The sequence below is a fragment of the Phytophthora cinnamomi genome (genome assembly GCF_018691715.1).
Source record: "Phytophthora cinnamomi strain GKB4 chromosome Unknown Contig126, whole genome shotgun sequence".
Classification (NCBI taxonomy): Eukaryota; Oomycota; class Peronosporomycetes; order Peronosporales; family Peronosporaceae; genus Phytophthora; species Phytophthora cinnamomi.
Genome location: NW_027151059.1, coordinates 325,625 through 452,817, shown reverse-complemented (window position 1 = coordinate 452,817; position 127,193 = coordinate 325,625). Strand labels below are relative to the sequence as shown.

At 54.7% G+C, this 127,193-nt stretch overlaps 33 protein-coding genes across 38 annotated transcripts; 16 read left to right on the top strand and 17 right to left on the bottom strand.

Moving 5' to 3' along the window:
* Nucleotides 1-33,276: 33,276 nt before the first annotated feature.
* On the bottom strand, nucleotides 33,277-33,629 carry IUM83_10874 (uncharacterized protein; the record flags this gene model as incomplete). The annotated part of the gene is made up of 2 exons (XM_067935400.1): nucleotides 33,277-33,512; nucleotides 33,587-33,629. 2 exons carry the CDS (start codon nucleotides 33,627-33,629, stop codon nucleotides 33,277-33,279), a joined length of 279 nt encoding a protein of 92 aa, XP_067780661.1.
* Nucleotides 33,630-33,829: 200 nt separating this feature from the next.
* On the bottom strand, nucleotides 33,830-34,445 carry IUM83_10873 (uncharacterized protein; the record flags this gene model as incomplete). Its single annotated transcript, XM_067935399.1, has 2 exons — nucleotides 33,830-34,064; nucleotides 34,204-34,445. The coding sequence occupies 2 exons, from the start codon at nucleotides 34,443-34,445 to the stop codon at nucleotides 33,830-33,832; spliced, it is 477 nt and encodes a 158-aa protein (XP_067780664.1).
* Nucleotides 34,446-34,994: 549 nt separating this feature from the next.
* On the top strand, nucleotides 34,995-36,455 carry IUM83_10872 (uncharacterized protein; the record flags this gene model as incomplete). The annotated part of the gene is made up of 3 exons (XM_067935398.1): nucleotides 34,995-35,634; nucleotides 35,703-35,873; nucleotides 35,950-36,455. The coding sequence occupies 3 exons, from the start codon at nucleotides 34,995-34,997 to the stop codon at nucleotides 36,453-36,455; spliced, it is 1,317 nt and encodes a 438-aa protein (XP_067780663.1).
* Nucleotides 36,456-59,695: 23,240 nt separating this feature from the next.
* On the top strand, nucleotides 59,696-61,683 carry IUM83_10871 (Phosphatidate cytidylyltransferase; the record flags this gene model as incomplete). The annotated part of the gene is made up of 9 exons (XM_067935397.1): nucleotides 59,696-59,980; nucleotides 60,087-60,267; nucleotides 60,442-60,462; nucleotides 60,534-60,611; nucleotides 60,697-60,896; nucleotides 60,979-61,014; nucleotides 61,089-61,214; nucleotides 61,292-61,488; nucleotides 61,578-61,683. The coding sequence occupies 9 exons, from the start codon at nucleotides 59,696-59,698 to the stop codon at nucleotides 61,681-61,683; spliced, it is 1,230 nt and encodes a 409-aa protein (XP_067780584.1).
* Nucleotides 61,684-61,906: 223 nt separating this feature from the next.
* Nucleotides 61,907-64,285, top strand: IUM83_10870 (RNA-binding protein 40; the record flags this gene model as incomplete). Its single annotated transcript, XM_067935396.1, has 9 exons — nucleotides 61,907-62,041; nucleotides 62,125-62,450; nucleotides 62,528-62,607; nucleotides 62,677-63,261; nucleotides 63,328-63,472; nucleotides 63,548-63,674; nucleotides 63,746-63,996; nucleotides 64,067-64,202; nucleotides 64,268-64,285. The coding sequence occupies 9 exons, from the start codon at nucleotides 61,907-61,909 to the stop codon at nucleotides 64,283-64,285; spliced, it is 1,803 nt and encodes a 600-aa protein (XP_067780665.1).
* Nucleotides 64,286-64,392: 107 nt separating this feature from the next.
* IUM83_10869 (BREAST CANCER SUSCEPTIBILITY 1 protein) lies at nucleotides 64,393-67,084 on the bottom strand (the record flags this gene model as incomplete). Its single annotated transcript, XM_067935395.1, has 5 exons — nucleotides 64,393-64,743; nucleotides 64,815-64,951; nucleotides 65,026-65,219; nucleotides 65,353-65,377; nucleotides 66,286-67,084. 5 exons carry the CDS (start codon nucleotides 67,082-67,084, stop codon nucleotides 64,393-64,395), a joined length of 1,506 nt encoding a protein of 501 aa, XP_067780555.1.
* A 210-nt stretch (nucleotides 67,085-67,294) lies between these two features.
* IUM83_10868 (Chromodomain protein) lies at nucleotides 67,295-68,413 on the top strand (the record flags this gene model as incomplete). The annotated part of the gene is made up of 1 exon (XM_067935394.1): nucleotides 67,295-68,413. The coding sequence occupies one exon, from the start codon at nucleotides 67,295-67,297 to the stop codon at nucleotides 68,411-68,413; it is 1,119 nt and encodes a 372-aa protein (XP_067780556.1).
* Nucleotides 68,414-69,260: 847 nt separating this feature from the next.
* On the top strand, nucleotides 69,261-74,612 carry IUM83_10867 (Vacuolar protein sorting-associated protein 8; the record flags this gene model as incomplete). The annotated part of the gene is made up of 1 exon (XM_067935393.1): nucleotides 69,261-74,612. One exon carries the CDS (start codon nucleotides 69,261-69,263, stop codon nucleotides 74,610-74,612), a length of 5,352 nt encoding a protein of 1,783 aa, XP_067780563.1.
* Nucleotides 74,613-74,824: 212 nt separating this feature from the next.
* Nucleotides 74,825-76,642, top strand: IUM83_10866 (Radial spoke protein 1; the record flags this gene model as incomplete). Of its 2 annotated transcripts, XM_067935392.1 has the most annotated exons (3): nucleotides 74,825-75,120; nucleotides 75,191-75,710; nucleotides 76,217-76,642. In XM_067935392.1, the coding sequence occupies 3 exons, from the start codon at nucleotides 74,825-74,827 to the stop codon at nucleotides 76,640-76,642; spliced, it is 1,242 nt and encodes a 413-aa protein (XP_067780564.1). The 2 variants fall into 2 exon arrangements, with proteins under 2 accessions (XP_067780564.1, XP_067780565.1); XM_067935391.1 differs by lacking the exon at nucleotides 74,825-75,120 and having other exon boundaries at nucleotides 75,363-75,710.
* Nucleotides 76,643-77,060: 418 nt separating this feature from the next.
* On the bottom strand, nucleotides 77,061-78,109 carry IUM83_10865 (glucosidase 2 subunit beta-like protein; the record flags this gene model as incomplete). Its single annotated transcript, XM_067935390.1, has 2 exons — nucleotides 77,061-77,131; nucleotides 77,200-78,109. The coding sequence occupies 2 exons, from the start codon at nucleotides 78,107-78,109 to the stop codon at nucleotides 77,061-77,063; spliced, it is 981 nt and encodes a 326-aa protein (XP_067780561.1).
* Nucleotides 78,110-78,335: 226 nt separating this feature from the next.
* Nucleotides 78,336-78,782, bottom strand: IUM83_10864 (uncharacterized protein; the record flags this gene model as incomplete). Its single annotated transcript, XM_067935389.1, has 1 exon — nucleotides 78,336-78,782. One exon carries the CDS (start codon nucleotides 78,780-78,782, stop codon nucleotides 78,336-78,338), a length of 447 nt encoding a protein of 148 aa, XP_067780562.1.
* A 660-nt stretch (nucleotides 78,783-79,442) lies between these two features.
* On the top strand, nucleotides 79,443-79,912 carry IUM83_10863 (uncharacterized protein; the record flags this gene model as incomplete). Its single annotated transcript, XM_067935388.1, has 4 exons — nucleotides 79,443-79,473; nucleotides 79,538-79,644; nucleotides 79,728-79,798; nucleotides 79,909-79,912. The coding sequence occupies 4 exons, from the start codon at nucleotides 79,443-79,445 to the stop codon at nucleotides 79,910-79,912; spliced, it is 213 nt and encodes a 70-aa protein (XP_067780560.1).
* Nucleotides 79,913-80,652: 740 nt separating this feature from the next.
* IUM83_10862 (BCCIP family protein) lies at nucleotides 80,653-81,621 on the bottom strand (the record flags this gene model as incomplete). Its single annotated transcript, XM_067935387.1, has 1 exon — nucleotides 80,653-81,621. One exon carries the CDS (start codon nucleotides 81,619-81,621, stop codon nucleotides 80,653-80,655), a length of 969 nt encoding a protein of 322 aa, XP_067780558.1.
* A 190-nt stretch (nucleotides 81,622-81,811) lies between these two features.
* Nucleotides 81,812-82,441, top strand: IUM83_10861 (uncharacterized protein; the record flags this gene model as incomplete). Its single annotated transcript, XM_067935386.1, has 1 exon — nucleotides 81,812-82,441. One exon carries the CDS (start codon nucleotides 81,812-81,814, stop codon nucleotides 82,439-82,441), a length of 630 nt encoding a protein of 209 aa, XP_067780557.1.
* Nucleotides 82,442-82,721: 280 nt separating this feature from the next.
* IUM83_10860 (uncharacterized protein) lies at nucleotides 82,722-83,582 on the top strand (the record flags this gene model as incomplete). The annotated part of the gene is made up of 2 exons (XM_067935385.1): nucleotides 82,722-83,216; nucleotides 83,331-83,582. 2 exons carry the CDS (start codon nucleotides 82,722-82,724, stop codon nucleotides 83,580-83,582), a joined length of 747 nt encoding a protein of 248 aa, XP_067780559.1.
* A 358-nt stretch (nucleotides 83,583-83,940) lies between these two features.
* Nucleotides 83,941-85,162, bottom strand: IUM83_10859 (Phytoene synthase; the record flags this gene model as incomplete). Its single annotated transcript, XM_067935384.1, has 4 exons — nucleotides 83,941-84,243; nucleotides 84,340-84,810; nucleotides 84,903-84,975; nucleotides 85,053-85,162. The coding sequence occupies 4 exons, from the start codon at nucleotides 85,160-85,162 to the stop codon at nucleotides 83,941-83,943; spliced, it is 957 nt and encodes a 318-aa protein (XP_067780535.1).
* A 303-nt stretch (nucleotides 85,163-85,465) lies between these two features.
* IUM83_10858 (Glutamate-rich WD repeat-containing protein) lies at nucleotides 85,466-86,932 on the top strand (the record flags this gene model as incomplete). Its single annotated transcript, XM_067935383.1, has 1 exon — nucleotides 85,466-86,932. The coding sequence occupies one exon, from the start codon at nucleotides 85,466-85,468 to the stop codon at nucleotides 86,930-86,932; it is 1,467 nt and encodes a 488-aa protein (XP_067780657.1).
* A 340-nt stretch (nucleotides 86,933-87,272) lies between these two features.
* IUM83_10857 lies at nucleotides 87,273-88,079 on the top strand (the record flags this gene model as incomplete). Of its 2 annotated transcripts, none has more annotated exons than XM_067935382.1 (1): nucleotides 87,273-88,079. In XM_067935382.1, the coding sequence occupies one exon, from the start codon at nucleotides 87,273-87,275 to the stop codon at nucleotides 88,077-88,079; it is 807 nt and encodes a 268-aa protein (XP_067780531.1). The 2 variants fall into 2 exon arrangements, with proteins under 2 accessions (XP_067780531.1, XP_067780532.1); XM_067935381.1 differs by having other exon boundaries at nucleotides 87,714-88,079.
* A 114-nt stretch (nucleotides 88,080-88,193) lies between these two features.
* Nucleotides 88,194-88,658, bottom strand: IUM83_10856 (S-adenosylmethionine:tRNA ribosyltransferase-isomerase; the record flags this gene model as incomplete). Its single annotated transcript, XM_067935380.1, has 1 exon — nucleotides 88,194-88,658. The coding sequence occupies one exon, from the start codon at nucleotides 88,656-88,658 to the stop codon at nucleotides 88,194-88,196; it is 465 nt and encodes a 154-aa protein (XP_067780653.1).
* Nucleotides 88,659-90,011: 1,353 nt separating this feature from the next.
* On the top strand, nucleotides 90,012-91,250 carry IUM83_10855 (Drug/Metabolite transporter (DMT) Superfamily; the record flags this gene model as incomplete). The annotated part of the gene is made up of 1 exon (XM_067935379.1): nucleotides 90,012-91,250. The coding sequence occupies one exon, from the start codon at nucleotides 90,012-90,014 to the stop codon at nucleotides 91,248-91,250; it is 1,239 nt and encodes a 412-aa protein (XP_067780652.1).
* A 103-nt stretch (nucleotides 91,251-91,353) lies between these two features.
* IUM83_10854 (Polyketide hydroxylase) lies at nucleotides 91,354-93,770 on the bottom strand (the record flags this gene model as incomplete). 2 transcript variants are annotated; one of them, XM_067935378.1, is made up of 6 exons in its annotated part: nucleotides 91,354-91,592; nucleotides 91,704-92,739; nucleotides 92,815-93,007; nucleotides 93,077-93,302; nucleotides 93,366-93,438; nucleotides 93,516-93,770. In XM_067935378.1, 6 exons carry the CDS (start codon nucleotides 93,768-93,770, stop codon nucleotides 91,354-91,356), a joined length of 2,022 nt encoding a protein of 673 aa, XP_067780651.1. The 2 variants fall into 2 exon arrangements, with proteins under 2 accessions (XP_067780651.1, XP_067780650.1); XM_067935377.1 differs by having other exon boundaries at nucleotides 91,354-92,739.
* Nucleotides 93,771-93,979: 209 nt separating this feature from the next.
* Nucleotides 93,980-95,671, top strand: IUM83_10853 (galactokinase; the record flags this gene model as incomplete). The annotated part of the gene is made up of 3 exons (XM_067935376.1): nucleotides 93,980-94,888; nucleotides 94,957-95,148; nucleotides 95,225-95,671. The coding sequence occupies 3 exons, from the start codon at nucleotides 93,980-93,982 to the stop codon at nucleotides 95,669-95,671; spliced, it is 1,548 nt and encodes a 515-aa protein (XP_067780533.1).
* Nucleotides 95,672-95,710: 39 nt separating this feature from the next.
* IUM83_10852 (tkl protein kinase) lies at nucleotides 95,711-98,040 on the bottom strand (the record flags this gene model as incomplete). The annotated part of the gene is made up of 7 exons (XM_067935375.1): nucleotides 95,711-95,785; nucleotides 95,856-95,987; nucleotides 96,066-96,125; nucleotides 96,197-96,301; nucleotides 96,373-97,005; nucleotides 97,075-97,684; nucleotides 97,757-98,040. The coding sequence occupies 7 exons, from the start codon at nucleotides 98,038-98,040 to the stop codon at nucleotides 95,711-95,713; spliced, it is 1,899 nt and encodes a 632-aa protein (XP_067780656.1).
* A 650-nt stretch (nucleotides 98,041-98,690) lies between these two features.
* Nucleotides 98,691-100,394, bottom strand: IUM83_10851 (TKL protein kinase; the record flags this gene model as incomplete). Its single annotated transcript, XM_067935374.1, has 2 exons — nucleotides 98,691-99,163; nucleotides 99,242-100,394. 2 exons carry the CDS (start codon nucleotides 100,392-100,394, stop codon nucleotides 98,691-98,693), a joined length of 1,626 nt encoding a protein of 541 aa, XP_067780655.1.
* A 130-nt stretch (nucleotides 100,395-100,524) lies between these two features.
* Nucleotides 100,525-101,435, bottom strand: IUM83_10850 (TKL protein kinase; the record flags this gene model as incomplete). The annotated part of the gene is made up of 2 exons (XM_067935373.1): nucleotides 100,525-100,539; nucleotides 100,632-101,435. 2 exons carry the CDS (start codon nucleotides 101,433-101,435, stop codon nucleotides 100,525-100,527), a joined length of 819 nt encoding a protein of 272 aa, XP_067780654.1.
* A 455-nt stretch (nucleotides 101,436-101,890) lies between these two features.
* Nucleotides 101,891-103,471, top strand: IUM83_10849 (Diaminopimelate decarboxylase; the record flags this gene model as incomplete). Of its 2 annotated transcripts, none has more annotated exons than XM_067935372.1 (1): nucleotides 101,891-103,471. In XM_067935372.1, one exon carries the CDS (start codon nucleotides 101,891-101,893, stop codon nucleotides 103,469-103,471), a length of 1,581 nt encoding a protein of 526 aa, XP_067780550.1. The 2 variants fall into 2 exon arrangements, with proteins under 2 accessions (XP_067780550.1, XP_067780551.1); XM_067935371.1 differs by having other exon boundaries at nucleotides 103,151-103,471.
* A 207-nt stretch (nucleotides 103,472-103,678) lies between these two features.
* On the bottom strand, nucleotides 103,679-105,102 carry IUM83_10848 (Endosomal protein P24B; the record flags this gene model as incomplete). Its single annotated transcript, XM_067935370.1, has 5 exons — nucleotides 103,679-103,797; nucleotides 103,865-103,972; nucleotides 104,044-104,719; nucleotides 104,808-104,909; nucleotides 104,992-105,102. The coding sequence occupies 5 exons, from the start codon at nucleotides 105,100-105,102 to the stop codon at nucleotides 103,679-103,681; spliced, it is 1,116 nt and encodes a 371-aa protein (XP_067780518.1).
* A 1,701-nt stretch (nucleotides 105,103-106,803) lies between these two features.
* On the top strand, nucleotides 106,804-109,482 carry IUM83_10847 (uncharacterized protein; the record flags this gene model as incomplete). Of its 2 annotated transcripts, XM_067935368.1 has the most annotated exons (2): nucleotides 106,804-108,510; nucleotides 109,006-109,482. In XM_067935368.1, the coding sequence occupies 2 exons, from the start codon at nucleotides 106,804-106,806 to the stop codon at nucleotides 109,480-109,482; spliced, it is 2,184 nt and encodes a 727-aa protein (XP_067780542.1). The 2 variants fall into 2 exon arrangements, with proteins under 2 accessions (XP_067780542.1, XP_067780543.1); XM_067935369.1 differs by lacking the exon at nucleotides 109,006-109,482 and having other exon boundaries at nucleotides 106,804-108,525.
* Nucleotides 109,483-109,554: 72 nt separating this feature from the next.
* Nucleotides 109,555-111,468, bottom strand: IUM83_10846 (CAMKK/CAMKK-META protein kinase; the record flags this gene model as incomplete). Its single annotated transcript, XM_067935367.1, has 12 exons — nucleotides 109,555-109,633; nucleotides 109,732-109,880; nucleotides 109,953-110,000; nucleotides 110,090-110,164; nucleotides 110,235-110,374; nucleotides 110,436-110,493; nucleotides 110,557-110,652; nucleotides 110,715-110,747; nucleotides 110,812-110,863; nucleotides 110,928-110,991; nucleotides 111,062-111,291; nucleotides 111,365-111,468. The coding sequence occupies 12 exons, from the start codon at nucleotides 111,466-111,468 to the stop codon at nucleotides 109,555-109,557; spliced, it is 1,128 nt and encodes a 375-aa protein (XP_067780544.1).
* A 585-nt stretch (nucleotides 111,469-112,053) lies between these two features.
* On the bottom strand, nucleotides 112,054-113,443 carry IUM83_10845 (camkk camkk-meta protein kinase; the record flags this gene model as incomplete). The annotated part of the gene is made up of 7 exons (XM_067935366.1): nucleotides 112,054-112,228; nucleotides 112,305-112,399; nucleotides 112,479-112,541; nucleotides 112,628-112,904; nucleotides 112,980-113,053; nucleotides 113,147-113,302; nucleotides 113,363-113,443. The coding sequence occupies 7 exons, from the start codon at nucleotides 113,441-113,443 to the stop codon at nucleotides 112,054-112,056; spliced, it is 921 nt and encodes a 306-aa protein (XP_067780545.1).
* Nucleotides 113,444-114,283: 840 nt separating this feature from the next.
* On the top strand, nucleotides 114,284-115,112 carry IUM83_10844 (uncharacterized protein; the record flags this gene model as incomplete). The annotated part of the gene is made up of 3 exons (XM_067935365.1): nucleotides 114,284-114,381; nucleotides 114,484-114,572; nucleotides 114,652-115,112. 3 exons carry the CDS (start codon nucleotides 114,284-114,286, stop codon nucleotides 115,110-115,112), a joined length of 648 nt encoding a protein of 215 aa, XP_067780517.1.
* Nucleotides 115,113-116,888: 1,776 nt separating this feature from the next.
* On the bottom strand, nucleotides 116,889-117,812 carry IUM83_10843 (uncharacterized protein; the record flags this gene model as incomplete). Its single annotated transcript, XM_067935364.1, has 1 exon — nucleotides 116,889-117,812. The coding sequence occupies one exon, from the start codon at nucleotides 117,810-117,812 to the stop codon at nucleotides 116,889-116,891; it is 924 nt and encodes a 307-aa protein (XP_067780546.1).
* A 233-nt stretch (nucleotides 117,813-118,045) lies between these two features.
* Nucleotides 118,046-120,820, bottom strand: IUM83_10842 (uncharacterized protein; the record flags this gene model as incomplete). The annotated part of the gene is made up of 1 exon (XM_067935363.1): nucleotides 118,046-120,820. The coding sequence occupies one exon, from the start codon at nucleotides 120,818-120,820 to the stop codon at nucleotides 118,046-118,048; it is 2,775 nt and encodes a 924-aa protein (XP_067780547.1).
* Nucleotides 120,821-127,193: the final 6,373 nt, after the last annotated feature.

The following is a 127,193-nucleotide window of genomic DNA, read 5'->3' as shown; positions in this document are numbered from 1 at the left end:
GAGTCCGCGGGCCGTGTCCAAGTCTTACCAGGATTCTATGGCTATCTTACGAGAGTACGGGAAACCAGACATCTTCGTCTCTATGACGTGCAATCCTACGTGGGAGGAGATCCAGGAGAAGATACCAAAGCCAAACCAAAGCGCTCAAGACCGCCCGGACATCGTTGCCCGCGTACGGCTGCAGAAACTCGCGGCAATGCTGAAAGACTTGGATGAAGGCGTACTGGGGCGTTTTCTGGCGAGAATCTACGTGGTGGAGTTCCAGAAGCGGGGCCTCTCATGTGCACATTCTAATCATTCTCGCAGACGAAGACAAACCGCGTACTAGACAAATCATCGACAAGTTGTGCTCTGTGGAGCTTCCGGACGCTGACATCAACCCCCAGCTGTACGAGGCCATCTTCACATGCACGATGCCTGGTCCATGTGGCGCGTCGAACCCCTTCAGCCCCTGACGAAGGACAGAAAGTGCGCAAAGGGATACCCGAAACCGCTGGTAGAGTTACTCAAGGAAATGTGAACGGTTTTCCAGTCTGCAGACGTCGCCGCCTGTAGTGGATCTAACTTAACTCACTACTTTCGCTTACACGTCGCGCTACGTGTATTAGGAAGCGTAGATACTTAATAACAATTTGAGTTAATTATACTTAGTACACAAATATAATATAAATCAATTAAAGACTCCAAGTAGCTAGTTTAAGGTAAAATGAGAACTGCATTGTTTGTAAATTGATCTTCCTCCTAAATCTGCTAAAACTGTTTATCATCTATAAAAGGGGTTGAGAGCGGCTGGCTGTCAGAGCCCCGCCAATATGCACGTCTCTAATTGGTAGAAAGATGCTGTTTTCTACCAATAGGATATTTGGGTAGGTGTGGACCAATCATTGTGGTGGTCCACTTCAATGTTTCCTTTGGTGTGACTTACACCAAGGTGAGGAAGTATCTAAAACTTTGAACAGATATTTTATCTGTTAAGATCACAAATGGCTTGTAGCCACTTGTGCGTGTAACCCCGTTACACCATCCCCCCTTAAGGTCAGACGCGTGGGGTCTCCGCACGTCAATCTCTGAATTGACCATTCATCAATTCTCCACGTTTGGAGAAGAAACCCGCGCTCATTCAACGATGAGCGCGCCTCAAGAAAAGAAGAATTCGAAGTGGGTGGAGAGTCATCTCTCCATCGATGACTACTTCGAGCGCCAAAAGGCGAAGTATGGCGACGTCGTCGACTTTGACGACGACGATGAAGACATGGAGGACGAGAAGGACTCGTCGTCATGGCGCAGAGACGCAGTGTCGAGCGAGTCGCCCGACCCCCACGCTAAGAACGTTCGCCCTCATGAGGGGGACGAATCGGACGTTTCGAGTTCGAAGTGTTCGCGAACTGAGAGTGATACCCTACTCGCTTCCGGTGGGGCTCTCAGTTCTCCGCGCGCTGCAACTGCAGCGCGTGATTCCAAAGTTAAAGGCTCTCCGCGCGCTGCGGCTGCAGCGCGCAATCCTTGGATGCCGTCCGCGTCCGAGATCTCGGACCGTTATGGGAATTCGGTACCTCCGAATGAGGTGCCGCTGTACGTATGCAGCGCCATCAAAGATGATGCTGTGGCTGCCGAGCTGCACTTTGATGCGGAGACGCATCAAAGGCGCGATTGTTACATCGGACTCTTCCATGAGCTCCGATGGTTTCAAAGCAAAGAAGACATCTTCTCGCAGCAAAGTGCCCGAGTGGCAGGCACTTTGTCAAAGTTGGAATGCTTTTGTTGAGAACTTCAACAAGAGGCCGAATGCTTACCGTGATCGGATTAAGCAAGGGCGTGATCGCTTCGAGACGTACTCGAAGCGTGGAAAGTTGGAGCAACTCCACGTTGCTGCGGAGGAGGCTAACGTGCCGTGCACTGTGCCCGAGGGCTTTCAGTGCGCGAAGTGTTTCCCAGGCGCGATGCGCTTGAGCGACCGCGACCTGAACGGGTACACGTCGTTCCGTGTGCCCGAGAGTCTCAAAGAGCTCCGTGCTAAGTTCTTAGCACGTCAGGGTTCTGGCGGTAGCGATGATCGCAGCGCTCGCACTACTTCCGCTGCGCCAGCGCGTACTGCTCTTCGTACGCCCTCACTATTACCGGAACGTCCTCCAGCAAGACGTTCCGCGGCTCCCATGTATCTTGATGGGGAGGAAATCCTCTCCAACGAATACGAAAACGAGCCCCTTGATGGTTCGTTTTCGGGATACTATGGTCAACAATCCGCTCAACAATCCAGCGCGTTGAGCTGCGGGCGTCACGGATCGGCGGTGGCGGGGGTGAGAACACGCCACGGGTATGATCAGCCCCTGGCTGATCCGTTCGCGCCTCTCCACGACCGGGTGACCGTCGTGGAGCGTCTGCAGGGCACTGAGTTCGCCGCCCTGAAGCAGGAGCCGGCAAACCAGAAGGCCCAAGTCGCGGCGGTCTCGCAGACCGCCTCGAATATCCAGGTCGAGCTGGGGACCCGGATGAAGGGGTTGCTCCAGCGCGTCCGCGCGCTGGAGGAGAGGCTGCTCGTCGCCGAGGCCAAGTCCTCCGCTTCTGCCGAGGCTTCGGGTCAGCCGAGCAAGGTCACTCGTACTGCAGGTATGGCTTCAGCCGCCCGACATAAAGGTCGGGTGGAGGCGCATGCTAGACGGTATGTCTAGCGTGTAAGCGTTGCCGTGCCGTGCCAACACAGTGAACGGCCCGATGAAGCGCGGAGAAAGCTTGCTTGCTCCGAAATCCCAAACTGCATTTTTAGGCAGGTTTTGAATAGATACCAAAACCAATGAACTCATTTTGAATTCATTTGTGTTGTCCCTGCCGACATTATCGGCATTCAGCTTCTGTCTATCCACAGAAGTTGCAATCGCGTCCTGGACAAGCCGAATTACGGCTTGCCTGCGATGGACGAAGTCTATCGCATCCGAGATGAACTCGTTTAGCTCGCTCTCCACAAGAGGCTCGGCCTCTGCGTGGTTCTTCGCGGTGTCTGCGCCCTGCGCAGAACCGTGTCCCTTGTTCCTTGTGGAGCCTGTGCCCTGCACAGACTCGTTCGCCTTGTTTTGGGTGTTGGCGCCCTGCGCCGACCCTTGTTTTTTCCTGCCAATGTCTGCGCGGGGCGCAGACCTGGTTGTCTTGTTCCTTGATGTCGCAGCTGACACTGTGCAGGTGTCAGCGGCTTTCTGTGGCTGCTGCGCTGCAGTCGTAGATCCTCCCCCACTTAAAGTGGGAGCCACTACTCCGAGTAAACTCGACAGTCGTGGATGCCGCATGGCATTCACGTAGAACGGTGTATGCCCGGTCGAGGCATGCACTGAGTTGTTGATGGCAAACTCTGCCATCGATAAGCACTCGCTCCAGTATTGGAACGAGTGAGCGTAGCTCTTCAACATATCGACGAGCACGCGATTCACGCGCTCGGTTTGACCGTCCGTCTGCGGATGATCCGCAGTCGACATTGAAAGTTGGCTCCCAAGAAGTGTAAACACTTCTTGCCACAGGTGCGCTGTGAAGCGCGGGTCTCTGTCCGACACGATGTCGGTCGGCATGCCATGGTGTTTGAACACCATGTTGACGAACAGACGGGCCGTCTGTTTCGCGGTCACTTCTGCCGGCACCGCAGCAAGATGTACCATCTTGCTGAAGCGGTCGACGAAGACCACAACACCGGTATTCCCTCCGCTGTCCGGGGAAGACCAAAGATGAAGTCCAAAGATAGGAACTTCCAACACTCCGACCGAGTCGGTAGTGATTAGCGGAGCCTGCGCGAATGGCGCAGGCTTTACGTGTTGGCATACCTCGCAAGCACGGACGTACTTGCGCACCCACTTATACTGGTGGTGCCCGGAGAAGTCACGCGTGAGAAGAACGTATGTCTTCTCACGTCCGAGATGACCCGCAGTCGGGGCATCATGATATTCATACATGATCCTGAGTCGCAAATCATGGTCATTCGGCACGGCAACGCGGACCGCGTTGTCGTCGACTGCATTGTCAAGTAGTAATACGTCGTGCACTCGAAAGCGGTGTGCACGCGCTCGAAGGTGCTTGGGCAGCTTCTGACGGGACTTGTCAGAAGGCGCTGTGCCATAGGCCAGCAAGAGCTTCGCGTCCGCGTCGTGCGCATACGCGGCCTTCACATCGTCCAACAGAGACGATGTGGGTTTGCTCGATCGCATGGCGTCAATGGCATTGACGTCAGCAGCTTCTGCGTAGTCCGGCCGACGTGATAACGCGTCGGCCACTACATTCAATCTTCCGGGTTTGTATTCGACCCGGAAGTTATACTCCGCAAAGAATGAGAGCCATCTCGCCATTCTTTGGGATATGTGTGGTGACTTCACTGCGGTGCGCAGTGATGCATGGTCGGTGTAGACCACAAATGGTCTACTCCCAAGCAAGTACACTCGGAACTTTGCGAGTGCATACTTCATGGCAAGGAGTTCCTTGTCATGCACCGGATAGTTGCGCTCAGCTGGTTTCAGCCGACGCGATTGGTAGTAGACGACACGATCACGGCCCTCGTGATCATGCTGCATCAACGCGCATCCGATCGCGAAATCGGACGCGTCACATACGACGTGGAATGGACGATCTTGGTCAGCCACCGCCAAGATCGGCGCCTCAGTCAAGCCCCGCTTGACTGCATCGAATGCATTTTGGCAATCGGTTATCCACTTCCACACAGCTTCGTTCTTAAGAAGCTGTGACAGCGGGCGGATCTTGCCCGCGTAATCCTCCACGTACTTGCACAAGTACGTGGCCAAGCCAACAAACTGCCTCAGTTCCTTGACACTTGAAGGCGTTGGCCATTCATTTATCACTCTGACCTTTTCCGGGTCAGGGCGAACACTATTTTTCCCTACGAGACACCCGAGGACGGGTATCTCGCTCGCCCCGAAGATACACTTCTTCAGGTTCGCGTAAAGCTTATGTTTTCGCATAAGCTCAAGTAGCTTCCGGAGATGCACCCTGTGCATCTCTACGTCGGTCTTCCCGTCCACAGCCCGGCTGTGGATGAATACATCATCGAAATAGCTCGGCGCGAAGTCGCGCACCGAGCGCAACAAGTGCGTCACGCACCTGTTGAAAGTCGCAGGGGCGTTCTTAAGCCCCTGTTGCATTACTAGCCATTCCCAGAGCATGCCGCTTGGCGTGCCCACTGCCGTGAGAGGGATATCGCTCTCACGCATTAGGATCTGATAGAATCCGTCTCGCAAGTCGAGAGCACTGTAAACGGTGCTCCCGGCCATCGAATCGATGATAACATCTTTTCGCGGTATCGGCGTCTGCGCCGGTACCGTCGCATCGTTCAGCTTGTTATACGCATGAACGATGCGCCATCCGCCTTGTGGCTTTTCGACACAGAACGTCGGAGCACTGTGCGGGGACTTTGATTCCCGCACTTGTCCAGCTTTGCGACGACTTTCAAAGAAGTCGTCGATTGCCTTAATTTGGTGTCTCGGCAGTGGCCACTGCCGCGTAACACAGTCCTTCGTGCCCGGCACGAGATCAATCTCGTACTGAATACCTTTATCCTGCGGAAGCTCCGCAGGAATCTCTTCCGGGAGTACGTCTTTGTACTCCCTCAGAAATTCGTAATAGGGACTCGACCTTAACGAGTCCCAAACTTGTTCCTCGAAGCGCCCTCGCTTCGTCTTCGCACTGAGAGTGAAGACACTCTCAGTGGTACTTCCCATGAAGAGCTGTCTCGTCTCTTCGCTCTCGCTCTCCGTTCTTTCGCTGTCTGAAAGAACCATCGCCATCGCTCTCTGTTCCGCCGTCGCGACCGAAGCGCACGAGTGCGCGCTTCTTCAAGACTATTACCGGGTCATGCCGTGCAAGCCACGGCATGCACATTACCAAGTCGAACTTATCGTCCAGGTCTAGGACGATGAAGTGTTCGACAAACACTCGTTGTTTGTATGAGAAGCGCACGTTCACGACGCGCTTCTCGGCCTTCACGCTGGCAACTGTTGCCAGTCGCACTTCCAACAGACTGCGAGGTACATGTACCTCCTCGAAGCCAAGTCTCGGGACGCTTCGTAGTCGAACAAAGTTGCTCGGCGCACCTGAATATACCAAAGCTCGAAGAGAGTCGCTCGCTCTCTTCGAGTAAACGTTCAAGATGACCAGGTTCGGCCTGTCATCTTGTTTCTTGCAGCGAGAGCTAATCTCACTGGGGGCTGCAGTCCTCATTGTCGCGTTCCCGATGTCGGCACGCGTGACTGCGTTACCAGTAGGGTGCCCCGCGCCTACTAGACGTTCGCGTTTTTTGTTGGTCCGCGGCGATGCCTAGCATCGCCACGACGGCCACCTCCAGGGAGCATGGGAGCTGTGCACTCCCGTGCAAAGTGACCGATCCTTCCGCAACGGAAGCATCGCACGTTACCTCCCTGCTGCTGGTAACCAGCAGTTGTTGCGTTCGAGAGGTCCATTGGTTCCGGACCTCCCGTCCTCGCTACCGGGCGCGGTAGCGGTCTCGGCGCATTTGCATGGAGTTTAGCCTGCCGCAGGATAAACTCTTCTTGCATGGCAAGGGCGATTGCAGCTTCGAGAGTACTCGGGTACTCTCGGAAGAGATAGATCTTCACGGGCCATCTCTAAGTCCCTTCATGAACGTGACGACTTTAGTCGCCTCGTCTATCGGGTTGGTCACGATGTTCGCGACCTAGTACCGTGCACGCTGCGCGTAAGCATGGACGTCATGCTTAACCTGCTGTAGGTCGAGGAACTCCGCCCTCGACCGGAACTCGTTTTGCGGGGGCTCAAACGCTTGTCTGAGCCCCTCTTTGAACACTTCATACGCGCTGAAGCACGTAGGATCTGAGAGTCGGCGCCCATACGCCCAACTCCTTGCGCGTCCGCCAAGGCAGGACATGGCGAACGCGACCTTCGACAGCGGGTCGACGATGCGTCGAGCCGCTATGGCTGTGTCGAGCTCGACAAGCCACCGGAGGAGAGGCTCGCCCTCTCTTCCCACGTAATTGCTTACGCTCAACTTTAATGGTTGAGCACTCGATGTCGTCCCCGACGACGCCGTCGCTGAGGAAGCAGCATCACGCTGCTCCACGATGAACCCCAGAGCATCACCATGTTGCTCCGTCGGCGATAGCGTACGCAGCATCGTAACTATCGCCGCCTCCCCAATGACTGTTGACAGTCGTTGGAGGGCCTCCCACTGTGGGTCAGACAGGTGGGGGCAGTCAGCGCGTGCAACATGCGTTACAGGCGTGTTGGAGCTCTCCATGGGCACCTCCGTGCTCATGTGGTTCTCGGCTCCGCGTTCGTACACCTCGTACGAACGTCACGTAGTCGGCCGTTGTACGGACTACAAAGTGCTACCAGGTGTATTTGGCCTACTTTGGCTCACTACTTTCGCTTACACGTCGCGCTACGTGTATTAGGAAGCGTAGATACTTAATAATAATTTGAGTTAATTATACTTAGTACACAAATATAATATAAATCAATTAAAGACTCCAAGTAGCTAGTTTAAGGTAAAATGAGAACTGCATTGTTTGTAAATTGATCTTCCTCCTAAATCTGCTAAAACTGTTTATCATCTATGAAAGCGGTTGAGGGCGGCTGGCTGTCAGAGCCCCGCCAATATGCACGTCTCTAATTGGTAGAAAGATGCTGTTTTCTACCAATAGGATATTTGGGTAGGTGTGGACCAATCATTGTGGTGGCCCACTTCAATGTATCCTTTGGTGTAACTTACACCAAGGTGAGGAAGTATCTAAAACTTTGAACAGATATTTTATCTGTTAAGATCACAAATGGCTTGTAACCACTTGTGCGTGTAACCCCGTTACACCGCCGGTCTCGAGGAGTACTTAAGTTCAAGGAAATAGAGTACGACAACGCCACCACAAACCTGTGGGTGGTTCCGTACTACCTCTACTTTTCGCAGAATTACAAGTGTCATATCAACGTAGAGGTCTGTACGGCCCTCACGACAGTCAAATACCTGTACAAGTACGTCTACAAGTGGTCCGACAAGGCTGTAATCAGTGTGGAAACAGTCAGTGGAGAGTCGAATGGCGCAAGGATGGAGCCCAACGAGATTCTTCGGTTTCTGAACTCGAGGTATAGATCTCTGATAGAGGCATGTATGCGGCTTCTCGACTTCTCTGTTCAGGCAAGACGCACTCCAGCGTACAGCTGACGATCCACCTGGAGAACGAACAATTCGTGACCTTCCGTTCGAGCGACAACCCGCATTGAGTTCTCGCGCGCGGTCGCCACGCAATGCTGACGCGCTTCTTCGAACTGTGCGCGAGCGAGGCCCCGGATAACCAAGTGGCAAAGACCATGGTGTACCAAGACATTCCAAAGCTGTTTCGCTGGGATACCGCGGCAAAGATATGAGTTCGACGCAAACAATACCAAACGGCGCTTGAACGGATGGTGCGTGTGACCCCTCGGGACATAGAGCAGTTCTACGTGCGTGTACTGCTGTACCACCGCAAGGGACCACAGGCCTTTGCCAAGCTTCGGACAGTGGATGGCGTTACATATGATTCGTACCGCCAGGCCGCATTCAAACTGGGCTACCTTGAAAATGATGCAGAATGGATTGCGTGTATGGAAGAAGCCGCTGCCTTCAAGATGCCGTACCAACTCCGCCAGCTCTTCGCGACGATCATTGTTTATTCTCAAGTTTCGGAGGTTCGCCAGCTGTGGAATCGATTCGACGAGGTTCTTTCGGAAGCCTTCTCGTAGACATACCGGTGCTTGGAAGGACATGAGAAGGAAGACACGATCAGGTTCCACACACTCAAGGACCTTAACAATCTGCTCCAGATCAATGGCTACGTAGTGGCGGACTTTGACCTCCCTCAGCTGGATGCCTACCCGCGGCTGGTGCTGGATTCGCTGATGCGGAACAACCTCATTCGACGCGAACTGGAGGGGTACCAGCACTCTACCCTTCAAGCCATTGTGGACCAAGAAAGCCAGCTGAACGACGGCCAACGAGCTATTTACGACGAAATCATCCAGGCGGCCGAAGCGCCACTTCGAGGCAACAAGCTGTTCTTCATTGACGGTCCGGGAGGTACAAGAAAGTCAGCTCTATCTTGGCGAAGGTGCAACTGTCCGGGAAGATCGTGATTGCAGTGACATCGATTGGGATTGCTTCGCCGTTGCTCATGGACCGGCGTACAGCGTATTCAATGTTCAAGATATCATTCAAGCTGAACGACAACTCGACGTGTGCGATGTAAACACAATCGCACCTGAAGATGTTGATCGAGAGGGCCAGTTTGGTTATCTGGGACGACGCTCCGATGACTCACAGGAAGCGGTCGATAGGTCTTTGCGTGACATCATCAGAAACGACCACGAGACTTTTGGAGGGAAACGTATTTGTACTTTCGGGTGATTTTCGCCAGATTTGCTGGTGGAAGTGCGCAACACACCTGCGGAGACCATCGACGCGTATCTGAAGTCATTCACGCTATGGCGACACTTCAGGTAGCTGCATCTCACGGAAAACATGCGTGTACAGTCGGCAAGTAACGAAAGCACCGCCGTAGAGCTTGCGGATTTCTCGGAGTTTCTCCTACAAGTCGGAGAGAGTAGGCACGAGGTCAGCAGGTACCTGGGTAGGGACTATGTGAAGATTCCGCGCGATATGGTGATCGACAACACCGACGAAGAAGAAGACGACATTGAAGACGAAGAAATCGCACCTGGAGCTGTTCCACGGGGTTTGAATAACATTACTGAAAAGATGTACGCCGACATCAACGATCCCGAGGTTGCGACGGACGAGTACTTCGCCAACAGAACCATCTTGACGACTATCAACGCCGTGGTGCACCGCATCAACCAAGCAGTCTCCGAACGACTCTCCGGGGAGGCCCACGAGTACCTATCGGTGGATTTGGTGGATAATGACGACGAAGGAAACTTCTTCGAGCCGGAGGTGTTGCATTCGGTGACTATCTACGGTATTCCTCCACACAAGCTTACACTGAAGGAAGGCGCCCCAATTATGATGATGAGAAATCTGAACCCCGACTTGGGCCTCTGCATCGGAACGCGACTACGGGTTGTCCAGCTCAAGCCCGACGTCATTCATGCTACCATCATGACTGGCGAGCGCCTAGGCCAAAACGTTCTAATTCCAAGGATCGTCTTCGTCAGCGATGGGGACGCGCGAGAGTTCCCATTCCGCTTGCGACGTAAGCAGTTTCCAGTTGTACCAGCTTTCGTCATGACCATCAGTACAGCCCAAGGCCAAACCGTCCAGAACCTGGGTTTGTATCTGGCGACTCCCTGCTTCTCCCACGGACAGCTCTATGTGGCGCTGTCGCGGGTCACATCCAGGTCCAAGTTCAAGGCTTTGATCGAGTATATGGAGCTGGAGGAAGACGACGGTACATACACTGACAACATTGTGTACAGGCAGATATTCGAAGATGCGTAGGCGAAGTAGACATTCAGCAGTACACACTTCATAATTGCATAAATTCATGTTTTGTCTTCAAGTACGTTTCAGTTTAGCAATGTATACCTTTGATGAAACCACCGCCCGTCGGGGCGAAGCGGAGGCAGGCATACTCATGCCCCAACGTTAAAGCGGTGTCTAAGAGAACCAACCATCCAGCCGGAGCGAAGCTGAGGCAGGCGGCCCACACTATTGTGACCAAACCCACACCCACCGCCGCGAAGCGGCGGTGCTCTTCTAGTCCTCTACTACTATCCGAGTCTCCAGTCTGTTTGTGTGTGTGTCCGTCCGTTCCCTATCTTTGGGCCTTGGTCTGCCGTAGAGCATCGTCGAGGGTGCGTCCCGCCAACCCATTACTAACCTACCCTATGGGATCTCACCATCCCGCTGACTGTCTTATCTATGACCGATATTACAAAAGTTGCCTTGAGTTGTATTTATAACGCCCTGTGATTGGCTGGCATTTCCTCGCCTCTCCAATTTCCGCTGAAGCGAGCCCCAGAGGACGCGAGCGCCGCACAGAGACGACGGTGCGCTGTGGAACATACAGCAACTTTTACATGCGCGCCATACCGCTCTTAAGATAATAGAGGACGACCTACTGGGCCTGAGCTAAATACATAATATATTATTACAACCCAGTGGTTAGCCAAAATCCTCTATGTTAGAATATATTGTTATTCGGGGTGCCATACACATTTCGCGATGCAGCGCGTGAATTATAAAGCGTGCGCTGGACAGGAGCAAACCCAGACCTTCAAGCACCTCCCACCGGGTCTTCAAGCACGCTGGACTTTCAAGCACCGAGCGCGATCGCGAAGTAGTGGCAAGTTGCCGACTTCGATAAGAGATGCCCAACTTCCGAGACCGTTGGTAGGTTGTGGGTTCGTGGGTTCGATCTCTTTTCGTGAAGCCAGAACATAGTAACCACCTCCTTTCCCTGTGCCTGGTCGGTGCGCAGCTTCTCCGCGAAGTTGAGAAATTGTCCCGCGAACGAATTGGACTCCTCCATCATTTGCTCGATCTCTAGCAGCGCTTCGGGATGGAGGTCAGCGGAGATACCTCGGCGACGCTCCACACGTTGTTGCATGTCTGGATCGACAATGTAGATCTGGGCAAACTTGGGAGGCATGGGCTCGTTTGTGAACGTATCGGTACGCGGAAGCAGAGACCCCAGGTAGTGTCCCATTGCTCCTTGAATGCGATACGTGTATACGCCGTGTTGTCCCGCAACACTTTCGTCTTGGATCACGACCCTGAGTTGGAGCGGCTGTTACAGGAAGCGCCGATAGACGTGAAAGCAATCACTTGTGTGGTGACACACCTTCCAGAACTCGCAAACTCAGATCCCAGGTTAAAAACCCAGGGATTCCGGAACCTGGGCCCTTGATCCCAGAATCACTCGACGCTCGGACCGCATCGGGAGGGAGTGCGTGTCCCCTCGCTTGTAATCCCTTGGGAGGTTCGTGACGGGAGTTACGCTGTGGGCCCAGGCGTGGATCGGCCACACCAGCTGCTGCTTGATCCTACCAATCTCCAAGCCCACCTAAGCGAAGCTTGGCCCTGGCCAGTAGATCCCAGTTTGCACGTGTCCACTCGAACCTGGAACGCCCCCGTGTTTTCCTTGCGTATATAAACGTCATACTCCACAAACACTTCTTGCCCACAGCTTCTCAGACCGTGGACTCGGGTCTTAACAGCCTCCGATTTCCCAGCGACTCCGGCTTCGAGCCGCTCCAGTCACTCCACTTCCTCGGGGCGGTTCAGCCTGAGAACCTCGAACTGGATCTCCACTTGCTCCTTGATCCGAAGGAGCCAGGGAAATCTGACTCGGGATAAGTATGCCGCACCCAGTTCTGCGTCTGTACTCTGGGGGCAACCGCGCATCACGCTGACTTGGGCGAAACAAAACCCGGATCCAAACCACATGGATATCCCAGCAACGCTCGCAAACCACTATCACGAGGCGACGTTCTGCTTGAAACCTCAGAGCCGATCACCTTCGACCCGAATATGAAGCACCACCAGCAACCCAACCGAAGTCAGTCAACCGATGAGTTGAGGCGCACGCCAGCCAAGCCAATAACGAAAAGAAATCCGAAAACAACGTAATTGACAAACTTGAGTTTACTTAGAGTAGGTAATTACACCGGCGCACGCTTGGTCCTTGTGTCGCATGAGCCCTTTGCGAATTTGCAGCACTCTGTCGCGTCCTTGGGGGCAAATCGAACTCTGATTATGTAATTAACACAGGCAAACGGAAACCTACCGGCGTCAGGGCGCCGCTCCGCGTCAAACAACTACAAGTGAAATGACTAACTGCGCGTCTAATCAGCGTAAGTGTCTCATCATCCCAGGATTGGCTGAAAAGCCGGGCGCGTATAATCATTCCGCTCTTCAACCCATCCCAGGAGTTGACGAAAGCCGGGACAGCCTGGGCGTCTAATCACGCCGTCCTACTCATCATCCTCGGATTGGCCATATTCCAGAACCTAAGTTGGACGCGGAGTGCCGTCATCATTTTTCAGCACTCCGATAGGCCAGCCAATGTGAGGGCCATCCGAGCTCACCGGATACACCAAAACGGAGTTGTACCCTCATCGACTCTGGTTTGTACCCACGTCGACCTTTCGACCACAGCTGATTACGTCGATTACTCTCGGTCGAACCCCGACTGAATCTTATCGTCCACCCGAAGTATCCAGTAAGATGAGGTGGCCCACACCAAACAAGCCGGGACTCGGGAGTAACACACTGGGATCATGGACACTGGGATCCGGGACGTCAACCCAGGGTGCACCACACGACAGCACAATGGTCTGAGATCTGGGCCTCTACACTGGAATTGGTCACTTGGCACTGTGATCAACCACTCCAAACTGGGGTCCGCCATGCTATACCCTGACCCGCACCATACTTCGAGATCTGAGCGACCACGATGGGATGTAAGTCACGATATCGTGATCACCACGCGATACTGGGATCAGCCATGATAATCTAGTTTCTACCACACCATACACAGGCCCGAGACGAGAACTGGGATCCCAGATCCTTCACTTAACACTGGGATCAACCATACCGACCTGGAATCCGCAAAGTCATACTCAACTCAAATCGAGCGCTGGGAACCCAGGATTGTCACCGAGACTCGAGAAAGTATACTGAGCTCTCCGTGTCACACTGGGATCCGAGGTTGATCGCAGACATTCAATTCACTGCTTGCACTTCCAACGTATCCCAGTTTCATGGTTCCGCTACCATTAAACCGAGTTCACGTTCTCGGCATCTCAGTTACCAACGCCAAAGTCATCGCCGAACACTGGGATCAGTGCAGCATTTACTGGGTTCTTCACACGATACTGGGAGGCGAGGGTGTTAGCAGACACTAGACACCTGCTGCGCCTCCTCACAATACATTGCTCCATGGTTTCGATGCCAATAACACGAGTGTGTATGTCCTTCGTCACATCCATCAACAGTGGGATCACCAGCGAACTCTGGGATCTGGGATGTTGCACACAGACTCCACACACCACGTACTTTTCCAGAATATCACCATGTCACCGAACCACTCCTGCATCGCCATCGCGCAAACTAAACACGCCAACGATCAAACTGGGATCGGAGAGCGTAACTGGGATCGCTAGCCAGCAAAAGTACATTCACCATCAACGTTGGAGTCAGTGCCGATCCGTACACATGTTTGTCACAGAACACCCGATGTTGGGTAGAAGGGGTGTTACGGGTGGGTTGAGAGAGCGGCTTTTGGCCAACCATATGACAACCGTCCCTTATTTGCACTTGTCCCAACGATACCATTCTTCGAAATGGGGCCAAGTACCACCAACGAATGCCCGTGACGGCTTCGTTCCAACCTCATCAGCTTCTGCCACAACTTTCAAGTATCCTTCCACTTCGTTTCTCAATCAAGATCAACGGGAGGCACTACCATGCGCTGCCAATTCACACGTTTCAATCCAGCCACCCTCGCGCCCGCATGCCCGACGCTGCATCGTGGAATCCATATTCTCCGGCGTCTCAACAAGCGTCTGGAGGGCATCCCGGGGGTGCTGCACGCACCGACCAAGATTTTGCCGCCATAGGCCAAGCGTCTCCGGCCGGCGGCACGCCATCAGCAGCTCCAGACAGCACCAGCGCGTCCGCCACGGCTTCCATCACGTCTACGGCGTCCAGTACGAGCGCGTCCAGTACGAGCACGTCCATGTCCGCGAACGCGCCCCCAAGCTCCACACCACCGACATCAAGCGCTTCAACGGTATTGTGGATAAAGAGGTGCTGGCATTACCCAGGAGTTTAAATGTCTGCTACACACAGCTCATGACAAGATCGATCAAGGTTCTGACACGTCACTCGACGTCAGCGTGGCTGATGAATTCTACAGGGTTGCAAGGACGGCTAGGTGGATGAGCGGTATTGCCTTCTAGGTGGACACTGGAGATCGTGAAGTGTATAAGAGGTGAAGGTGAGATTTTGGATATGATGGCTGCAAGCTTCACACCCCGTGAAGTAGTCGATTAGATCCTGACCTCGATCGCACCCAGGAAACAACCTCGCCAGATTATCTCGATGCTCCCACCTACGGTGGAACCCGACAAGAAACTGTTAGTTGTAAGGTTCGATGGATCGGCACGGGTGAAACATAACACCGGAGCTGTCAGTACGATTGGGTGGCGTCTGTCGGCGTGGCAAGCAATCTCGGACGCCTCGGAGTACAAAACCGATATCACGGTTAATGAGGCAGAATATCACGGCCTGCACCTCTGCTTCGATCTGCTGGCTGATCTACATGTAGACCGGAGTCGACTGATAATATCTGGTAGTGCGAGGAGAGATTGAATGCAAAGCCCGGTTCTAAAGATACTACGTCAAAAGGCCATGGAACGGCTACGATCTTGGCCTAATCACGACTTCCTCCATATGAAGCGAGATTGGACTCAGAGTGCAGATCGACTAGCAAACGCGGCCTTACAACGAGAAGCGGGTGTGATTGTCAATTCAGAATCTGAGCGCAGCGATTTAATGACACTCAATCGGCTCGACAAAAGGCTAGTTCCCCGATCACAGGTGTCAGTAGTCAAGGTCTCAGCTACACCGAGATCAAGACAAAGACGCAGGACAGAGTATTGCAGGAGCTACTGGTGCAGCGAATTCGAATGGATCAAATATGCCGAGCGCAAGCCGATGAAAAATGGATCGTCGATCTAAAGAAGTTTCTTGCTGGAGACGTGCCAGAACTCTCCGCAGCGGACGCCACGTCATTTGCCAATCCCAGAAGACTGTGAAGTGGACAAGGCCAGAAACCTATTCCATTGCCTCCCACCCCCCATCTAAACACTCCTCTGAAGATCGCGATCTCGTGACCAAGTTGGTGATCCCCGAAACTTTTCAGGGCGACTTCCTCCACCACTACCATGTGAGTCTCGAAGGCGGACATCAATGTATTGGGAGGACGTACTAGCGTATCAGGGCGCATTTTTACTGGTGAGAGCTCTACAAAAGTGTGCAACGTTATGTTGGTCAGTGTGTGGATTGCGAAACGGGAAAAGGAAGGCTGACCATGAAGGGAGAGTCACCTGGCAATCTACAAGCCACTAACCCATTCCAGATTATTGTCAAGGATCATATTCCGTCCCTGACTTAGTCCTGCAAGGGCAACACAGGGCTGTTGACCTGGACCGATCTTTTCACCGATTACGCGATTGCCAAGGCTAGCGCATCTCGGACCGCTCTGACCATCGCTGAGAACTACGAAGAGTGTGTGTTTCGTCGATTTGGCGCGTGTGAAGCAATACGTCACGATAGAGAACCTGGGTTCATGGCAGATTTTTTTTTCAGACCATTTAACAAGATCGTCGGTCAGAAGTAACATGCGACGATGGCCTACCTGTCACATGGTACGGCTAACCCTATGGTACAGACATTGACTCGATTCGTGAAGATGTACGTCTCTGATGTCAACCAACGCGACTGGGATGGGTATGGTGAGCGTCTGACTTTCGCACTCAATACGGCTCAAGATCGAGTGCGCGGTGATACACCTTTCTATTTGGTGCATGGATGGGATCCACGGACTCCATTGGAAGCGAAGATTCCCCTCGGATCGACACGCCGACGAGATTGTGAGCTGCGTAGCTGGCGATATCACGTTTAGCGACATTATCAACACACTCGAGAATAAGTAAATGGGCGCCTACGTGAAGCGATCCAGAGTTGCGCGGACCCACACAATGAGTCAGTCCGTCCACACGAAATCGAGGTCGGTATGCAGGCGTGGCTTTATCTCGATAAAGTCAAGGAAGGCTATGCGCGCAAGCTGGCGCATATCTGGCATGGACCGTTTAAAGTGGCCGAGGTGATCATTACCTATGCCGTACGCCTCGAGTTTGCTGGTACCGAGTACCGATTGTTCCCTATTGTGCACGTTGCTAAGCTGAAGCCGGTCCGCGGCTTTCCATACCACCCAAGTGTTTGCCTCACGACTGGAGATCAAGATCGACTCGATTTCGATGAGGGGTTACTCCCGGAAGATAGTTGGGATGTTGATCTTGCCGAGGATGAGTATGTAGTGGAGCGTATAGCTGACATGCGATCTGGGCGACGGACCGTTATGGGCGCACATTGAGAGAGTTCTTGGTGTACTGGAAAGGGTATGGCGAACCTACTTGGGTGGATGAAGTTGATTTAAACTGCAGAGCACTGCTACATGACTACAGGCGAACCAGTATCGGTTTGATGTTATGCAGTCACAGGAAGATGTGAAATCGCGGAAGAGTTGATCATTGCGTTAGTGTGGTTGGGATGAAAGACTTGCTGAATGGCTGTAAGTCATTTGGAACGATGGTATATATACGTGTTTGTATATGGTCGATCAGGGGACAAGGATGTCACCCACGACCGATGTGGTGTCTGATTAAAAATAATGGTCGCCTTGGAAGGAGCTCGATCCGAAGGTTATGTGCGTTGTTATGGATGGGAGCTCAGGTCGATCAAGATAAATAGCGGATTCGCCCAATCATGCTGGTGCAGGGAACATGGCAATCGGTCTTAAAGACTATCCTTCTCCTCCCGAAGGCGAGAACGCGGTGGCTGAGTGTCTCGATCTGGCATCGAAATCGAGCAGCAGGGAGCCTTTTCGCCACAACTTAATTTCGTTATTGAATTAAACATGTGCATTTACTTGATTTTATTATAGAAATTGCTAACTTGGTGTCAAATCGACGGACGCAATTGTTTCCACCCACTTGGCTGTAAATCTCACAATCCAATATTCAGCGACAGTAGAAACCAAGCAGATGTGATTACGTTGCGCAGTCCAGCGATCGAGACGAGACCCCAGTGGGGCATGATCGAGGCAGCATGCCGACAGACGTAGAGAGTAGAGTCGTAGGGCATCAAGGGGAGGTCTCGGAATGAAGCAAACGAAAACGAGGCCGATCGAAGGGAAGGTCTAGGGTGGGGACGACTTTGTGCTGTTGATGAAGGTGACGACGTTGGCATTGATGAAGGCATGGAGATGCTTCAACAATACAAAATGTTCGGTAGATATTGTAGATTCAGCAGGCACTATGGCGGCAGTCGCATCAACAGATAGTGTAGACTCAGTGGGCATTACGGCAGTGGTAATCGCTACAGAAAACATGGTAGATGCAGTTGACACTACAGCGGCGGCAGCAGCAGCAGATAATGTAGATTCCGTAGACTCTACGGCGGCAGCAGTCGTCTGTGATCGCAGCATCTGCCTGTTCAATTCGAGGGCCTGGAATCCTATCGGTCGGGCAAAATGCCCCCCTTGCTGGTTGATTTTCTCGCACCATTTGAAACAACCACCAAAGGGAGCAAAATGCACCCTTTGTTCACGAAAGGGATTATTCTGGGATATCAGTGACCCCGGAGGGAGTGCTGTGGCCAGCCCAATACACATTAATTAGGCGTCGCCGGTAACTGACTCCAGTAGACGGAAGCCGAAAAACTGAAGCCAGTAACCGATATTGAAGTTTTGGGACTTGCCTTCCCATCAGCGATTGGTAGTAAAAATAGTTATCCAACTAATAGTATTAGTATAAATGTCAATTATAGTACTAACATAAACTTAATAGGATAATTTCACGATATAAGTACTCCAAAAACTACTTTAAAAAAACAATTAAATTCCAGGATGAAGTTCAAGGTCAATATCTTCAAAGGACGCGCGCAATGGGTGGTTGCCGAGTTGCTCTGTCGTATTCTCCCTCTCATTTTGCGCTTTCCTCCCTGAAGATCGCAACTGGATCCGATGAGGTGCTGTAAGGCCGGTTACTGCTTGCGTGATGTGCCGGAAGCGGCGCCATGTTGCATCTGTGGTCATTCAGCTTGTCATGTCTACAGCAATGTACTCTGGGTGAGACTGATCTTTCCCGACAGTACGGCTAGCACTACTAGGGTCCATTTGTTGCTAGCATCTAACGCGGTCACCTCTATGCGTAGATTTCGCTGTCCAGGGTGACTTATACCCTTCTGGAATAACGGTCTACCGGACTGTGAGCCCTCCCCACCAATCAGTCAAGAGATATTTATGAGTCAGGCTACGGAGGTGGATGAAGCTAAGCTCGCAGAATCTGACAATCTTACTCAAGCAACAGCAACTCGTAATCTGGTGTTGGGATTCCGGCTGATATTGGCCATTACAAACCTTCCGCACCGTGTGGAGTGTTATTCGCATGCGTTGCTCCTTAACAGCTTTTCCAGTTAGTCTTTTCGACAGGTTCGTTTGTAATGAGCAGTCTCTGCACATGTGCGAGCAATGGGAGAGCCCATCACCAACTAATTCTTCACCACAACGACGATGAGATTGGGCAGATGGGGAAATTCGAACGGAATCTGTGGTAAGAACTTTTTAATAGTTTGACTTTACTAATAGTCATATTACATTTTCCACGCATCAAATTATTAATATTAATAGAGTTAGTAAATCAAAATCGCATCCCGAATTATAAATATTTCTTAATGGGTGAAATCGATATTACTATCAATCCCTGCTTCCCATACGTCATACCCATCTCTCTCACCTCTCTGCGTGCGCAGGTAAAGGGTCTCCAGTAGCTGCGCTGAACGTGCGTGTGCGACAAGGTCATCCAGAGCAAGCTGCAACAGCTCATAAATGCCACGCAGGATGAGACGTTCGGCGGCTTCGTACAGTACCAAAGCCGCTCGAGCGAGGTGTTCGGCAGCATACGAAGACCGAGGTAGACCGCGATGAGCGCAGCCTGCGGTTGATCAACCAGTGGCTGAGGTCAAGATGGAGAAACAGGGCGTTGACACCGGGGGGGGGGGGGGGGCAAGATGCCCAACGGCATCAGAGTGACGGTGAAGGAAAGTGGATGTGATCGGTGGGAAGAAGCTGGCTTTGTTTGGTGATGCAGGGTCGAATATGGTCGGTGCTAAGAAGCAGGAGATGAGAGAGAAGGACAGAGAGGTTGAGGGGAAAGCAATCGGTTTTGCGGCCGTCAGGCGCAATTATGGTTGGAGAAGCAGAAGCAAGGGGTGGAACGGAGTCGACGGCTGGCATGGAGGGACAACGCGTACGCGAAGGTTTCGTTCCGAGGCTGTCGGCTGGTGCCCAGATGGATGTGGATTACATTGCTTACAGTTTGATAGATTCTAGGTGGGAACCCGGATGGATGCAAATGAGATGGCTTGCGGGTTGGTGGTCGAGAACCAGGCGTTTGATGTGGCAGGGATATGGACGTGCTTTCATACTGACACCAGGATGGACGGCCACAGGCGGGCGTGGCTCGAGTTTCAGGGCGAAGTCGGTGGGCCAGCTGGTAATGATCCTCCGCAAGATGTTGGCGAACTTCAAAGTGACGCGCACAAGCATGTGCGCCGCGATCGCCAGTGTGTACTGGTGGCAGCTGCACAACCAGCAGCGGCCGCGGCCGCAGATGTGATTCGAGAGCGGAAGAAGGCACAGCAGCGAGAGAGACAAATTCACCAGCGCGTATCGGCACCGACGATCGACCAGCAAACCCTTATTGCAGTCCGAGAGAACAAGAACATGATGCAGCAAGCGCGGTGAGCCCGGCAGCGTACTAGCGCCACAAGTTCATGTGCCGACTGTAGACCGGGTTGCCGCGGATGTGGCTCAGGACCGAAAGAATACACTGCGACAAGAGTGGCGAGCTCGCCAGCGGAGCAACCTGGGGTACGGCTAGCGGATGTGTAACGGGGTTACATGGAATAGTGACCCTGGCACTATTCAGGAATGGCTACACAAAGGTCACTCCCCTGAGTAGTGACCCAATAGGCTTCACAGCCAACCGATACATTTTATATCGGATAAACTATAGGGAACTTCGGATTTGTATGCAGGTCAAATCTGTAGGTCGGTCTTAAATCTACCGTACTTCTGATCAATCCGTCCCCTTTGGCCAGGGACACGTGAACTGCCGTTCACTGAGAGTTTGTATACTCTCATTAGCACACTTCCTCTGTGGAAGGTGCTCGTGTGGCCCCATCACACTTGGTAGCACTTGTAGTCAATCCTACACCTACGCGGGTAGATTAGACTATCTAAATCCTTTGTGGTCTCAATGAGTGAGCCAAGATGGATAGAAGTGAGTTTCCTCACTTGAACGACTCGCAATTCGAGTCAGTTCGAGTCAGTTCGGAAGATGGCAAGCATCTTTGGAAACGATAATCTGCGTAGGTTAGCGGCAGCGACGCCGATTGAGCTGGCCGAGCGCATTAGCGCGTTCAACACCTACGAGCAAGGGCTCATTGCTCATATTCAGGGGCTGCAGGCTTCCGCAGCCGCGCCGAAGCCGGTGTAACCGAAGCCGTTGAGGCTGAGGGTTCACCCCTTTGAAGGAAAGGAGGGTGAGACCTTCACTTCTGGGTCCGAGAAGTCGAGTTGCGATGGACGCGGCTCTCGTCTCGGATGAGCGACTTCGTGTCGCTTTTGCGCTTTCCAACCTCAGTGCTCGCGCTAAGCGTTGGGCGTATACGCGCGAAACGACAACGCCGGGATGCTTCGCATCATGGTCCCAGCTCTCTGAGCAGCTGCGTGCCGCGTTCCTTCCGGCGAACTATGAGTATCGCCAGCGCTCGAACTTCCTCGCTTGCAAACAAGGAAGGCGCGAGCTGCGCTAGTACATTCAAGAGATGAGAGTACTCACAACCTCGCTGGCGGGTACGCTCTTGTCCGAACACATCAAGGTGACCGTGCTCATGGACGGTCTGCGTGTTGGGCCAGCAGGTGTTCCGGGTGCAAGCAAGCACTATGGAGGAGGCGATACCGGGAGGAGTACAGCCACAAACACGCTCGTACCCCTGTCACGGTATGGCAAAGCAACCCTGGGCCGGGTGGTGCGCCGAATGGGACCTCCGATGGGCCACTTCCCACGGATTTGGGAGTGGCCGAGCAGAATGACTTTCGCTGCTCCGGCTGTGGCATGTTTGGGCACACGAACCGTGCCTGTCCTGCGGGAGGGCAAAGGAAGAGTTACTCATCTAAGCCCTTTGGGTCTAAGGGTCGCTGGCAGAAGCCGCGGCCCAGGGACCAGGGGAACGCAGGGCACCAGTAGGGGCGGGACGCCCTACTCGGGAGTTCCTAAGGCTTCGCGAGGGGCGTGCAGGTGGCGCAAGCCATGGGGAATTAGCCCCTAAGAGTCTATGTACTCTCGAAGCGGAGAAGGGAAGCGGTGGGCTGCTCGTGATGCACGCGAGTGTACCGGGATACGATTATCCCTTGAGAATCTTGATCGATTCTGGGGCGTCAAAGAATTTTGCTCGCCGCCAGACTGTCGCGCACAACCGTGACAGGTATGCCGATGCTCTATGTGGCAGAAAAGGCAACTGGCTGGTCTCAGTAAGGCTAACCGACGGTACTGTTGTAGAGGTACCTCGGGTCCACATGAACCTGGCTGTCCAGTTCGAAGACTTTGACAGCAAGGAGACGTTCTTGGTCCTAGACATAGATAAGTACTGTAACGGGGTTACACACACACACGTGACAATTGTCACTTGTGCATGGCAAAAGTCATAAGTGACAACTGTCACTTGTGCATGACAATTGTTACATATGGTTTTAACAGATAAATGTCTGTTAAAAGTTTTAGATACTTCCTCACATTGGTATAAGTTACACCAATGAATACATTGAAGTGGGCCACCACAATGATTGATCCACACCTATTCAAATATCCTATTGGTAGAAATCAGCATCTTTCTACCAATTAGAGACGTATTGCTGGGGCTCTGACAGCCAGCCGCTGACAACCCCTTACATAGATGATAAACAGTTTTAGCAGTTTTAGAAGGAAGATCAATTTACAAACAAATACAGTTCTCATTTTACCTAATCTAAGTCACTTGGAACCCTAACTTACTTAACTTATATTTGTGTATTCAAATATAATTAACCTAAGTAATTACTAAGTACTTACGCTTCCTCATACACGTAGCGCAATGTGTAAGCGAAAGTAGTGAGTCGAGTTAGACCCACTACACCTGGTAGCACTTTGTAGTCCGTCCAATGACCGACTGCTTGACGTTCGGACGAGGTGTACGAACGCGGAGCCGAGAACCACATGAGCACGGAGGTGCCCATGGAGAGCTCCAACACGCCTGCAACGCATGTTGCACGCGCTGACTGCCGCCACCTGTCTGACCCAGAGTGACAAGCCCTCCAACGACTGTCAACAGTCATTGGAGAAGCGGCGATGGCTACGATGCTGCGTACGCTATCGCCGACGGAGCAACATGGTGTTGCTCTGGGGTTCATCATGAAGGAGCAGCGTGATGCTGCTTCCTCAGTGACGGCGTCGTCAGGGACGACACCGCGTGCTCAATCATTAAAGTTGAGCGTAAGCAATTACGTGGGAAGAGAGGGCGAGCCTCTCCTCCGGTGGCTTGTCGAGCTCGACACAGCCATAGCGGCTCGACGCATCGTCGACCCGCTGCCGAAGGTCGCGTTCGCCATGTCCTGTCTTGGCGGACGCGCAAGGGGTTGGGCGTATGGGCGCCGACTCTCCGATCCTACGTGCTTCAGCACGTACGAATTATTCAAGAGGAGCTCAAACAAGCGTTTGAGCCCCCGCAAAACGAGTTCCGGTCGAGGGCGGAGTTCCTCGACCTTCAGCAGGGTAAGCATGACGTCCATGCTTACGCGCAGCGCGCACGATATTTGGTATCAAATATCGTGACTAACCCGATTGACGAGGCGACCAAGGTCGTCACGTTCATGAAAGGACTTAGAGATGGGCCGGTGAAGACCTATCTCTTCCGAGAGTACCCGAGTACTCTCGAAGCTGCAATCACTCTTGCCATGCAAGAAGAGTTTAGCCTGCGACAGGCTAAACTCCATGTAAACGCACCGAGGCCGCAACCGCGCCCGGTAGCGAGGACGGGAGGTCCGGAACCAATGGACCTCTCGAACGCAACAACTGCTGGTTACCAGCAGCAGGGAGGTAACGTGCGATGCTTCCGTTGCGGAAGGATCGGTCACTTTGCACGGGAGTGCACAGCTCCCATGCTCCCTGGAGGTGGCCGTCGTGGCGATGCTAGGCATCGCCGCGGACCAACAAAAAACTCGAACATCCAGTAGGCGCGGGGCGCCCTACTGGTAACGCAGTCACGCGTGCCGACATTGGGCACGCGACACTGAGGACTGCAGCCCCCAGTAAGATCAGATCTCGCTGCAAGAAGCAAGATGACAGGCCGAACCTGGTCATCTTGAACGTTTACTCGAAGAGAGCGAGCGACTCTCTTCGAGCTTTGGTATATTCAGGTGCGCCGAGCAACTTTGTTCGACTACGAAGCGTCCCGAGACTTGACTTCGAGGAGGTAAATGTACGTCGCAGTCTTCAGGAAGTTCGATTGGCAACAGGTGCCATCGTGAAGACCGAGAAGTGCGTCGTGAACGTGCGCTTCTCGTACAAACAACGGGTGTTTGTCGAACACTTTATCGTCCTGGACCTGGACGATAAGTTCGACGTGGTAATGGGCATGCCGTGGCTTGCACGGCATGATCCGGTAATTGACTGGAAGAAGCGCACGCTCGTGCGCTTCGGTCGCAACAGCGGAACAGAGAGCGATGATCCTGTTACCACAGCACACGCACCAGTAGGTGCGCGCGGATCGCCTGTCGAGACAGCGCTTAATGCTGCTGTCCCGGAGTGCCTAAGTGGTGCGCGAGGCTACGCACAAGTGAGACCAACGTCGGCAATGCTGCCGACGTCAGAAGAAAATATGTGCAGTGGTTCCGAAAGCCAACAATCACATTCAAGCGTGTAAGGGACAGTCCCCGACCCGAAGAGGTCAGGTCGACGACGACGCGTCGGCTCCGGGAGCCGACGTACCCTCGGTCATGAGGGGCTCCGCCAATGAACGGCGTCGAGGTGACGAAGGCGTGTCGACTCCGGGAGTTGACGCTGCAAACAGTGGGGACGGTTGCAAACGTCCCGCACTGACGCAATTTATCCGGCCCGGCTTTATAAAACATGCGATCGCCGGGCTGATATCGCGTTCACATAAAGGTCGCCACGAAGGAACAGTCACCGCAGCCGTTAGCGAAAATGCGTCAGCCGGGCCATCGCGCGCCCGTGACAGGGTCCGCCGACGAACAACCGTCCACGGTCGGGCCTGACCAGAAGAGCAATTGATTCGGCATATTTACGCGATGAACGCCGCGCAGTCCCGGTCCCGAGTATGTCCGACGTCCGACGCTAAGTACTTGACGCGCACCGATACCGGATTTCAGTATCGTGGAGCCGTTAATCTTCGACGGCGTCGGAAGGATCTGCCGGTCACGAGCCGGAAGTGCTTCACACGCGACTTGCACGATGGACGCATCGAGCAGGTCTGTTCAGACAGCGGAAAGACGAGGCGAAGAGAGACAGCCATGGGAAACCACCGAGACCTTCACGCAGTGACGAAAAGCGAGGGCGCTTCGATGAAGTCGGTTCACGACGAGGGAGCACAAAGACGCACCGAGAGATCTCGCTGAGCTTCCGCAGGATAAAGATTCAGCACGATCGATCGATGCCGGGCACGAAGTACTGTGTTACGCGGCAGTGGCCACTGCCGCGAGAACAAAGTAAAAGCGGTCGACGACTTCTTTGAAAGTCGTCGTTAGTGATAGCGCGGAATCGTCCGCGAACAGCGTTCGATTTCTGTGTCGCCACAGGGCGGATGGCGACAAGATGTTATCATGCGTATAACAAGCTGAACGATGCGCGACGGTACCGCGCAGACGCCGATACCGCGAAAAGATGTTATCATCGATTCGATGGCTGGGAGCACCGTTACAGTGCTCGACTCCAGAGAGACGGACTCTATCAGATCCTAATGCGTGAGAGCGATATCCCTCTCACGGCAGTGGGCACGCCAAGCGGCATGCTCTGGGAATGGCTAGTAATGCAACAGGGGCTTAAGAACGCCCCTGCGACTTTCAACAGGTGCGTGACGCACTTGTTGCGCTCGGTGCGCGACTTCGCGCCGAGCTATTTCGATGATGTATTCATCCACAGCCGGGCTGTGGACGGAAGATCGACGTAGAGATGCACAGGGTGCATCTCCGAAGCTAATATTTAATGCGAAAGCATAAGCTTTACGCGAACCTGAAGAAGTGTATCTTCGGGGCGAGCGAGATACCGTCCTCGGCGTCTCGTAGAAGAATGGTGTTCGCCCTGACCCGAAAAGGTCAGAGTGATAAATGAATGGCCAACGTCTTCAAGCGTCAGCGAACTGAGACAGTTTGTTGGCTTGGCCACGTACTTGTGCGAGTACGTGGAGGATTACGCGGGCAAGATCCGCCCGCTGTCACAGCTTCTTAAGAACGAAGCTGTGTGGAAGTGGATAACCGATTGCCAAAATGCATTCGATGCAGTCAAGCGGGGCTTGACTGAGGCGCCGATCTTGGCGGTGGCTGACCAAGATCGTCCATTCCACGTCGTGTGCGACGCATCCGATTTCGCGATCGGATGTGCGTTGATGCAGCACGATTACGAGGGCCGTAATCGTGTCGTCTATTACCAGTCGCGTCAGCTGAAAGCAGCTGAGCGTAATTATCCGGTACATGACAAGGAACTCCTTGCCATGAAGTACGCACTCGCAAAGTTCCGAGTGTATTTACTTGGAAGTAGACCATTCGTGGTCTACACCGACCATGCATCACTGCGCACTGCAGTGAAGTCACCACACATATCATAAAGAATGGCGAGATGGCTCTCATTCTTTTGCGGAGTATAACTTCCGGGTCGAATACAAACCCGGAAGATTGAATGTAGTGGCCGACGCGTTATCACGTCGGCTTGGACTACGCAGAAGCTGCTGACGTCAATGCCACTGACGTCATGCGATCGAGCACACCCACGCCGTCTCTGCTGGACGACGTGAAGACCGCGTACGCACACGACGCGGACGCGAAACTCTTGCTAGCCTATATGGCACAGCGCCTTCTGACAAGTCCCGTCAGAAGCTGCCCAAGCACTTCGAGCGCGTGCACACCGCTTTCGGAGTGCACGACGTATTACTGCTTGACATTAATGCGAAGTCGACGACAACGCGGTCCGCGTTGCCGTGCCGAATGACCATGATTTGCGACTCAGGATCATGTATGAATATCATGATGCCCCGACTGCGGGTCATCTCGGACGTGAGAAGACATACGTTCTTCTCACGCGTGACTTCTCCGGGCACCACCAGTATAGTGGTGCGCAAGTACGTCCGTGCTAGTGAGGTATACCAACACGTAAAGCTCGCGCCATTCGCGCAGGCTCCGCTACAATCACTACCGACTCGGTCGGAGTGTTGGAAGTTCCTATCTTTGGACTTCATCTTTGGTCTTCCCCCCGGACAAAGCGGAGGGAATACCGGTGTTGTGGTCTTCGTCGCTTCAGCAAGATGGTACATCTTGCTGCGGTGCCGGCAGAAGTGACCGCGAAACAGACGGCCCGTCTGTTCGTCAACATGGTGTTCAAACACCATGGCATGCCGACCGACATCGTGTCGGACAGAGACCCGCGCTTCACAGCACCTGTGGCAAGAAGTGTTTACGCACTTCTTGGGAGCCAACTTTCAATGTCGACTGCGGATCATCCGCAGACGGACGGTCAAACCGAGAGCGCGTGAATCGCGTGCTCGTCGATATGTTGAAGAGCTACGCTCACTCGTTCCAATACTGGAGCGAGTGCTTATCGATGGCAGAGTTTGCCATCAACAACTCAGTGCATGCCTCGACCGGGCATACACCGTTCTACGTGAATGCCATGCGGCATCCACGACCGTCGAGTTTACTCGTCGGAGTAGTGGCTCCCACTTTAAGTGGGGAGGATCTACGACTGCAGCGCAGCAGTTACAGCTGAAAGCCGCTGACACCTGCACAGTGTCAGCTGCGACATCAAGGAACAAGACAACCAGGTCTGCGCCCCGCGCAGACATTGGCAGGAAAAAAACAAGGGGTCGGCGCAGGGCGCCAACACCCAAAACAAGGCGAACGAGTCTGTGCAGGGCACAGGCTCCACAAGGAACAACAAGGGACACGGTTCTGCGCAGGGCGCAGACACCGCGAAGAACCACGCAGAGGCCGAGCCTCTTGTGGAGAGCGAGCTAAACGAGTTCATCTCGGATGCGATAGACTTCATCCATCGCAGGCAAGCCGTAATTCGGCTTGTCCAGGACGCGATTGCAACTTCTGTGGATAGACAGAAGCTGAATGCCGATAACGTCGGCAGAAAGGGGCAACACAAATGAATTCAAAATGAGTTCATTGGTTTTGGCATCTATTCAAAACCTACCTAAACATGCAGTTTCGGATTTCGGAGCAAGCAAACTTGGTCCGCGCTTCATCGGGCCATTCACTGTGTGTTGGCACGGTACGGCAACGCTTACACGCTAGACATACCGTCAAGCATGCGCCTCCACCCGGCATTTTGTCGGTTAAAGCCATACCTCCAACACGAGCCAGAGCCGCGGCTCGTCCGACCCGAAGAGACAGACTCGGCAGGGGGAAATCCTCCGCTCCAGCGTAGTTGCTGGGGCAGTTAAGGTACAGTCGGGACTACAGCCCGACCGGCAAGTTCAAGGCGGTCAGTGGGAGACCGTTGACAGCCGACACGATGGTACAGAGCGGCAACCTCCGCGCTCTCGAAGGTACCCACGATCGTCACCTGGTCGTGGAGCGACACGAGATAGCAAGGTCAACATGGCGTTGACCATCGGGACCTACCACCACCTCCGCCACCGCTGCGAGACGCACGCGGGAGAAATTGCTGGATCGTCCAGCGAATTGTCGATCATAGGAAAACAATCCGAGGTCCGGATTGTTTTCGGAGAGGTTTCTCCCGTTATCACGACACATGGGGAAATCACGGAACGTCCTGATGGAAGACGTTCCGGACACGGTGAAGGAATACGGAGCCCAACACGCACTATCAGCGTAAGAAGGTGAGCGCCGTAGTAATCTACAACGCCCGACGGTTCGTGTGCTAGATAATTAGCACGGAGATCATTGCAGCTTTCAGGTATACATATAGTATACCTGTTGTGGTCGCGAAGTTGCTAATACGCACCGCGTTACTCCGGACGAACAGTGCGCGCACGTCGCACGGACACCAGCCTCCATCGCAACAGCGTGGAGTTGTTAATACTGTTCACCTCGAGAAGGACTCGAAGTGCTTTGGCGCTTGCTTATCCGATCACGGTAAGCAACATAGTCATGTTTGTCGATACGACAGACGCGGTCGACATCGAAAAACGTACAGACACCGCTGTTAATGTTATCCCGGGTAGCGGTTCGCGCCGCCACGCATCGTACCAGCAACAGAGCTTTAACTCTGTGCAATGACAACGATAATGCCATTGTGATGAGCACGGGTCTCCCTAACAATTGGTCACAAGTGACAACTGCTGCAATGCACGATAGTCACTAGTGGTCTAACAGACAGATGTCTGTTAGAAGTTAGATACTTCTCACCTTGGTGTAAGTCACAACAATGGCTGAGTTTTCGGCCGCCATCAGAATGAGCGGTCAATCCTATTGATAGAAAACGTCTTTCTACCAGTTCGACGGAGGGCTCTGAGCCAGTAGCCGCTGTCAACCCCTTCATAGATGATAAACAGTTTTAGCAGATTTAGGAGGAAGATCAATTTACAAATAATACAGTTCTCGCCTTTACCTTAAACTAGCTACTTGGTGTTTTATTTGATTTATATTATACTTCAGGACTCGCATAATTAATTCAAATTATTAATAAACTTCCCGCTCTCACACGTAGCGCGACGCAAGCAAGCAGCGAGCCAAAGCGAAGTAGGCTTCACCCGATCCATACGTCTTGATCCTGGTTGCCGTACAGGAACACGAGTTCGATCGATTGGCGCGGCAAGGCCATACAAGGGCAAGCCGTCCTCGCGCTCAGGGTCTAGTTTATTAATACGACGCACACGATGCAGGCCAGCAGAGCACACGAATCAGCTATTTCGGAGACGGAGAAACGTGCTGGTGATCGTCTGCAAGAGGCGTTGAGGGCAGCTCACGACCACATCATGGCAAGTACAGCAGCGCTTAGCTGCTCAACAAACACTGGATCTGCTAACACAACTCGATCGACCCCTGGACATAGTACAACAAAACGTAATTCAATCGGCGGACTCAGCGATGGTCGATCGCGCAACAACAATGGAAAATAATGCTACCGGATCAGATCAGACCTCGAATATGCAACAAGCAAGTTCTAGAGCAGCGCTTAACGCAGCAAGCAATTTAATTAAACGGAGTGCGCATCGCGCGCGGGCAATAGAATAACTCCTGATTGAAGGACCGAAATTGAAGCCGATTATTACACGGAAGATCAGAAGACACGTGGAGACATAAACCGATTTGTGAAATGAGGCACATCTGAAGTTGATGCGAAATACTGTCAACTCTGTTGAATTTGCAAGACAGATCCATCGACAACCTGTGTTGCAACGTAAAAAGCAGTCCAGAAATAAAACCTTCGCAATTTCAGCCGACACGGCCCCGCGCGTTCAAACAACGTGCAAACAACCGAAGTGCCAAATTGTTGACCTCATTAACTTCGTAGATCGAAAGTCGGATGCAACGAATGTTGTTAGATGGTCGCCAGGAGGTCGTAATGATCACCGAACCATAAATCATAAGATCAACGACAATCACAACACGCTGCAACAAACGCCTTGGAAGATCGAGTACATACGCTGGAAATGGTGATAAAACAATATCACACTCCACTACCTGAAGCTGATAACCATCGGCTGGATCGAGTACAACTGTAACTAGCGGTAAGCCCCGCAACCGAAACAAATCTCAGTTGGAAGCGATCAAGGGTTGGTCAGTAGTGACAGCATCTTCGCGTCAAATGCGGATCAGGCTCTACCGAAACCCGTGATGACAAAGCTGTGTTGGTTAAAGCTACTCTCAAGACTTTGTGTTCTTGATGCTGCACGAGCCGCTGCATCGCGCCACCATCCAGCAAGCTTCAGAGCGTGCGGTACCACTGCACAAGCGTGCGCGTGAGCGTGAAGAAGCCCGCTCGAAGAAGAGCAAAGCGACAGCGACTTCAGATACCTCAAAGCAAATGCTTACCCACAAGAACGCGAATGTAGTCATACCTTTGCAACTTGTGTCCTCAGATAACAGTCGACGGCACCTTCAGCTCAATGCTGGAAATAATAAGGCAAGAAGATGATAAGGTTCAGGTAAAATACATATTTCAATATAAATTCCTTTCTGCATAAAGGGCTAGTTGCCCACAATCAATATCTTCCACACCGATGCCTAACACTGAGTGTTGTTGATTCCCATTCGGTATCATCGAGGATCTCTGTTAGAGGCGGTTCGAGAGCAACAAACATACTGGCAGGGACTGTATTGTTATGCTCCTCGTCCGAAAGAGGAGAGCAGCCAGATATCCGTGAAAGCGCGGTTTCTGTTTGAGAACGCACACCTCAATGTGTTGGCCATGAAGAATACCGGTTCATCCCAGCAACACCAAAATCACATGGAAGCAGAAGAAGCTGGTATAGCGAACAGGACTCTTGCTACGCGCGGAAGAATGAAATCGATTTTCTTGCTCCATTTGGTGCCAGCAAGTGCCTGGTGCTGCGTTCGCTTTCTGCAGATGCTCGAAAGCCGCGCTCTTCACTTCCACGAGACCTTAATGCTCTCCAGAAAACAAGACCCCACACCTCTTCTGATCGAAAACCGCCATGCAGTGCTGTTCGTTCTGCCTGCCACGTTGATCTTCAGGTGCTGCTCGCTTTCGTCACCGCGAGGAAGTGCTTGATCTCACATGCTTTTACCTTATCAAGGTTCCGCTGAATAGTGTCGTCCATCGAACGCCTGGGTCAATTACAAGCTGGGGACAACAGAGTCGTACCATCTTGGTAAGAGTGGGCCGAGCGAGAAGAAGTTTACGTGTTTCACGCACGATTCGTTCCGACCAGTAATACGCTGTCTCGGTGGGATCTCGCATGATCTTTGAAATCGGCAGTCTCATCTAAAATGGACACCGGGTAATACGCCGTCAAGAGAACGTCGACTCGATTGGGTCGCGCCGAGCTCGAACACAAGGGTACTAATCGGTTCAAGCAGCTGTATTAGTAAAGCTTCTCCAACAACGAAATCGCGGAGGAGGCCTGCGGGCTCGTATTGCCTTCTTTCGACGTTCTTCAAACCACTCTGAGCCTCGAAGGATGCGCCGAATGACTCGTGTCAACCCCAAAATCTATAGTATTTAAAGGCTAAGAGTTGGGAAATGCCCGGCTCGAACACTCGCACAACTCGGCGAACAGAGAACCCATGGTCGTTCGAGCGGGTAGCATAGATCGTAACCCAAATAGTTGAATTATCTGTGTATTGTGCTGTCACATCCGACTACCAAGGTATATCCGACCAACATGTGGCTGTCTATCATGAACTCCAGACGCACACTAATCCAGTATCAACGACCGCTCTCCGCGCAACTTCGGAAGAATGGGTAACCCAGTCGGAGGTTGAAGTCGTAGTTTGAGTAACAAAAGCTGGTACCGCCTGCATGGCGACAGATTCTCTGCGCTCGGAATACAACAGGATATCGTACCTATAGCTGCATGTTCTCTGGGCGGAATTGCAGTTTGGACAGCAGTGGTAAATTTAATGGAGATGTTGGTCGTAAAATGAGGATAGTCCGACTTGGTAACCAATCCGATGTTGAGGTTGCATGATGCTGAAAGGCTTGAATGGGAGAAGTGCCTCTCAATCCAAGGTCGCTGAGACTAAACCGGCGCTTCGCAGACTCACCGTTGCTGTTGTTTTTTGTATTGTGGTAAATGCCGTGGCACCGATACACCCTAGAAATCACTCCGAAAACGCACAGTAGACCGCAAAAGATAACACCCGGCTTCATACTACAGCGAACTATAATGCAAAAGCTTTATGATGCGTATTTCCGCTGTTCATTATCACTGCTGACAACGAAATTATGCCGTGCTCAACTCAAGCATCTATTTGTTACCAATTTTGGCCGGACCACTTAGTGGCACGATTTAGACTACTCAGGCGTAGGCACCTGCTAAACAGCTCTTTCGTAACAAGCCGCCCGGTAACGTCCACAGTCGAGGGCTTCCTCTTCTTTCCTGTAACAGGGACAGGTGGAGCCAAAGAATCTCAGTACGGACTTCATCGATGACAGCCTCACGGTGCTAACCAGTCTGCGGTGCCAATCTCGCCCTTGACCCCGCCACCCATATGTAAGGCCAGGATGCCTTGAGCTGCACCATAGACAGCGTACATATGCCGCACTCTCTAAAAGCCATTAACGGCGCTTGAAGGCTTGCCCATGAGGGCACGCCGGTAAGCGGTACGCCATCCCAATTGCTGTCGTCTTCCTGATCACAGGATTGCTGATAGCACAAAGCCGCTCTAGCATAAGGTCATGGACACAGTCCTTGTATTTGAACAATGCGACGTCCAGGGGCTGGAAGAGGTGCGTCGCATTTGCTGGCAACGCAACGAGCATGATGCCGTACTCGACACAGATCTCAGCCGCCTCTGTGTCACAATATCCCGTTAAAACCGATATGGTTAGAAGCCGGTGACTTCAGGTATACGCCACCGCCGCTTACCTGGAGCAATATGCGTCACACTGTTGTCCACGATCAACACCATTGGCTTCGGAGGTGGGCGATGCTGTGTCTCCGAAAAGGCCATTGCACAAAGATCTTCGTGGTACTGAAGCCTTTTGGGCCCCCGTAATCGCCGCCCCTTTATATTCAGTGCCGCTATGTCTTCCTTGAAAACCCGGCACGCCTGGCACGACAACGAGAAGGGGTACCGCAGCGCCATTAGCACTTACCGCACACCCACAGTCATGTGGAAGCAGCTTCGTCTCCTTGCGCCAGACGTTGGCTGAGCCGCGCGACGACTTTCCGCCGCGCAGTCTTTGGCATGAACGACGTTTCGTCCATGTTAATGATACGCGCGGCGTCGATCTTCAGCTCGATGAACAGCTCGCCAAGGTGTAGAACAGCGTGGCCGTCCTCGTCCACCGTTGCGCACGCGCGCAATACACTGCGCAATCCGGTTGCTGAGGAAGGGGTGGCGCTGGAGAAAACGGCGGTACCAACCGCCAGTCAGTATCCTTGTAGGTGTAGCGCGGGTGAGCATGACCCGCCCAGTGACAACAGCGAGCATAGCGCTCGCCTTTGCAATGATGTCCCGCCGGCCGACAGGCATGCCGCACCGCTGCATGGCAGCGATCCACTCAGCCAAATCGCGCTCCAGCTCCGCCGGCAAAACGGGCTTTGGGCCTGGCCGCGATGGTACAGTGCTGCCACCGTCAGCAGCCCTCTTGACGAGCTGGAAGAGTGTGCGCAAAGGCACCGGTGATGTCCTCACCACCGCAGCCTTCTTCTCCCCGGCGGCGACACGTGCCAGCGCCAGATCCACATCTTCTTGGTTGAAGCTCTCCTTCTCCTCCCCCATCTTGGCGCTCGTGAAGTGTGTGGCGTGTGGGCACTGGATCCAAATGTACTCTATGTTTTAATTAGACCTCTTAAAAATTATCACAGCCCTCAAAAGCGTGCCAGCAACCGATCCAAAAAGAGGGTAGCCAATAGGCAACGTGATTGACGAAATAGGAATATGTCATTGGCAAAAAGTATAAGTCGTGCCACAAATTGGCACCGGGCCAATTCGTGGCAGGACTTATACCTAGGTAAAACGCCAAACCTGGCCCGGTGCCAATTTGTGGCACGACTTATACTTTTTGCCAATGACATATTCCAATTCGTGGCAGGACTTATACCTAGGTAAAACGCCAAACCTGGCCCGGTGCCAATTTGTGGCACAACTTATACTTTTTGCCAATGACATATTCCTATTTCGTCAATCACGTTGCCTATTGGCTACCCTCTTTTTGGATCAGTTGCTGGCACGCTTTTGAGGGCTGTGATAATTTTTAAGAGGTCTAATTAAAACATAGAGTACATTTGGATCCAGTGCCCACACGCCACACACTTCACGAGCGCCAAGATGGGGGAGGAGAAGGAGAGCTTCAACCAAGAAGATGTGGATCTGGCGCTGGCACGTGTCGCCGCCGGGGAGAAGAAGGCTGCGGTGGTGAGGACATCACCGGTGCCTTTGCGCACACTCTTCCAGCTCGTCAAGAGGGCTGCTGACGGTGGCAGCACTGTACCATCGCGGCCAGGCCCAAAGCCCGTTATGCCGGCGGAGCTGGAGCGCGATTTGGCTGAGTGGATCGCTGCCATGCAGCGGTGCGGCATGCCTGTCGGCCGGCGGGACATCATTGCAAAGGCGAGCGCTATGCTCGCTGTTGTCACTGGGCGGGTTATGCTCACCCGCGCTACACCTACAAGGATACTGACTGGCGGTTGGTACCGCCGTTTTCTCCAGCGCCACCCCTTCCTCAGCAACCGGATTGCGCAGTGTATTGCGCGCGTGCGCAACGCAGTGGACGAGGACGGCGTGGCCACGCTGTTCTACACCTTGGCGGAGCTGTTCATCGAGCTGAAGATCGACGCCGCGCGTATCATTAACATGGACGAAACGTCGTTCATGCCAAAGACTGCGCGGCGGAAAGTCGTCGCTGTGCGCGGCTCAGCCAACGTCTGGCGCAAGGAGACGAAGCCAAGCTTCCACATGACTGTGGTGGGTGCGGTAAGTGCTAATGGCGCTACGGTACCCCTTCTCGTTGTCGTGCCAGGCGTGCGGGTTTTCAAGGAAGACATAGCGGCACTGAATATAAAGGGGCGGCGATTACGGGGGGCCCAAAAGGCTTCAGTACCACGAAGATCTTTGTGCAATGGCTAGCCTTTTTCGGAGACAGCATCGCCCACCTCCCGAAGCCAATGGTGTTGATCGTGGACAACAGTGTGACGCATATTGCTCCAGGTAAGCGGCGGTGGCGTATACCTTTGAAGTCACCGGCTTCTAACCATATCGGTTTTAACGGGATATTGTGACACAGAGGCGGCTGAGATCTGTGTCGAGTACGGCATCATGCTCGTTGCGTTGCCAGCAAATGCGACGCACCTCTTCCAGCCCCTGGACGTCGCATTGTTCAAGCCATACAAGGACTGTGTCCATGACCTTATGCTAGAGCGGCTTTGTGCTATCAGCAATCCTGTGATCAGGAAGACGACAGCAATTGGGATGGCGTGCACCGCTTACCGGCGTGCCCTCATGGGCAAGCCTTCAAGCGCCGTTAATGGCTTTAGAGAGTGCGGCATATGGCCGCTGTCTATGGTGCAGCTCAAGGCATCCTTGGCCTTATATATGGGTGGCGGGGTCAAGGGCGAGATTGGCACCGCAGACTGGTTGAAGCACCGTGAGGCTGTCATCGATGAAGTCCGTACTGAGATTCTTTGGCTTCCACCTGTCCCTGTTACAGGAAAGAAGAGGAAGCCCTCGACTGTGGACGTTACCGGGCGGCTTGTTACGAAAGAGCGGTTGCTAGCAGGTGCCTACGCCTGAGTAGTCTAAATCGTGCCACTAAGTGGTCCGGCCAAAATTGGTAACAAATAGATGCTTGAGTTGAGCACGGCATAATTTCGTTGTCAGCAGTGATAATGAACAGCGGAAATACGCATCATAAAGCTTTTGCATTATAGTTCGCTGTAGTATGAAGCCGGGTGTTATCTTTTGCGGTCTACTGTGCGTTTTCGAGTGATTTCTAGGGTGTATCGAAACCGTGCCACGATTGGCATTTTACCATAATACAAAAACAACAGCAACGGTGAGTCTGCAAAAGAAGCGCCGGTTTAGTCTCAGCGACCTTGGATTGAGAGGCACTTCTCCCATTCAAGCCTTTCAGCATCATGCAACCTCAACATCGGATTGGTTACCAAGTCGGACTATCCTCATTTTACGACCAACATCTCCATTAAATTTACCAACTGCTGTCCAAACTGCAATTCCGCCCAGAGGTGAACATGCAGCTATAGGTGAAACACGATATCCTGTTGTATTCGAGCGCAGAGAATCTGTCGCCATGCAGGCGGTACCAGCTTTTGTTACTCAAACTATTCGCGACTTCCAACCTCCGACTGGGTTACCCATTCTTCCGAAGTTGCGCGGAGAGCGGTCGTTGATACTGGATTGGGGTGTGCGTCTGGAGTTCATGATAGACGAAGCCACATGTTGGTCGGATATACCTTGGTAGTCGGATGTGACAGCGCAATACACAGATAATTCAACTATTTGGGTTACGATCTATGCTACCCGCTCGAACGACGCCATGGGTTCTCTGTTCGCCGAGTTGTGCGAGTGTTTCGAGCCGGGAGGCATTTCCCAACTCTTAGCCTTTAAATACTATAGATTTTGGGGTTGACACGAGTCATTCGGCGCATCCTTCAAAAGAGGGGCTCATTGGAGGAGTGGTTTGAAGAACGTCGAAAGAAGGCAATACGAGCCCGCAGGCCTCCTCCGCGTGGATTTCTGTTGTTGGAAGAGAAGCTTTCGCTAATACAGCTGCTATCACTACTTGAACCGATTAGTACCCTTTGTGTTCGAGCTCAACGCGACCAACCCAATCGAGTCGACGTTCTCTTGACGGCGTATTGCCTCCGAGTGTCCATTTTAGATGAGACTGCCGATTTCAAAGATCGTATGCGAGATCCCACCGAGACAGCGTATTACTATTGGGTATCGGAACCGACACCAATCGTGCGTGAAACACGTAAACTTCCTTCTCGCTCAAGCCCACTCTTACCAAGATGGTACGACTCTGTTGTCCCCAGCTTGTAATTGACCCAGAAAATGTTCACGTTCGGATGGACGAACACACTATTCAGCGGAACCTTGATAAGGTAAAAGCATGTGTGAGATCAACCATCACTTCCCTCATGGTGACATTAACAGAAAGCGAAGCACCTGCCCAAGATCAACGTGGCAGGCAGAACGAACAGCACCGCATGGCGGTTCCGGCCTCATGGAGGTTTTAGCGCCACCACCGATGATCGCTGGATTCTCAGAAGAGGTGTGGGGTCTCTTTGGCCCATCAGTAGTTTCTGGAGAGCATACTAGAGGTCACGAGGCTCTCGTGGAAGATGAATTGGAGCGCTGGCTTTCGGAGAGCATTTGTCCTGCAGCAGAAAGCGGTAGCAGCACCAGAGACCTTACTTGCTTTCTGGCACCAAATGGAGCAAGAAAATCGATTTCATTTTCTTCCGCGCGTAGCAAGAGTCCTGTTCGCTATACCAGCTTCTTCTGCTTCCATAGAACGTGATTTTGGTGTTGCTGGGATGATAGTCACAAACCAGTGGTATTCCATGGCCAAACACAACATTGAGGTGTGCACGTTCTCAAACAGAAACCGCGCTTTCACGGATATCACAAGCTGCTCTCCTCTTTCGGACGAGGAGCATAACAATACAGTTCCTGCTAGTATGTTTGTTGCTCTCGAACCGCCTCTAACAGAGATCCTCGATGATACCGAATGGGAATCAACAACACTCAGTACAATGTTAGGCATCGGTGTGGAAGATATTGATTGTGGGCACAACTAGCCCTTTATGCAGAAAGGAATTTATATTGAAATATGTATTTTACCTGAACCTTATCATCTTCTTGCCTTATTATTTCCAGCATTGAGCTGAAGGTGCCGTCGACTGTTATCTGAGGACACAAGTTGCAAAGTGCTAATGAAGCACTACATTCGCGTTCTTGTGGGTAAGCATTTGCTTTGAGGTATCTGAAGTCGCTGTCACGCTTTGCTCTTCTTCGAGCGGGCTTCTTCACGCTCACGCGCACGCTTGTGCAGTGGTACCGCACGCTCTGAAGCTTGCTGGATGGTGGCGCGCGATGCAGCGGCTCGTGCAGCATCAAGAACACAAGTCTTGAGAGTAGCTTTAACCAACACAGCTTTGTCATCACGGGTTTCGGGAAACAGAGCCTGATCCGCATTTGACGCGAAGATGCTGTCACTACTGACCAACCCTTGATCGATTTCTTGTCAACTACAGATTTGTTTCGGTTGCGGGGCTTACCGCTAGTTACAGTTGTACTCGATCCAGCCGATGGTTATCAGCTTCAGGTAGTGGAGTGTGATATTGTTTTATCACCATTTCCAGCGTATGTACTCGATCTTCCAAGGCGTTTGTTTGGAGTTGCAGCGTGTTGTGATTGTCGTTGATCTTATGATTTAGTTCGGTACAATCATTTACGACCTCCTGGCGACCATCTAACAACATTCGTTGCATCCGACTTTCGATTCCAGATAACCACGAAGTTAATGAGGTCAACAATTTAGCTTCTGACTGATTAACTTCGGTAGACACAGTTGTTTGCACGCGGAGGAGCCCATTGTCAACAAAATTGCGAAGGTTTTATTCTGAAATCTGGACGGCCTTGTTAATTTTTTGTTGCAACAGGTTGTCGATGGATCTGTCTTGCAAATTCAACAGAGTTGACAGTATTTCATCAACTTCACCGCGAATGTGCCTCATTTGCTTGGTCACAAATCGGTTTATGTCTCCACGTGTCTTCTGATCTTCCGTGTAACTAATCAACTTCAATTTGTCCTTCAATCAGGAGTTATTCTGTTGCCCGCGCGCGATAGCGCTCCGTTTAATTCGATCTTGGCCTGCATTAAGTGCTTGCTGCGTTCGCTGCTCTATAGCTAGACTTGCTTGATTTGCATATTCGAAGGCGGCCATCTCAGTCTGATCCAGTCCAGTAGCAATTGTATTTTCCATTGTTGTTGCGCGATCGACCATCGCTGAGTCCGCCGATTGAATTACGTTTTGTTGTACTATGTCCAGGGGTCGATCGAGTTGTGTTAGCAGATCCAGTGTTTGTTGAGCAGCTAGCGCTGCTGTACTTGCCATGATGTGGTCGTGAGCTGCCCTCAACGCCTCTTGCAGACGATCACCAGCACGTTTCTCCGTCTCCGAAATAGCTTGATTCGTGTACTCTACAACCTGCATCGTGTGCTCTAAACTAGACCCTGAGCGCGAGGGACGGCTTGCCCCAATGGCCTTGCCGCGCCAATCGATCCAAGACTCGTGTTCACTAACCACGGCATGCCAAGGATCAAGACGTACTTGTAGTGGCCTACTTTGGCTCGCTGCTTTTGCTTACACGTCGCGCTACGTGTGTGAGGAAGCGTAGGAGTTTATTAATAATTTGAATTAATTATACTTGAGTCCACAAGTATAATATAAATCAAATAAAACACCAAGTAGCTAGTTTAAGGTAAAATGAGAACTGTATTATTTGTAAATTGATCTTCCTCCTAAATCTGCTAAAACTGTTTATCATCTATGAAAGGGGTTGACAGCGGCTGGCTGTCAGAGCCCCACCAATACGTCTCTAATTGGTAGAAAGATGCTGTTTTCTATCAATAGGATTATTGGGCCACTCATTCTGGTGGCCGAAAGTGTAGCCATTGTTGTGACTTACACCAAGGTGAGGAAGTATCTAACTTCTAACAGACATCTGTCTGTTAGAACCACTAGTGACTATCGTCACGCACGAGTGACAGTTGTCACTTGTGACCAATTGTTGGGGAGACCCGTGCTCATCCGCAATGAGCACGACCAAGCTGAAAACCGTCATTGCAACAGAGGGTAAGCTCTCTGTTGCTGAGTACGATGCGTGGCAGCGCGAGGTGCACCGCTACCACGGGAACAGACAACGCAGTGTCTGTGTACGATTTTTCGATGTCGACCGCGTCTGTGCGTCGACATCTCTAAACGTATTCATGTTGCTTACCGTGATCGGATAAGCAAGCGCCAAAGCACTTCGAGTCCTTCTCGAGGTGAGGCAAGTATTAGCAACTCCACGCTGTTGCGATGGAGGCTGGTGTCCGTGCGACGTGCGCACTGTTCGTCCAGGTGGCGGTGCGTATTAGCAACCGCGACCACAACAGGTATACTATATGTATACCTGAAAGCTGCAATGATCTCCGTGCTAATTATCTAGCACACGAACCGTCGGGCGTTGTAGATTACTACAGCGCTCGCACTACCTTCTTGCTGATAGTGCGTGTTGGGCTCCGTATTCCTTCACCGTGTCCGGAACGTCTTCCATCAGGACGTTCCGTGGTTCCCATGTGTCGTGCTGGGGAGGGAAACCTCTCCGAAAACAATCCGGACCTCGGATTGTTTTCCTATGATCGACAATTCGCTGGACGATCCAGCGAATTTCTCCGCGTGCGTCTCGCAGCGGTGGCGGAGGTGGTGGAAACACGTCCCGATGGTCAACGCCATGTTGACCTTTATCTCGTGTCGCTCCACGACCAGGTGACGGTCGTGGAGTACCTTCAGAGCGCGGAGGTTGCCGCTCTGTACCATCGTGTCCCGGCTGTAGCGGTCTCCCAGACCGCCTTGAACTTGCCGGTCGGGCTGTAGTCCCGACTGTCTTAACTGCCCCAGCGCAACTACGCGCTGGAGCGGAGGATTTCCCCTGCCGAGTCTGTCTCTTCGGGTCAGACGAGCCACTTGGCTCGTGTTGGAGGTATGGCTTTAACCGCCCGACATAAAATGCCGGGTGGAGGCGCATGCTTGACGGTATGTCTAGCGTGTAAGCGTTGCCGTACCGTGCCAACACAGTGAATGGCCCGATGAAGCGCGGACCAAGTTTGCTTGCTCCGAAATCCGAAACTGCATGTTTAGGTAGGTTTTGAATAGATACCAAAACCAATGAACTCATTTTGAATTCATTTGTGTTGCCCCTGCCGACATTATCGGCATTCAGCTTCTGTCTATCCACAGAAGTTGCAATCGCGTCCTGGACAAGCCGAATTACGGCTTGCCTGCGATGGATGAAGTCTATCGCATCCGAGATGAACTCGTTTAGCTCGCTCTCCACAAGAGGCTCGGCCTCTGCGTGGTTCTTCGCGGTGTCTGCGCCCTGCGCAGAACCGTGTCCCTTGTTCCTTGTGGAGCCTGTGCCCTGCACAGACTCGTTCGCCTTGTTTTGGGTGTTGGCGCCCTGCGCCGACCCTTGTTTTTTCCTGCCAATGTCTGCGCGGGGCGCAGACCTGGTTGTCTTGTTCCTTGATGTCGCAGCTGACACTGTGCAGGTGTCAGCGGCTTTCTGTGGCTGCTGCGCTGCAGTCGTAGATCCTCCCCCACTTAAAGTGGGAGCCACTACTCCGAGTAAACTCGACAGTCGTGGATGCCGCATGGCATTCACGTAGAACGGTGTATGCCCGGTCGAGGCATGCACTGAGTTGTTGATGGCAAACTCTGCCATCGATAAGCACTCGCTCCAGTATTGGAACGAGTGAGCGTAGCTCTTCAACATATCGACGAGCACGCGATTCACGCGCTCGGTTTGACCGTCCGTCTGCGGATGATCCGCAGTCGACATTGAAAGTTGGCTCCCAAGAAGTGTAAACACTTCTTGCCACAGGTGCGCTGTGAAGCGCGGGTCTCTGTCCGACACGATGTCGGTCGGCATGCCATGGTGTTTGAACACCATGTTGACGAACAGACGGGCCGTCTGTTTCGCGGTCACTTCTGCCGGCACCGCAGCAAGATGTACCATCTTGCTGAAGCGGTCGACGAAGACCACAACACCGGTATTCCCTCCGCTGTCCGGGGGAAGACCAAAGATGAAGTCCAAAGATAGGAACTTCCAACACTCCGACCGAGTCGGTAGTGATTGTAGCGGAGCCTGCGCGAATGGCGCAGGCTTTACGTGTTGGTATACCTCGCAAGCACGGACGTACTTGCGCACCCACTTATACTGGTGGTGCCCGGAGAAGTCACGCGTGAGAAGAACGTATGTCTTCTCACGTCCGAGATGACCCGCAGTCGGGGCATCATGATATTCATACATGATCCTGAGTCGCAAATCATGGTCATTCGGCACGGCAACGCGGACCGCGTTGTCGTCGACTGCATTGTCAAGCAGTAATACGTCGTGCACTCGAAAGCGGTGTGCACGCGCTCGAAGGTGCTTGGGCAGCTTCTGACGGGACTTGTCAGAAGGCGCTGTGCCATAGGCTAGCAAGAGTTTCGCGTCCGCGTCGTGTGCGTACGCGGTCTTCACGTCGTCCAGCAGAGACGGCGTGGGTGTGCTCGATCGCATGACGTCAGTGGCATTGACGTCAGCAGCTTCTGCGTAGTCCGGCCGACGTGATAACGCGTCGGCCACTACATTCAATCTTCCGGGTTTGTATTCGACCCGGAAGTTATACTCCGCAAAGAATGAGAGCCATCTCGCCATTCTTTATGATATGTGTGGTGACTTCACTGCAGTGCGCAGTGATGCATGGTCGGTGTAGACCACGAATGGTCTACTTCCAAGTAAATACACTCGGAACTTTGCGAGTGCGTACTTCATGGCAAGGAGTTCCTTGTCATGTACCGGATAATTACGCTCAGCTGCTTTCAGCTGACGCGACTGGTAATAGACGACACGATTACGGCCCTCGTAATCGTGCTGCATCAACGCACATCCGATCGCGAAATCGGATGCGTCGCACACGACGTGGAATGGACGATCTTGGTCAGCCACCGCCAAGATCGGCGCCTCAGTCAAGCCCCGCTTGACTGCATCGAATGCGTTTTGGCAATCGGTTATCCACTTCCACACAGCTTCGTTCTTAAGAAGCTGTGACAGCGGGCGGATCTTGCCCGCGTAATCCTCCACGTACTCGCACAAGTACGTGGCCAAGCCAACAAACTGTCTCAGTTCCTTGACGCTTGAAGACGTTGGCCATTCATTTATCACTCTGACCTTTTCCGGGTCAGGGCGAACACCATTCTTCCCTACGAGACACCCGAGGACGGGTATCTCGCTCGCCCCGAAGATACACTTCTTCAGGTTCGCGTAAAGCTTATGCTTTCGCATTAGCTCAAGTAGCTTCCGGAGATGCACCCTGTGCATCTCTACGTCGGTCTTCCCGTCCACAGCCCGGCTGTGGATGAATACATCATCGAAATAGCTCGGCGCGAAGTCGCGCACCGAGCGCAACAAGTGCGTCACGCACCTGTTGAAAGTCGCAGGGGCGTTCTTAAGCCCCTGTTGCATTACTAGCCATTCCCAGAGCATGCCGCTTGGCGTGCCCACTGCCGTGAGAGGGATATCGCTCTCACGCATTAGGATCTGATAGAATCCGTCTCGCAAGTCGAGAGCACTGTAAACGGTGCTCCCAGCCATCGAATCGATGATAACATCTTTTCGCGGTATCGGCGTCTGCGCCGGTACCGTCGCATCGTTCAGCTTGTTATACGCATGAACGATGCGCCATCCGCCCTGTGGCTTTTTGACACAGAACGTCGGAGCACTGTGCGGGGACTTTGATTCCCGCACTTGTCCTGCTTACGACGACTTTCAAAGAAGTCGTCGACCGCTTTTACTTGTTCTCGCGGCAGTGGCCACTGCCGCGTAACACAGTACTTCGTGCCCGGCACGAGATCAATCTCGTGCTGAATGCCCTTATCCTGCGGAAGCTCAGCAGGAATCTCTTTCGGGAGTACGTCTTTGTACTCCCTCAGAAATTCGTAATAGGGACTCGACTTCAGCTAGTCCCAAACTTGTTCCTCGAAGCGCCCTCACTTCGTCTTCGCACTGAGAGTGAAGACACTCTCAGTGGTACTTCCCATGAAGAGCTGTCTCGTCTCTTCGCCCTCGCTCTCCGTTCTTTCGCTGTCTGAAAGAACGCAGACCTGCTCGATGCGTCCATCGTGCAAGTCGCGTGTGAAGCGCTTCCAGCTCATGACCGGAAGCGCAGTCAACTCCGACGCCGTCGTCGGAGGATTAGCGAGCTCCATTTCACGATACTGAAATCCAGTATCGGTGCGCGTCAAGACACTTAGCGTCGGACGTCGAGACGCTACTCCGGGACCGAGACTTGCGCAGCGTTCTCCGCTTGCGCCGTCTTCTTGTTGTGCGGAGCCAGGCTCCGCACAGTTGCTCTTCTGGTCCAGGCCCGGCCGTGGACAGTTGTTCGTCGGCGGACCCTGTCCGCGGGCGCGCGGTATCAAGCCCGGCTTGACCGCATTTTCCTTCTTGCAGCCCGGCTGCACGGTGATGTGTTCCTTCGCCGGCAGACCCTGTCTGTGGGCGCGCGATATCAAGCCCGGCTTGACCGCATTTCCTTCTTGCAGCCCGGCTGCACGGTGATGTGTTCCTTCGCCGGCAGACCCTGTCTGTGGGCGCGCGATATCAAGCCCGGCTTGACCGCATGGCGCTTTGTCGTGCGGCCGGGCTGCACGACAGCATGCAAATTGCGTCAGTGCGGGACGTTTGCAACCGTCCCCACTGTTTGCAGCGTCAACTCCCGGAGTCGACACGCCTTCGTCACCTCGACGCCGTTCATTGGCGGAGCCCCTCATGACCGAGGGTACGTCGGCTCCCGGAGCCGACGCGTCGTCGTCGACCTGACCTCTTCGGGTCGGGGACTGTCCCTTACACGCTTGAATGTGATTGTTGGCTTTCGGAACCACTGCACATATTTTCTTCCGACGTCGGCAGCATTGCCGACGTTAGCCTCACTTGTGCGCGCCCTCGCGCACTTCCTGGGCACTCCGGGACAGCAGCATAAAGCGCTGTCTCGACTGGTGAACCGCGCGCACCTGCTGGTGCGTGCGCTGCGGTAACAGGGCCATCGCTCTCTGTTCCGCTGTCGCGACCGAAGCGCACGAGCGTGCGCTTCTTCCAGTCTATTACCGGATCATGCCGTGCAAGCCACGGCATGCCCATTACCACGTCGAACTTATCGTCCAGGTCCAGGACGATAAAGTGTTCGACAAACACCCGTAGTTTGTACGAGAAGCGCACGTTCACGACGCACTTCTCGGTCTTCACGATGGCACCTGTTGCCAATCGAACTTCCAGAAGACTGCGACGTACCTTTACCTCCTCGAAGTCAAGACTCGGTAAGCTCCGCAGCCCAACAAAGTTGTTCGACGCGCTCGAATCTATCAGAGCTCGAAGGGAGTCGCTCGCTCTCTTCGACGTCACCTTAAAGATGACCAGGTTCGGCCTGTCATCTTGCTTCTTGCAGCGAGATCTGATCTCACTGGGGGCTGCAGTCCTCAGTGTCGCGTGCCCAATGTCGGCACGCGTGACTGCGTTACCAGTAGGGCGCCCCGCGCCTACTGGATGTTCGAGTTTTTTGTTGGTCCGCGGCGATGCCTAGCATCGCCACGACGGCCACCTCCAGGGAGCATGGGAGCTGTGCACTCCCGTGCAAAGTGACCGATCCTTCCACAACGGAAACATCGCACGTTACATCCCTGCTGCTGGTAACCAGCAGTTGTTGCGTTCGAGAGGTCCATTGGTTCTGGACCTCCCGTCCTCGCTACCGGGCGCGGTTGCGGTCTCGGAGCATTTGCATGGAGTTTAGCCTGCCGCAGGCTAAACTCTTCTTGCATGACAAGGGTGATTGCAGCTTCGAGAGTACTCGAGTACTCTCGGAAGAGATAGGTCTTCACGGGCCCATCTCTAAGTCCCTTCATGAACGTGACGACCTTAGTCGCCTCGTCAATTGGGTAGGTCACGCTATTTGAGACCAAGTATCGTGCGCGCTGCGCGTAAGCATGGACGTCATGCTTACCCTGCTGAAGGTCGAGGAACTCCGCCCTCGACCGGAACTCGTTTTGCGGGGGCTCAAACGCTTGTCTGAGCTCCTCTTGAATAATTCGTACGTGCTGAAGCACGTAGGATCGGAGAGTCGGCGCCCATACGCCCAACCCCTTGCGCGTCCGCCAAGACAGGACATGGCGAACGCGACCTTCGACAGCGGGTCGACGATGCGTCGAGCCGCTATGGCTGTGTCGAGCTCGACAAGCCACCGGATGAGAGGCTCGCCCTCTCTTCCCACGTAATTGCTTACGCTCAATTTCAATGATTGAGCACGCGGTGTCGTTCCTGACGACGCCGTCACTGAGGAAGCAGCATCACGCTGCTCCTTCATGATGAACCCCAGAGCAACACCATGTTGCTCCGTCGGCGATAGCGTACGCAGCATCGTAGCCATCGCCGCTTCTCCAATGACTGTTGACAGTCGTTGGAGGGCTTGTCACTCTGGGTCAGACAGGTGGCGGCAGTCAGCGCGTGCAACATGCGTTGCAGGCGTGTTGGAGCTCTCCATGGGCACCTCCGGACTCATGTGGTTCTCGGCTCCGCGTTCGTACACCTCGTACGAACGTCAAGCAGTCGGTCATTGGACGGACTACAAAGTGCTACCAGGTGTAGTGGGTCTAACTTGACTCACTACTTTCGCTTACACGTTGCGCTACGTGTATGAGGAAGCGTAAGTACTTAGTAATTACTTAGGTTAATTATATTTGAATACACACATATAATTTAAATCAGATAAGACTCCAAGTGACTTAGATTAGGTAAAATGAGAACTGTATTTGTTTGCAAATTGATCTTCCTTCTAAAACTGCTAAAACTGTTTATCATCTATGTAAGGGGTTGTCAGCGGCTGGCTGTCAGAGCCCCACCAATATGCACGTCTCTAATTGGTAGAAAGATGCTGCTTTCTACCAATAGGATCTTTGGGTATGTGTGGACCACTCATTGTGATGGCCCACTTCAATGTATCCATTGGTGTGACTTACACCAATGTGAGGAAGTATCTACAACTTTTAACAGATATCAAATCTGTTAAAATCACAAGTGGCTTGCAGCCACTTGTGCGTGTAACCCCGTTACAAGCCGAGTATCATGGTCTAATCGAGGGCATTCGCATGGCTTTGGAACGTGGAATCTCAGATTTGGTTGTAGTTGGAGATTCTTGAATTGCTATTCAGCAGGCACAAGGTTTGATTCAATATTTGAATCCTGGACTTCAATTATTGCTGGCTCAGTTCGAGTCTACCCGCCTCAAGTTTAAATCGCTGAGATTAGTACATGTCAAGCGAGAATTCAATGCTGCCGCAGATTATTTGACCTCAAAGACACTCCTTGCTAAGGGCCCAGTAGTGGTTGATGGCCCGGTGGAGCTGAGTCAGCTCAGATAGATGAATCGGATCCCTGAGAAATTGGTGAAATCTGAGGTACCTGAACCTGCTAACTCCTCGGCGGAACACTCCGTTGTCACAAAAACTGCGCCCAGACCCGAGACAGAACCAACCTCTCTCGAAGCTGCGGCTGAACCATTGACTCCCGACGCAAAGATTTTGTGGTCACTCGTAATCAAGCCCGGCGCCAAGAAGCGGGCGCTGATGCAAACAGGGAACCCCCAACTGAGACTTCAGAAATCCAGGCTGAAACAGAGCCTAGGTATGTACCTGAGATGACGACACCCGCCGCATCAATAGCCGAAAGGTGGCGACGAATCCTCGTGCAGCAAGAAGCTGAGCCCTGGACAAATCAGCTCAGAGCTTATCTTAAAGGTGAGCTTGAGGACATGTCCGCTGCCGAAGCTGAAGATGTGGCCAAGGTTGTGGAACGTTACGTGCTAGACTGTCGGTATATCCTGTATTATCTGAGTCGTCCTACCCCAGGTCGACCCAGGGACGCCGCTGGGAATCTGACATTGGTAGTACCTTCCGCTCTCAGGGATGATCTGTTGCAGCTGAGCCATGAAGATTATCAAGGCGGCTATCAGGGAATTGCTCGCACCTTCGAGAGACTTCGCCAGGAATACTATTGGCCTGGGATGTATGCAGATGTGGAGCGCTATGTCAAGGAATGTGTGGATTGTGTCACTGCTAAAGGAGCTCCGCCCAACCCAGGGCCTTCGCCCGGAAATATTCCCGGCCCTTTGAGGTGGTCTCTATGGACTTTGTGACACATCTTCCTAAGTCAGACCGTGGCAATGTATTCCTGCTGCTTTTCCAGTGTGCTTTCTCAGGGTATGTCATTGGGCGGCCTATGTGTTCTACTACAGCTCAGGATGTGGCTGAGGTTTACATGGAATATGTCTTTCAGAGGTTTGAAGCGAGTGAAATGCTGCGTCATGACCGAGATCCTCGGTTTATGAGTGAGATTTTCACCAAGTTCCGGGAAATGCTGGGAAGTCGACAGTGTGCGACCCTAGCCTACCGCCCTCAGGCCAATGGCCAGCAAGATCGCTCTGTGCAAACCGTAGTCCGAGCTATCCGAGCTTACGTCTCCGAGCCTGACCAAAGCGACTGGGACGACCAAGTGGAGAAGTTGATGTGGGCTCTGAACACGTCCTTCGACGCTACTCGTCTCGACACTCCATTTTATTTGGTTCACGGTTGGGATCCGAAAAGCACAGTCTCAGCTATGCTGGGATCTCCCCCAGCTGGGTTGGATCAAAGGACCGCTTATGAGTGGCGACGGAACGTGCAGAGGCAATATGAGTACGCCCAAGCTTGGGCTAAGAATCTCCAAGCTAAAGCCAAAGAGAAACGTTCGGAAGCTCAGACTAAGGTCTGGGCTGAACTCTCTGAGAGGCTGAAGTCAGGGTTTGCTGTCGGTGATGCTGTTTGGTTATACCTGGCCCGAGTGCACCCTGGACTGAGCAAGAAATTCGCTCATCTGTGGAATGGGCCGTTCCGGATCTTGGAAGTCTCAGATGACTATCGGTCTGAGGAAGATGATCTAGATGCAGCCTTGCTGCCCGAGGATATTGACGAGCCCGATGAAACTCAATATTTTAATGAGGTTGAGGTTATCCGAGATGTCCGCTGGGTCAAGACAACCCGGACGTCGAGAAGAGTCCGAGAGTATTTGGTAAAGTGGAAGGGTTATTCGGAGTTGGAGTGGCTGCCAATGTCGCAGCTGAACTGTGGAGCTTTACTTTACGAATTCAACAAGCGTACGCGAGCGCATGCACGGTTTAAAGCTGTGCAGGCTGGCGATGAACCTCCTGAGTCTGAGGCTCAGTAGAGGTATTCAGCCTAAACCATGCATGTGTTAGTGTTGCTTCGTGTTTGAAATTTGTTGAAGTTTTACATGTTTACCCTATTCTGAAGATGCCTGGAGTGAGCCGAAGCGGTTCCTAGCTGAGGAAGTGAAAACAAGCTGAGATGCATAAGAACTCAAGTGACACACGCAATGCAAAATTGTGAGGACGTCATATTAAGTTAAAAACGCTACATCTCTGTGAACTACTCATCCTACTCTCCTCGGTGGCGCCGAAGGCTCTCCAAAACTCTCTCCAACTCAGCTTGGTCGTAAATGATGCTTGGGTCGATCGGATTCTGGGCTAGCTCTTCATCGTCCAGTGGGTCTCTTTGGAGATCGGCGGGGGCCAGGTCCAGAAACGCGTCGTCCGAGCTGCGAGTGGCGAATTGCGTGCGAGCCGGCTCAGCATCATCCAAAATTTCGAGCTGGTCCGGGAGCGAGATCTGGCGACTTGGGTCGCGAAGAATCCAATGACAAGGATCGTGAGGGACGACCCAGAGTCCAGGCTCGTACCAGATATCATCCGTGTAGCCTTCGACGCGTCCCAGATCATCCATGAGTTCCCGGCGCCGAACCTCGAACTCAGCACTACGCTCCTTGCGATCATGGTAGAGGTTCACAAGCTCAGGAATGCCCAGAAGTGCAGCCATGGCTTCATAGTCAAAACGTGTATGCATCGTGACCCAGTGCAAGCGTTCCCAGTAAGCTCGCCGCCAGAGGCTCATGAAGTTAACCACGCGCTTCAGAGCGCGAACCATAACCGGGCCCAGATCGCGACATCGAAAGAATACCAGAGTCTGGATTCGCTGATTCCACATGACATCCCAGGGCTTTGTCTTGAGAAGTTCCAAATATTCGACCGGTTCCCAACGCTGGTGCTGGTGCTGAATATGCCTCTTGCACGGCGCGTATCTGGGGAAGCCAAACGTCTGTCGAGGAAAGTCCTGGACCCTGATGCCATAATGCAGCCAGCTGCCTTGGCCCGGCTGCGGTTCTTCGATAACTCCATTATCTGGGCGTGCTGCGAGCCCTGCCTTAGAGCGTCCACTCGGGCGAGCTGAGATCTGCTGCGGAGCTAACGTACAAGCTGAGTCAATCGCTTAGTCAGACACTGGAAGATGCGATCAACAGGACTGGACCTACCGTGCGAAGTCGTACGGGACGAAGTCTTGCCGCGCTTGGAAGTTGAGCCACCGGCAGACGAAGCTGGGTCGCGTATCCTTTTGCCCCCACTGGAGCCTCTTCCTGAAGCGGCGCCTGACTTGGAGCTCTTGACTTGGTAGGGCCCGCCACTGCCCAGCTCATCATCATCGCCATCGACATCGTCGTTGACATCTGAGAAGTCAGTGTCGATCGAAGAGTCGTCGTCCTCGTCTTCCGGGCTGGGCTTCTCCGGCAAGGGATCCCAGTTGGGCGGCCGCTGACTCAAGTGCACGTCGCGGACCCGCTTGATCGCTGCCTCGTAGTATGCTGACGGTACGTACGCCAGCCAAGGCGTGGAGTCCAATTGCTCCCAGTAGATCGCCGAGACCAGCATGCTCACGAGGGCCTTCTTCCCAAATTGGTCATGCAGGAGTTGCGACTTCCCGGCCTGGTCCACGGCGTCCCAGAAGTCGACGCCGGCGCGCATCAATTCCCTGACGTCGCCTCGGACATGCTCCCACGGCAGATGTCGTGGGAGTTTGAGCGCTGCCAGACGATCTGAGACCCGAGACGGAGATTCCTTGCGGGCGCGAACCTTCTGGGGCGTATGGGACGAAGGGTAGCCGGGTAGATTCATCCGATCGTTGATACGCTTGATCCTGAGGTGCTTGGATGGACTTGTGCTGGAAGCGGCGAGAAGACCTGAAGACTTGCTCGGCTGGGCTGGAGCTTTGGCTGCCTTGCCACCAGCCTTTCGAGCGCTGCTCAGCGAAGGAGTCCGAGTGGAGCTTGGCTTCTTGTTCTTTTTCTTGCTCGGCTTTGCTGTTAACGTAGCCTTGGCTGAGCTGACGTGCCGCTGGGCTGCGCCGAGGCTTGAACTTGGATCGGGGCCAAAGTGGGAACATGAGCCGATGTCGCTGGCCCCGCCGGAGGCACAGCTGAACCCAGGAGAGACGTCAACGTCGAAGCCGCAGCGCTGAGAACGATCGCGGACGCTGGGCTTGGAACTGGGTCGGCGGTGTTGAGCGGAACGTAGGGCCCGCAGTCACCCGAAGTCTGGTCCCGCGCCGAGATTTGGAGCGTCGTCCTGAAGCTGGCTGGGACGTCCGTCTGGCTCTGGAAACGCTGAAGCAGCTCATACAGGCGCGCCCAGCGCCCCGAAGCGCTGCAGTTGGCCGTCAGGAAGTTCATCAGCGCCTCAACTGAGAACGGGACCGCGCTCAGTAGCTGGTGCTTGAGCTGCGTGGTGTAGACGTCGCCGGCGTGCAGGGTGCTCTGGCAGGCGGGGAGGTCGCTGCCGCACTTCTTCTGCTGCCCGCAAAGCGCTTGGTTCTCAGCTTGCGCGTCGTTCAGCCTCTTGGTTAGCGCTTGAACTTCCGCTTGAAGTAGTCGAGCCGGACTGCTGGCCGGAGGTGGGGCTGGTGGCTGCGCCCTGAGCTGAGCCCGAAGCTTCTTGTTCTCGGACAACTGGAAATTGAGCTGAGCCTCGGCGGCCTGGGGCTCACCACGGACCTCCTGTTCTCGCCCGGCTGCGGCAGCGTCGTACTGGTGAGAGCTTTGATTGTCGCGCATCTTCTGAGCGTGGCGCTCGCGCTCGCGCTTCAGCTCCACGGTCAGCCGATTGATCTCTGCCGAGAGCTGCCCGACTTGAATGTGGGTCGCACCGCCGGACTGGGACGCTCGAGCGCTTGAGCGTAGTTCAGCACGCGCTGCAAGCACTGGACCGTACCGACAACGCGGCGCGCGAAGTGTTCCACGCCGAAACATTGCACCAGGGGGACGGTCTCTCGCTCGAAGCGAAGACGCGATCTTGGATCCGAAAAGTTGAGCGGCGCGGAAGCGACTGGCTGGATCACGTCCTGCGAAGCGGTGACATGTGCCATCCTGCTCAACCACGCCAACTCGTTGCTCGAGAAGCGCGTGACGTCTTCAATGCGCGCGACCCCATCCAACCCATCAACGAGGTTTGCGCGGTTCTCGACGTCGTCAAGCGTCGCGGGGACCCGAATGGTGGACGGCACGGGCGACGGGTGGCGTTGCCAGGGACTGAAGAGCGTGAACGACCGCCGTGGACCCGCCGGAGACGTCGCCGAAGGCGTCTGCAACGCTGGCGGTGGCGTCAAGGCTGCCGTGCGCACTGATGCGAGCGTCGTGGACGCGGAGGGGGGGTGTAATCGACGTGCAGGAGCTCGTGGTGCCGCCGGACGGTGGCTGCGAAGCCGGCAGTGCCGGTGCAGAGCGCGGGACCGTCGAGGCGGATGCTGGAGTCACTGGAGACATGCTGGAAGCTGCCGAAGATGTCGTGGAACCCGTGTGCGCCCTCGTGGAGGTCGCCGACGACGCGAACGCGCTTGTGGAGGTCGCCGTCGCCGTGAACACGGAGGCGGAAGCCGTGGGAGTGCTGCCAGAGGCCGTGAACGTGCTGCTTGTGGTCGTGGACACGCTGTCGGAGGTTGTGGGAGCCGCAGGAGCCCCCCGCGACCCCGCGTCTTGTCCGCCGCCACCTTGCGATGGTGCGGGGAGCCGCTGGTCGTCCGCTTGGTCGTCGGCCATCCGGAAAATGTGCTGCGCGTGCCAGCGCTGCAATGTGAAGCTCTGTGACTCCGGATTGTTCGTGAAATGGCTGGGCCCGAGGCCCGGGAGCCGCGGCAAGAGATTTCGCGACCGGGACGGGGCGAGTGTGGGCATCTTCCGGTTATGTGCGTTGGGGCCAACTCGAGAATGATCTCTTTGGACCCAGCGCACATAAGGGACGGTTGTGACGAGGTCCGAGCCAATTCTAGGCCAGGACCCATCAGTCAGAAGCCCAAACCCTATCACGTACCGGCCACATGTCACTTGAAACGTGGATATTTCTTGACCCAAGTCTGGTTTTTGTACATACTTCAAGTTGTGTTGGCTACATCTGGAAACTGAGCTCTGCGAACGTCGAGTTGCAGCGATCCTAGATCCCCAGGTCTGAGATTTGAATTCGGTCTGGGGTCTGAGGTCTAAGAATCGCTCTAGAGGCCACAGATCTGAGGTTCCAGGTCTTGAATCGGACTCTGGGCGGAGAGCTGAGCCCTGGCCTTCTGAGTCTGTGATTTGAAGCCCCATGGTTGCTTAAGTCTCAGACCCCAGGTCTCAGATTGGTGACCTCACAGTTTGGAATGCCCGGAGTTCTGAGACCTGAGAGTGATGGCAAAAGTCTGAGACTTTGTGATTTGGAGTTCGGTCTGAGGTTTGCCTGTGAACCAGACCCTGAGATGTGCAGTCTGGGGTCTGGGAAAAGGGTGTGGCGTGCGGCGTCTGATTTCATCTCGGTTCTGGGGTGCCACAGCTGAGATATTGAGTCAACATCGTAATTTTGCCCCCAGCTCAGATTCCCAGCTCAGGTTTTCAGCCCGGCAGTCCCTCAACTTGTGCCAAAACTGAGACACGGTGATTGTGGGTGCGCAAGTTGGTGTCTGGATGCACGATGTTCGTGAGGTTAAAGTGGAAACTGGTGAAAGACAGCTGACGCTCCGAGCCTAGGACGTGACCAAGAGCCTACGGCGTGCCTGCAGGGCCTGAAGTGCGACTTCGTGGTCTCGTATATGAAGTGGGTACACAAGCGATGGTTACATTGCCGGTCTGGGAGCTACGGTAGTTGCTCTTTGGAGTTGGCGGTTGCCGCTTGGAAGGTCACTCTGAGGGGTCGCCCCGTTGTGGCTTTTCGGCCCCTGGTGTCAGGCACACAAGACTCGGCCTGACCAGTCGCCTATGGAGCTGGGCCAACGGAAGCCACAGGATCTTGGCGTCATCCGGATTACACCTGATTTGTACCCAGAGTAATCAGTGTAATCAGGTGATGACAGACCAAGTCCGCCCAATCCCGGCCACAAGATCCTGGCGTAATCAGGATATCACTGATTTGCACCCAGGTGTAATCAGTGTAATCAGTGTAATCAAGTGATGACTGACCCATACAGGCCAATGGAAGGGCGCCAAGGCAGCGACGCGCATTCACGGGCGCCGCCAAGCCAGTAGCTTAGTGGGTGTCTCACCCTTGTTCAAGGTGTACCCAGGAGATGTTTGCACCCTTAGTTGATAGGCCCTTTGTATGTGCATGTGCATGATAATAATCAGAGTTTGTTTTGCCCCGAAGACCGCAAGCTGCGGAGTTCGTCTTGCGCCGACGGGCGTGTTGCTTCACAGGGACCAAGTCCCTGTCCCCGGCGGCGCGCGCAAGGTCAAGTGGAGTCGCTACGAGTGTTCTACGGTCAAGCTCAGCTAACTCCAAATAAATTCAAGTTCAGCAACCAAGTCTTTTCGTGTGTCGGCCCGGTTTGCCTTCGTTGTTGTATTTCCACACGCGGGACATTGGTTTTGCTGGTTTTTCTTGCTGGTTGGCTGGTTTCCTGGCGGTGCTTCATATTTTCGGGCGGAAGGTGCTCCGCTCTGAGGTTTCGGCAGAGCAACACCTGGGATAGTGGTTTCTGGGGTTGCTAGTGGTATCCGTGTGGCGCGAATAGTCTGGGATAGTGGTCCCAGCTTCACTGTGTCGCCTACATCAAGGCGTGGTGCGCGGAAGTCGAGCGAGAACCCTGGATCAAGGCAGGCTCAGACCGAGCCAACTCTCGGGGCCACTCTGGTCTGAGGGGCGAGTGAAGACCGTTGTGCGGCTCTCAGTCTGAGCCGCTGGAGGAAGTGTCGTGACTGGAAGCGACTCGAAGCCGGAGTCGCTGAGCAAGGAGGAGGCTGTTAAGGCCCCGAGTCCAAGGGCCTGAGAAGAGAAGTGGACTAAGTGTGTGTGGAGTGAACGTGTTTATATTCAAGAAAACGGGGCACAGCGGACTTCGCACGTGCGTACAAGGGCCTTCCAAGCAAGGAGCAAGCTTCGTCTGGGGGCAACTGGGAACGTTCGAACTCGGAGGCAGCTGGTGTGGCCGACACAAATCTGGGCCCACAGCGTAGTCTTAGGAAGAACCGAGACAAGGGATTGCAAGAGTGAGGAACACACGCCTCACCCAGCTTGGGATCTGAGATTTAATCTCAGACTCTGAGTTGAGTGGTCTGAGATCGAGGTCTAGCCGCGAGGCTATTCCCTGATTTTGGAGCCCGCATCGCCACATCTACGTCTTCTATGTCTTCCTCGGGTTCCGGTCGTGGGACAATCGCTGAGAAGATTCCGCTGCCCATTGCGATGTGGCTTGGCAGGCCGAGTAGGGGGCGTAGGCCCTGAACGTTAAACGTAAGTTGTAGCTCGGTCGAGCCGTTGATGCGGACAGGAATGGTTTGGAACACGGCCTCGTCACGGTCCGCGGGAGGGTTGGCAGCTCCCACGGCATCCAGGTGTTGCATCTGCCGAAACGTTGCAGTCTCGGGAACAGCAACGGTAGTCCCTGCTGGCTGACGCGCTTGGGTCATCTCCCAGTGCGTACGAGCGATGACACCAACTTGAACGTCGGGCCGCTCTGCAAGGAACTCGTCGATGTCTTCCGCAGCCTGTTGAATACGATTACGTGTTGCACGTCGCCGCGTTGTGTCGCCTGCCTGATTTTCCTTGACAGCAAATGAGAATAGCTCCAAGCAGAATGGTGTTGTGTCCTTGCGACGCCGCTGGAAGTTGGATCGGACCGTGGCCACAACGGCAGTCCAATTTGACTCAGTTAAAGCCACGCAGCCCTGCTGTGTGGCGCCTTGACTTGGCTTAGCGTAGTGATTAGTATCAGGGCGCAACGTTCAAATATCGAAAGCAGTTAGCGCGGCTACGATGCGCTCTTCCGCTCTCACGTAGAGGTCATCAAAGCTGCCCTCTGGGTCGAAGCGAAACTCCGCGTCCTCGACACAGACGCTGGTTCTGCTCGTCCTGTTGATTCCTCCTATTTTGACTGATATTTTGGTTAGTGTTTGCATAGCCGCTTGCTCGGTGGATTTATTTGTGCGGACTTCCTCGGAATGCCGAGGTTGGAGCTGACATTTCAGCCTATTTAGAGACCAAATCGATTCCGAATCTAAAATAGCTTTGACGCGATGCTGCATAAGACTGATTATAATTAGGGGTACCCAATTCTAAATAAGGGATGGGTCGAAATAAATAAGGGTTCCCGTCTCTAAATAAGGCACTAAATCAGCCGATTTGTTATCCGATTAGACATTGCTCTAAGCCCTCCAGCGGTAGGTCTTATCCTGAGTACCCTTCGCTGGCGTTAAGACCCGAGTTTTAAAATAAGACCGAGCGGCCCTTTGGATTCTCCAGCGGAAGGTCTTAATTCACGGTCTTAATCGCCCCTGTATCCTGCCTCGCGAACCACCAAGACCAATGGCGGCATTTCCATCGTTGGTACCCGGTGTTTTTGACGGAGAAGACGCCTTCCTCCATGGGCCCGCAAATGTCGAAGTGGAGGAACTCGAACGGCTTGTACTTGCGCTTGTTCGGGTTGCTTGGGAAGGGCACTCAACGGTCTGATGCCACTGGTCTCCTTGGCTTCCTACCTGAGCAATACGTACCTTGCGCTCTGCGCATGCTCGCTTACGGTGCCTGGGCAGACCAGTTAGACGAATTGATACGCATTGGTGAATCTACAGTGTTGAAAACGATGAAAAACTTTTGCAACGCCATAATGCGAATTTTCGGTCCCAAGTATCTTCGTAAACCGACGCGATTTGATTTGGAAATGCTACTAGCAGAGAATGCTGCACGCGGGTTTCCGGGAATGATTAGAAGCCTTGATTGCATGCATTGGTCGTGGAAGAACTGCCCAACTGCTTGGGCTGGAGCATTCAAAGGCAAAGAAAAGTCAAAGACAGTCATTCTTGAGGCAGTGGCATCGCAAACACTATGGATATGGCATGCGTTTTACGGAACGCCAGGCTCTAACAACGATCTGAATGTGCTGGAACGATCGCCATTACTGGATGACTTGGTGAATAGTACTGCTCCGATAGTGCATTTTCGAGTCAATGGTGCAGTGTATGATAGAGCGTACTACTTGACAGACGGAATCTATCCCGCATGGGAGATTTTTCAAAAAAGTATCTCTGAGCCAAACAGCCAAAAGGGTAAGAAATTCAAAACAGTTTATGAAGCAATTCGAAAAGATATTGAACGTGCTTTTGGAGTATTGCAGCAACGATTTCGAATACTCGCTGTGCCTTGCAAACTGTGGAGTGTCAATGCAGTGGGTGAAGTTGTAATGACATGCATAATTCTTCACAACATGATTATCGAAGATGGAATCGGTGACAGTACATTGAACAACAACTATCTGTATGAAGATGGTTCGGTGAGCCCAGCGCCACCAGCCCCCCCCCCCCCCCCCCCCCCCACGGGACATGCCCCGTCACAAACATCATACAAGAGTTGCTTGCTGTGGAAGATGAAAACTCACACTTCGCTTTGAAAAACGATTTGATTGAGCACATTTGGCAAATGTTTGGTGATAGCAAATAGCGAAGTTGCCGTGGTCGTGGATGAACTAAATCAAAGCCGCTGCATCCAAGATGAAAGATGCGTTAGGATTGTTCCCTTTGGCGGCTAAGGTTTGCGTGGCGTTGTACAAGTGATTGCACGACAATTGCTCGTTGGTGTCTTCGCCAACGTGATTAGTTGCATCTTGATTCTCCACATGCTCCAACAAGCCAGTATTCACGGCCACCATGGCCTCACTGCCAGCAGCACGAAGCTTCGCAAGAATGGCTTTGCGTCGTAGGGCAAAATACTCCTTCGACTCCGCGCTGTCCGGTGCTTGCATGGACAGGCTGTAGTGAAGTTGCTGCTCCAATATATCTGCCTTTTTCTCTGACGCTTCTACAAAGCGCAAGTGCACGTCCGCCGGCTATCTGGTGTCGCTTTGAGCCTTCTTCTTAGCTGCTTTCTGCCCCCCTGGACGCGCCAAAGAGCCGTCTACAGCTGCTTTGCGTATTTTACCGGCCTGAGGAGATGTAGTCGTTTTACCGGTCCACTTTGGCTTGTTGCGCAGCTCTTTCCAAGCAGCAAGATACTCGAACGGTTGTTTCGTGCGCTCTTGATATATCTTGGCCGTGTTCTCGATGTACGTCAGCTCACTCCAACCCGAACGCTCTTGGTTTTGCAACTTCATGTAGATCCCCTCGAATTTTGTCACTGCATCTTCTTCCAGCGACCTGCTATGGCTTTCTCCGAGCGTGGTTCTGCGTTGGCGCCAACATTTTCGAGCCACTGTTGGTAAACGCGCTCAAAGAATGTTGCCTTCTTCTCACCAGCTCCGTGTATTGGGTCTTCTGAAGTCGCTAGCCACGCGATACACAGCTGAAGAGTCTCATGCTCGCTCCACACCACGCCCTTCCCCATTGCTGCTGCAATCCTCCCCGCGACGATTCGAATCTGCACCCATCCGGCGTTAAAACTCGAGTCTTATTTTAAGACCCGAGTCTCATCCTTTGGGATCTCATGAAGTTAAAACCTGCTTTAAGACCTGCCGCTGGGAGCTTTAAGACTAGGCCAAGTCTTAACTGCACTACTTTTAGGATAAAACCGCCTTTAGGACCTGCCGTTGGAGATGTTCAAAGAGCATATTTTAGTGCTTTTCACAATACCAAACATATAGTACTTCATTTGATTATGATGTAGTACGGGTTGATATGATATTTGATAGGATATGTTGTACCCCTACCCTACTCAAACATCAATGTCGGAATCAACAAGTAACGAAGCAGAAATGGGGGTCCCATTAACAGCCAATCGCAGCCGCTCCCCTTGGGGCAGACAGGCATAAACGCGAAAAGCGGCCGGCCGACACTCGTCACTCCGCGAGAAGCTCCGCCGAGCGACACACACGCAGACGATGGCCATGCGCAAGCGCCGCTCGAGCCCCGAGGGCAGCCCCAAGCACGCACAGAGTGCGGCACCCGAGCCCGCAGCGCCCAAGCCCGGCGGGCTCACCAAGTTCATGACGCGCGTGGTGGTGGGCTTCGCCATGATCGGCGGCTTCATCGCCATCCTGTACGGCGGCCACATGTACGCCTGGGGGATGGTGGTCGTGCTGCAGACGCTGCTCTTCCGCGAGCTCGTGAACGTGCGCTACCGGGCGGCGGCCGAGAAGAACATCCCCTGGTTCCGCTCCGTGCAGGTGCGGCGGCTCTATTGACGGCAGAGGGAGATGGTTGCATGCTCTGCGTGTGTATGTGTATGTCTGTGCACTGACTGCTGTTGCTGTTGCTGTTGCTGTGTTGCAGTGGATGTGGTTCGTGGTGGCGCTGTTCTACAACTACGGCGACTCGTTCGGCGCCTTCATCGAGAGCAGCAAGATCCGCTTCGTGCCGCCCGCCATCGTGCACTACCTGCGCTACCACACGTGGGTCTCGTTCACCATGTATGCCATGCTCTTCGTCATGTCCGTGCTCAGTCTCAAGAAAGGTGCGTGCTTGCAGTTCGGGCGAGCAGACTTGAGTCTCGTGGGGGTCCCGTTGTCGCGTCGTACGGTTGTTTCGACAGCTCGCAAGGCAACTGGGCGACGCGGACTGCTGTGTTTGGCTCGACTAACAGTTGTTGCGGTGTGTTATGCTGTGAATGTGCTTGCCTTCTCGCCAGGATACTACAAGTACCAGATGGGTACGTTCCAGAGCTCTTGGCGGCATTGTGAGGGGAAAGCTTACTTAGTATGGCGTCGCTCGTGCGTGCAGGCCAGTACACGTGGACCATTGTGACGCTGGGCCTGATCGTCTTCCAGATGAAATACGTTCTCACGAACATTTTCAACGGTACGATTCGACTCAACAATGGGTGGAGTAATCTTCGCTTTGTCGATCGTTTACTGAAATGACTAAGCCGATGACTCGTATCTAGGCCTCTTCTGGTTCTTCTTCCCGGTCTCGCTGGTTATCTGCAACGATTGCTTTGCGTTCTTCTGCGGCAAGCTGTTCGGCCGTAAGTTCATCAAGACGCCGTTCCTGCGGTTGTCCCCGAACAAGACATGGGAGGGATTCATCGGTGCTTTCATTTGCACCATCATCTACGCCTTCTTTTCGAGCGCTTTCATCGCTCAGGTACACAGCCTTTTACGTTTTGAGGATGGTTCCCTCGGAGGACTCGTTGCTTACGCGTTTTGTGATCTATGTGGGCCTTCAGTTCTCTTGGATCATCTGTCCTGTGGAGAGCTTCGAGGTAAGACCGCATTGCAATGAAGTAACTATTGTTCAAGACTAAGAGTCTCTTATGTTTATTTTTTTCTGCTGCAGTTCAAGCTGATTCCCGACCCACTCACGTGCACTCCGCGTGACGTGTTCGTCCCGCACTTCTACGATGTGCCGGCCTTCCTGGCGCGTCTAATCGGCCGGGGACAGATCCAGCTTCTCCCGATTCAAGTATGTGGTCATGCACTATTTGACCTGCGGGGAAAGCAATTGTTTACACTCTTCGTGCGTGTTGCTCATGAATGTAGCTGCATTCCATCTGGTTTGCAATCTTCGCTTCGGTCGTTTCGCCTTTCGGAGGATTCTACGCTTCGGCTATCAAACGCACGTACAACCTCAAGGATTTCGACTCGGTCATCCCGGGTCACGGTGGCGTGATGGACCGAATGGACTGCCAATTGATCACCAACTGCTTCACCACGGTCTACTTCAACACCTTCATTCGGTACGTGATACCTAGCCATCCATGTTAGATATCCATGAACAATCGCCTATCTAACTGCTGCCAACGTGCATTGCTTCCGTCGTGTGCAGTTCGCAGACGCCGTCCGTGGCGCTGATTCTGAACCTCGTGGCTCAGCTGACAGTCGAACAGAAAAACGAGGTGCTGCGTGCCATCCAAGAGATGCTTCAAGGGTGAGAGCGTCTCCGCCATTACACAGCCGTCCGTCGGTTGCTTAGAGTTACCGCAACAAACCATTACCAAACGCAAGAACGATGAAGGACACAGTTTAGCCAAACCCATGCCTCTTGCATGCTGTTTTTGTGAACAACGCTTTTTCACTCATACTTTGTTCAGATACAACGTCTCTATTTGATTATTCCATCTGGTCGATTCGGTCATTTTTCACCTTTTGTGTATCATGACAACCAGCGCGCCGGTCGACGAGCGCTTCAGCCTGCGCGTACGCAACCTGCCGGGCGTGTTGTCCACGGAGGCCATCACGTCCTTGCTCTCTCACTATGGCGCCACGCGTGTCCGTGTGCTGCAGCGGCGAGTACGTAGCGTGCAGCTCTGCAGGGCCAGAACTATGAATGTGTCAACGCTCAATCTCTCGTGAACTTTGTGTATTTTGTGCAGAACGCAGCATCCAGCGGCAAGGAACTAGGCGCCAAGAAGCTGCAGAAGGCTATTGCAACGTTTGTATCCCGCGAAGCCCAGCAGAATGCGCAGAGGCGACTGCAATCGCTGGAGTTGGCTGGCCACCACCTTCAGGTGGAAGTGGTTGGCGATGAAGCTGCAACCACGTCGACTGAGGCGAAACCGGAGGCTGTGGAGACTGGAAACACGATGCCCTTGAAGGGGCAGCCGCCGCTTCCTAAAGGTTTGCCTCCGCCGCTGCCACCGACGCCGGCTCCTGTGCAAAACCCTCTCTACGCCCCCGCGCCGTTGGCTCCGCATCTAGGGCAAGCCAACGTTTGACAGTTGTGAAGTGGCGGCACAAGTGCTGACTGTGGGTATGTGTTGCTGGTGTGTGGGGCAGATTGCACTACGCCCCGTCGCCGTTGCTCGAGTACAAGTACCCGAAAGCCACTGAGAGTATCGTTCGCAACATCGCGAATGGTTGGTGTCCCTGTGATAAATTCTTCCCCGTTGTAAGATTTGACGTTGTGTCTACTTTCTGTGGTGCAGCACTCATCGCGCTACCACGGTTTTATACTCAAGTGCTTCATCTCATGAACAAAATGAATCTACCGCCGCCATTCGACAATGACGCGATTCCAGGCCGGTTTTCAGTAAAGCAAAATTCATCTAAGCTGGGCTCCGACATTGAGGGCATTCGGAAACAAAATCGGAAACGACCAAGGATGAGTGACAGTCTGAATGAACAGATTGTCGAAGAGGAAGAGGACGAGGACGAAGAGGAGATCGGTGAAGGCCACTGCGCAGTGAAAAACGCCGATCAAAAGGACACACCAGCTTTTGAACCTCACCCACCACAACCGCTTCGGTCAAGTGAGCACACCAACGAGAAAGAGTCATTGGTTTTTAGACACGATTCTGTAGCTGCATCCAAGCACAATAATTCACGGAACGAGCTTATCGGGAAGCCCTTAGTACGACAGATCAAGTTGTTGGATATTAAGAAGAACGCCGCGCTTAATGGAGCATTCCAGCCTGGAGCGGAGAGTGGAAACATTCCTCCACCACATCAACTGGCACGTCCAGGTGTGATATCAAAAAACGAAGTGGACCGACTGCGACTCGCACCGGGAGGTATGATGTGCTTGAATAACCTGGCGGCTAGACTGCAGTATCTAACCTTGTTGCTATTGCGTGTAGAGTTGCTGAAGGAGCCGCTAATGACATCGTACTCGCGCGGATCACCATCAAACGTTGTTTTGGCAAAGAATATCGAGCGCGGGGTGGATGAAAGAGACTTGCGCTTTCATTTTGGTTACGTATTGCCATCGGATTTTGCTCTGGAGTACGTGACCAATTCTGCTGTGGCCATGCTATGGGAGTTATAACCGTGTGTGATTGTTGCAATTTGTCGAGTTAGCTCCGTGAAAATCACGTTATCGGTAGCTACGGGTTCTGCTTTAATATCGTACCCAAACGAAACGATAGCAACTGCGGCGGTGGACGAGTTGCACGGACTACAGCTAGAAGGACAGACGTTGCTTGTGGTACGATGGCGACGAGTCCTCATATCTGAAAAATTGTAGTGTTCTTACTTTTTTGACGCCGTGTACTTCAGAGCTTTAAGAACGCTGAGCGGGTGTTTCCGTGTTTACCCGAAGCGATGCCTACTGTCCAGCCATGGCGTTTGGAGCAGCTTGCAAGTAAACGCCTACCTGATGCCCAACTGGCTGGGGAAAAGGCTATGAAGAAATATCAACGCGGCGAGCCTTCCGACACACTCTACGTCAAAAACCTCGCCAAAACGGTGGAGCTGGCTGATCTACTTGCTGTCTTCAGTGCAATCCTGCCTCCTGAATCAGGATCAGAGTACGTTGCCGTGGTTGGGTGCTCAAACAAGCTTGATCATGTCGCTAACTATTTTGTTTCGATGTCACAGAGTTTTGAACATCCGCCACTTCACTGAGGGTAGGCTGAAATGTCAAGCCTTTGTGAAATACCCGACGGTCGAACTTGCTTCCAGCGCTCTATTACAAGTACATGGCGTTGTGCTCAAGGAAAAACCTTTAATTGCGGTAAGTACTGTGACTTGGTTGCAGTGTGTGCATTCGATACTCACATTGTTTTATGCTTTTTCCAGTGCTTTCGTAAATCCTAAACAAGGTTTAGAAACGAACCTGCTGCTGCAGTTCGCACACCCAGCTCTAATTGCCTGTTTCTCGCTTCGTTCATTAAATAACGCCAGCTTCCCGTAGGCGAGCCAAATCAGGGGAGCTCGCGCAGCTTCGCTTCGCTGATACTGTTAATCACCCACAGGTAATTCACAATAATTGCCGAGGATACCGCGTTCACTTGTGGCTGCGTTTTCAGTTGCCTTGTCAATTGGCGCAGCGCGATCGGATTGATCTTGTCGGACACAATAATGAGCTTCCGAGTACGGTTCTCGCGCTTGTGCATCTCCTCAGGAATCTCGTCCATAAAAGCAATCAGCTTCCCGCCGCCCATACAGACCAAAGTGTTCAGCTCTGTGATCGGAGGCATCGGTGGGAGGAATTCACCGATTACGTGAAAGCAGAAATCTGCGAACAACATCGTGCCAACATTTGCGCGGTCGACCTGAAAAATATGCCAGCAAAGACAGATTAGCTTTAGGCAGACAAGCATTTAAAAAGACGTAATAACCGTACATCTGGCGCTGAAAGCTGAAGGAGCTTCTCTCGCGTTAGCCGTGATCGCTTGACGGCGTCATGAATCCTTCTTCCTTTCCAATGACCGTCGGCTTCATAATTTACTTCACTCACATAACCGCCATGGTCTGCACAAGCTGTTGTGCACAATCAAAATCAAAGGTTAGAATTGCATGTAGAATCGGAAGTGCCACATTTCTCACAGTCTTACCTTGGAGCCACTCATCGCTCACAATCCATCGACCACCAACTAGAGCCTTGAGGTACTTCAGCGACCGGATCTTTACCCAGCGACCAGACTTCGGCTCGCTAAACAATTTGCGCTTACCATTCTTGTGTCCTTGCGGTGAGGATGCAGAATCGGAATCGTCCATCGAAGGAGCCTCCTCCTCCATATCATCACCACTTACGCATTTCACAATCAGGTGTGTCACACTGTTAGACCAGTACTGTACAACTTCAGCACCAAGCAGGTCGGCCCACTCATCGATCTGTTCCATCCGGGACTCCTTGAAGCCCGAGCAGAGAAACACCATACCAGAGTTTCGTCCGTGCATCTTGGGCTTGGTTTTAGCCTTGGCTTTCGACTTTTCAGTAGATCGAGGTAAGGGTCTTGCTTTGGCGGCCAATAGATCAGGTGAAACCATGCTGTCAGACGGACGACGACGCTGGCGTTTCCTTACAGCACGACTTGGCGTCGAATCTGAAACGATATCCTCTGCTGGCCTTCGGATGAAAGTGCCTGGTACGCGGTTGTCCGAACCTGTCCCGATCAGAAACTTGACTGCGTAGAAGCCGTCGCCGTGGACCTTTGTGATACGGCCTGCCCCTCCTCGTTTGTTGATGCCGACCCATTGCCGCTCGATTACATCCACCAGGTCTCCGACTTGGAAAACTTCAACGTCAAGAGGATCGTGGATTTGGCTATCAACAGCCAACGAAGATCCTTTTGCTAATCCATTGGAAAGTGCCATCGACTGGTGCTCTGCTGCCTCCTTCGGGGCGTTATATGTCGTTGTACCTGTCGCGACTCCATTTGTAGCCGACCTCCGCCTTTTACGCGGAGTTAGTGTCTCATGCTTCGGTTCTACAGCTCCCGCTTGCGTGTCGGACGCACTCATACTTTCATCTGAATCAGACTGCCGCCGTGAACGTAGATCCAATATCGGCGTATGTGGAGATCCTGCGCGTTCCTGTTGAACCTGATCTTGCAATAAATCTGTAGCTGACCGCCGCCGCCTTGTTGGCGTCTGTAGCTCGTCCGGCTCCCCTTCTTCCAGTTGTGTTTCGCAGACGACAACATCCACCACCTCGTTGGCAGACCGCCGCCGCCGCGGAGTCACCACAACCTGCTGCTTCGGTTCCGTCCCATCTAGTTGTGTTTCCTCCGCATCTGCATCAGAGTCCACATCATCCGTCCGTGACCGCCGCCGCGTCGTCCGCTCTTCCCCATTGTCCTCCTTTGCCGTACCGTTCACCCGTGGAGTCTGTGCATGTACCGTCCGCGGCGCCGCAATCTCAAACAGCGCTGGCGACAACGGCGACGCGTGCACCTGTGAGTTGAGCTCATGGGCTAGCGTCCGTCGGGGCGACGCTCTCCTCACAGGCGTCGCCACCTTCTCCGTTTTGATCTTCAAGCCATTGCGCGGCTGCGAGCTCGCGCCGCTCACCCACGCGTCCATCAGCATCTGCGTCTGCGAGGACGGACTCTTCGTCTGCGAGTTGGAGAGGCGCTTGGCCGGTCGCCGCGGAGACGCCCGTCGCTCGGGCGTCGCCTTCGTCTTCACCTTGACGCCATTAGCCGGCGCGGCGACTGCAGCCGCCTCCAGCTGCTTCTCCAGCTGCTTCTCCGACTCCGAGGCCATGCTCTCGTCCGTGTCCAGCAGCACAACAGGCGCCGCAGCGGCTGCAGCTTGAGCTTGAGCTTGAGCTGGGGTCTTCTCCGTCTTGACCTTCACCTGGACGGTTTGCTGCTGCTGCTCGCCCGCCGCTGAAGCCGAAGCATCGGGCGCGGCGCAGAGCATCTCGGTGGCTCGCAGCAGCTCCTGCACCGTGGCGTCGTAGCGCAGGCGGCGCTTCTTGGCCGGCGTCTTGCAGATGGGGCACACGGTCTTGAGCTCCAGCGCGCGGTGGATGCACTCCTCGCAGAAGCAGTGGTTGCAGGGCAGCGACACCGGCTTCTCGTACGCGCACAGGCAGATGGCGCACTGCAGCTGCGCAGAGAAGCCCTCCACGGCGCGCTCCAGCCGCGCCAGCGTCCACGGCGCCATCTCCGCCAGGCAATACCGGCCAAAGTGACAAAATGCGCAACGTACCCCCCTATCGCGTACATGTACCCCACGTAGTGTAACCATAATCATAACCATAACCATAACCACTATATATAACCATAACCATAACCACTCCCTGTAACCTCCTCATCGTAACCCAAAGCGTAACCTAGCTCGTCACTAGCGCAATTGCACCGGGCGGAAGCAGCCATGTCGCTGGACGAGTCGTCGATGCTTATGGACCGCGCGCTGGTGACCATGTGCCAGGACCTGCCGGAGTCGCTGGGGCTGTACAACACCGCCAAGGACCAGTTCTCGCTGGCGGCCGTGCGCGCCGTACCCCTGCTGGAGGACGTGGGCCCGGACTCGCGCAAGCTGGCGCTGCTGCGCGACTGGATGCGCGCGTACGAGCCGGCGGAGGACCAGCCGCTGTCCACCGAGATCAGCATGGACTCGTTGAAGGAGACGGCACGTCGAGAGCGCAAGGAGCGCGAGCGCCAGCTGCAGGAGCAGAAGCACGCGCTGCTCACGAGCGCCGAGAGCGACGACAGGCAGCGCCGCAAGCGCCAGCGCAAGAAGGAGAAGGCCGCCGCCAAGGAGAAGGAGCGCGCCAACAGGGCCAAGGCCAAGGGCAAGGAGAGAGCCAAGCCCCAGCCCCAGAAGAAAAAGAAGAGCAAGGACAAGCAGAAGAGCACCAGGCAGGGCAAGACCAGGGCCGCCGCAGGAGGCCACAAGCGCCACGTGCAGCTGGACAGCGACGATGATGACGTGCTGTCCATCGACGAGTCCAGCAGCACGAGCGAGTCGTCGTCGTCCGAGTCCAGCGACTCGAGCGACTCGGACAGCGACAACAGGTCCAAGAAGCGCAAGAAGCCGGCGGCGTCGGGCAACCTGCCCCCCAAGGAGGTGGTGCTGTCCTCCGACGAGGAAGACGAGCCTAACGAGATGTTCGACACGGACGACCCGGATGTGTATGAGGTGGAGAAGATCCTGAGGAAGAAGACGGCCGAGCGCTACGGCGACCCGGACCTGTACGAGGTCAAGTGGGAGGGCTACGACGAGACCACGTGGGAACCGGCCAGCAACATCTCCAAGGACCTCATCGACGAGTTCGAGGGCCAGCCCGTGCGCGAAGACGTGTACACGGTGGAGGACATTGTGGATCGCCGCAGCAAGCGCGACCCCACCACGAGGCTGAAGACGTACCAGTACAAGGTCAAGTGGGTCGGCTACGACGAGCTCACGTGGGAGCCAGCTGAGAACCTCCCGCACAACCTGCGACGGAAGTTCGACCAGAAGTATGAGAACCGGAAGCGCAGACGGTCGTGAAGGGAGGGACAATCGTAAAGTCAACGAAGTCCGAAACCCGGTCGGCAAAGAAAAAAGCTAATAAGAACCCATGCGTGAAGCCTTAAAGTAAGGCGCAGATTACCCGATGGATCCTGCTGGCCAGATTCAACAGTTAGAACTGCGGTTGAGGATAAATTGTTTGCGCGTATCACAGGCATTCGCTTCGTTTTGGGCTGGAAGCGCGATTTTCGGTGAAATGCTTTCCATTTGTCCACAGCACAATGTTGCAACAGCTTCCCACTGCTTTCCAGCCGCAGGAAGCTCATACAAAGTAGCCATGCTGATCCGGACGGCAAGAATCGCCATGAACTCGCGTTCGGGCTCGGCATCAACATTATTGCAGCGAGCTGCATGGACAGTAGTTTTTCCAGCCATGAAAGCACCAAGTTGAGCAGTAGATCGCGAACAAGAACAAAGTCGAGATAAATATGTACATAACTCTATGATAAAAACAAGGTATTGCCATCGACACTTTCACCTCCAGTGGGTGTTCTTAGCACCTTGATCTCTCACAGCAACGTCGCCTTGACTCCCCAATCTGTCTGTATCCACATTACCTAACTAACATGGCTACACCATTCAAATAACCTCGCAAGGTTTTTTCCTGCTCTCTCTCCAAGAACAGCTCATCTCTCCGTACAAGAGCGCCGCATCAGCCCCCCTCGAAGAACACAACTTTGCGAGCCAAAGCACGCACGAGGCTCAACTGCGGCGGACGTTGCGCGCGGACGGCGATATCTCGTGCCCCAGAGCAGCTCCGAGCGCGCAGCGACCTCCATCTTCATCCCCACTCTCCCGTGCACCTGCAGACCCGTCCAGATCGACCATGAGCGGCGTGGAGAGCCTGCTGCTGGAGAGCGACGACGAGGACCTGGGCGAGCTGGATCTGTCGGCCATCACGCTGGAGGAGATCCTGCGCGAGGAGGAGCTGGCCAATAAGAGCGCGGAGGACGCGACGGACGCGTCCGCAGACGAGCTGTTCTTCTCGCCCGCCACCTTCACGCTCAGCATCGAGCCAGGCCCGGGCATGGACGTGATCCCCGCCAATACCGGTTCTACCGCCGGTTCTACCGCTGCTGCGAGGCCCGAGACGAGCCCCACGCACTTCCGGTCGCCGCTGGAGATCGCCGAGGCCCGAGAGAAGCAGCTGCTGAGCTGCGTGGGCGTGGAACTCATCTCGCCGCTGCAGGTGAAGCGCCGGCTGCGCGCCCACGCGCGCTCCAAGGCGCTCCAGTCGCGGCGCGAGGGCCTCGTGGCCATGAAGAAGAGCCAGCGCAAGAAGCAGATCGCAGAGGGCGCGGGCGCCGCCGCCACCGCCACGGAGAAGAAGTCCACGGGCGTGGTCAAGGTCGAGCCCATGGAGGCCATCAGCCGCCAGCTACGCAAGAACATCGAGTTCAAGGAGTACGGCCCCGGCTCGCCCACGGTGGTGGCCATCCACTCCAAGTTCATCGCCATCGGCACGTCCAAGGGGCTCGTCATCATCTTTGATCACTTCCAGAACATCCGCCAGGTGCTGGGCAATACCAACGACGCGGACGGGGACGGCCCCGTCACGGCCGTGGACGTGTCCCCCGGCAGTGACTACTTGGTGTGCGGCTACCAGAGCGGCCGCATCGTGCTCTGGGACATGATCAAGGGCACGTCGCTCAAGGCCGTGTCGGATGCGCACGAGAACCCCGTCGTGAGTCTACGCTTCCTCAAGGACCAGAAACCGGTGCTGGTGTCGGTGGACACCAATGGCCTCGTGAACAAACTCAACTTTTCCAAGATGATGGGAATGGTCTACGTGGTGGATGTGGATCCGCTGTACGACGGCTCGGCGGGCAAGATCTTGTCCATCTCGGTGCTGCCGCAGTCCGCGGGCAACGCCAAGATCTCGTACCTCACGGACCAGTACTGCCTTGCTGCGCTCAGCACGGAAACGGTGACGTTTATCATTGCTATTGAGCCGGAAGTTCGTGTGATCTACCGGTGGGCACGACCTGATGACATTGCGCCGGATGATCCGGTTCTGCCGACGTTGGCGTTCGCCTGGATTTCATTCCCAGGCAGCTCACGAGCTCTGGCGCCGGTGCTTGCGCGAGGATGGGGCAACCGCGTGCAGTTCTTGGAGGTGGTGTTCCCTGGCGGCAAGAACCACTCGCACGCGCGCCATGGATTCCCTACTTTCGATGAGCACGACCAGATTGAGTCGTCCAGTGCAGTTATGGCGGTGCAGTGGCTTGGTGACCAGGTGGTGGTGTATTTGAATTCGCATGATGAAATTTGCGTGTACGACGTGATGTCACGCCAAGAGCTGGAGATTGTGGATGTGTCGTCTCTGGAACTGGTGTTCGCTTCATATCGTGGCAAGAATGCTCGTAGTTTCTCAAATAGTTTCCGTGGTTGCTACAACATTTTGTACCTGCTGGGTCTTAAGGAGTTGCAGACGGCTCGCGTGCTGCCGTGGACACAGCGTATCGATTTGTTGGTGGATGATGGAGAGTGGCTCGAGGCACTTGCGCTGGCACTCGATCACTACGAGGGACTGAAGATCGCTGCAGCGGATCGTGCGGCGAGGGATCGGTTCCCGCCCGTGTTCTTCCGTGACAAGCAGAACGATCAGTGCCTTGTCGATATCTTGCACATGTGCCAGACCAATCAGCGTACTGGTGAAAAGGAGGATGTATTCCGACATGAAGAAAGTGCTGATGAGGTCCGTTGGGTGTGCGGTGAGGTTCCATATCCGCCTGACATCGCCAAAAAACTCGAGGAGACTTTACAGAAGGCTCGCAGTGGCGAGGTGACGAAGAATTTTGTGCCTATCAGTGTGGCTGAACGCGTGGCGGATCTGCTGATGGAGTACGTTCGTCTTGCTATTGCTAATGCACCCGGCTCTACAGCTGCCGCAGGAGGTGAGCTGAGCCTCAATAAGATCGGAATGAAGCTGGACTTGGCGAAGAGTCATTACCAAATGCTGGCAGGCGTTTGCATCGAGTACTGCGCTCTTATTGGTCGCACAGACCTTCTTTTCGGCGAGATTTACACACGGTTCAAGGAAGCCAACAAGCTTAATGTGCTCATCGAGCTGTTGGAACCATACATTCTGTCAGAGAAGCTGCGTAGCCTTTCGCCGGTAGCGATGGAGGAGTTTGTCAGGCATTTTGGCGAGCAGGGTAAACTTGCTCAGGTGGAGCAATGCCTTCTTCATCTGAATGTTGCTGAACTCGACTTGGATACTATCCTCAAGCTCTGTCACGACAATGAGCTGTACTCAGCTCTCATCTACATTTACAACGAAGGTATGGACGACTACACAACACCCATCGACGTGCTCCTTGAGGCCTGCTCTGAGGCCAAGGCATCAAGGTCAAAGTCCATCGCAGAGCCAGCCCCGGGTCCTCGAGCTACCCGTGCACCGTCCGGTAGCCGCGTTAATAGCTTGGCATCGGCTTTCGGTGGTACCACTCGCACGGCCAGCTCTAAAGTTTCTATCGCAAAACCTGCCGGTTTGTCAGCGCGCGAGAAGGCTGAAGAAGAAGCGCTTAGCGGCCCAAGGCGCCGCCGTTTGTACGGATACAAATTGCTTCTGTACATTTCGTACGCATTGAGCGGTCGTACGTTCCCGAAGCATGAACAGATTTCGCCTCTGAAGCTTGGAAAGGTGCGCTCGCAGATCTGCTACCACTTGTTCGAAAAGGAGGTGGCAGGCTCCTCAACCCCGCGACTGTACCCGCGACTCGAGACGCTTATTGATCTTGATGCTCGCGAGCTCTTCAACATCATGGGTCGTATGTTTGACACCCCTAGTGTTGAATTTGAAGGCGAAAAGAAGGATGACACGGACCGCCCTACAAGCCGGTACGACTCGGCCCGCAATGCGGAATTGACCAAGTGCCCAAGCCGTCTGTCAATTGTGCTTTCCCTTGCTGAGGTCATCTTTGGGCCGAAGAGCCCATTCAGTTCCGTGGAGCATGCCCACTTCTTCATGTTTGAGGCTCGTCTTCTCAGTGGTGGTTCTATTGAGCCGCAGGAGTACGCCGACGCACGTGCTAATGCTATTGGTGATGCCGGCTCGAGTAGTAGCGGCGCATCGATGATGGATTCGCTGATGAACTTCTTGGCACTTGGCCCAGCATCACTTCTGTCCAAGGGCTCCTCGGCGGTCTCAGCTGAAACCTCACAAGAGGAAGGTTTCGACAAGGCTGGCCGCGAAGCAATGCTTGTGCGTCTGTTGACAAAGTTGAGCAAGGCCACATACAATCACGAGGCTTTGTTGGCTAGTGTCATCCGCGAGAAGATGAACCGCGCTGCAGTTCTGCTGTACAAGGATAACGGCGACTTTACCCAGGCCATTGCATCGTATCTGGCAGATGAAGACCATGAGTACCAGATGAATGCCTTCAGCTACATTCGCGTGGAGACAGATAAGGCTGTTGATGGCGAAGAGATGGAGAACCGCGATAGTAACGAGGGCGAGCCTACCCGCCGTCGTCGGAAGGTTATCGAAGAGGCAGTGCTCAACCATGCTCCTGCCCTCATGAAGACGGATGGCTACGCATTCGTGACACTGATTCTGGGTCAATTCCCGAACTTGAACAACAAGGTCATCCAGAAGTTCCTGTCGATGGGCAAGGGCGGTGCAGAACTCGAGTTCCTTTACCTCAAGCAAGTGCTCATGGCTGCGTCAGTCACGAGTGGCGGCAGTGCGAGCGACGAGGCTGATGTTGTCAAGGACCTGTTGGATCGCTCGAAATTGCGTATCGCTGACGATCCTGCGGTGCAGGAGCGTTTCGTACGTCTTCTCTGCGAATTTGAACCTGCCGGAGTGTTCCCATACCTGGAGTCTCACGATAGCTACAAGGTGGACGCATGCTTGCGTCTCTGCAAGGAGTTCGCTATCACTGATGCCGAGGCGTATCTGCTTGAACGCACGGGCGACGTTACTGGTGCGCTTACGCTCATTCTGCAGAGCTTGGAGCAGAAACTTAAAATCCTCAAGCCTGCTCTACGTGGATACAACGTTTCCGCTGTGTCTTCATCCTCGACGGCAGCTTCTGACAGCGGCAGTGGCACTGTCGGTGCAGGATCGCTCACAGCGACGTCTAGGCACCAGTCGTCCGATCGCATCATTGATAGCGTTCAGGAGGGCAAGGACGCCATGAAAACGCTGGAAGTGGCATTGACTATGTGTCAGCGTAACTCGCTTCGTAATCGTGACGAACAGGCCGAGAAGCTTTGGTTCACGCTGCTGGACAAGCTGCTGCGTATTCAGAACTCAGTGAAGCGCAGCCTTGGCTCTAAGAGCTCGTCTCGAAACGTTCCTGTCACCAGGACTCACAGCAGTGGTGGTAGCAGTGGGCACAGTGCAATGACTGCCTTCCAGGTGGCGCTGAACGAAATGATTCGGTTCATCCTTGAACGCATGGCGTCGTCGGTGTCGTTGAAGTCGATCTTGTTCAAGATTACGAACGAGCATGGCCGTGGTGCCTTCGGTGATTTCCGACCCACGATCTTCGGTATGCTTGACACGTACAACTACGAGCAGAATATTTACCAGACCGCCAACGCGCTGATCAGCGTGGATCTGTTCGACCAGATCACGACGCTGAAGCAAGCCAAGTCCCGTTGCTACGCCCCGCCGTCTAATGTATGTGGTTACTGCCATGTAACTCTCTCCAAGCCGCCATTCGGCATGGGCCAGTCAGGCGCTCCTGGTACGGAGAAGTGGCATTTGCACACATCCATGGTGCTAGTTATGTCAGGCCAGACCTTCCACGAGTCTTGTGGTAAGGCTTGGCAACAGGGTGTGGACACTAAGACGCCAGCTGCACGTGGAGCTGCTGCTGGCAAGCTCTCGCGGAACAACAGTTCAGTCAATAGCATGACTGGTGACGGACTTGCGGGCGAAGATGAAGCGGGCAGCCGTCTGCAGCGCAAGCAGCCCAGTACACGACGATATCTGGCGCGACTAAAGACCCAGCGCCGTGCATCTCGGCGGCAGGTGTCACCTCACGTGGTGTTAGAGAGTCTCATCCGCGAGGACAATGGACGCAACAAGTACCTCAAGAGCTCGCGTGCAGTCTTCTCTCTGCGGCCGGACCCGGAAGTAGCCGCCAGCAAGGTCAAGAAGCGCCTGGGAACGCGCAAGCCCGGTTCACTTCCGGTCGCGCCCATCCAGAAGGGCAGCATCTAAGGCGACGCCGATATGTTGAAATGAGGGAGCTGACGAGAATGTGTCCAAACATTGTTGTGCATGTTTTAGGGATAAGAGGAGAATGAAATGGATCCGCGGACTGTGTGCGCGGGTCGCGTGTGCTTAGATGTTGCTTGTTGACAGTGCTTTTGCTGGAGAGCCGCCGAGATATCTATTTTCTTGTGTGTGGTCGCAGGCCGCGAGCGGGAAGCATGAGCAGCGGCAAACCTGCGGCAAAGGCTGGAGGAAGCGTGATCTACAGCGTTGGCTTGTGGCGGCTCGGCGACGATGGATCCATTCACCGGCGTGGACGACTGAAATACTCGACGGGCGATGTGTACGACGGCGAGTGGGTCGATGGCAAGCGTCATGGCCAAGGAGTGCTGACGTTTGGTTCAGGTGGCAGCTATTCGGGCGAGTTCGCGAACGACCTGTTCGAAGGTGTTGGAGTGTTACATGTGCCCAAGTCACAGCACCCGTTGACGAAGCAATGGCTGCGTGGAGAGAAGTACGAAGGCGAATTTCTACGTGGCCTCAAACATGGCCGCGGTACCTGGAAGACCCGTAGTGGTGATCAGTACGATGGCGAGCTTAAGCAAGGCCTGTACGATGGTCGAGGAGTTTGCGTGTACGGAGCGTCGGGTGATGTATATGATGGGGAGTTTGTTCATGGTTTGCGTCACGGACACGGTGAATTGCGCTGTCGCAACGGATCGACATACACCGGTGGCTTTCGGCTCAATAATCTCCATGGCTTCGGTCGAATGTCGTATGGAGTCGGAGGAGTTCACGGCACTTACGTTGGGGAGTTCGTGGACGGTAAACGGCATGGACAAGGAGTTCGAACCTATGGTAATGCCGAAGCTAACAAAACCAACAGCAGACGATACGAAGGTGCGTGGGAAGACGATGAACCTCACGGTACCGGCGTCCTTGAACGCGATGGATGTACTGCTGTGGGGATATTTGAGCGTGGTCTGCAGAAAGGTCCAGGGGCAATGCGCTTTGCAAATGGCGACACGTACGACGGGAACTTCGAAAATGGAGATCTTCACGGTGAAGGCCGCTATGTGTATCGAGACGGGGGAGTGTATGAGGGTACGTTTGTACGGTCGAAGCGTCATGGCAATGGTACGCGCGTGTTTTCTAATGGTGATCGGTACGAGGGTGACTGGATGGAGGGCCAAATGCATGGTCGAGGCTTGCACACGAGCACAATAATTGTGAAACCTCGAGGAAAACGCAAAACAAACGGAGGGCGTGGAGTCTTGATTTACAACGGAGAATACTGCTGCGGGCATCAAACTGGAGGGGCCCGCGTCATCTATGAGTTTACGCCAGGTATTCCCGAGGTGGAAGAACGACCAGAGACTGAGACTCCAACAAGGAAACAAAAGGTTTCGTCATGTGAGTCTGAGCAACAGAAGCGAACGATTTGGGAGTGGAATGGCGAGTATGAATTTCCCGAGGACTCTGGTTGCTGGCATCGAGGTCGAGGCAAAACGACGTATGAAGGTGGTGTTTTGCGTGGCCGTTTTCACGGGCAAGGCGCATTGCGATCGCCTGATGGAAAGTTGTGGCGTGGTGACTGGGTGCACGGGCAGCTTCATGGTCACGGCGAGCGGGTTTACCTTCCTTTGGAGTTTGATACGCTCATGACGAAGGACATGCTAGAAAAAGACACGCCTGGCTTAACATTGGCGGCAGGAGGCCCGATGGGGCTGTACGGAGTTGTGCAGTACGTTGGCGAGTTCGAGAAAAATGTGCGGCACGGCGAAGGTGAATTGCTGTACACCAACGGATATCGTCTTCACGGCCGCTTCGTGAACGGTTTTGTCGAGGGTGTAGCGTGTTATGGTTTCGGCGGTCACGGAGAAAATACTCGATGGAGATATGGCGAGTTTGTTCGCGGTGAGCGCAAGCGATGGCTCAGCGCGGAAGAGGAAGCGGTGATTCTGAAGCACAAGAAAGACCAGAAAGCCGCTGAAGCACATCAGCAGTCCCTGCTACGAGCGCTGGTGTCGAGGTAAGGCGAACCGTAGCCATTCCAACTCCAACACAGCTTTATTCATTCTATCACAACGACACTACCTCTATAGTTCTTCGTGACCCTCAAACTCACCGCCCGCCTTGCCACCATCTTGCTCTTGCTGCTTCGGGAATCGCTGGACCCGAGCAATTTCGTCGAGCAAAGCCTCTTCTTCTTTCGTTTCGCACGCCGCTGGCGTCTCGAAGCGGATCTCATACTCACACATTTCACGTTCCTCCACAGCGACAACGCGATTGGTATCACCACACGAGAGCTCCACACGTGTCTGACGCTCTTGGCCATTAGCACAAGGCTCACCATGGTTATAGTCCTGCACACGTGCAAAACCTGCGGAATCCAACCACTCATACCAGACACCCAGGCGAATGGGGCGAGGAACCTCTTCTTCCTCCTCATTCTCATCCGCAGCAGACACTCCGACCTTGGTTTGGCGTTCTGCCTTCGTCCACTTGGGGTACGACGGCTCTGTCTGCGAGACATTCTGGAACGGGCAAAACACCATCTCATACTGGCGAGGGATGACGTTGGGGGTTCCACCCTTCAGCTCCTTCTCGTCCACCGTGTACGAGAAGCACTTGCCCACAAGCTCCGAGAATGCAGGCTTCCACGCGGCGTCCGTGAATGTGCCAGGGTCAACGACACGACTCTGTACGTACGCGACGTACTGCACTCTGCGCAGCACACTGTACGACTGCTCGAGATGTCCCTGCAGCTCCGGATTCTGCTGCACGCGACCTTGCAGTTCTTCGAAGGCTCTCTGTCCGGCCTGGTACGACTCCTCCAGGCGTTCAAAGTCCTCGTTCAGCGTCTTCACCTTGTCCACAGCTCGGGCCAAGTACTCCTTCCTGGTCCTCTGCCCTCTCTGCAGCATCTCCAGCCTCCCTCTCAGCCTCTCCAGTCTCTGCTGCCACTGCTGCTCGCAAGTCTCGGCACACAGCCCCTCCCTCTCGTCGCTGCCGTCGCAGCAGTCGCACACGCCGTCGTCCACAGCAGCCAGCGACACCAACTTGTCGTCGGCTTTGCAGCTGAACTGCCGGCCGAACGGAGGCCTGAACGAGCCCAGCAGCACGTGGGAACACGCCGCGGTGTTGGGCTCGTCGCTGCCGTCCTCGCAGTCGCAGTAGTCGTCGTCCACGAGCTCCACAGGCAACGAATCCACGCAGATTCCACTGCTGTGCTTGGTATCACCTCGTGCCCCTGCGTTAAGTTGCTGCGAGAGGCTCAGGATGGCGTCGTCGTCCATGAAGTCCCAGTCATCGTCGTCGTCATCATCGTCATCGTCCTCGTCCACCACTTCGCCGATGCCGAAGCGCTTGAAGTCGCTCGAAGGCGCGTGCACAGCCGCCACGCTGGGCACTTGCATTGCCAGCACCAACATGCAGGCGGTGGCCACGATCACGGCCACCAGGAACGCCAGCAGCGAGCGCTTCACGGAGCTCGGCGCCATAGTCGCGAATGCCACGTCGCGAGGAGCTACGAACACCTGTGATTGGACGAAATAGCGACTACCATATGCAACGACGGTAGGGATGATCGATATGACAGCAACGACAGCGATGTTGGCGTGGATCTAATATAATAGTTGGCTTGGCAAATTATTGAGTTGTTATCGTTGGATAGTGTTAAATTTCTGTTAGACAGTCTGGTTGGCTTTGTCTGAGTTTGAGACTCTCTTAGAGGAGCGGTGTCGTTGTGCTGGCGGTCAATGTTGTGGACTGCGGAGGACTGCGTCGCTTGGCTGGGTAGAGGGCGGAGATCGGAGAGCGGATCTCCTCTCCGTCGCTCAGCTCGATCAGCTCGTCCTCGGTGCTCGACTCGAGAGATCTGTGCACTCGCTTGTCGTTGTCGTCCAGCATGTTCCGTCCTCCAGACTCCCAGCCGTCCTCGTCGGATACATCGACCCACTCGTCCACGACGTCCTTGTGCACGGCTTCTTCGACGTCTTCGGTCCCGAGTAGCTGCTTATCCGCGTCGGGTGCCTCGACCTGAGGCTTGCCCAGGACGCTACGGCTCAGTCCCACGAACGGAGCCGCGCCTATACTCAGCAACTTCACCACCACCCGGCCCACCAGCACCACCACAAGCCTCGCGTACGCGAAAAACGCGCCCAATACGCCCATACCGAAGGCTTGAGTGAGACCCGGCGTGAGAATGAATAATTGATTGATTGATCGGTATCATACAACTTCAACATGTACCCCTCGAATGGTACCATTGTGACGTCAGTTTTGCTGAGCCCGTGGCTCGAAAGGGCACGAAACAACACGCTGGTATCGCAATTGACACTTAGCGCTGCTGCCTCGACCATGACAGGACGGAGGACATACTACAAGGACGACCGAGGTACCAGACGCTACAGTAGCAGCAGTGAAAGCAGCTTGAGCAGTGAAAGCGAGGTCGAAAGTAGCTGTGAGAGCGACGTTTCCAGTGACGGGTTCGATCTAGGGCTGGACGGGAAGAGCGAGGCTCGGCAGAAGTTCAGGCGACTGCGTCGCATCTTCCTCAATCGTCCACCAAAAACCAGGGCGAAAGATAGCAACCAGCAGCGGCGAAGAAGCAGCCCGAAAGCTAGAGCGAAGTCGCGAGTAGAGAGAAAGCCGTCTAGGACTAGTTTTGAAGAACGACGGCAGTCCGTGGATCATCAGAGAGACAGTGTTTCAAGCGATACCGGCGTCAAAACCAACAGAAGAGCGCTGGACAGACTAAACCAGCCCATCAACTCGTGTGTGAGGCCATTACAAACAGCTATCGATCAGTACATGAACTCTCTGTGGGAGCAAATGAAGCGACATTCGGCTCAGCGCGACTCCAGTACGTTTCACCACAGTATATTGGTCTAATCGTTGACTCTGGGACTCTAATAGTTTTCAAACAGACACCAGCCAGGTGCAGAGTATGCTGGAGCAGGCTATAGATGAGCTCCAATTCGTCAAGAATCAGGAAGAACGCACGCTGGAGGGCCAAGTGAGGCTTATACGAGAGGTAAGAGCGCGTGCGAGTGTTTCGTGTAGTCGACAAAACCATTGCTAGCGTTATTGATTTATCTCTCATCTGCTCTCATGTAGAGCTACGCGTTACGCCTGGAGGTCTTCCAGCAACAATACCTAAATAAGGTTGCAGAGATCGAAGATGAAATGTACGCCTCGATTCAGAAACGACAAGAGGAATGCGATGCGACCATCCTGGCATCAGCGAGGAAGCTTCAAGATCAAACCCAGCACGCGCTGCTGAAGGATTTGGTCGTAGGTAATAATGACATGATAGACCAGCAACCGGACTCCAGTTCCGTCTCCACCGGGAACAGCTCTGCGAGCTCAGCCAAAGCACGGCGGCACCAAAGCGTTCGACCACTTTGTCAGAATCCGCTTCACTCTCCGCGGCGTACAGTGTCGTCAATGAAGCAGGCATCTCCGGTTTCCAAGCAGCGGGCGAAACTGCAAGCGCTGGAGGAAAAGCTAGCAGCGTTTTCGCCCGAGTCGTTGACTCGTGTCAAGAGCGAGCTGGCCACTCCAATTCGTCGCAGCAGCGAAAAGAAGGCAGCGGCGAAGCACAACCGAGTATCAAAGCCAGATTCTAACCGTTTGTCAGGCAGAAGAGCTCACAGTCCCCATGGCTTAGCTACTCGTGAGATTGATGAATGGCAAGCCTCACCGTTGTCGCCACTGCGAAAAGGTCCTTCGTACTGGAAAAACGGCATCTCTCTCGAAGCACGATTTGAAGACGAAGCTTACCAAACCAGAACAAGCCGACTGAATAACAACGACTGCCGTGGTGAAGATGGCAGCTCCACTCGAGCGCCGGCATCCCATTTGAGTCGACGCTTTCTTCGACCCGAAGAGGAAGAGGAACTGCGGCATCTTCGAACGAGCATTGGTCTAGCGAAAGACTGGATGGCGAAGAATAGTCAATCGTAGCAGATAATGCAGCGCAGATAGAACGAGCGCAATGGAAACCATGGCAGGGGTCAAACGCGAGCGCTAAATATTCTAATTACACGTTGATCATGGCCGAGATGCTGGCCAACGCCGCCTTGTGTTTCTCGCGCTCGAGCAGCATGACCACCGTGGTCTTGCTGCTCTTGTCCACGCGCTCGCGCTCGGTGAGGGGGGTGTCGAAGGAGAAGCTGATCTCGGCCTCCTGCTCCAGGAACTCGTCCTCGAAGTTGTGGAAGAACTTGGCCGTCTGCTCGTAGGCCGTCTTGGACTTCTTGCCCTTCTTGGCGCCGCTGCTGCCGCTCTTCTCCTCCGTGCAGGTGGCCAGGATGAGGAAGTAGTCGAGCTTGAAGCTGTCGCGCAGCTCCTGCGAGTCCTCGTTCTCGATGGCCCACTCGATGTCCTCGTGCAGCGCCGAGTGCAGCGCCGGCACCAGCTGGTACGGCAGGTTCACCATGCGCTCATTGAGCACGAGCCCCACGCTCTTGGCGCCGAGGATCTGCTGCAGCTTGGGCAGCTCCGAGGCCGGGCACTTCTTGGTCACGTACTGCAGCACCTGCTGGATGCTGGTCTCGCCCGCGAAGCTCTGCAGGTTCAGGGCCGTGATGAAGCCGTACACGTCGTCCTCGCCCTCCACGCAGACCATAGTGCCGGCCGTAACTTGCCCCACGACGGCGTTGGCGAGGCCGGACACGTCGAAGGGCTGCGACGGCGGCAGGTAGGCCAGCAGGAACTGCTTGACGCTGTGGAAGTGGGCCTCGCGCGGGTCCGAGAACAGGAAGTCCACGCTCACGTTGCCACCGGCGGCTGCGGCCTCTCCGCCGTCCATATCGTCGTCCGAGTCGTCGTCGTCGTCGTTTTGGCCGGCGGGGGCTGCGGCGAACGTGAGGTCGTCGTCGCTGTCGTCGCTGCTGTCGTTGTCTGAGTCGGCCTCCATCATCTCCACCTCGTGGTCCTCATGCTGCGCGGCCGAGGGGTCCTGCGGCGCCTTGCCGGAGCCGCGCGAGCGCTTCTTCTGGGGCGGCATACCTGTACCTGTCGGCTCGGAGCTGCTGGTTGATAAGTGACCTGCGCTGTTTGACTGGCTCAAGTGGAAAATCCCATGAAAAGGCATAGCGATCGGGTTGAACCTACTATGTAACATACCGGAATAAAATCGGTACGTATCGGTTCTCAATTGCTGCGATCAACGGTTTCGGTATCCTGACTATAAGGCCATGGACGGCTCGTTCATCCCGCCGCCGTTCCCGTTCCCGGAGGCCTGGCCGCGCGTGTTCGCCGAGCAGCAGCAGCGCCAGAGCGGGCAGTGGCTCACGCCGTCGACGTTCGCGCAGTGGCAGGCTGCAGCTTCGGCAGCAAACTATCAATCTGTTGACCAGTCAATCACCGCTGAAATTGCGAATCATAACGACGCAGAAGAGGATGGCAGCGACGGTGGTGATGGCGAGTATGAGTACGGATACGTGCTGAGTGACGAGTGGCGAGAGCGGTTCCAGTCGTCGGTGCAAGTGCAACAACAACAGCAGCAGCAGCAGAAGCGCAACTCCGGATCCAAGAAAAGGAAGCAGAAACCAAAGCCGAAGTCCAGGCAGCAGAGGCAAGCACTCAGTGCCGAAGCTCTCGCCGCTGCCAGCGCCGCTCGCTCCGGCCACTTGCAGCGCGAGATCCAGGCGGCCAGAACGCGCGAGCTGGCGCGGAAGTGGAAACGGCGCGCGGGCGTCGACGCCTCGCCGAGTGCGGCCGCAACAGCACAGATCCACGCACTCGAGACGCATCTAAACATGCGCTTCGACGAGTACTGCGACGCGTTCCAGCCCGTGGTGTGGCCGCATGATCCGGTGCAGTAGTGATAAGACCGCATAGAGTATGGGGTCTCGGTGATAACCAGCCACAACTGCAGTCAAATCGTCTGCTACATACGGTACATGTATGTAGCAGACGTTTGACTGGTATGTAACAAACCTAACGCGCTAAAGTCCCCCCTAAAGAAAGCCAGCTGTTCGCCGTCCCATTCGCCGAAAAGCGAGCCAATCGCCGCCGCGCTGATTTTTCGGTACAGTAGCAGGCCCCCTGTGTACCAGCATAACACAAAGAAGGCGAGTGCATGCACACGTGAGCACAGGCGCCATGAACCTCGGGCAGATGAAGAACGACCCCGCCAACGGCTCGGCGCAGACCATCCCGTCGCTGAAGCGCACGCTGAGCGGCGGAGCAGCTGGCAGCGTGGGCCACGGCGGCCACGCCGGCGGGCTGGCGAGCCACCTGGGCGTGGGCATGAACAACATGAACTCGATCCCGTCGGTGCTGCACGCCACGCCCAGCACGAACCCGCCGCAGATGCTGCGCGCCGTGACGTCCTCGGGCGTGTTCAACCGGCCGTCGGGCGCCTCGGCCTTCCGCGCCGGAGGGGCCACGAGCGGCGGCCTCTCGAGCGCGGGCGGCGGCGCCTCCGCGGCCAGCACCAACGTCAGCGCCACGACCGCCACGCGCAGCGTCTCGCAGTCCTCCACCATGCAGGACTGGCGGATGTACCTGACCATCGAGGAGCGCCAGGCCGTGCGCTCCAAGATCCGCGACGCCTACACGAGTCGCTGCACCACCTACGAGGACCTGCTGCAAGTGGTGAGCATGATATCTGTCACCCCCCGCTTAGATTGGGGAGGATGTGGGAGTATCGATGTCTTTTTCATTGGCATTTAATGGTGTTTCTTGTTTGATGTTGTGGTGTGGCTGCAGGCCTGCGCGATTGAGGAGGAGCTGCTGCACATTTCGGCGCCGTCGCGTCTGGACTACTTCAAGAGCGGCTTCGAGTTCGAGAACCGCGTCAAGCTCAAGAAGGACCAGTTGCAGGGCCAGCTCGCTGCGTTGGACGCCAAGCGGCGGTCTTCGGGCGGGCAGCAGCAGCAACAGCAGCCGCAGCAGGGGAGCAACAGCAGCGGCAACAGTGGCAGCAAAGCAGTAGGATCCGCCAAGAAGCAGAGGAATTAATTTCCTCGGCGGTGCCTTGCACCGTCCTGCGGCGCTTCTGCCACTGTCGAGGTGGCTTAGCGACCAGAGAGCCGGGCTACATGTGCGAAGCGAAGGGATACGAAGGTCTGCCTGCCGTGTATGGATATCTTACGGCCCGGGGCGAAGGAGCTGCGAGAAGCAAGACATAGGAGCGCTCCTCGCCGGCCTCCTCTTCAATTAAGCAAGTAATTTTTCGAGATCAGCGGTAGAAGCTGCAACAATACGATGCAAGAAACCGATGAAGAAGAAACAGAAGGAGGAGACGTGCATCGTATAAGTGTATATCGTTTATCTTGCGAGGAATTGCCCGGGTCGCGTGGTGCAGGTCTACAGAGCTCTAGTATTTGCGCAAGAAGAAGTGCTTCAACACATCAAAATGCAGTTGCAGCATATTGCGTTGCTGCAGCTCGGATGCGAAGACGTTGAAGTTGGCAGCTTCCAGATCCTTCAAGTACAGCGAAGAACTAACCAGCGGCAGGAACGCTCTCCGCGACTCGCTAGGCAAATCTTTCCGGAGCGAACGAGCTTCGTGAAGGTGCTCCATTGCACGGCAGGCAACGTCGAACACCACCGGCGCTACCTTCTCGCCGAGCTTGGGGTCTTCAACAGCAGCAAGCAGATCTTCCACGGTTACCCCGTGCTAGACGAACACAACACCGACCAAACAACACACAAACCAACGTTAGGCATAAGGATTCTGGGAACCAAATCCACTAATTGCATCTCTGATCCGTACCTTGTTCATGAGGTCCTCGGGAAGATAAGATTGTTGCCTTGAACTGTGATACGCCGTGCCACGCAGCAGCGTCGCGAGTCCAATAGCAACGCCGGCGTGTCCTGCCACGCGGTCCGCCGTGTCGTCACGGACGCCAAGACACTCGAGCGTCAGGTACAGCAGCGACGAGGCTGTTTGCTCCGCGTAGACCTCCAATTCATGTAAGCTCTGCACTTCCTCGCGGTCAAGATCCTGGTCTCGCGCGTCCAGCATCCGCTCGAACCACCTCCGGGTCAGGTCGTGCTCATGCACCGCTTTGTCCAGACCGCGCAGCATCAGCGTCGACTGCTGCGGGCGCTCCGCACCCGCAGAGGCCGACACCTCGTACAAGTTGTAAATGCGCTCCCGCCACCATTGCATGCGGATCTTGCCGGTGATCTGGTTGCTGTGCACCGAGTCCTTGATGGTCGCGATCTCGGCGTTCAGAGCGCGCTGCGGTCAGTCATTCGGTTATCAAAGCACACGACGCGTTAGCTCCTGCAATGCAATTCATCTCATACTACAATTAAAGTACAGCAGCGTACAATGGCGAAGAAGGACGGACGCGTCTTCACCGGCAGCAGCAGGCCGCACAGGTATCCGTCGTAGTCCAATTTCCTGTGGGGAACGGTGCATGCAGCGTCAAAACCGGGTACTTCACGGTACTACAGTGGTTCTGATTCGGGTCTACAGACCTGACGGACTCGCGGATCTCCAGGTCTTCTCTGCTGTGCTTCGCACGCGCCGCGCCGATCGCCCTGCGCGGCAGCAGCACCGCCGGACGGCGCCGCAAGGAGCTCAGCATGGCCGCTCGTTTTCCAGCGTGAACAACCACCGAAATGGCACATACTGGTACATGTACCAGTATTAACTGTTGTGTGCCACATGAGTAGCGTGGCGCACACGAGTTAGTAGTTGTTCATCGCGGCCATTCAATTATGGCCAATCACGCAAGCTGCACCGGTGGTGACCTGCATCATTGGCCCGCGGCCTGTCATTCGGCGCGTATCGCTACCGACGCGCATTGCCCTTGCCTGCCTGCCGTAGTGACCAGCTACAGCTACAGCTACTGCAACAGCAACAGCAACAGCTTGAGCTACTAGCAGCCATGAGCCAGCAGAAGAAGCGCGCGGCCGCCGAGTTCTCGAGCGACGTGAAGCGCCACACGGCGCAGGGCCAGCAGCCGCATGACGGCGAGGAGGACCTGGTGTTCGAGGACCCGTTCGGCGACGACATGGAGGACGAGGAGATGGTCGAGAGCGACGGCGACGAGGAGGTCGTGGACGGCGTCGACAAGGACGTGGACATGGACGTGGACGGCGACGAGCAGGCCGACAAGCAAGTGAAGAAGGTGTTCATGCCCGGCGTGGACAAGCTGCAGGACGACGAGGTGCTGGACTACGACAGCAGCGCCTACGACATGTACTACGCCATGACGGCCGAGTGGCCGTCGCTCAGCATCGACGTGGTGCGCGACAACCTCGGCGCCGTGCGCACGCGCTTCCCCATGACGGTCTTCATGGTGGCGGGCACGCAGGCCACCAACCCGGACGACAACCAGATCACGGTCATGAAGATGTCGGAGCTGCACAAGACCAAGCACAGCGACGGCTCCGACTCGGAGGACGACGACTCGGACTCGGAGGACGAGACTGAGGGCGACCCCGTGCTGGAGTCGCGCTCGATCCCGCACCCTGGCGGCGTCAACCGCATCCGCTGCATGCCGCAGAGCTCCAACATCGTGGCCACCTGGTCGGACCGCAAGAAGGTGCACCTTTGGGACATTGCCAAGCAGCTGGAGTCGCTGGACGGCAAGGCCGGTGCCCCGCTCCCGGCGAAGCAGGCGCCGGTGTACACTTTTTCGGGACACGCTGATGAAGGTTTCGCTATGGACTGGTCGCCGGTGCAGGCGGGACGTCTGGTTACGGGTGACTGCAGCAAGTTCATCTACCTCTGGGCCAACTCGGAGGGCGCGTGGAGCGTGGACAAGGTGCCCTTCACGGGCCACAAGAGCTCGGTGGAGGACCTGCAGTGGAGCCCCACAGAGGCTTCGGTGTTCGCGTCGTGCTCGGCGGACCGCACCGTGCGCATTTGGGACACCCGGCGGAAGGCTGGCAGCATGCTGGACGTTGCAGCGCACGACGACGACGTCAATGTGATCTCGTGGAACCGCAACGTCGCCTACCTGCTCGCCTCCGGCTCGGACGACGGCTCGTTCAAGATTTGGGACCTGCGTAACTTTAAGGCCGACAACCCGGTGGCGCACTTCCGGTACCACACGGCGCCGGTCACGTCTATCGAGTGGCACCCGACCGACGAGTCGGTGCTCGCGGTGTCAGGCGCGGATAACCAGATCTCCGTCTGGGATATGTCCGTCGAAGAGGACGCGGAGGCCGCCGTGCCCGTCCAGGGCGAGAACGGCGAGGCCAAGCTGGACCTGCCGCCGCAGCTGCTGTTCATCCACCAGGGCCAAACTGACATCAAGGAGCTGCACTTCCACCCGCAGTGCCCAGGCGTGCTCATGAGCACGGCCGGCGACGGCTTCAACGTCTTCAAGCCTGCTAATATTTCGTAAATAAAGACCTGCGCTATCGTTTGTGACAAGCTCAATAGACTCTCCTTATCTGCACGCCCCTCTTGCCTTCGCTGCGCTTGTGGCAAATGCAGTGGCAAGTTGCAGCCAGCTTCAACCTGCGTCTACCGTATTTTCGTTTTCAGAAAACTTATAAACTTATATCCTATAATATCTAATTCACACTTCATACTAGGGATACCGAAAAATACCCCTGTCAAATACGTCCCCTCCATGTTTTAGTATATATTACCAGACCGTTTTCGAACCATTTCTCGACTCGAAGGGCGGACCACAGGCAAATCGGCCACCACTTTCCCTGGTACCGTGCACAGGTCGCAGCATGGCGCGCTCCCTAAATGTCTCCAGCCTCGCGCTGATGCTCTGCCTGGCGCTGCTGGACCCCGTGCAGGCGGAGCACGACGCCATGTTCGGCTACGGCGGCGGCGACCACATGATGATCCGGCACCAGAACGGCCTCGAGTTCTACGCGCCCGCCGACCGCGGCTGCGCCATGTGCCGCAACGGCGAGAACTGCTCCGTGGCCGTGCACAACGAGTCGGCGGGCGTGTTCTGCGGCGACGTGCTGTCCACGTTCCAGCCGTGCTGCTGCGCCTTCCGCAACGAGTGCATGACCACCATCTTCTCGGACTCGTGCGAGTGCTTCGACGGCGCGCGCGAGCAGGAGATCATGACCACTCGCTTCTACCTCTTCGTGGGGCTCTCGCTCATCGCCTGGGCGCTGCTGGCCTACGACAAGATGTGTGCTGGCCCGTACAAGGTCATGAACAGCAACCACCAGCTCCTGGCCAGCTCGCCCTCGGCGGCGCGCGCCAGGGGCGAGGACAGCGTCGTGGATACCGTGGACAGCGACTCGGACGACGACGAGGAGCGGGCGAGGGACCAGAACGCCGCCACTGCCGCTGCTACTGCAGGCACTACTGTTGCTGCTGTTGTGGCAGTGGAGGTGGTTGACGAACTAGGAACTGGTGTGGAGGACGACACGACGCCGCTGCGACCTCAGTCCTCGTCACCAACGGAAGAGGCCACAAGGAACGATGATGTTGAAGCGGGTGTCCATTCAGTTGAGGAACCGCCCACGGACACTGCCAGGCAAAACCAAGATGGCTCTTCGATCCAAACTGTCTAGTAATTGGTACGCGTTCTTGCTGACATGAGGAACTGGCGAACATTTGAGGTTGTTGTGAATGTAGTTTTGATATTATGGTACACGGGTGGTGACTACGACTGGGACGGATAGTTGTTATTTCTCTAACGGGATTTCTTGCAGTTCCGATGGTGACTCTGGCGGACTCATACTCACTTCTTGGACGACATCAACTGGGACTGTAACCACAACGACATGTTCTGACACGGATTCTTTCTCCTCTCCTTCCTTTTCAGCGGCATCTGCTGGCTCGGCTTCTGGGACCTCATCGAAAGTAAACGCAGGCGACGATGACGGTGCTGGTGACTGTAGCACCAGCAGCGGGAGGTTGTCCTCGGTCTCGGCAGTATCCACTTCAGAGTCTAGCCGCCGCTTGCCGAACCGCTGGCGAAAGCGCAACAACTTCATGTCGACCGCCTCACCGTAGGCAACCATTTGGTTCCTTCGGAAGTCGCTGAAGCACTCGACCCACTGGTCCACGTACACAGCGAACACAAATAGCGCAAGATACGCCGACAAGTGGATCAGGATCTCCGTGGACACGGACATTTGGTCGTCCATGGGATCGTGTGGGAATTCTTCCTCGACTTGGCTCTCACTTTCGTTTGCTGGTTCCGTTGCTGAAAGTCTCTCGTGGCGACGGGCTTCGTGTTGGGTCGGGAATGGCCACACCCCACCGCATTCGCACGTCGTTGACTTGCTCGATACTCGGCACTCGGTGTAGTATGGACAGCAGCACGGCTGCACACTCGCTGCAGCATGAAGGTCTCCGCAAAACACTCCGGACGACGTGTCGTTCATTGCAACTGAGCAGTTGCCGCTGTCCCGACACTGAGAACAGCCAGCAGCGACACTGCCGATACTTGATATACCTGCTCGAAGCGGGTCCACTGACTCAGTCCTTGCCCCCAGCAGGAGCTTGGCAGCATCTGCGGATTCATCCGCGACGACTTGAGGAACTCTACATGCACACACCGCGCAGACGAGCAGCAGCGCCGCGGAGCGCTGCAACGTCTTCGCCATGAGAACTGTGGTTGCAATTGTGGAGTGCAGCGCGTCTGGGGCTCCTGGGATGGGGTCGTCTGCAGCCAGAGGCGCCGTGTGTCCCGGTGTGCGTTTCCACGAGGGGCATCCTGCGCGATTGCCAGCCGCTTGCTGTGATCAGCTTCTACATAGGTGCCACTGTCCGCGATTTTACCCAATGGCGTGTCTTTATTGGTGGCGGAGTCGACCAATCGCAGCGAGCTAGTCGGAAAGAAGTCGGTTCGTGGTCTCAGTTGACGTGAAAAGCGATCACAGTTATTATACTTGGCAGAAATGAACAACTTGGTGCATCATTACGATGCCATCGTATGGTAATGCTTTGGTGGCGGACCGTGAAGAGACAACAGAATGGACACATGTACTGTGCATTATTTGCTTGGCTCAAGACAATTTTTCACATGTGCAAGTTGCACACGGATTCATGTCATTTTGCATTGAGGAATCGACCCGTGTTGCTTGCTTTTGACATGGGTCCAGTTCGCCTGGAGCCCTGCGCGACCACCGCATTCGCCTTCAGCCAAGCAGGTTAAATGCCAGCAGCAGTTAGTAGTCTATACGTACACTGATGAGCAGCAGTACCAATCGACAATGCAGTGCTCGCCTTTCACCTTATCCGCCACCAAAAATGGGAGGCCTAAATAATATACCCTTTCACCAGCAGCAAGAATAAGGGTCCAGCAAGCTGTTAAGCTTATCACTTTGTGCCCTGCACAAGCGTACCGTAAGCCAGATTGCAGCCGGACCGGACTCCTGCCCACCACCAGCAGCTCTAATAGGCCTCGTGCTCGTCAAGTGGATCCCAGCTGTCTCATGAATACTACAAATCAGTTGATAACACAGTTCATCTCCCCCAGTTCCGAGACCGCGGACATGGCGTCGACGGCGCGGCAGGCGGTGCTGCTGCTGCTGCTGGCGGTGCAGGTAGGCGTGCAGCCCGTGCTCATGGGCTGGTACGCGAGCGAGGCGCGCGACGTGCGGCTGCGCGTGGGGGTCGTGGAGTTCCTCAAGCTGCTGCTGGCGCTGGTGCCGCTGAGCCTGACGCGCGGCGACGCGGGGCTCGTGAACCAGCTCAAGACGTGGAAGCTGCGCGCCGCCATGGCCACCACGGTGCTGCCGGCGCTCATCTACGTGCTGCAGAACCTGCTGAACCACGCGGCCGTGGTGGCGCTGGACGGCGTCACGTTCAACGTGCTGAACCAGACCAAGATCATCTGGACGGCGCTGCTCGTGTACCTGCTGCTGGGCACGCGCCAGTCTCCGCTGCAGATCGTGGCTCTGGGGCTGCTCTGTGTGGCCGCGGTGCTCATGACGACGTCGGCGGCGGACAAGGGCCAGGAGGAGGCCAGAGCCACCGACGCCGCCGTGTTCACGGGCATGTACCAGGCGCTACTGGGCGCCGTGCTGTCCGCGCTGGCTGGCAGCATCATCCAACGCGCACTGCAGCGAGAGAATCGCAACCAATACATGGTGACGGTGGAGTTGAGCTTCTTAGGGGAGGTAACGCTCATGGCTCTGGCCGTGGTGCAGGGCGGACTCATGCCCGCCACGGGCAGAACGGAAGGAGACTCGCAGGACAGCATGTGGGAAGGCTGGAGTGTCATGACAATCGCGGCGCTCGTGTGCCAGGCGCTGGGTGGAGTATTAGTCGGCTTTGTGATTCGAGACTGCGGCAATGTGGAGAAGAGCTTCGCTGTGGTGGGAGGGATGGGCCTGACGGCGCTGCTGGAGACGCATTTCAATGGGAAGCCGTTCGGCCACTACGCGCTGGTGGCCATGGCTCTGGTGGCGATCAGCACAGCGATGTACACGCTCAACCCTCCTGTAGTTACGGCAACGGATGATAAGCCGCTCGTGTCGGTCAAGCCAACGGAAGCTGACGTTGCCTCTGCTACTGTTGGTCCTTCGAACGTGTGGAATTCCAAGAAGAAGAAGAGCGCAGATACGAGCGAGCTGGAGCCGTTCCTCGCACCACCAACTGTCGTCACAGTCAGTAGTAACAGCGTACACACCAACAGCACCTCTCGACAGGAGATGCGGCGGTCAGTACGGCAATTGCAGCCTTTGAAAGAGATACCTACTTCTCGACGGGAGCTCGAAGCGATCGTATGAGCAGCTACCGTACCCCGAATGTACCAACAATGTCACTCTTTACTTCTCAAAAACGACAAGGTGTCTTGTGTGTTCGTGTCTATCTACCTTCAGAGCTTTAAGTTTAGCTAAGCTGCACGGCATGCTGCATTGACTGCGTTAGAACTGCGCTGCTGAAGCTTTCAAGGTCTTCAGCCTTCCACAGTGCACCAACATGGCCGTCTGGGCGCACAAGAGCGGCTGCCTTGCTGTGCATGAAGCTGGCCCACGCCTTGTTGTCGCTTTCATCTTCAACTACTTGCCACGAGAGGACGGAGCTGAATGTCGAAGTCGTTTGTGCTTCTGCGATGGCAGTATCAATCCCTGCAAATTCACCATCGGCGCTCGAACACAGTACAACCAGAGAGACATGCTTCGCAACCGCAGGAGAATTTGAGGATGCGCAGGAGCTGATCACCCGAGCAGCATCGCGACCTCCCACAACTAGCGTGAACTGCACGTTGCCAGAAGACGTGTTGCTCTGTGCAGCAAGGCGCATCATGTCATGAGTAGACACCTTGCTGTTCTTGTTTGTGCACCAAAAGTGCGGGAAGCGCTCTCCAACGCGGAATTCCGGGGAGTAAATAACGTTATCGCCAGCACCAATATTGGTGCGGAACTCCACAGACTGGTCAAGTGCTGGGTCCTCCATGAGCTTTTTGGCGCGGGCTGTCCACGATGGTGCGTCGTACGAAAAGCCAATGTCAAAGTGGTAAAACATCATGCCAAGCGTTTTACGCCGCGTCACAATGTCTTGAACGCTGGCGCGCATACGATTCCCCAGCGCACTTCCCGGACCACCAGCATCTCTCGCTTCGTCTAACAAACCCAGAGGTAGTTTACCAACACGCATGACGCGCTGTGCGATCTCACGCTGCGCACTTAGCGGAAGGAGTTGCATCGGCGCCGAATTGATAATCTTGGCCAGCGTCTGGGCGTTGTCGTGGGAAACATTGAGTGCTCGTGGAATCTTCATAGTTCGAGCCACGTTGCTCAGACTAAACTGCGTGTTCGTCTTGGCAATCAACTGGCGCTCGCGTCCGTACGAGCGTAATAGAGCTTCAGTGTCAACTTCGCCACAGGTAGCCGAGTTTGAATCGTTCGTTTGGATCGCCAGTGCAAGTTTCCAGACCAGGTTATGCGTGTCCTGCAGTCCGGTATTCATGCCAAATCCACCTGCGGGAGGGAACTGGTGCGCTGCGTCGCCGACAAGAAACACACGCTGCTTGGCCGCATCGTATTGCTTAGCCACACGTGCTCCCATTCTCCACTGACCAGCCGACAAAATATTGATATCATCGTCACTAACTGTGACGTTCTTGGGAAGGATGTGCCGGACAATCTCTTTGCATTGGGCCGTGGAGAAATCCCAAGGAATCGACTCTTGCGGAGGGAAGAACGGGATCTGGAAGACCCACTCGCCTTTGTTCAGATCGTGAGCGATCAAGATGCCAACGACATCCTTGTTGAACTACAGAAAGCGATGCACAATCTTGGTCAGCTACGTCCATCGCTGCGATATCGGACGCTGAAATTTGATCCTTACCACAAAGTACAGCATAGCTGGGTTTTCACGCGCGGCCTCCGACAATGCCTTGCTGGTAAAGTGCACATTCGCGATGCTCTGCAGATTGCGTGTTCCAACCATGTCGATACCGCAGAGCTGGCGTACAAGGCTGTGTGCGCCGTCAGCCCCCACAACATAGTCGTACGACGCTATCTCTTGAGTATTCGTGTCCCTGCGAGCAATATGGCGCAACTTTTAATCAGCACTCGAGCTCCAATGCCGATCAATGTACGTATCTTACAAGTGGCGCAGTGTAACTTCCGGCGAACCCTCGGGTGGCAACGCCAAACTCTCGAGTTCGACTCCACGCTCCACTCGCACATCGTTCTCAGCCAGGAACTCATCCAGCAGCGTCTCAAACCGGTTCTGCGGGAAATGCAGAAACTGCGTAGGTGACAGCGCCGCCAATGATGTCCGCAGACTGTCACCGTTAGCCGTGGCTTGCTCGATTGTATCCCGTGGGATGCCTGTCCAACAAATAGCAACTTCAGTCTCAATTCACCTACTTCCCAATAGCCAACGTCACCTACAGGGGCCGAATTGGTCAATACGGGCGATCTCCCGAGCCTTACCAACCCCAGTGCAGTAAACGTAGTCGCGCCACTGTCCACATACAACACCCGTTACACCCCAAACTCAGTTGTCACGACATTGACACATCAAGTCTTGCTCGCCCGTACCAGAACGCTAGGCGCCGCCTGAGCCAGCAGGCGGTCGTGGAACTCTGGCATCGCGGCGTAGAGCACCTCCATCGTACGGAGGTTGATAAAATGCGCCTGCGGGTGCGACGTGGGGCTGCGCTGGCGCTCCACCACGCGGGTGGGCACGTTGTAGAGCTTCTCGAGCATGAATGCGGTGGCGAGCCCCACGGGGCCACCGCCCACCACCAGCACGCGCGGCTTCTGGGCGCGCAGCAATTGCGACGCCATCGTCATGACTCAAGATCCGCTCCAAACCCGAACGAGAGGCGGGGAATGCAGCAGCGAGGACAGCCAGACACGGCGCAATGCTACATGCGCGATTGATACGCGCCGTCACAGGAAACTTGCCGCTCGAATAGTAGCCCTCCATGTGGACCACTTCAAAATATCTTCGTACTAAGTACGAAGATACGCTCGCCAGCAGAGTGAATGTCACTTCAACAATGGACGCCGACGACCGCACGCTCTTCCGCGCGCTGCCGCTGCCTGCGCCCGACGCCGACGATGAAGGCTCCAAGCGGCTGCTGCGAGTGATGGATGAGTTTAAGACACGATACGGGACGCAGCCGACGGGCGTGGCGCGCGCTCCGGGCCGAGTGAACCTCATCGGCGAGCACGTGGACTACGAAGGCTACGCGGTGCTGCCCATGGCCATCGAGCAGAGCGTCTACGCGGCCTTTAGCACAGTAGTAAATAACGTTAATTGTAGTAGTAGAGCAGGAGTGAAGGTCTTAAGTGTGGCGAACGCTAAGCCACAATACAACGCTATTACGTTGTCTATGGAGACAAAACAACAGGAAAACATGCAGAAGCTCGAGCAGGAGGGCGCCACTTGGGCCAAGTATGTGCTGTGCGGAGTCTTGGGGGTTCAAGACGCGTATCCAGAGCTGTTTGAGGGTGAAGAGAGGGAGCTACAGATGCTGGTGGACGGAGACATCCCTGCGGGCTGCGGACTCTCCAGCTCCAGCGCACTGGTTGTAGCGGCCGCGTTGGCTACGGCCAGCGCGTTACGGCCGTCGGAAAGCGCGTTGTTGGGTCGGATGGAGCTCGCGGAGTTGTGCAGACGTGCGGAACATCGTGTGGGCACGATGGGAGGAGGAATGGACCAGGCGGTGTCGTGTCTGGCGCAGCGCGGAGTTGCGCTGCACCTCGACTTCTCCACTGTGCCGGCGCGTAGCAATCCTGTGGCTGTCCCAGATGATACAGCTGGGGTGACTTTCGTTGTGGCCAATAGTCTGGTTGTGGCGGAGAAAGCAGTTGATGCAGCAACTCGGTTTAATAAGCGCGTCGTAGAATGTGCCCTGGCTGCGAAAATGATTGCCAAGAAGGCGGGAATCGACGACTGGAGAAAGGTACGCTTCGTGGGTGTATTGAATATGGGTGAATGGGATCTAATGAGTGTGATGTTGACGTCTTTCAGATGAATCGCCTTGTGGATGTTCAAATAGCGCTGAGGAGCCTTCGAGGAGAGATTGTTGACTACGAGGAATTGCAAAAGCTCGCATCAATCTTTTGCCCGCAGGATGAATATTCAATTCGCGACCTCGAAGCCGCGTTTGCGGAAGCAATTGCTGGACTCTTTGGAGGGTCTTCTCTGGAACAATCCATTCAGGTGCGGATGATTCGTAGAGTCTTGGTATTTCTGATGTGCGTTGGTTACATTCACTTGCTGCCATTGCTTCTTACAGGCAGTTCTCGCTTCTGCAGCATCGTTCAAGCTGCGACAGCGAGCTCTCCACGTCTGGGGTGAGGCTGGGCGCGTGGAGGAATTCCGAGCAATATGTACTGAACTAGCGACAAAAACGGAGACGCAGGTGTCTTCCCAGCTGCAAAGTCTCGGAGATGTGATGACTGCAAGTCATTCAAGCTGTCGAGTACTGTATGAGTGTAGCTGCCCGGAGCTGGACACCTTGGCAGCTTCTGCAATTTCGGCTGGTGCTTTGGGGGCGCGCCTTACTGGCGCTGGTTGGGGTGGTTGCATCGTGGCTCTCGTGAAGAAGATGGAAGTGCCCAGTTTCCTCAATGCAGTCCGTTCGAGCTACTACGAACAACGCGGGGTCGTGTCATCTGATGCAATGAAGGCAATGTTTGAGTCGGCTCCAGCTCCGGGAGCCGAGATTTTCATGTCACAATAAAATGCTGTATCCGGTCGTGAAAAAAATGCACTTGTATTGTCACAGTGTCAACAAAGAACGAAGTTTTTCCAAATACACATCCTTTGCCTGCAGCTCGACATCAATAAGAGCGAGCTGTCGTGGATCATAATCGTAGCCATAAATTAGTCCATGGATCGTTGAACAAGGTCCCAACAGAACATACCTCGGCCTTGCGCTGAGCCTTTTCAGCTGGTGTCATCGAAAACTGAAGAATTGCAAAGTCGCGCTTCATATCGGACAAGGCTTGACGCCTCTCCGCTATTTCTTGCTCGTACTGCTCGATCTCTTTTCGCATCTACAGCGCAATTAGTTGTCGAAGGCGGAAGGCGAGTAAGCAACATATGTCGATGCTTTTGCGGCAAAGCAAACGCACCTCGATGTTAGCAGCAAACCGGTCCAGATCTAAAATGACTCTGAAGTACGTATCGCTCCTCTACAAAGGGTAGCATCAAGAGAAAAATCAATACGGACTGTGAATACCAAGTGCAGTATGACAGGCCTTACGTGAATTTTCTCGAAGGCCTTCTTGATGACAGGACGCGTCTGCACCCAACATGGAGAAACCAACGCGGACTTCTTGCACGGAATCACACCAATCTCCACGACGTCCTGCAATTGAGTGTCAAGAACACGTAAGTGAACCAGCATCAATCTACCCCGCTCGTCGTTCTCGTACAAACCTTCGGTCGCAGAAACAGAACTTGTTGATCGATCAGATCCAAAAACTTTTGCTCTCCTTCGTCGCGGTAATTAAATGGAAGCAGCGCCTCCACAGGACTCACACAATTCAGAGGCGTTTTGTTTTTCTGCTTCAGTAGCTGTTGTGGTGACCCAATAAGCGCGTTTCCACCAGTAACTGGAGTCACATCTACCAATGTTTCTAGACATTTCCACGTTTCCAACGCGCTGAAAGCCTTTGACGTCTCGATGGGGTCGAGAGAGGCACTCGCTGAGGTCGACTCGGAGTGATAGCCTGCGGAATAGTTTCGTGGGAGCTGCAAGCTTCCATCCAAGTGCAATGCTTCAAGCAGTCTAGTTTCGGTGTCTTGCAAGAAGTTATGGCAGACTTCTTGGATCACACCGACGCGCTCTTCGTGCAGTGTTACATCGTTTAGATTGCTGTCCATTAGCCGCTGGCAAATTGCGTCGATATCACTCCACCAATTCCCTGCAACCTTTAAGATGATTTCCATCTCAGCAGTACGTTGATCACTTTGTGATGCACTCATTATTGTTGGCTGATCAAATGAAGATTGGTCTTCTGCATTCGTTGCTTCTGACTCATCAGAAACCAGATCTAACTCATTTGACTTCTGCAGATCGGCACAATGAGAACGTTAATCACCATCCGAATACGTAAAGAAAGTAGGCAACCAGCGTACCAATATTTCTCGAAGCTTTTCTTTTGCCGAAGTTTGATCCACTAGACCATTTGCTGGACGCAGTAAGATTGCCACGAAGTCTTGACTACCACCAGAGTCAGCATTCTGCCCGCTTTGATGGCGTGCCTGTATCCACTCCATCTTGGAAGGTGTGACAGTTGAGGTAGTAAGCAGTACCACATGCGCCAACCCTTCGCTCGAAATTTGATGCGTCCAACGAAGCCACTTCTCGGCATCCTGGTCGCTAAAGCCGTCAAAATCCCTTAGCAAAAACACAGGGAGCGCAGTAACTCGGCCGTTTTGCGAGATTGGCGATAAGCCTCCTTCCCTTTCTTCGTCAGCCGCCCCATATTCCTGCTCAGCGTACTGGAGATCTCGTAGTGCGTCCAGTAGAGCATCCATCATCATGTCCTCCGCATTAGCTTTCAATCCAACACGCGGGTCAAAGTCTTCCGGTAGACGCCCATGCAGCGTCGACTTCAACTCAGAGTAGCGTGCCGCAATGCTGCGAAGAGCAACCTCCAGCGACGAAGTTGGAGTCGTGAGCCGCTTCAACGTATCTCGCGTTGACTCGTCATACGACCCCAACACTTTCGCACCATCGAGCAGCCTGCAATTTCACCAAAATTTTGCTTATCAGTAGCGGGATCTACCAATCCGTACCAGTAACCGAGCCACCTACGTGTTCGTCACCACCGCGGGGTTGTCACCAGCGGATATTGATAGCAAGTACGGGAACTTGGGCGGCGCACTGCCCAGCCACGCGGAAGCACCGGGCATTGTCACCTTGGATTCGTCGCTGTTTGCCTGTGTTTCAGAGGCGCTGCGCCACTTCAGGAGCTGCTGCTTCGCGTACACGACCTTATTGCTGTCGTCGTACTGCTGGGCTGCTTCGCCCACTGCCAAAGCGGCCAGAGGCGTCAGCGTCGCCACGGCCAGGCCGACGGATCGGGCCTTGCGCAGCATTTCGGCGTGTCAATTGAGTATTAGAACATGAAGGTAGCGACTAGGATTTGTGTGATGTGATACAAAGGGTATATCAATATGAAAAGGTTTTGGGATGGGTGGACCGCACCGCTTCGGACTTGAAACGTTGCTGGTGCTGGAGCAGTTCAGTTTGCAATTTGCGTCCGTAGAGCACACTGGAAGCTTCAGTTGTGCGTAGGAAGGCGTTTTTATATCGGAGTAGCGCGTGATGTCGTTCATGCTGGGCGGACCTCGGTCTGCTCAGAGTGAATTCCTCGTTTCTGACGAATCCGCTGAACAAGCGGCCTCACTGAGACCAACTTAAGACTAAAAGACTGATGCTCTCCATCAAATGCATTTCCTATTCATCCAATGAACCCCGGTAGTAATAGTGTCGCCAAGTGACGCTGCAGATCAAAAGTCAACCTTTAGCTCACGATAGCAAAGTTTGTACTGGCACCCAGTACGACAACTATCAGTTTGATGTTCATTGGTTCATGTTTCTTTAGCTGCCTACCCTATAGTACGAGGTCTCGAAAGCCTCCGTAATGTGACGAGGTGTCTGCGCGACGTCCTCGCAACCACATCGCTCGTGGCTAATAAATACCAGCGGCTTGAGCCGCTTGTCACTTGAACAGCTTGCGTCTCTCCTAGAACTGGAGATGGCGAATGCGGCCGTTGGCGCCTAGCGAGAACTCGGCGCCGTCGTCGCTGGGCCGGGGGTCTTCACTCGGTCGGACGTTTTCGCGTCTGGCTGACTGGGTGGTGTTGGCCTGGCGGAATGGCGGCAGCATGGCCGATCCGCCACGCTCCGACGGGCTTCGGCTGTAAATCGTCATGTCGGATGGACTACTACCCTCCATCTCGAAGTCGTACTCATCCAGCGACGAAAGGCGCCCTCCGATCAAGCCGTCACCGCGACGACTGTCGTTGGGCAAGCCCACAATAGGGAAGCCCGCAGAGTCCATATTTCCCGGAACAAGTTCCACAGCTGCACTGCTCCGGCCGCTCAACATGCTAATGTTGTTGTCGCCAGGGTACGGAGAAGTGAATTTGTAGAACTGCTCGTTAGCCTGGTGGTCGTGATACTCCTCGCTCATCGCGCTGCTGGAGCTACTGCGACCTGAGAACCGACCGCGGAAGAGGTTCGTAATCCTTTGGCCCAGGAAAGAGCTAGGACGGTGGTCGAGATCCGACGTACCTTCCCCATTCCGCAGCGACGAGAAAATGCTGTTCGTGTAGTCGGACCCTGACATCGACGACAACGTGGAATAATCCGTTGAATCCTTTGTCATGCTGTCCAGAATTGTGTTGAGTATCTCCGCCGCCTGTGATACCGATGGACGAAGCGCTGCGTTCTGGGCCCAGCATTCCTCGATGAGTTTGGCAAAGCGCGATGGGCATCGCTGGTGGTTGATGGGCGGGCGTTGCTCAACAAGCACCTTCTCGCGGACCTCAAAATCAAATTTGGTGTCGCTGAACGGAACAGCACCATCCGAAGCAATTTCCCACAGCACCATTCCGAACGAGTACATGTCCGTTGCACGACTGTACCGACAGTTGTGCGGGTCCTGCAAGATCTCCGGGGCATTCCAACGCCATGTGCCTGCAAATGATGTCAGTTCGCCCGAGATACTGGGGTTTTGCTCCGCCATGCTGACGGTACGTTCGCTGTAGCGCACACGGTTGACAAAGTTCGACACCTTGGAAATGCCGAAGTCAGCAAGTTTGGCCTGCCAGGTCTCAGTGACCAAAATGTTCGACGCTTTGAGGTCACGATGGATATACGTTGGATTGCGCGCGTGCAGGTAAGTCAGCCCCTTTGAGATATGGAGCGCCAGTGCCACCTTGCGTCGCCAGCTCAAAGGGAAGTGGCGCTTGAGTACATCCTTCAGGCTTCCTCGTGAGCAATACTCCGTCAAAATTCCCAGTTTGCCTTCAAAATATCCTGCCCGCATGAAAAGCGTAATGTTTGGATGCCTCAGTCTCGAGCACAACTTAGCCTCTTCAATGAAAGCTTCTTCCGAGTTCTGGATAATAGTGCGGTAGAGCTCCACATCTACTGCGCCATTCGCGCCCATATTGGGAAGCTTAATCACTTTCATCGCGACTTCAATTCCCAACCACTGAGCCTTGTACACACTTCCTGCAGCACCTTCAGCGATGAATGATACATTCGTCAGTCCATTCAACTCCTCCAGAGTCACCATCTCGTTGCCCACGTATGTGCTCTTCATGGAATCCTTCCCAGTGTTGTTACTTACTGCGCTGCTTCCGAACGCTGTCCGATACGATGAACCAAAAATGCTGGCAACACCGTTGTTGCCGCTACCAGCCAAGAGCCCCGTGCCCATGCGATCTCGCGGTCGTTCTCCATGGCGCGAGCAGTTACTGCTCGACTGCAGCAAGGTCTGGTTTTGTAGATCGTCTTGGTCCTGGGGAAGCCTCGCTTCGCCCAAACGCCGGCATCCAAACATGATGGCGTTAAACAGCGGCACGCTGAACAGCAAGCAGTCAGCCACCTCGTACGTAACATAGCTCACGACCCCGTATCCGAGCACGTAGCACAGCATCATGGGGAATTGGAGTACCTGAACCACCAGAAAGTAACGCATGAGTCTCTCGTGCGCTGTCCGAAGGGCCTCCTCCGCCTGCTTCTGGAATGTCTTAGTCGACGCCAATTCTGCGTTCCCAGCGCTGTCACCGAGTACGGGGTCTGTAGTATCCGCATTAGGATCCACGTTCCTAAGTCGTATTCTCAGAAGAAACATCACGACGTTCGCCGCGACCACGAACCCTGCCGACAGCGCGTACACCGCTACGAAAAAGTAGCGCATGCAGTCTTGCAGCGCGTCGGCCGAGTCGTCGCCGACAATGAGAGCTTGCAGCCGTGCAGTGGACATCAATCCAACACCCAGTCCAACCGTCCAAATCGCTAGCCAGCTCGTCCGCACCGCGAACCTCTTCAAGGGCGGGCTTGTTGCCTGGTGTCCGCGCGCCCACCGATGCGTCCGCAGCACGAAAATCGACAGCACAATGCCCCACAGCAGCGACACCACGAAGCTCACATTGTAGAGCGAGTCGACGCTGGCGCCGATGACCGTCCGCACCTTGACGCCGGCGCCCATGACCATGTCCATGGACTGGCTCACGGCGCCCGTGACCGAGAACAACCAGTCCGTCATGACGACGGAGTAGAAGAGCGCGGGGCCCGTGGCGTGTGGCGGCGGCAGCGGCGGCTTCCGACTGCGGCTGCGGCCTCTCCGTCGCCCCCGAGAGTAGCCTGGGTCCGGTATCCGGCGGAAGAGCATCACGGCCACGACGGACGAGATCACGGCCGCCGCGGAGATGATCACGAGGCGCGCGGTCTCCAGCGCGTCCTCCGTCGCCGTCATTTGCTGTGTGTCCGCGCTGTGCTGTGCCTGGTGCTTGTGTGTGTCTTCTCTGCTTCAGACTCCGTCCTATAGCGCCTCGCTGCTTGTTGGTCTCGCCCGCGACAGCGAATGAGCCCGCCGCCGGCCAGTGCAGGAAGAAGCCATGCCAGCTGGTCATTACCCTGCTCCGCCTCTACTCATGGCGGGCCTATTCCAGGCTGTTCGATGGGTCAGCCTGCGCTGCGGCATGTTTCTGACTCCTTCGGCGCCCCGGTTCTGCGCTGACAAGGTCCCATCTCCGTCAAGTGTACCCACAACTTGGTACGGGACCAACTCGCACCACATTCTGTGATCAGGACCAATCCGGACCAGTTTTGGTCCTGTGCATCGAATCATCGCGGATGAAGTTTGGGGTGTGACACACAAAAGATCACTTTTTGACGCTGACGAAGAGCTCACTTCTCATTTCGCTGGCCATGGACTCCGTCGCGTGGGGTCCGTACGTCGAGGCGCTGCGCTCGGGCGCCCAGAGCGCCGAGCAGCTGGCGCAGCAGCTCTGCAAGGACCACAACCTGGGCGCAGACGCTGCCGCCACGCCGCAGCAAGTCGCAGCGCTCGTGCTGCAGGCGCTGGCCGCGCAAACAACCGCCGCAGACCACTACGTGGCGCCTCTGCTGCAGCAGCAGAGCGAGGACGCAGCCACTGCGCACGCGCACCACCAGCAACGCAGCGCCACCGTCACACGCGTGGTGGAGGCTGCTGTGTCGCAGAAGCTGCTGCGCGACGACAGCCCGCTCACCAACCTCTTCAACTGGGACGCGTTCCAGAAGCGCCTCGCCAACCTGCGCGCCGCCTTCCCTGAGCCAGAGTTCAATCATGCACTGGCGGTCAAGACCAACCCCACCCGCGGGCTGCTGCGTGGCGCACGCGCCCAGGGCTTCGGTGCTGAGTGCGCGTCCATCGCAGAGGCCAAGCACGCGCTGTCGCTCGGCTTTGCGCCGCGCAAGGTTGTGTACGACTCGCCGTGCAAGACCCTGGGCGAGCTGCGGGAGATGCTGCAGGCGGGCGTGTACATCAACCTGGACAATGAAGAAGAGATCCGCAAGGTGAACGAGATCTTCAAGGAGCTGGGCGACTCGGAGGAGACCAAGAAGAAGCACGCGACGCAGATCGGACTGCGCATCAACCCCGTGGTGGGTGGAGGGACCATCGACGCTACGAGCACGGCCACGGTGACCAGCAAGTTCGGGCTGCCTCTCACGGCGGAGACTAAGCCTCGCCTCCTGGCGATCTTCAAGCAGAACCCGTGGCTGCACGGTGTGCACGTGCACGTCGGCTCGCAGGGTTGCCCTCTGGATCTACTGGCGGCAGGAGCCAAGAGAGCGGTCGCGTTTGCACTTGAGGTCAATGGCCACGTCGGACATCAGCAGGTTCGCGTGCTTGACATTGGTGGCGGCATGCCGACTGTGTATGACGGTGGCGAGCGCGAGGCCTACGACTTCCAGGAGTATGCGGACGCTGTGCGCAAGCAGGTGCCAGAGCTGTTCACAAGTGGCTTCTCGTCCATCATCACCGAATTCGGACGCAGTATCTTCGTGAAGCCTGGCGTGACGGTGTCCAAGGTGGAGGCCGTGAAGGACTGGGCGGGACAACACATCGCTGTGGTGCATGTTGGTGCCGACCAGTTCCCGCGCACAGCCTACCTGCCGGAGCTGTGGTCGCACTGCATCTCTGTGTTGGACAGCCGTGGCCGTCCCAAGACGGACCCCAGCAGTGCCTACGTCCGTCAAGATATTGCTGGCCCACTCTGCTTCTCGGGTGACTTCCTCGCCAAGCAGCTGCTGTTGCCGCCGATTAAGGTGGGAGACTATGTGGTGATCCATGACACAGGAGGCTACACCATGTCGATGCACTCCAAGTACAACAGCCGTCAGATTTCTTCGAACTTTGCCTACTCAAGTACCCCCAACGAGGTGAAGTTTTCATTACTGAAGGAGCGCGAAACAACAGAGGAAACGTTAGCCTGCTGGGGTCTTGACCGCGATGTGGAGCTCTAGGCACTGATGCGTCGGCTCTTCACTACCACCATTGCGATCTCAACCTCAACAACGTAAGTCTCCACGAGCGCAAGGGTAGTTTCTCTATTTCTCATGTCAAATTTCAAGCGTTTCCGTCTTGGTAAGATACACCGCAGGATGCGGCAGTGCAGTTGAGTACTTTTTCAGCTTTAGCTCGCCGAATCGATTACTTCGCTACCTGCGCCATTAGTAGCCACTCTCGAGCATGCTTCGGATGTAGATAACCTGGCCGAACGCAATACCCACGAGGACAACGTTGGTGATCAGGGACATCCACTTCACGCGGGCGTTGGTGCTCTCCGCGGCTGCAAGCAACACGCACAAGAAAACAATCAGCACCTTACAATAACTCGGCCAAGCACGTGCACGTACCATCGCGACTCATCCGTTCTCGGTGCTTGACGAACGAAATGTCACCACGAAGAGTAAAGACCGACTCCTTGAAGTACGCCACCTCGTGCATGAGCTCCAAACCAAGGTCTGTGCGAAGTAGTCGCCATATTCATTAGATCAAAGCAAGACTTTGACGTGCGCATGAATATTTCACGTACCTTCCACGACGATTTGGGGGAAGTAGTCCTCTGCGACGTGGTGGACGCCGAAAACAACGGCGTCGCTGTTCTCGGGAGCGTGGATGGAGAAGGCGATCGTCTCGGTCTTCCCGTCCAGCTTGTTTTCGAAGATCTCGGTGATGTCAAAGGCGACGTGACTGCCGATCTCCGTCATAGCATCGTCGATCACGTGGTCACGGTAGCCACCGGTCGCGTAGCTCTCCAAAGTTTCCCAAGTAACAGGGTACCTCATTCGGTTGGGCAGCAGTGCCAGCGCGATGTCCACCGCCTCTCCGTCTGTGATACTGTCCACCGTGAGCAGCAACTTCACGCGCGTGTTGCCGCGAATAATGCTGCGCGAGACGCCGACCAGGTCGAACTCCATGACGCCCATCTTGGTGGCCTGGCCATTGACCGTCGTCACGGCCATCTGCGTGTAGGCCGGAATGGTCGGCGCGTCCTTGCTCACCGTGGCCGCCACATTGGGGATCAGCGTCAGGCTTCGAGCGCCCGTCGAGATGAAGTCGAACGAGTAGAAGAGCGTGATCGTGGACGACGCGCCCTTGAGCTTGCTGAAGCACAGGTGGTACAGCCCGCTCTCGCGCACCTTGGCCGAGCCGAAGTTGTTCTGCTCCGCCTTCCACGTCAATACCTCCCGCTGCGACGGGTTCTTCACCTGTAGCGCACGCAGCAACGAAAGGCAATTAAGCGTTAATAACATCCACGTTGCAGTCAACTGGCCGTGCCGTTGCGATTGATCGTACCACGACGTCGACGAGATCGTAGCTCTTGGGCTCGAGGATGCCGAAGCGGAAGAGCACTTTGTTGTTGGTAGCCCGGGCGTTCACTTCCTCCATGAAGCATTCCTGTCGGCCGGTGCAGTAGAGATAGGGGGCGTGTGAGGGCGCCTATTCATTGACTGAGGAGACCGTGGGGTTGTGGGCTCACCTCCGACCGAGACGTGAGCGTGAACTGGAAGCGAGACCCGTGGGCGCCGGGCAGCAGGCAAACACACAGTAGCAGCGCCACCGCCAGAGGAAGGAAGCCGCGCATGGTCATGTGTTGGGTCTGGGCGCGATCGCGGAGACGGAGAACACTAGACGTCGCTTTGGTGCCCGCGCGATGAGGAGGATATTGGCTCGGCAAAGTGTCCGATCGTGCAGCAACTCAGCAGTGATCGGTATATCGGTAGAAACCGGTTCTGGCGGTATTTACTTAAACAAGGTGTAGTTCTGTACCTGGTTTTGGAATGAACTTGTAGCAACTTGCAAGCAACTTTATTGAAAAACGATTCTGACGCAACACAAGTGTGCCCACAACGCCTGTGTGACCAAGGTTGGCGGCTTATAAGTCTGCGGAACTACACGTAAGTGTCTGTTAGAAGCTGAGCTTGTTGGAGGGTGGTAGCTGGTAGCTCTGTTGGTACGAGAAGAGAAGCGTCCTTCGTCTACACTTGACTTGCGAACATCGGGGCGCAACTTCAACCTTGCTACGTTGAAAAACGCGTTTTGTCACCAGCGAATAAGCGCTCGAGCAGCATGGGAACAGCGTCTGCCAATTTCTGGGTTAGCGATGTCAAACTTATCCGTTCGCATTGCGAACACCGTATTCGCAGCTATGAACTTCCAAACAAAGCGTGACAACTATCATACGACTAAAACCCACAGCGATCCTTAGTCCGCATTGCAGCAAAACGGCAGCTCCATCGCACGCTGCCAGCAGCAATAGCGGCACCAGTGTACAGTAGCTGTAGCAGCCTCAGCCCGTCTCATCCTGCGGACTAAGCTCGGCAGTCGTCACGTCGCGTCCGCTCGCCGCCGCTGAAAAGTTCGTCACGCGAAAAGCTTGCAGCATGTGCATTGCTGCTGCACTGCGGCGTTGCAGTCTGGTGCCGAGGAATGCGCTTTGCGTGGCGAGTGCCCAGCGCGACCCCGTGGCCGGCCGCGACCTGGGGCTGGATCGGCCCGATGCACTGTGTCGGACACAGTGTCCACGTGGAGGTGATCATGCCCCACTTCAACTTGGGGCAGTATCCATGGTGTAAATACGCCGCCGCCAGAGGTATCTGGATGCAGGGCAAGATTCCGCCGTTGCTTCAATGCAGCCCAACCGCTCTGCTCAGCACGCCGTGCTGCCAATGCTGCCTGCTTTTGCCTCACAGCTGCAGCTGGCTGGGCGTCTCAGGTGGATCAACAGGCTGTGCAGCGGCTGCGCGGCAGCCGCCGTCGAGGACGACTCCTGCCAGCCAGCCAGCCGTGCGGCACGGATGCATGCATGGCATTGAAGAGCTTCGTGCATGTCTGTCGAGCGTCCTCGACTTGTGGTCCGGGGCATGGCGCGTGTCCAACGGGCAGTTGAAGACCGCGCCGACTTGATTGAGCGGCACGCGGTATGCGGTCTCGCAGGTCGATCCGCACAAGGACTGTATGGATCCGAATCTTTGGACAACGCGGAGCGATCAAGACATAGAGGTCGAACTGTCTTTTTCGCGCGGATCGTGGCGTTGTTCGGAGCACATACGTGGCTCCGGCCTCTGTCTCGCCATGCTGCCGGTATCCTCGAGCCCTCGGGCCGGCCCAGCGGTTGCGGGTTCGTTGCAGCGCTCGCTCACTTCCCATTTCCCCCTGCTGGTCGACCACCTCGCACCGCACCGCACGCCCGCACGCCTATCAATAGGAGCCCGCGTACCGCAACGGACGACAATCAAGCAAGCCCTCGTCGCAGCAGATAACGCCGTAAAACCCCCGCAGACACACCACAATGGTCAAGTTCTTCAGCCCGCTCGCGCTGTCGCTGGCGGCCTCTGCCGCTGCGGCCGCCGCCTTCGCTGCTCACTTGCGCTTCCGCCCGCAACCGACCAAGCAGCAGCTCCCGCCATCCTCCGCCCAGCCCGCCACCATGGCTCCGCGCACGGCGCACCAGCGCAACATCGACGAGATCAACCGTCTGGACGGCTACGACGTCGTCATCGTGTGCACGTCCACGCCGCACCAGGCGCAGTACTGGCAGGACCGCCTCATGGCCACGCGCGGATCCATCTCGCCCAAGGACGCCAAGGTCATCGCCGTGTTTGAGGACTGGGACGGCGGCGCCGGCAACGGACTGGGCACGCTCTACGCCTACACCAAGGCCGTGGCCGCCGGCAAGGAGCTCTACGGCATGGACATCCCGGCGCTGCTCGCCGCCGGCAGCATCAGCGTCGCGCTGTACCACACCGCCGGCAAGGGCACGCGCCTCGCGCCGCTGCCCGGCAGTGAGAACAACAACAAGTCCGGCGTCAAGCTGCCCGCCATGGTGGAGGTCAACGACAAGTACGTGCCCATGACCATCCTTGAGGCCGTGGTCAAGCAGACCGGCGTGTACGCCTCCAGCCGCCGCGGCCGCCTGTCCGTGTTCTGGGGCGACCAGGTCTTCATCCCGTCGGCCGAGGTCAAGTACGAGGCTAAGCACCACATCGACATCCTGGCCGCGCTGGCCCCTATGCCCTCCGAGAAGGAGTGGAAGGAAAAGGGTCTCGAGAAGTACGGTCTGATCGTCGTCAACCAGCAGGACAACGCTGCGCAGGTGGACAAGGTGACTCACGAGACCGCCATCCGTCTGCTCTCGTCCTTCGGCGAGATGAAGTCGGTCGGCACCAGCCTCGGATCCTTCAGCGTGGACGCCGACATGCTGCACGCGCTGCTGAGCGAGTTCTCCAAGGAGCTGGCCGCCAAGTCGGGCAAGCTCGACAGCGACCCGCACTTCTGGATGCCGCTCACGCTTGAGCTGGACGCGTACACGGAGGTCATGGCCCAGAAGGGCGTGGAAAAGGCCGAGTCGACCGCCCACTACGAGCGCATGCAGAAGATGATGGCCAACTTTGAGGAGACCCGGACGAAGGAGCTCGGACTGTTCGGCTGCGTCGATGTCGGCAGCGACGTGTACTGGTGGGACTACGGCCAGCTGAAACTGTACCTGAAGAACAACCGCCTAGTGACCAAGCCCGGCGTGGAGGCTGACTGCCTGCGCTCGTTCCTCAACATCAGCAACAACATGGAGCACAGCAACGTCGGGGTGGACGCCATCATTGAAGAGGCCACGGTGCTGAACAGCGAGATCGAGCACGGCGACATCAAGCACAGCGTGCTGAGCGGCGTGGTAGCGAAGGAAGTGAACGCGGACGGCTCCATTCTTATCAACGTTACCGCGCGTTCGATCAAGGCGCCCAACTGCGTCGTGTACAACGTAACCTCGGACGAGGCCGAGGGTCTGTGCCTCGAGGAGGGCAGCGTGGTCGTGGGCGTGCTGCTGCCCGACGGCAAGAAGGTCGTGATGCGCTCCAGCATGGACGTGTGCGGCGGCAAGGCATGGAAGACGGTGCTGGAGGCGAACCAGCACTCCTTCGAGAAGATCTATGAGCTGAACGCCGACGCCAACGTGTCCAAGCTGGAGCAGCTCATCCAGGCCGAGCACATGAAGATGCGCGAGGTCGTCATGTCCTAAATGACCAACGCACGTTCTGAGCTAGTAGTAACGTAGATGATAAACCCGACCGGTTGCCGGTAGAACTCCTAAATGCATATCACACTTTATACCCCAAGCTTCTTCGCTTTGGCCACTGCATTCCACTTGCATCGCCGCCAGAAGCGCTCAATGCATCGGCGAGATTGAGTCAGGTAGGACCATGCTGTCGACGAACGTGTAGCCACCGTGACGCAGGCGACGTAGCGCAACGCGTTGCTGCAGTTTGATTGCAAATTGCGTCAAATCCGATGTACTTGCCGTATCTTTTCTCTCCAGACGACCAGCTTGCAACCGAACGACGGCCACGTCAGTCGGGAGCGCTCTATTCGAAGCACCCGTTTCGGTGTTCTGCGCATCGCACTTAATCTTACCTATGAACCACATCACCTCTCCATCAAATACCACCTTTTGACATCCATCACTGATAACCGCACGATCGCAATGCCGGCGGACGCGAAGCTTCAGCTGGCGGTGGCGGCGCTGGGCGCCGTGCTGCTGCAGCAATTCGTCTCTCGCCGCCGCCACCAGGCACTGCAGACGGAGAAGGAGCAGCAGCTCAAGGCGCAGCAGCAGGCGCAGGCAGCGAGCAGCGCGGCGCCCGAAGACGACGAGGCGTTCGTGGTGGAGATCGAGTACTGCACGGGCTGCCGCTGGATGCTGCGCGCCGCGTGGATGGCGCAGGAGCTGCTCACGACCTTCCAGCAGGACGAGAACAGCCGCTTGCGCTCCGTGACGCTCACGCCCAACGCGCGCCAGGGCGGCGTGTTCAACGTATACCTGCGCGAGGTGGGGCCCAGCGCGGATCCGGACGCCGAGCCGGAGGTGCTTTGGTCCCGCAAGATCGCACGCCGCTTCCCTGAGTCCAAGGAGCTCAAGCAGCTGGTACGCGACTATGTGAATCCGGAGAGGGATCTCGGCCACTCGGACAAGAAGTAGAGAGAGACTCATACACACTCGAGAGAATAGGCAGGCGCTTGTTTTGTCGTTCGATAAAAAAAAGGAAACACTCTACTCGGGAGCTCTGAAATTGGCCAAGACGGTTGGGATAGAGGAGCGCGTTGACGCTCCTGGAAACACGGCACTCGGTCTGGATCGGAGCAGTTGATTAGAATAGAAAATCACATCTTCGTCAGCCCTCGACTGGCAAATTTCGTTTAGAGCGTTGAATGTGCTGACCGAACGTACCGGGAGAAGAGACTTCGCATGCTCTTGCCGATAGAAGCAACACTGGCCAGAGTTTTGGGGATAGCAGATAAGGATGTTCGACGTCCGTCGGGGTGAGTCACGCACTTGATAGCAGACACTTGAAACTCTCGCCATGCCCATGGATGAGCCTTACGGTAGCGCAAAACCAGATAAGTTTTCGCAACAAAGGAAGGAAGCGGATATATGAAAGGAAACTGTACCCGAATCTGCTGACTCGTGAAGCGCTGCTTTGGGTCCTTTTCGAGAATCTGCGAGTAAAGATTGTGTAATTGCGAGTAAAGATTGTGTAAGTGAGCAATAATTACGCTGCCTGTAGGTCAAAAATCAACTGACGCACATGTTTCATGAGGTCGATAAGCTCGTTTTCTACTACACGATCACCGACACTTGTAGGAAACTCGATAGGATCATTCTGCATGAGATGGCGGATCACGGTTAGATGGTGCAAATGACTTGGACCGCGGTATTTGTTTATTCCCTACCTGAATTTTCCCGTACAAAACCGTCATCGTTTGGGCGATGAACGGTGGGTGGCCGTACACAAACATGTACAATGTAATCCCGCAAGCCCAGATATCGACGGGTTTACCCTGAAAACCTTCACCAGTTAGCATCTCTGGTGCTACAAGAATGACTCGTCAGCACCGAAGAGGTACATGCACAGAAACAAAAGCGCATCTTACCCATGAAGATCGCAGTTCCAGCAGTTTGCCGCATGACCTCATTTTCGCTTTCCATTTCCTGCACCCAACGAAGAGGAGTTAGACGACACCCGAGCTATACACGAAGGTTATGGGACCGTACATGTGAAACACCGAAGTCTGCAATCTTGAGAATAACTTCATTTTCATCGACCGTCTTTAGCAGCAGGTTGCCCGGCTTGATATCACAGTGGATAATCTATCGCGAAGCAAAACCTTAAGATACTCGAACTTTCGCCTTTATACTTGTATCATTCTTACCTTATTTTCGTGTAGGAAGTCAATTCCTTCGATCTGGGGGAAAGATAAATTATCATTAGTTTTGATGCTCAAATACCAAAGTTTAGATAGGCCTTACCAGGTGCGTGAAATACGTTCTGGTCAGCTCTGCGTTTAGAGGGGTGCACTCTCTGTTGATAAAACCAATCGAAGTTAATAGCGCCTCGCAACGCAGAGCAACCAACTCAGACATACATATCATCGTCGAGTACGGGGCCACCATCCACCAGTTCGCTGATCATATATAATTCATCGCTATCTACACGAAGGCAATGCGGGTTAGTCCAAGCCAGTTACACCTAAGTTATCATACCACACCACAGACGCACCATCCGTATCAATGACCTCACGTAATACAACGATATGTCGGTGCTTGAATCGTTTCCAGATATTGAGCTCTTTCTTGACGGATTGCAGCGCGTTACCGAAGCGTCCCACGCGAATACGCTTGAGAGCCTTTTTGTCCACACATTTTGCTGCGAATACCTCCTTCGTCTCAGTACTTTCCACTTTAAATACAATGCCATAAGCGCCTTTGCCTAGCTGCTCCATGAACGTGCTGTACAAGACGCAGTCACAAGCGTAAGCAAAACTTTGCGCAGTATCAAAGTGCACTGACAGCATCAACGTACTACTGGTTGAGATGCCGTCGACCATCGGCATCCACGGTGGTAACCACCTTTTTGGTCTCTCGAAAGGATTGCCCTCGCTTTCGTAGAGGCACAATCGGCTTCATTCCCGTTAATTGTCTGTCCGTGCTGCTCTGTTGAACCATTGAAGCCCGACTGGGAGCTATGACAGGCTTTACAACAACCAGAGCAGGAGGGTCAGGCGATGGTCCTGGTTCCGTTTGTGTGTTTGCTGCTGGGGCAGAGCTGGTCTCCGTTGCGTTGACAGAAATTGTATCGGTCGGATTCTCAACCACAGGCGCTGGCATTGGGGGCTCAATTACTGCGCCTTGGGACGAACCAGAAGCGTCTTCTACCTCTGTTATGCGAGATGGGTCTGGTGCGTCGAACTCGTCCTGGGCAGATGTAGATTCATGCTCGCCTGTGGACTCGATCTCAGCAGACGAAGGTCCTTCCATCGAACTTGGTCGCGTTGGACGTTGGGGCTGGTCGACGTACTAGACTCGCACCTAAAACTCGGCCGCTTTGCTAAATGCAGACCATCATCACTAAGTACTTCATGCAAGGAATAAAGATAGCTGATCGTTGTTAGGCGCTGTCGCGCTGGAATATATATTTATGGTTGAAGCTAGTACTTTTACACGTACATGACGACGATCTACCCGAACGAGGCCAACTTGAGAGTTGTTGGCCTAGTAGTAATCATAGTACGTGTCTTGGCAGTCGAGCAGCGCCTTGACGTTATCGCGGACGTGTACCAGCCACGCGATCTGTTCGTCTAGGTGGACCAGCATCTCCTCAAGCTGCGGGATCGGCACGGAGACGCGTGCGTACTCCACGATCTCGACCTTTTGGCCACGGAAGGCACTGCAGTGACGCGAAAGCGAAACACACTCGTTAGCAAGTCACAGAACCTACGCCACTCACAAGCGGCAGCACTTACCAGACGCAGCCGATGAACTCTTTCCGGGACGCACAGCCCTCCGGGATGTTCGTGATGGGCTTCTGCGTGGCCATCAAACTGAAGGCCTCAACCAGCTAATAACACGAAAGCACCGCCATCCTGTTAGCTTTACTGGCATCATAAACCAGCAAGTGCAGTCACGCATCCACGCACCAGTTCTCCGCGATGAATGGAAAAGTCCACGATGACTTCCGACGGAAGAGCGGGCTTGAAACTCTGCGCAGTTAGATCGAACGTACACAGTCGTTAGCTCGGCATATCTCCCGCCAACGCTGTCTGCATTTGCTCTGCCTGACACGTACGTGGTCGACGTGCGAGCAGTACGGGAATCGACGGCGACTGGGCAGCCGCAGCACATTGGCGGCGTTGCGCAGCTCCTGGCAGATGCGGCCCAGACTCTGGAACGTGCGCTGCACGATCTCCACGTAGACCTCGACGTCGTCGTTGCTGGGCTGGTCGCTGAGCAGGTCGTGGCGCTGCACGTGCATGAACTCCTTGAGGGCGGCCAGCCGCCCCACTTGGCTCTGCACGATGCCGTGGAACTCGAGGATCTGGTTCAGCACGCAGTACTGCTGCAGCCTGGAAGGTTCACAGCGACATCAGCACACCGTTAGAATCAGCAGAGTCCGCTGCATGCAATGGTAGTGCGCGTACGTGCTGACGATCGGCGCGTTGCGCTGGGCCTTGGTCAGCTTGAGCTCCACCTTGGTGAAGACCACGAGGTGGCCCTGTCATTAAGGGACGCGTGTGTAACACAACACATGTCGCGACTGTCAGTAACTAACTAAATCTAGTACATATGGGATCGGGTCAAGCCGCACCTCGACGCGGATGTCGGCCTTGATGGCGGGCGACGCCGCGCCGCGGTCCGAGCGGATACGGCCCCAGATGAAGTCAATGCGCTCCAGCTCGTGCGCGGCGTAGTCGATGGCCGAGTTCACGTCCTTGAGAAGGTAGTAGCGGGTCTCGCGCTTCTGCTCGGCAGCAAATCAGGAGGTCAGAAGGGTACTGAAATACGTTAGTACGGCCCTACCTACCCAGGCACTGAGCTCTTCATTCGCCTCTTGCTCGCGGAGACCCACGGGCGCCGATGCGCTCTGTGTCAGACTGCTCGACATGCTTGCCAGGGCTACAGGTGTAGTCTACTTGGCTGAGGTGCTGCTGCTGCTCTGGCGGCGGAAGGAAAATGGCAGCACGAGTGTACAGAGGTGCGGCCTGGCGTGCCTGCGCAAGTGTCGTCCATGTTGAAGGGGGAAAGGCCAATTTCGTGCAGGCACTTGGAGGGGGTGTCTTCCTCACAACTTCGCGCTGCTCATCCGTCTGCAGCTCTTTGCAGGATCCGAGAACTCCGAATCCTCCAGTGAATAAAGCGAAAGCATTTCATACTCAGTTCTCACCCTCGGTCGCGGGTTTTGAACTTGCAGGCGGACAACTAGCCTTGGTCCGCCCAAGTCATGACATCCGTCCTGCGTTCTCGGCGGATAAAAACGCCAAACTAAGCGGTATACTTGCTTTTTGTATGGTACACGCCGGCCTGTTTTGTGACGGAACGGCGAGGACATCCATCTTGGGATGCTTGACGCCGTGCTCGCCACAAGCTCGACGGCGCTGGCCAATTTTTGCCGTGCTTGTCACAACCGGCGCCAGCTGGAAGAACGAGAAGCCCCGCCACCGCTGTCTCAACCTGAGAGCTTCCGGCTCTGACAACGTCCATCTACAGTATCCTAGCAGCAGCGCCAGGCAGACTGGAGGGTGGCAGCCTTGCAACTAATTTGTGACGGTGTTTGTGCATCGAGGTTCCGGGAATGCGCGCGAAACGACGCGTATGTTGAAGTTTCAGCAAAGTATCTTTAGTGGCTGGCTACCGATATTTATATCGCCGCCGAAAGTGGCTACGCTTTTGGCTCTCAGCACTCGAGCGCGACTTAGTAGCAGCGAGTGAGTTGCCTGTGCGCAGTATGGCGACGAAGGAGGCGGCCGCGCTGGCCATGGCCGTGGAGGAAGGCAAGACGCGCGACCTGTACAACGCGCTGCGGACGGGCGAGCAGGGTGTCAGGTTCGTACAGTCGACCGACTCAGCATATTTTAGTCGATTCACGTGAGACGAGCCGCCCGCTTTTTGTAGCTGAAGTTGTTGCTCTTGTTGTTCCTCATTCAGCCTCGAGGCGCTGGCGCAGACGCTATACTTTCTGCAGCACGCAGAGTTCACGCTTTTCGACGTGAAGGACGCGTTCCGCTCCTCCGCTGGTGACGTCCGATCTTTCTTTCGTGCACCCTCCTTGATAATGCTTTGTTTGACAAGGGGGCTTTGTTTTCGACGATGCAGGCGCGAGTGAGCGCTTCTTGGCATACCGGGAGTTCCAAATCGCGCTGGGTAAGATCGCTCGTATCAAGTACTATGGCAATTGCGGCGGGGACGACGGGTCAGCTAGGGCGATGGCTACTTCGTCGAAGCTACCGACAGACATGGAGCTCATGTTCTCGCTAGTGGATCAGCTGACAAGCGAGAGCCACCACGAGCAGCTCGACACCCTGCGATGCCAGATGACCCGCTGCAGCACTCTCGAAACGCTTGAGCACAACTTGCCGCTGCTAGTGCAGAGCTTTGAGCTTTACGGGCCCCAGAATCGTCTGTCGACGAAACTCGCGACCTCGATGTTGTCCACTATTACGCTGGACGGATTTGTCGACTTCCTCAACGCGTACTTCGAGTACGAGGAGTTCTTCTCGGTTGACGACCTCACGCGCGTGAGTACACTACGTTCATCGGTCTCGACTGTAAACTGACAGTATCTGCTCCGTGTCAAATGCTGATGCAGATGTCAAGTGAGGTACTGTCGGGGTTTGAAAGAGCAAGCGCCAAGGCCGACTCGAAAGACACCAAGGATACTCCAAGTCGCGCCAATGATAAGCTCAACTTTGCGCAGTTTTTGGAACTGTTCTGCCGGGTGGCTTCAGCTTTTCACCACAAGCTGCTTGTCCAAGAGGGGGCGCAGCTCCGGCGAGCGGTTGAATCCTGCCGCCTTGAGTTCAGTCTTGAAGTACTCTTGGACCACATGCATATCACGCTTATCCCTAACGACGGCTCACTGACGGAGACCGCCTCCAGGCAACATCAGAAAGAGGCTTCCTCCGTTATCACCGGGATGAAAGAGCTCGCAGTAGAGAAGTTTCAGTCTCCTCGTGATGAGGACTCAGCAGCGATGATATCAATTGTTCAAAATATCCGTGACGTGCTTCGGCTAGATGCTGCTGACCACGCTATGGCCAAGAGGCCTAAATATCGATTGAAGCGCGAAGGCAGCTTGGCAAACCAAGGACAGCTGTCCAGAAGACCCAGCCAAGTTGAGCACGCTTCGTCAGGTAGGAGTACGCCTACCGTGCACTCGGCAACAGCGCGGCAGGCTAAACCAGACGAACATCGAAAACCTCCCCCTCAGGTTGCCATGATACGAGAGGTTGTCATGCCTCCAGCGTTGCCTGGGGACGTGATTCAACTCCTCGAAAGCGCGTTGAAGTTTCAAAATATGGGTCAACACAACGTACGTCGCTTTTGCCGTGCATGTGCGTGTCGAGATCTAGCTAATTTTTTTCTTGTGCCTTCGCAGATGGCTCTAAGCACCCTGGATTCGTGCAAGCAGCGCTACCAAGCTCAGTATCCGCCCTCAAGTGATGACCCTACTGCCAGCACGATCGACCCGATTTACACTGAAGTTATGCTGTTTCTCGCCCTTCAAGCTGCGAGTGTATACGACAGCGCTCATCGAGATGCTCATGCACTGATGAAATATCACGAGGCAATGATGTTGGCACGCCAGCTATCAGCGTCGCACCCCGGGCGTTTGCTTGTGAAGAGCTGTCTCGGAGTCACTCTATTCTACGCTGGTGAAGTAGCTTTGGCGCTCCAGTGTCATCAGCTTGTGTTAGATGCACGAAAAGCTGCCAAGAGCAGCACGGCCGAATTTGACGTCCAGCAACAGCCAGACAAACGAGCCGTAGCCAAAACGGATACCAGTACCACCAGCGCTCTCGTCGACACAGCAACGACCATGAACAATCTTGCCTGTTGTCTATCCCAAGACCAGACCGTGCTTTTCTCGAAATCTTTGGACAACGCGTATTTGTTGTTTAAACACGCCCGGCAAATTTACGCAGACGCGTTTGGGCCCTCACACCCTCGCGTAGGATTGATCTCCCGTAATTTGGATCGCGTTCGAGCGTCTCACAACGGCGTTGTTAGCGATGCAGCTGACGCTTTAGCGCGAGGTGAGTACGCACATGTAATTCCTGGCAGCAGATTCCAGATCCAAGCCTTTGAATATGTAGCAAAACCGTTAAAAACTAGCAGTAGCAAGAGCGGCAAATCTGGAGGCAAGAAGAAGAAGAAGGGTGCCAAGTAAAAGTATCAATTACTTCCGGTATGTTTGGTTCGCTTGACATGTGATTCAATGCGAGCTTCTGGATCAAAATCGGGAATCTCGGGCGTCTACTTCGCCGCCGATACAGCATGGAATGCGTGTTTGTACAGTCAGAATACTAGTTCTATTCAGGAGTAGGTACGGTTTAGTTGGTCTTGGACTTCGACGTAAGATGCTGAACAAGTAGATCTGCGAGAGCCTTCTTCCAGTACTTGTCCAGTGCGAACCAAGCCACGCAAAAGTAGAGCACGCGAGCCTCCGTAATTCGTTCTTCGTTCGAAACGAAATGGTTCGCAACGTGTGCCACCATGCCGATAACAGTGCTTGTTCCAGCAATCTGTATGATGAATCCAAAGGCGCCGAGGGACAAATCCAAAACGCGTTGTGTCCGACTGTAGTTCGTCAGATAGCGCAGCACCGCGCCACTGGCGTACAAATTGGCCGTGGAGATGGCGAGGAACCCGAGCGGGTGAGCACTCGTATTCGTCTGCCACTCCATCACCAGCTTGGGGATCGTGACAGCCTTCAACCAGCTGACACTCAGCCCCACGACTGCTTTGAGCAGAGGCATCGGGACTCGAAGTCCGTCGAGCACCACCTCAACGAGGAAGTAGATGGGCACCACAAGTCTCACCGTCTCTTCAAACTGCGGGGCAGCGCCGAAAACGGGGCGGATGATGGTCGTCCCCAGCAAATTGGCGGTGACGGCGGCGAACAGCGCTCGGGCATGGCGAATCGCCTCCTTCCGAAGTGATGGCGGGCGGCGCGCGAGTGCCGGCGGCGTCACAAAGTCCGTGAGCTGCGTGCGCACTGCCAAGCAGACCCAGACGATGAACGAGCGCTTCAGCATCATCTGAAGCCCTGGGGACTGCACGTAGACCTCGCCTGTTGTGAACTCGAACCACACGGCAGCGGCCGCGACGGCGAGCACCAGCGCATTCGGCAGGAACTCGGAGCAGATCGACAACCACAGAGAGGACGACTCGGCCGCGCCATTGCGTTTGCGCGGGGAAGGTGGAGGAGGAGACGGAGCCTTGGTGGCGGCGCGGGCTGATCGTCGCTTGACCATGGGCGGCGGAGCGGAGACTGCGATGCTGACGTCGGAAGTTCGACTGGTTGACACGACAGCACGACAGGCAACACGTGTCGTTATCGATACAAACGGGATCCTATATTAAGGAGGATTTTGGATTAGGGATTGTATCGGTTTGGATGCTTTGCGTCGTTTCGGTATTAGGTATAGAAGGTTGGTCCGACCTCGGCAAACCCGTTTCAACGCTCGCAGCTCGCGGACGGCTGCGTTCACCACGTTACAGTTTTCTTCTTGATAGACTCGATGAGCTGGGCCGGCAACAGCTCGCGGCTGAAGAAAGAGAGCGTCCCGAACTCCTCCGTCACTTGCTCGCTGTAAATGAAGGCCACCCACTCGGACAAGCACCCGCTCACGCTGGCAGAACGGAAGAGACTTTCAGCCTCTTGCTGCAGCGCTGACCTATAGAGTGGTGGAGTGAACTCGTCCGCCTCAGACAGCAATTCGTTGAACTCCGTCGATAGTCTTGTGTCCATCAAGCTCGGCAGGAGATTCACATACTCGTCGAATGAGCGCAGCGTGAAGGTACTGTCCAACTCTGGCTCTTGCCGGCCGTAGTCTCGCTGTTTGTCCGTGACCTTGGAGCTCTTCATGTAGGCAAAGCGCTCGCGCTCACTGCACTGCTTTATCCATTCGAATCCCTCCGACTCTGCCCGCTCAGCGAACACGTCGTACTGCTGCTTCAGCTCTTTAAACACGGTCGAGAACGGAGATTGCCACTCCCAGTCTTTCTGCAACTTCGGCCACTCACGATCAACACAAGTGTGATAAGCTCCAAGGTATGTGTACAGCGATCCTTGAACGCTCCAGATAGCCAAGAACGGATTAAAAAGCCCTAGGCCACCCAGATTTAGCGGCCAGTACACCCACGCCGCTGGCATCGCCAGCGCTGCACCCTTCCTTCTGGACATGATTTGTTCACGGAGATAGCCTAGTGCATCACCGTTTGTCTTCGGGAAGATGAGTGTGTGAATGCGACGAAGCGTAGATAGTGCGTCTTGGACGTGAGTAAGACCGAAAATCGGTGATGGCTTGCCGAAGTTCCGGAGGAAGAAGAACATATACTTGTTGTACACGTTGATCCACGCGAATGTCGACGTAGCAGCAGCTAGTCGGCCCGCCATCTCGGTTGCAAATGCGTCCACCTCGTCTTGGCGGATCTTCACCGAGCCGTTGGACTGCAGCTCGAGCAGACCCCATCGAATTGGAGTCGCAGGTAGAGGTGCGGGCCCCACCTCGGCTGTTGTAGTGCTGGCTCCAGCGTACAAGCGGATCGAACCACTTTTGTCTTCGTTGAATTTCAGACCGACACGCTGGGCATAGCGCTGCATTTCACTCCAAGCTCGCAGAACCTTCGCTTCGTCAACGTCAAAGAAGCAAATATCATCGTGCGATCGATACAGGAACACGTCCGATGACACAAGCACGAGGTAATCCATCGTGAAAAGCTCGACCTCAGCAAGCAACATGGTCATCATCCGGCTAACAGGTAAACCTCGTTGCATGATCTTGGGCTTCTCAAAACCAGGGAAGAGAAGAGGAATTTGCGTGTATCGACGGAACACGTCCAGCATGTCGTTATGGACCCCCAGGAATCGAAGGCAGGCAAACACAGCTTCATGTGAGACGGACGGACCAAAGAACTCGAGATCTGTCATAACTACCACAAGCGGTGATGGTTCTTTTCCCTCGCCAGCCAATGTCCTCTGCAAATGTGCCTCCACCAGAACACGTCGAATGATATCTTGCTTATCAGCCTTCTTGTCCCCCTCTTCGGCTTCCGACTCCGAATCGCCGTCTTCATCATAAGGATTTCGCCCCGCGTCTTTCATCATGTCCGGTAGAGCAAACAACTGGAATTTCCTCATCATGTCGGCGCGCACAGACTCCACAGAAGAAGTTCCGCTCATCCACGGCTTGTCGCTGAGCGAGTCCAGCAGTGATCGCAGTACAGCTTTCATCTCGACACTCCACTTGAGACCAATGTATTGGAACAGCAGCAACGTGATCGCTTCTTCTTGGAGAAGACAACGGAAGCGGCCGTTCATGCCGCGTTGGATGTCGACATGAACACCTCCTTCGGGCCAACGCCACTCGCTCACATTACTCAGCTCGATCGTGAGCACGTGCGACAGCTCCTTCATAATCTGCTTGTTGCGCTGAGCATCGGTAAAAAGAGCCACGACGTCGGGGTTCAAGAACGCCTTTTCTCGCAGCACTGCAGCCACACACCAAGCGGCATCATCCTCTGAAACGGGGAAGTCCCCATTGAGCATGGCGTCACCGAACTGGCCCAGCCGAGTACGAGCCTGATGCAACGCGTCCTGCTGGCGCTGCGTCCTGGCTTTCGAGAACCCTTCGCGCTCCTGGAACACCTCCGTCTTCAAGAACTCAAAGACCTCGTCCTCCGACACGCCGCTGCTCTGGAAGAAGTAGGACTCGAGTCGCTGCTGCGTCTCCTCCCTCGAGAGCTTGGCAAGAGGCTCGTCGCCAGCTTCTATGCCCATGGCCTCCGGCGCTCCCTCTTCCGGACGGACCAGCTCTCCGTCCTCCTGGTCGTGCTCCGTCTCCTCGAGCGACTCCATGAGGAGCTCGCCCAGCAGCGCGTTGTGCTGCCAGAGGCTGCGGCGCTGCCGAATCTCTCGCAGGATCTGCTGCTTGCTCTGCTCGACCACCGTCTCGGTGCTCCACGGGTCGGCGGCTGCGAACTCGACGAGTCCTCCGATGCCCTCCAGGCCTTCGTGCACGCTGGTCTGCACGACCTGCAGGTCCTTCACGCCTTCGTACAGGCCTTCCAGCTGCTTGCGGGACTGCTCCGCGTCCGCTGAGGGCGCTGCGTTGTCCCCGTCCAGCTCCGTCTTCGCCAGCAGCTCCGTGTAGTGGGTCTCCAGCTTCCGCTCGTGCTTGGTGAGCTCCCCCAGCTTGATCTGCGTTGACAGCTTCAGCAGCTGGAAGTGCGCGGCGGCGGGCTTCGTGGTGGACGACATAGGTGCTAAGGGCGGAAAGGGGACTTGAGCTCGAGGCGGCGAATTCAAGAGTGAGATCATGTAGGGATACGTTTTTCATTATGTACCCATCTATTCTGAAAAAGTGTGAGTGATGGTCGTACAAGGCAACTTCAACATTGATTACAACGCGTCCAAGAGCTGCTGATTGCCCGTGTCAATTCGACAGGATACAGCTCGTTGTGAGTATAATATCCTCAGGATATCACCTTCTCGAACAAGGGCTGTGCATGCTCAGTATTACGCTGCTCATCGTACCAGACTGTTTATGGTGCCCAACTCTCCCATACTGGCAATTCTCAAGCGATAACACACACAAAATGTGTCTCCCATCGTTTCGTATCTAATGAGTTTCTCATTGATGCGCCCAAGATGATCGAGCCGTCGTAGAGGAAGCTCTTGCTTTCATCGATTCATGTGGGACCGAGGAGGATGATATAACGGATTCTAGCGCTAGCGGCCATGTCTCCTCCGATGGCAGAGCTGTTGGAGACGACAGCTCTGCGAAGGACACACGTCGATCTGATACACCACCAGCTAAACCAAAGGCAAAGAAGCGGCGTATCATGACCTTCGCGAGCTCGTCCACGCGCCAGCTGCAACGCAAAAAGGCCGAGGCAACTTCACTGCGCGAGGAAGCACTTGTTCTGCAGGCTTACGGAAACGCGCCAAGCAACAAAAAAGGCATATAATTACTTTAAGTATATTATAATACTAGTGTTATAATTACCTTTTCGCGATGAAAGGAGGCATGCTAATTTTTTTTAATGCTGAACTCCTGCATAGAAGATCGCTACTAGGTTGCGATAAAATCCATTAAAAATCTCTCACTAAACTACCCGCACCTTTTTTTTTATCGCCACCGTAGTCTTTAAGTACATGTATTGCCAGACGCCTTCAGCCAGACATTGATATTCTCTTGTGTAGCGCTCTTACCATAGATGTCGATCAACTGAGTCAGCGTTGGGTTCAGTGAAACGGATCGACGGACACTAAGGATGGAACATGTCAAAATTTCAGCATCATTTTGTCTCAAGGCTGGGCTCGCCACCAATACCCCAAAAAAGTTAATCCAGAGATGAGTGTTCTAATAGAGGATCACATTTGGCACTCGGGGATCTCCATGAACTAGACCATTCTCATGGAGGTGCCATAACAGGTCAAAGGACTTGTGTACTTCCTGTCGTTCCGTTGGTTGAGGCATAGGTTTTCCAACCGGAAATAGCAACAACGGAGCACCACCAGGAATGCCGCTGGGTTTTCCTACGGGACCAATTGTCAAGCCGGTGTGCTCGGCTAACGTCAAGGCTTTCTCCTCTTGGTACAGACGTCCAACATTGCCACTCTCCACAATTTTCAGCGCGAAAACCTCCTGGCCTTCTCCAATCACCTTAAAAACACGCCCATAAGCGCCACGACCGAGAGAGGCATCACCATCCACCACCGTAACGCCCAACGAAGAGCAGACACCCGTTAAGCGGGCAACCCATGAAGACATGTTGTGAGTGATAAAGTCCTGGAACAATTTCTTCCAGCCCCCATCGACCCATTTCGCCGTTACAACTTTAGAAACTACAGCTTTAATCAACCAAAATGATTGGGGGTCATAGAGAATAGCATTAGGAGAAAGATGTTGCAGATACCGTACCACTTGGCCAAACGCAGCGTCGGTTATACTGAGCTTGCTTTCGAACAAAATGAGGCAGTCAAACAATTCGTTCTCTGCCACGCCAAATCGAAATCCTTCCGAGCGCTCCACTCCATCGTTTGGCACTGGCTTGGCGCGATACATCCCACAGTGGGTCGCAAACCCATCCGGCTTAAGATGTGTAGCCTTGGTCACAAGTGGAGACTGAAGCAACCATTGATATCTCGCGCTATGACGAATACCATCCCACGGCTGCGTAAGATCTTGTCGAAAAACGGCGTAATAAATGCACGAAAAGCAATCTCAGATGCAATATTGTCGGCTTGAATCTGCGCCGTCTTCGACCAAAATGCTTCCTCGTTCTCAACCGGTGCAGCATCGATGAACCACGTGTCATCCTTTAGTCTTCTAAACTCCATCTGACCCAATTCTTCATCTCAGTAGGACTCTTCGTGTTGTACAGCGGCAAACCATCCCGCTAATTCGCGTCGAATTGCGCAAACTCTTTGAGCTTCGTTTGGATCAACAGCATCAACAACCCGAAACATGATACTTGAAGTACGTACAACACCTTTGTTTGTGAAAGATACGGCTTTTACTTCTCTAGTCAAATACATAAATGATTTCTGCCAGAAAATGCGTTTCCAGTTCCACTACCTCGGAGAGAAAATGAATAATATAACTAGGTCGTCTGCGATTTGGCCGGGAGCACCTGTGTTGTGAAGTGCAGCTTGCCGTGACATGGTCGATCTCGAGTCATAAGCATTGTGATGAATTCTGTAAACCCCTCACTTAATTCATCCCCATGCGCATGGGCACGTCATCGAAATAATATTTTGATCAAGAAGAACGACATTTCTTGTCGTTGATGGTGCATTTCTCGTCAAGTAGTGAGTTGCGCTGATGGAGAAGAATAATTCATATGTGTTAATAAGAAAATATGTGAAAACTTACCCAGAGGTGGCATTCTGATTCCAGTGAAAAACAAACCTTCTCGTTCATTTTTCTGCTTGCTGCATCATTGGCGATTATACGCGACAGGTGGAATCTCGTAATTGGCAGGGTTCCAGTCTGTGAAGTAGTTGCCGATACCTCCGGGACACCGCGCCCCTCGAAGATGACATCGTGAGGAAGCCCATGAAGTCCGTGTAAAAGTCGGCGGAATTGACGACGCAGTTGGCAGAGTTGGTAACTACAGTGCGCGCTCGCATCAGAAAAGTGGGAGGCAGGTCTTGAACGAGTGATCAGATAAATTACCTGTCACAGGTATTATACTCGAGTACAAGATATTTGAAATAATAGGTTTTTTAACTTAATAAAAACTGGATGGGTCAACACACCAGCATAATTTGATTTGAGCACAGGTAGTTCAACATCACAGTCCCCTCAAGGGCCTGTTGAACTGAACTAAATAAATCATATTCAACAAGTATTTCAATTGGAGAATAATGGCACCTCAGTGGCATCCTCTGGATAAAAATCCAAAGAACTCCACAAAATCAAGATTGCATTTTAGCTGTCGCTGGTAAATAACGAAGGAGGATCGCACCACCTTGGGACTAGGAGCAAGGTAGCGAACGTTGATGGCCCCGCAGCATAAGTTGTCACCCTCTCGTGCTCGGTGTCGTCGAATTGAACGCGGATAAGTCGGCGCATCGCTGTGTCGAGAACACTGCAACCTGTGTTGCTCGCATCCATGTACCTGTGAACATCGGGCGATGGAAGGGTGCCGAATAGCCGAGTAGGCACCCCGCGGAGGCGGCCCGTGTGTAGAATTTAGTTAAACCACTGGAGATCGTCACGCGCCCAGGATGACACGGCTACGGTGCCATGTCGTGGCGCTCCGCGGCAAAGAGCGTGCAGCCGTTGGTAGAATGACCGTGCCGCATGGAGGCAGGTGAAAACTCCCGAGGAGACGTTCGAGATCGGTTTTAGAGATACGCGCGCACTATAGCGACGTCTTCACCCGGGACAATGCTTTTGAAATCTTCTCCGTTCGCATGGACACCGTAGCCGCTTGGGTGTCCCACTCAAGTCCCAGTGCTGATAGCTGGCAGGACCAGTGTGAAAACTTACTCTCGTTGATCCAATGGGGTCACAAGGGTCCCAACAATGCGAGCATAACTAAGCGTAGTGCGTCTTTCGCTGTTGCACATGGGTCGGCTGGATGAGGTTCAATCAAGATATGATCATCCACCCACGCGTAGGAGAAGAAGGGATCGTGTCTACTGACGATGGAAACATGCTGGCTGGCGATTCGCGGCGAACCAAGTAGCGAATAGCGTCACCGAACACTTCATACAGTGCCGGTGAACCAGTCCACCAGAACGGGGCGGAAAGGTCGATCACGCCAGCTGAGTTGTCTGGTGTTCGTCCGCACATCCATCCTCAGAGGCGTGGTGGCGGAGGTGCCGAAATGCCCTGTGAACGTCACCTTTCAGCAGGCAAATGCGCACAACCGGGTAGAGCCGTCAAAGGGCTTCTATCCGCTGGGCTAGTACGGCGACCTGCTCGTACGGCAACTTCGGCAGTGATCTCGGGTCCGTGAGGTTGTCTGGCATTCGCGTGGTGGGCAGGAGAGATCGTGGATAGGTTGAATATTGTAACGGGGTTACACACACAAGTGCCAACAGTCACTTGTGCATGACAACGGTCACAAGTGACAACTGTCACTTATGGTTTAACAGATAAATATCTGTTAAAGGTTTTAGATACTTCCTCACATTGGTGTAAGGCACGCCAATGGATACATTGAAGTGGGCCACCACAATGAGTGGTTCACACATACCCAAAGATCCTATTGGTAGAAAGCAGCACCTTTCTACCAATTAAAGACGTGCATATTGGCGGGGCTCTGACAGCCAACCGCTGTCAACCCCTTTCATAGATGATAAACAGTTTTAGCAGATTTAGGAGGAAGATCAATTTACAAACAATACAGTTCTCATTTTACCTTAAAACTAGCTACTTGGTTTTTTATTTGATTTATATTATACTTGTGGACTCAAGTATAATTAATTCAAATTATTAATAAACTCCTACGCTTCCTCATACACGTAGCGCGACGTGTAAACTAAGGTAGTGAGCCAAAGTAGGCGGCGTCTGCCTTTGCAATAGCCCCTAAAGGGCTAGAGTAGGTCAGTGTCTACCATCCAGTTGCTTCCCCTTCCCGGATCCGTGTCATGCCCTGAGCGGCGCATGCGTGCGCTGACCGATGGTTACTGGACTGACTCCGTTGGTTCTACAGGGCTATCACCATCGCGCGCGAAACCCGTGCCGAGCCATGTCGACTAGGAGCGCGTGCTGAGGGTAGTTGGAAAGAAGCCGCTGGTACGTATCCGGTTGGGGCGCCTTGTTGGGACTGGGATCTTCCTGGAGTCTCCCCCCGCATTAGTCGCACAAGGTTCGGAAGTGAGAGGCGAGCGCGGCGCGTAAGCGGCGATTGGATTGACTGTAAACTTGCTGTATTGCCATCATACTCGATTCCGTGTTGCTGGGCTTGCCGCTGGAGGTTTGCCGCCGTGATATTCTTGGCTTGGTGGAGTTTGTGCGTTAGATGGGCTTCGACCGACGAAGCGAGTGGAGAATACCGATGACGATCCGGCCCTCCGACTCATGGGTCCTTGAATGCGGGGGGGGGGGGGGGACAGCCCACTTAGTCGTTGCTCGATATGAGTTCGAACTTCCGCGGGTATCTCGCAAGGCCTAATGTGCGCGCGGTTCCGGTAGATGCATTGCGACGGCGCGTCGGGGACCTCGCTGCACCCCTCTGCGAGATGAAGCGAAGACACAGAGCGCGTCCATTTTGGCGTGGAACCGAAACCGTGAATCCCGCCTCGATGGGATTCCTCGAACGCGACACCGTTGTATCGTGTCGAAGCTGCTCGCGCGGCAGTATCTCCATGACTCGGTGGTGCTTTGGTTTACGAACAGCGCCGTCGCGCGCTGACCGCGCACGGCCCCGCGCTGATCCACCGCTTAGAAGCTCGAGTAGCTTGTGCTGGGTCAGAAGCTGGATAGTCGAGGGTGCGTCCGTGAGATCGTCGTGTCGACCCCGAGACGCGCTGATCCTTCTCCGATATCGTGAACTGCTGCCGCACAGAACTGTTCCACGATCCCATCCACCCAGTAGACCAAGTGAGGTAGATCGGACGATGTCCAGGCATCACCGCCGATCTCCCGCAACACGAAGCTGTGAAGTCGTTGAACGAGAGTGACCAGCTCCGGTGCGACGAAGTTCGCGCAGTATGTGGCCAGACTACCAATGGCTGACACGATGTCCTCTGGTGAGTGAAGTACAGTATGCGGCGGTAATGCCACGGTGTAGGAAAAGTTTTGCATGATCGTTTGACGGGTCTGGGCTCACGTCATCTTCTCCACCCGGTTTATGAACTTCAAGTGCATGATCGCGAGGCCCCGTGTACCGAACTGGAAATCGTAAAGGCGGATTATCGGGTGCGGCGCGAACTGCACGGCGTTGTGCGAAATGAGTCCATCCAAAAAATCACCTGCCGACGTACCTGCAGACTGTGGGTAGAGGGCACCGATGAAGCGCTTGCTGGCGGGAGGTTGGCCTGAAGGATGACCGTGAGGCTCGGTCACCGTCATCGTCACCGCGATCTGATACTATCCGCTGGCGTTTGGCTGGTGGGGACGTTTCACCCCTGGCGTCCAGATATTCGGCGAGGAGCTCGGGCACAATCCGGG